General features: G+C 38.7%; 3 protein-coding genes across 5 annotated transcripts; all 3 read right to left on the bottom strand.

Moving 5' to 3' along the window:
- Window positions 1-14,655: 14,655 nt before the first annotated feature.
- On the bottom strand, window positions 14,656-19,238 carry LOC111880236 (B3 domain-containing transcription factor ABI3). 3 transcript variants are annotated; one of them, XM_052767838.1, is made up of 7 exons: window positions 18,879-19,238; window positions 16,876-18,765; window positions 16,690-16,782; window positions 16,498-16,598; window positions 16,311-16,363; window positions 15,717-15,793; window positions 14,656-15,317 (listed from the first exon to the last, which is right to left on the bottom strand). In XM_052767838.1, exons 2-7 carry the CDS (start codon window positions 18,652-18,654, stop codon window positions 15,174-15,176), a joined length of 2,247 nt encoding a protein of 748 aa, XP_052623798.1. In that variant the 5' UTR covers window positions 18,655-18,765; window positions 18,879-19,238; the 3' UTR covers window positions 14,656-15,173. The 3 variants fall into 3 exon arrangements, with proteins under 3 accessions (XP_052623798.1, XP_052623797.1, XP_052623799.1); XM_052767837.1 differs by having other exon boundaries at window positions 16,876-19,238; XM_052767839.1 differs by having other exon boundaries at window positions 16,311-16,357; window positions 16,876-19,238.
- Window positions 19,239-58,080: 38,842 nt separating this feature from the next.
- On the bottom strand, window positions 58,081-112,379 carry LOC128128850 (uncharacterized). Its single transcript, XM_052767621.1, has 2 exons — window positions 111,494-112,379; window positions 58,081-58,181 (listed from the first exon to the last, which is right to left on the bottom strand). Exons 1-2 carry the CDS (start codon window positions 112,377-112,379, stop codon window positions 58,081-58,083), a joined length of 987 nt encoding a protein of 328 aa, XP_052623581.1.
- Window positions 112,380-112,556: 177 nt separating this feature from the next.
- Window positions 112,557-119,097, bottom strand: LOC128128849 (uncharacterized). The gene is made up of 2 exons (XM_052767620.1): window positions 118,399-119,097; window positions 112,557-112,691 (listed from the first exon to the last, which is right to left on the bottom strand). Exons 1-2 carry the CDS (start codon window positions 119,095-119,097, stop codon window positions 112,557-112,559), a joined length of 834 nt encoding a protein of 277 aa, XP_052623580.1.
- Between the last annotated feature and the right edge of the window lie 25,082 nt (window positions 119,098-144,179).

Raw genomic sequence — 144,179 nt, 5'->3', positions numbered from 1 at the left:
CTGAAATCTGAAATCTCGAATTGGCCTGACTCCCCGACAGACCGCCCATACTGTACCATTACCAGACCAAAACCTCATTGAAGCCCAAACTTAAACATAACGCTTCCAACCCTTGATTGACTTGATGCTTCTGATGGAACAAAATCATTGCCCATTATTGTTGCGGAACACTCATACTTGACATAAGGCTCAGATAATCCTTCGAGTAGAGGACTCATCTGTGCAACGGTTAGAATCAAACGAGAGCTGTGCAACATGGTCAAATATTTTACTCTGAGATTATTTAACCCAAACTGCAAGTGACCTAACATATTCTCCGAATAACAAGCGACTCCACACATGAGATCCAAATCAATAATACCGCCTTGACTTATCTTGATGCCCTTCACGAATAGAACCAATCCAAGACACAATCACAAAGTCTTAATCTATCATCAAAACTGAATCCATTCCTTACCCTTGAACCCTTTGATTTATGCCCTCGACATATAGATACCCTAATTCTTACCCCACCGAAAAGAAATCCTGCACATAAACACACGCGTTTCCTATCTCGAGATCTCACCCAAAAACCAACCCGATACTCAACTCATAACCCGAGATCCATGGATCTACGCTTGCATTTCACCCAGAGCCCTCTGATTCACGACAACCCCTCACTAGATGTAACGACGTAATTTTTCAAAACAATTTTTCATTTTAAAACATTCTTTCATTCACACAATAATCACGAAAATATAAGGTGTCCACTGTAACATAACAAAACATGTCCCAAGATCTCAATATCATAACTCCATAAGTGTGTACGGATCATGCCGACCCCTTCCCGTGATCCTCGCTAGTACCTGAAACACATCACACAACCACTGTAAGCATAAATGCTTAGTGAGTTCCCAAAAATACCACATACAACACATACGCCACTCGAGGCTATAATTCAACCCTTCAGTCGAAGTGTCTCAGCGGAACCCTCCAGTCCCGTAGCTCGTTGGACCCGTCGGTCCGGTCTATATCGTTGGACCCTTCGGTCCGGTCTCTATCGTTGGACCCTTCGGTCCGGTCTATATCGTTGGACCCTTCGGTCCTGTCTATATCGTTGGACCCTTCGGTCCGGTCTATACAACATATAACATACATATATCATAATGCACATAATCTCATACATACACATAGCACACAAGACCCTCCAGTCTACAGATAAATACCACTCTAGGTACCGTATAGTGAGAAGACTCACCTCGATGAAGTCGGATAAACTCTCATGCTCAATGTCCCGACCTAGCCTCCTCCTATTATTTAATAACATTCCCGATCAATACTTTCTCATGATATCATCTCTACAGACTGGGTAGAAGGCCATTCTACCCTTTCCTGAACTCTCCTGAATCAGTCTTGACCAGAACCCTAAAGTTAACGAAAGTCAACGGTCAAACTTTGACCCGACTCACCGAGTGCACTAGGGTGACTAGGCGAGTACATGCCTGCCCTCTTTTCCCCTTGTCCTCTCTTGACTCGCTGAGTCAACCCTATACTCCACGGGTCGTCACAGGTCGCGAGTCGCGGGGCAACCCGACTCGACTCGTCGAGTCCGCTCATGGACTCGGCGAGTTCATTCCATGCTCACACACAAATGACCTTCTGAGGTCAGATCTGTTCCTCTAATCCATAGATTTAACCTTCCCAAGCTCAATAAACACGTAAAGGTTTGAACTTGATACTCATGCAACGTCCAAATGACTCTACTTGATGATTTAGCCCCAAATACAACATCCTAAGTCCATTTCTTCCATAACTCCTCATAAAGCAAGATGGAATAAGTTCTCTGGACCACTATGGATCCATATTTGATATATCAACATGATAAGGGACCATATTCTCAACAAATCAACCCAATAAAGGGTATAGAAAACCCTAGATCCATGGATTCTTTAACAAAACAGAAGAAGGATCAATATACTACCTCAAGGATGATGTCCTCTACTTGAAATCCACAAATAAGCAATCTCCTTAGCCTCCTCTAAGATGGAATCAACTTCTTCTTGCAAAACCAACCCACATAGGTCCAATAATGGCTTCTTCTCTCTCACAAATGCTCAAGCACTATTAGGGTTTCTCTTAAGGGTCTGGTAGCCGCAAATGGTGGCTATAAGGGTCCTTAAATAGGTCCCAAACCTGAGAAATTAGGGTTTCATTAAACACCGTGGACTCGCCGAGGCCACGTATGGACTCGCCGAGTCCGTCATTAAATCAGACCAAAACATCGCGATCCAACTCGGCGAGTCTGGGCGCCTACTCGCCGAGTCCCCCTCTAAAATTCAATATAAAATACTTAAATTAAGATACCTGGGAATCCGGATGTTACAATTCTCCCCCATTAGAATCAAACTTCGCCCTCGAAGTCCTGCTCGACAAACAACTCTGGATGCTGCTCTCGCATCTCCAACTCCGGCTCCCAGGTCAGCTCGGACCCCTTCCGATGTTGCCACTGGACAAGCACCCGTGACACCTCCTTGTTCCTCAGAACTTTGACCTTCCGATCCCGGATCGCGATTGGCCTCACCGCATAATTCAGGCTCGCATCCACCTGAATATCCTCCAATGGTACCACCGCCGACTCGTCGGCTATACACTTCCTCAACTAAGACACGTGGAAGGTATCATGAATCTGGCTCAACTCCGCAGGTAGCTCCAACCGATATGCTACCTTGCCCACCCTCGCGGTCACCCTGAATGAACCGATGTACCGGGGCCCCAACTTGCCCCTCTTCCTGAATCGGATCACTCTTTTCCAAGGGGATACTTTCAGGAGTACAAGGTCACCCACCTGGAACTCTAGCTCGGATCGTCGCCGATCCGCATAACTCTTCTGACGACTCTGATCTGTCAGTAACTTCTGTCTAACCTGCTGTATCTGCTCTGTCGTCTGAAGCACTATCTCAGTGCTACCCATCACACGTTGTCCTACCTCTTCATAGCAAATGGGAGTCCTGTTGGATAAGGTGTCTAAGTCCATAACTTATTTGGTATATACTTGACCCGACCCGGCATGGTCCATTTGGGTTGCATCTCACCCGAACTATTTATGGATAATTTTATGAGAGTTATACACATATCTTATTAATATATTATAAGTTATAATATATTAATATGAAGTTATGTTATTTAATTAGTATTAGTCTTAAATTAATTATGAATTAATTTAGAGATTAAAAGAAAGACTAATTAAATTGTGGGCTATTGGTTTTATATAGTGTAGGCTAACACTCATTTGTTAATGGGCTAGGCTTATATGGAAGTCCATGGATGATCCATGGAGCTTTTAACCCATGGATCCTTGGAAAGGAAAAGACATGGGTTATTAGGGTTTCACCCTAATCATGTACACTATATAAGCATGCTTATGTTGCATGAAATGGCCCCTAAGGGTAACTAGTGTGACTAGTGTTACTAGAGTATGTGTGTTAGTGTGTGGCCGACTTTATAAGTGTGTATACACTCTCTCAAAGTTTTCCATGAGTTTGTGGTGATTTGTGATTCCATTTGAGGCATTCACACTATTGGTTCTTGGCTCTCAAACTCCTTAGGAATTGAACTCATCATCAAAAGGTATGTAATCTCATCTAATTCTTTTATGTTTAAAAGTACCCCATGCCATGTTAGATAGATTATGAACCTTGGAAAATTATTATTTTGCATGTATTTAGACAAACATAGATCCAAGGTTTATTAGGGTTGCATGCACACTTAGGAAGTGTTAGATTGCTCAAAACCCAACAAGTCCGACACCTCCTCCCGTACAACAACTCGAAGGGAGGCATACTAATACTAGAATGATGGTTGTTGTTGTAGGAAAACTCAGCCAACGGTAAGTACGTGTCCCAACTTCCTCCGAAGTCCAACACACATGCTCGAAGCATGTCCTCGAGCGTCTGAATTGTCTGTTCACTCTGTCCGTCTGTCTGGGGGTGGTAGGTGGTACTGAAATGCAACCTCGTACCCAACTCCTCGTGGAACTTCCTCCAGAACATCGAAGTGAAACGTACATCTCGATCTGACACAATCAAGATCGGTACCCCATGATGCGATACCACCTCCCTCACATACAACTCTGCCAACCTCTCAGCAGAAGAGCTCTCGTTGATAGCAAGAAATGATGGGTTTTGGTCATAAGACATCCTATGTGCTCATACAAACCCTAATGCTTGGATCTAGGTTTCTCTATTGTACATGCTTTGAATCCAAGACTATAAACCCTAATTCTAGCATATGGAAATCGATATTAACATATAATTAGGTTTAAGATGTTACCTTGATTGTTATGTAGCAATAACAATCCCAATTCCTCCTTGAATTGGCTTTGGAAGGCTTAGAGTCACAAGTGTCACTCCACTAATGGCTTACAAACACCATAAGCAAGTGGAGAAGGTATAAAGAGAGAGAGGAGAGAGGTAGAAATTCGTCCTTAGATGCTCTAGGGATCAAGTGTACGAAATCCTAAGGCCTTAGGGGTCTTTATATAGGGTTGGGATTAGGATTTCAGTCCTTATCCTTATCTAGTTACTTGTCCATCAAGCAATCATAAGATAAGCCTTGAAAACCCTATCTCTTGGACCTTGGATGATTTTAAGGATATCCTTATCCTTGAATTCGTCCATCCTTTAACAAGGATAACCATTGCCCTATTTTGCAACTATCACATAATTACAATTCAGCCCCTCTAGTTTAATTAATTACATTTGATCACAAAATTAATTCTTAATTAATTATTGACCAATATTAATTAAACAAATATGATTTCTCATTTAATATATTATTCTTATAACATATTAATAAATCATAATAACCTCTCTCTATTTATTTCTCCAATCAAGTTGCTTTGGTGAAGGCAACCCAAAAGGACCATGCACCATCGGGTCAAGTACATACCAAAATAGTTATGGACTTAGACACTAATCCAACAAGAAAATGTGCGCTCTTCGTCAGCCGATCGACGATCACCCAAATTGCATCGACACCCCTCGCGGTCCTCGGCAATTTGGTGATGAAATCCATGGAAATCTGTTCCTACTTCCACTGGGGAACCTCAAGCGGCTGCAACTTGCCATGCGGACGCTAGTGTTCGGCCTTAACCTTGCGACAGGTCAAGCACCTCTCGACAAACCATGCGACATCCCTCTTCATATAGGGCCACCAATAATCTCTCCTTAGGTCCAAATACATCTTCGTGGCCCCGGGATGGATCGAGAACCTCAATCTATGCGCCTCCTCCATCAGAATGGTACGTGCCTCGCCTGCATACGACACCCAAATCCGACCCTGAAAGGTCATCAGCCCTCGACTATCCGTCACGAACTCGGACACCTGCCTGATCACCCGTTCCCTCTTACGGTTCTCCGGTATCACTGCCTCTGCCTGGGCCTCTCGAATGGTGTCCAACACCGGGGTCATCACTGTCAATCTTAAAAAACATCTCTTATCGGGGCACTCTCCGCCCTGCGACTCAGGGCATCAGCTACAACATTAGCTTTTCCCGGGTGGTACAGGATCTCGCAGTCGTAATCCTTCACCACATCCAACCATCTCCTCTGACGCATATTCAGGTTGGGTTGATCCATCAAATACTTCAAGCTCTTGTAGTCCGTGTATATGGTACACCGAACCCCATACAAATAATGATGTCAGATCTTGAGGGCGAACACCACGGCCCCCAACTCCAGAACACAAACTCGTAATGCCCGTAACGAGTCCAGAACACGGTCCTCTCCACATCCTCCTCCCTCACCCTGACCTGATGGTAGCAGGACCTTAGGTCTATCTTGGAGAACCAAGATGCTCCCTACAGCTGATCAAAGAGATCATCAATCTGTGGAAGAGGGTAACACTTCTTCACTGTTAACTTGTTCAACTCCCGGTAATCAATGCACATCTGGTGTGATCTATCCTTCTTTTTGACAAATAGAATCGACGCTCACCATGGAGAACTGCTCGGACGGATGAACTGCTTGCCTAGCAGCTCCCTCCGAGAGTGTCAAGACTGGAGCCTCACAAAGCCTGGAGCCGAAGGGTCTCGAATGCCGTCTACTTCTTAGGGCCCCATAGGAAATCCACCATTTCCTCTTCAGACGAGTGAGGGGTACTGCAATATTGTAGAAGTCCTGAATAAATCTTTGGTAGTACCCTGCCAACCCTAAGAAACTCCTGATATCCGAGGGAGACTTTGGAGTTTCATACTGCATCATTGCCACGATTTTGGCCGGACCAAGGAACTGAACCTCTCATAACCAAAACTCACATTTCGAGAACTTGGCATAAAGCCGTTCTCACCTCAAAACACTCAGTAGATCACAGAGGTGCTCCTCATGCTGCTTTATAGTCTTGGAATACACCAAGATGTCATCGATGAATACAAAAACCAAACGATCGAGCATCGGCATGCACACCCGATTCATCAGATCCGTGAACATTGTCGGCGTGTTGGTGAGATCAAATGGCATCATCCCGAACTCCTAATGCTCGTAACGAGTCCGAACCGCGGTCTTCTCCACGTCCTCTTCCCTCACCCCGACCTGATGGTACCAAGACCTCAGGTCTATCTTGGAGAACCAAGATGCTCCCTGCAGCTGATCAAATAGATCATCAATCCATGGAAGAGGGTAATAGTTCTTCACCGTTAACTTGTTCAACTCTCGGTAGTCAATGCGCATCCAGTGTAAACCATCCTTCTTTTTGACAAATAGAATCAGCGCTCCCCACGGATAACTGCTCGGACGAATGAACTGCTTTCCTAGCAGCTCCTGCAGCTATGATGACAACTCCTGCATCTCAGGCAGTGCCAATCGGTACGACACCTAGGCAATAGGGGCCGCACTTGGCACAAGGTCAATCCTGAACTCGACCTGCCTCTCAGGTGACACTCTGGGTAACTCCTTTCAGAAACACATCAGGGAAATCTCTACTGAACGGAACATCTGAAATTGAGACCTAATCCCTGACCCACGTATCCACCACATACGCCAAATAACCTGCTCACCCGTGATGCATATATAGTCGAGCCCTGGCTGCTGAGCAAAACCCTGAACCCAACCTGTTGTCCTCCCCATAAATAACCAGTTCTGCCTCACTTGGGGTTCGAACTACCACACACTGACCCTTGCAGTTGATCATGGCACCGAAACGGCTCAGCCAGTCTATTCCCATGATCACACAAACACCCCCATGGGAATAGGAATCAGATCAATCGGAAAGGATACTCCGAAGATCTCTAGAACGCAACACTGATATTCTGAAGAAGTAGAAACCTCGTGTTCGTTGGTGATAGAGACTCGCAACGGACACTCTAACTCTCCAATGGGTAAATCAAACTCTCTAGTAAATGACTGAGAGACAAAAGATCGACTCGCACCCGAGTCGAACAACACAAGAGCAGGAAAAGAGTTCACTAAGAACATATCTAACAGAGATACAACCATATGAGCATAAAACAAACATAATCAATATGATAAGGGATAGAAACATACCAGTCACCACGTCTGGTGCTGCCCTGGCCTCCTCGGCAGTGAGCTGGAAAGCACGTCCCCGAGCCTTCGGGGGCTCTTCCCTACCCTGACTCCCATCAGTGATCCTCAAGGTAGCCTGTGCTAGCCTAGCAACGAGTGATAGATAGTTTGCCTTTACATGGACAACCTGGTCATAATGGTAACATATCCTGGAGTTGAGTGTTGGGGCCTGCTGGCAGCAATCCCTCGCCATATGACCCTGTCGGCCGCAATTGTGGCACCCCGATGATGACCGACAAGATCCCTCGTGCGCCTTGCCGCATTTACCACAAGTGTGGTCCCTCCGGCCCCCAGATCTGAAATCAGCGATTTTAAACCGCTTTGGCACAGGCTGCGACTGCACCGGGCTCTGCCTCTACTCCCTCAACTAAAGCTCAATCTCTAACTCATGCCGCCTAGCGGCCTCCTATAACTCCAGCAAAGTATCACACCGCTGAGTGGAAACGAACTGTTTGATGTCTGTCTTGAGCATGCTCAAATAACGAGTCATCTGAGCCAACTCAGAAACAAACTTAGGGCAAAACATTTCCCTCTCGGTAAACATCTGGGTGATCTCCATCACCAACTATGATCCCTGTCTTAAATCCAAAAACTCATGTGCCAGCCTCTCCCGCTCAACCCGTGGAATGTAGCGAGTGTGAAAAATCTCCCTGAACTAATCCCAAGATACCGCAACCATCTACTCATCAGAGTACAATCCCAACACAAGTTTCCACCAACTCTGCACCTCAGCAGGTTCAGAGTGCACCTGAACTTCTTGTCAGCAGGGCATGAACACGTGAAAAGGCATCCCTCAACATCAGATAGCAACCTCATGGCTATGATCTGGTCCTGAACTCTGAAAGTCGGGGGCTTTGTATTATCGAAGTCTCGATACTAAAAAGCCCGACCTGCCCCACCACCTACAGCCGCCACTATTGCTGAGGCTACAAGGGCAGCCGTCTCAGCAATGGTTGCATAACGCTCATCAAAGTACTCAACCATAGCGGTTTTAATAGACCCAAACATCTCCGGTAACTGAGCCCGGAATAGTGCAACAACCTCATCATGTAGGATCTCCTTAATCCTTGTATCCATCTCATCTGGCCTCATTTGAGCAATGGTCCCTGACCATGCTGGTCCGCCCTGACTGCAAGCTCCTGATCCCGACCCGGATTCGGTCTCAAATCGCCTCGTAGTCACCATTCTGAAAATACACCAGGAAGATATCAGTTATTCCATATAAACAACGAGGAATTAACTCCTAACAAAACACTAAGGGTTTGTGACTTCCTTGCTACGTGTATGGGTCTTGTGCTTTCAGTAGTATGGGCCCATACTACCTTCCATACCTACCCATATTCGTCTCAAAGATCATCACAACTCCTTAACAATACTCGCAAGCATAACCATACACTCAATCCTGACTTCCTAGAGGAAAGGCTAAATATCTCCTGACTGGTCGACTGACCCCACATGACATTTGAATATCTGATCCTACCCTAAGCCCTTCATCAAACTAGAACAGGAAATAAGGACAAACTAAACATTCTCAGGCTATAAGATCTTAGTCATATACAACTATGATGCATATACTAAGAAACTATAGTAATGATGTCAATTCTATATAAAGAAGAAACCTAGGCTATACGGTATCATAAAATCAGGCAATTCTATCATGCAATTCCTGAACATCCCTAGCCTATCACTAGCATGTTGTTCTAACATATCTCAATATCAAATAACAGTATGGTATTTTGGGGTCCACTTACTAGGTCCGACTGATCGTACACTTCGCATCCTCCTTTAGTATTTTGAAAACCATTTTAAAAAAACATTTTAAAAATCTTTTCCTTCGTTTGAGACTGGTTCACACGAGTGTTCCTCCAATTCTCTCAAACCAAGGCTCTGATACCAACTTGTAACATCCATAAAATCTATAAAAAATTTAAACTTTTTCAACATCCAAAAATCACCATTTATTACAAATTGTTTTCAAAATAGTTAAACATCTGAGTATCCCAGAAATCATAACATAAAATGTGAAGAGGTGCATGATCAAGCCTTCGCCTTCCCACGATCATCCGATGTACCTGAAATAGAATCCACAACTGTAAGCCCGAAGCTTAGTGAGTTTCTCCTAAAATACCGATACATACAACAAGTAATACACACATATAATAATAAAAACATGTAATTGGTCCATAACTCTATAGTCTGGATTACCCCTGAGCCCACAGTATAAGTCTGGCTTGCCCTCCCCGGACCTCAGCTCATATCTGGCTTGCTCTCGATCCCACAACATAAGTTTGGCTTGCCCTCAGGCCCACAACTTATGTCTGGCTTGCTCCTTCAGTCCTCGGACTAGAATACAAATGATTAGCCCTCAGTACGAGTCTGGCATGCTCTCCCTATCCCCCAACTTGCATTTGGAATCCTCATGAGTCCTTAGTATGAGTCTAGCATGCCCTCCCTGGCCCTCAACTCATATCTAGCATACTCCAGGGTTTGTTGGCTACAACACGGAGCAATACAACCTCAACCCAACTCATACAACATGTCGACATGTAACAGATAAATACCCATACAGATAATCAGACAATATCACAGGTAGTCCTACAGATCTACTAGACTAGCGTATCAAACTAGCATGCATGTCTAACTCATACTCAACATATCAATAACTACTAGGATATCAATTCAATGGGCTGACCTTGGTGCCTTAGACCCCTTAGTATAGTGAGGAAAACTCACCTCATAAGTAGCATTGACTGACAAGATCCAACTCTCCAATCAACGCTCCGAACTCAACTACCTACAATCACCATGAAACTAACTCCCTCAAAATCCCGAATTACCAAAATACCCTTAAGGTCAAACTTGGCCAACCATGTTCAAATTCAAGGTCAACAATCAAGGTCAACAGTCCATGTTGACCCAACTCGTCGAGTGCATCTACTGACTCGTCGAGTTCCTTCATATATAAGAAATTATGACAGGCTCGAGGCAACTCGCCGAGTTACCAGAGCAACTTGTCGAGTTCTTCAGCATCTAGAAAGCGGGAAAACCCGAACCAACTCGTCGATTTTGCAAGGCAACTCGTCGAGTTTTCCTAGTCTTAAAGCATTCAGACACTTTTAAGTGAAACCAAAGTCCCAAACTATAGATCTGGTCCCTTAGGGCTGAAATACCACATAAAGTTTCTAGCTTTACGTCCATGCATGGCATCAAGTGAGCTATGACTTGATAAAGTTGGCAACTTTAAGTCCATGGAGGCCATGAGATGTCCAGATCTGAAATCATAGCTTCATAACATGCTCAAATCCAAGAATGGTCGCAAAATAGGCTAATAATGGACATAAACTTTCAAAAGAAGAGATCTAGCAAATGGATGGTCAAGATATAGACTTTATACCTCAAAATGGCTGCAACAACAATGCAAATCCTAGATCTAAAGCTTCTCCCTTCAACTATGCACCACCAACTTCAAACTCCTTCAAGAAAAGCACCAAAGAACACTCTTTAAGATCACACGCACCCAAAATGGAAGATGAGGCACGATTTAGGGGTTCTTTGGACTGAGGGGACGATGAGGGAGGCCACAAGTGAGTCAGAAGGTCTTTAAATAAGGTACAAAACCCTGAAAATTAAGGTTTCATGTTTAGCCACCAACTCGTCGAGTTGGTGCCTTCCAACTCGTCGAGTAGGTCCAAAAAGATCTGCGACCTTCTTGATTTCTACACGACGAGTTGAGGCCTTCAACTCGTCGAGTAGAACTTATAAAATGCATAAATTCCTAGAATTTTCATACATGGGAATCGGGATGTTACAACCATAGTGCCTAATAATCCTTAGAACCACTTATTATTTAGTGATTCCTCATGTTTTGCTTCTAGTTCAATATCAATGTATAAATTCATGATTATAAACATCCTTTACATCATAAAACATATGACAAACTATTGTAGAAGTTTATAAATCACTATATGTTCCCAAATTTATGTCCTAATCACTTAATTCCCCCGTTACTATGAGTTTGTGCATACCTTGAAGGATTATTGCATAAAAATACTTTAATAATCATAGAATCCTTTAGGGAACAACTTGTCAACATTTGGACTATCATTGATATCTAGGGTTTGTGGTGAGATTAACACTCAAAGACCAAATCTACCAAAGAAATGCTATATTTTATTTTAAAACCACATCAACCATCATATAAAGGTTAAAAACAAAACTCTATCCCTTAAATGAGCTTGAATTTAGTTTTGGTTTCCACAACATGCTTTTTAATTCAAATTTAATGTGACAGGGGAGAAGTTATACCTTGAACACAAGATTTATTCCACTCTTTGCCAAATTTAGCTAAACTTGCTTGAAATCGATTCTATAGGGGTTTGCTACAAGAAATTGCCATATCCAGGGCCTCTATTTCCTCTAAATCATTGGATGAAATGGGGAGCATTATGCATATAATGTGATAAAATTTTAATTTCTACCCTCTTTTTCTCAAATATTAACAACATTAGTCCTAACCTCCAACTAATGGGACTTAACTTTGAAATTAACTCCTTTGGTCAGTCTCTATCCTTTACATGACTTAAATGGTCAAGTCAACACCTTGGTCAAGTACATTTTTTATGTCTGTACATAGTTAGTCCCTAACTTCCAAATATTGTAATTTCAACTTTTATTCTTCTAATTTTTTTTGTATTAACTTAAAATGAAGAAAATATAGTTACTTATATTATTTTATTATTTTATTCATTCATTTTTTCCTAATTAATTAAATGAAAAATTCTATCCCTAAATTTAGGATGTTACAATCTTGGTCTTTTTCATGGAATTACTGTTCGGAGGAATGGTTTGTTGTTGTCCCATCTTTTTTATGTTGATGATGCGTTGTTCTTGGGCGAGTAGGATGCTTGGAATATGGAGAACATGATACATATGCTTCAATGTTTTTACGTGGTCTTGGGTCTACATATCAACATCCAGAAGTCGAACTTATGTGGGGTAGGGGTTAACCAATCTTTGCAAGATATTGCGGTTTTTATGGGGTTGTAATGCGGTCCATATCTCGTTCATTTATTTGGGGCTACATGTGGGTGATATTATGAGTAGGAAGAAAGGTTGGAAGGTGATACTAGATCGGTTTGAAAAGTGGTTGTCTAAGTGGAAGCTAAAAATGCTTTATATGGGAGGGCGGTTAATGCTTTTGAAGTCTATTATGGGAAGCTTTTAAGATGCCTAAAGTGGTTTCTCATATTTAGAGATGTATCATGCCCTTTTCTTTTGTGGAGGGGTGAGATTGAAAATAAAATCAGTTGGATCAAGCGGGATGTGGTTCTAAATGCCAAGGATAAAGGCCATCTGTGGACGGGAAGTCTTTCAGTTGTTAATTATTCTCTTATGTATAAGTGGAACTGGTGATTGCATATGGAGTCGTATACCTTGTGCATTCGTGTGGTTAAAGCTTTTCAAGGGATAAAGGTGGGTTTCAGCTTGATTAGTCTCGAATTGGAGTGGGAAGAGTTTGAGGTGAGATTGTTTGTATAGTTAATCATTTACATGATAGCCAAGTTATTATGATTCCGTTATGAACAAAAGTGTTGGGAATAAAGCAAATACTAACTTTTGGCTTGAGGTTTGGTGTGGTTCGGAAAGGTTATGTACACGTTTTGATTGGATTTTTGATTTATCTTTAAGGAGATAAGCCTTGATTTAGGAGCATTAGGATGGGAGTGCTTGGAATTTTGATTGGAGAAGGAGGATAAGAGGTGGTGTTGACTGAGTTCATTTCTAATCTTTACAGGAGGTGCTTGAGACGGTTCAACTATCTAATGGTTGAGACACGAGGTTTGGAGCTTAGGGATGTCAGGTGATTTATTTGTGAGTTCCATACGAGCTCAATTAGATGATGTTTTGATGTCTTCGATTCTGGTAAAAACCATTGGAATTGTTTTGGTCAATAATGGTTAATATCTTCATTTGCCGCATAAGTTTGGATCAAATTCCTACTAGACATAAGTTTGGAGTCAAAAGGACTTGAGATAGACTCTTTACTTTGTCCTTGTTGTGAGAATGAGGTGAAGAAAGTTAGGCATGTCTAGATGGTTGGATGGTTGTGTGCCGTCCTTCTCAGCGATTAAATTTGTTTTTTATGGTTAGATAGCTTGTCATCAGTGAGGTTGGTTCGACCTACTTTGGAGTCCATTTGCATGATCGTTTTATGTGTGATTTGGACCTACCAAAATAATTTGGTTTTTCCGTCGGCAAAATACACAAGGATACCATTGTCGATTTGATTATGATGTACTCTTTAATTGGTTTTATCATCAACGATCCAAGGCGTCTAGGAACTAGGACAGGAATTTGGTAGGTCGCTCGACAAAGTTATGTAAGGATACCATTGTTGATTTAAAGAAATATTAGAGTTGCATCTTAATTTGTTAAAGATATATTTTAAAAAATACTATATATTAATGCATTTTATTTTCTTTATAAATAGTCAATTAAAGCATTCTGTATAATACTAATGAATACATTTAAAATGGAAGGACCAATTTGGACTGCTGAAACTGTTAATAAAGAGTAAACTTTTAACATTAAATTTGATATTTTATTCACCAATGTAAAATACAACCATGTTGGGTTGAAGTAACTTGATTCAAAATTTTGTGTAAGTTCTAAATTTTATGTTGTGCTTAGCGTCCATTAACTAATATATTTTTTAAGGTAGCTCTTTATCAAACAAAAACCAACTATTGAACTAAAAAATATTACGACTATTTATTGATCTTTCAAACATTAATGGGGATTGAAAATGCTCTCAAAAAAAATTCATATATGGGTTTATAGGCAGAGAAAATTAGTCATCATTTTGAGAAATTGTTTAATAAAAATAAAGTTAAATAATCTAAATACCATCTTAAATAGATAATTATAATAAAAATAATTACAAAACGAATAATATTTTCAGTGAGTTCTTTAAATAAAATAACAAAAACAACTTAATTAATTTCTAACTTTAAAAATATGATACTGTGGTCGAAGATATATATAAGTAAAAGCAATTTATAAAGAATGTCTAATTCTATTTCCATGTCAAACAAACCAATACCAAAGTTAATTCTGATTTCGATTATCTGCTTATCGCATTCCAGTAACCAAACTAAATGTTCGATAAAAACCCTTAGAATCAACCAATTAAAGTGGTGGAGTTTTATGCTGAAATCATATCATGAAGGTACGAGAGATTCCCACATACAAATTAACCAAAGACCAAGCCTACATAGGTGCCACAAATGTACCAAGTTGCTCCACCATGGTCCAAGGGGAGAGATGGTTAGCCTTGGACCTTCTTATGATCAACTATACATACTAATGCACATACACAACGAGCAATTATACCGTGAAATTACACGTAACGACAATTATCTAGAGATCGAGAGTGATCACAGGCATACCAAACCCTAAAACAACACATCAAAAGATTGAAAACATCCAATCTTATAACCTCGATACAACATCAATCCTCAGCTTAATGAGTCGAACACAGGGTCAGCGAATCATATTAACTGCAAAAGGAACAGACGTTTTACGTCCGTTTGATGATAACGACGATGTTAGTAGTACTTAAATCGCAGTTATTTTAGGAGGTGATGAGGGATCACAGCTTCTGGTGGATTGGGAGGCATTGCGATAGCTTCGTTTAACAGAAGGCTTCTTGCCTTCGGATTTCACACTGGCTGGTTGTCGTACCTTCACTCCCCTGATTAACTGCACACACAATAATGTCGATTATGCTAAGACCATAAACAGACTACTTTTTTTTTTTTTTTTTTTTTCATGATGAAGATAATGAGAGTATTCATATCTTCTGCACAAATGGAGAGAACAAGAACGAGTCTTTGCCCCACCTGTTTGACCGGGGCAAAAAATGCAAATGTTCTCCCGTTGACTTTATAAGCACACACCTCAAATACATTACAATTTGTTTTGTCCTATCTAGTACTTTAACAAACGGGGCCTAAAAGATGACCATATACATGTAAGTATACGTATTAAGCTAGCTTGTTGTCTTCTTATGTACATCAAAGGGTTCGGGGTGTGATTTGTAGGGTCTTATATGGAAACAAGAAAATGTATCAAGAAGAAACATAATGATTTAGATCTTACGTATTTGCCACACTTGACATCAGAGTATAGCACGATGAAATCGCCTTCTTGGAGCCCATTTGCTTTCACGAAATCTCCTGAATCATAAAACAAGGTTTAGAAGAAAAAAAACAAGATACATAAATGTCTTGTTAACCCTGACTTTTATCAAGGAGCTCGCCCCTTTAGAAACATGGATGGTTGCATCATTTAATTTGTTTGATCTCTAATTAAAGCAACCATCTTATTACTTTGATATATGGACATGAACACACACCAAGCCAAAAAGATCCGGCCTAATCAACAGACCGGTTAAATTGGTCCAAAAAAGGGATCGATCCAGTCCAGGACTTGATTATTCCGGGCTGAGCTGGTCCGTTTGGTTTTGGTCTGGTCCGGTTACAAAAATAAAGATGGGCCCGGTCCCATTTATCACCTCTATCTTGATATACCACAACCTTAATTAATATTTTAGCTTCTACTACTCCTTATTGACAGAAGGACACGTAAGGGAATATATTTTTATTTGCAATATTTCGTGTGTGATGTATGAAAAGAGCTATAAATAGCATATTGTAACAAACGTATTCCAATATTAGCCAACACTTCGCTGACCTGTGTTCTCGAGAAGGTACATCCGGCTCTTGTTGTTAGGCCAAAACCTGAGGCTCCACAATTCAAAGAGAAAACACACAAAGCCAGAACCAAACTTAGTCTGATGCTTAATTTGAGTATTGGGTGCTAATTAATTGATGAAAACCCAAATAGGTATTAATTAAAGGGATTTAACAACGTAATATACCTATATCGCATGTTCCACACTTGAGAAGTCCCTATATCCTCCATAGCAATTGAAATTCCATCCCTTGAATCCAGGTCCGGGAGGTGACTCTCAGCTTCTTTCTGTAAATTGAATTCGTTTTCCATCAATAATTAAGCACATTAAAATTAAATCTGATTGAAAGGAGACAATTAAACCATAAGAAATCTATACCTTAGGCAGCACAATCCTCCCAAGACTCCCAACATCACTTTGCTTCAACACTTTTTGGAGCAGAAACTTCAAATTTTTCTCAGTTTTTAAACCCTGATGATCAAAATAAACAAATGAAAAATCAAATTATAATCACAACTAAAATATCGATCGAGAATTATTTAAAATTTTACAATATTTGCATACCTGCCGTTTATCTGGGGGAGTTTGTTTAGACGGGCGATCACTGGCTTGTTGAGGTCTGGCGGGTGGCCGGTGAGGTGATTCCATAGGTGGTGGTGGAACCGTGTTGGTAGAAGGCGGAGATGGCCAGTACAACCAGTTTCCGCCATGTGTTTTGCCGGAGCAATTCTCATCACCAAGCATTGCGTGTGGATGTTGATCGGAGTTGGCCAAGTGATTCTGATGATTATTCATGTGCTGATTTTGTCTCGAGTGGTGGTGGTGGTGGAAGTAAGTCCGCCGCTGTCTAGCCATTCTTTTCTTTCTAGCTTCTTTAGTCGCCGAAGAACCCAGCCTCATTAACCGCTGTTGTTCGCCACAACCGCCGGTGGCGTAAACCTGTGGATTATACGGGTACTGATCGGGGTAACCAGAAGCGAGGGGCATAATTTGAGGACCATAGTTATTGCCCACGTCAGGAAACTGATTGTTGTAGGGTGTCGACGCAGCCATGGTAATCTGTGAAGGGTTCCACGAAGGTGCAGATTCAAGAACTTGATATTCACCCGAACCTGAATTATTATACGGATTAAGACGATTCAGACCAGAATTGTATTGATCGCTCCCATCACCCATGTAAGAAAACGTCGCTTGTGGCCCCGCCGCTACCATAGGCATCCCATTACTGGTCTGATCCGCCATGTACGACGGATACGCCACCGCTGGTGGGATCCACGGAGAAGGAGAGAATCCATGGTTCATGTCACTAGGTGGGACCCAAGAATTACAGTTGAATGGTGGCGGTGGGGTCGGTGGTGGTGGTGGTGGACGTCCCTGGTAATGCTGTAAAGGGTATTGGGTGGTGGTGGTGGCGGCGGCAGCGGCTAATTCACCGGCACCGCCGCTGTTTTTTCTTTGAAGCTGGTGTTGTTGCACCCATTCAAGAATTAATTTGAGGAGTTGTTTTTTGCCTTCTTTTGACGATCCTAATCTTTTTGAAGCACATTCAACTGTCGATTTCTTGAGTTTAATATTTCTCATATCTTCTGCTGATATGAATTCTTTGTTGGATTTCAACCAGTCAAAGAACATCACCCCTAGTTCATCCAACCGTCCTCCGCCACCTTCACGGCCACCGTCTTTAATCCCACTATCTTGTACCACCTCACTTCCATTGCTATATCCACGAGCCGTCACACATTCCTGCTGTAAATCCGGTGGGTTTTGTTCGAAAATTGACGATGGATCCCAGATTTCGTTGCCATCAATCAAATCCATGTACCCAAAATTCTCCATCACATCCATGCAATCTATCGTACCACTTCCATCCGCCTTTTCCAGAACAGGAACCGCTTCAACCGCCGCCGTCGACGTAACGGGACCCGGTTCCTCCCGATGACTTCGTTTTTTCCTGTTAATCCTAAGCTCCTCCAACTGATCCTCTCCTTCAGCCTCCTCCTCCGTGATATACTCAGACTTCAACACCGCCCAAGACGCCGCAGACGAGGTAGACGAGGACGCCGACGATGTAGTAGTGGCCGAAGAAATCGGCTTAGCAGGTGCAGGATTTGACGAAGAAGAGGAAGAAGAAGACATGCATGGAAAATCAGGAATCTTTGGAAACTGATCGTTATAAAACATTGAAGGATCATTCATTTCGTGAATCAGATTCTGTTGCTGTGCTCTTACATCAATCTCCCAGATCCCTCTCTGATCATCGGTACTCGTCATCACTGTAGTACCCACTGCATCAAAACCAGTACTTTTACGGCTTTCTTGCTCATCAACACCACAAACATCCATAACATCGACTTTTTCTAGTTTCGGATACACGGCCTTTCAAATTTCACTGGATCTTGATATTTTTAGAGAGAGAGAAGGTGGTAAAAGTATCATAAACTGTACTTGATGATACTACAGAAACAACATAAAACATCTGAGTTTTTAAGATTAATACTTAAATAAATTCCAACTTGCTATATCTATATAGAATATATATAATAAGATATTAATTTACCCACACATACATCGTTATCATACACATTTGATAGCCGAATTAACAATCATAACCAAACCCCAGAAAAAACCCAGAATCTATCACCAAATAGGATTTGGATTTGCATAAACTAAAAGAGGGGAAGAACTGAACCACTGGAAGGACAGAGGTCGACGGAAAAAATGGAGAACCCAGCGGAGATCGATTAGATGAAGCAAAATTGTTGGTATGTGAGAAAATATTTGAAATTTCTATGTTCTATGAAAGTGGGTGGAAGATAAGTTCAAAAATCCTTTGCATCTTTGTTTGGTTCTTCTCTTTGGAGAGAGAGAGGGGGAGAGAGAGGGAGAGAGAAAACCAGACAGAAAACCAGGGGCTGGTTTAGGTTATAGTTTTTCTCCACTACTTATGCACCCCGGATTGTACGCTAGAAGCCATGCGTATGCTCCTGAATGGTGGTTAGTAAGCGGTGGCTCAGTCTTTTTTTCTTTTTGTTGACGGTAAGCAGCTCAATTCTCTCTCTGCAACTTATTACACAATATGTATGCATGTTATCAGCATCCATGGCCATCCACATGATCCCAAATATATTCATCCATTTTTAACTTTGTTTTTGTTGTAAGTGCTCTCATAAATCCCAAATAAATTAACCAATGCATTTTGGATCTTTGTCAGCAGACTATCCATGCTTTCGTTAATTAAGCTCAATAACTAGTCGGAAGGTATTTGGGATTTATTTTCATTTTAATCAAAATAACTTATTGATTTATATGAGTGAAAAAACAAGTTTTTAAAAAGTATTTGGATTAGTCTTTATAATGGCAAAATTAAATAAGTCAAAAAATTGTTTTTTTCAAAAAATGATTAAGTAGCTTATACATGTAAAATGACTAAAAATAAATAGAAAAGTTAAACCTAATAGGGAAATCGTCATAAAAACCCTTAAGTTTTCCAAAAAGTGTCAGTTTTACCCTTTGATGAGTTTTGGGGGTAATAAAGTCGGATATTTTTGCTAAATGTTTCAAATATCTCATTTAAGAGGTTGCACCCTTAGTAGTCGGTTACCGTGTGTTGATTTGGCACTTAATTGAGGAGATGGCACGGATGTTACGTCCGTTTATGTGGAGCAGTGTACCTAACACCTTACCTCAACCTTTTGCACGTAAATGTACACTTCCTCAGAATCCTTCAGAAAATCGACATCATTCATCGCAAATTTAGGGCTTTTTGAAGAAGATTAGGTTATTAGGAGAAGAAGATTAGGTTATTAGAGAGTCGATTTCATAGGGTATGTGTAATTTCTTTGAAGATTGTGTTATTATAGTTCTTTGTTCTTCAGAGGTTAACGAATAACGATAATGTGCGTTTTTTCAGGTTGTTTTGATAGATTGGGTTTCAGAGGACGAAGGCAACACATACCCATTTTTTGTTTACGCGGCCTTTCTCTGGTCTTAATGAGATGGATTTTGAGCTTCATGACATCTACATGGATCATGAACCAGACAAAGAGTTCATTACTCCACTGGATAAGTGTAAGGATGCATTTCTTAATGTGTTACTAACTGATGAAAATATTAGAAACTCTAGTTTGAATAATGATGTAAGAGCACAAGTGTATCATGGTGATGACTTGCAAAGTGATGAAGATGAAGAAGAGCAAGAACAGGTGAAAAACAAGTACATAATACATGATCCAAAAACAAGACGGGACAAAATGGAACCAAAACTTGGTGACATTTTTATAATGTTACACAGCTGAAGTTTTGTATCCAAAATTACGCAGTCCACAATGGGTATAAGCTCTACTTTGAGAAGTGTGACTGTAACAGAATACTTGTAAGATATGGGAAAAGAAATGTGGATAATGGTTGCCCTTTTAGACTATATGCCTCATGGATATTCAATGAAAGATCTATTCAAATCAAGACTTTAGAAGCTACACATGTTTGTGGTAGGAAGTTCAAACTGTTGGATTAGTGTCTAAGTCCATAACTATTTTGGTATGTACTTGACCCGATTATGAGCATGGTCCTTTTGGGTTGTCTTCACCATAGTAATATGTAAGATGAATTAAGGAGAGAAAGGCTTAATTATGATTTATTAATATATTATGATAATAATATATTAAAGGAGAAATCATATTGTTTAATTAATATTAGTCAAGAATTAATTAAGAATTTATTTTGTGGCTAAAAGAGATTAATTAAACTTAAGGGACTTATTGTGTAATTATAAGATAATTACATAGATGGGCTAATGGACTCCATAGAAGTTGGAGTGGACGAATTCTATGGAGAAACCTCTTAGAAATCATCCAAGGATTCTAAAGAGGGAGTTCATGGGCTGCTTAGGGCTTAAGCAGCCGGATTAGGGTTTACTAGCTATAAATCCTAATAGCCAGCATATATAAGGAACCCTCATGGCCCCAAAAACATGGTGAATACTTCTTTTAGGGTTTCCAGCCGTTTTTGGTGCCTCCTCTCTCCTCCCTCTTCATCCAAGGTGCTTAGTGGTGTTTGTGACTCCATTAGAGGTGCAACACTTGAGACACTAAGCTTTCCGAAGCCAATGATTGATTGTTATTGCTATATAACAATCAAAGGTAAGATCTAAACCCTAATTTCAGTTATAGTTTATTAGATCTAGGGTTTATGGCTTTAGATTATCAATTGCATGTTCATTAGACAAACTAGATCCAAAGCTATTAGGGTTTGCATGTACACCATATGATTGATGTAGTGCTCAAAACCCATCAGTGGTATCAGAGCCTAGGGCTGTTTGTTAGTGAATTTGATGCTTATTTGATCGAGTTTTGGCTGAAAATCTAAATTTTTGAGGTTGTTCGACTTGACTCGTCGAGTCGATAGTGAACTCGACGAGTCCAAGCCTGACTCGACGAGTCGGAGGGTCACATGGAGCAGATGTCGGGATTTTGACATGTTTTGGTTGTGGATAATTACCTAAAACGTTTATTAATAAAATCCGAATTTTATCAATATTTGGAGATTATCCTTGCCAAAATAGAGGATAATTGTCAAAATTTAGATAATCTTTTGTTTTATTAGATAAAGATTGATTATTTGTAATTTAGATTTGAATTATCTTGTGAAAAAAGTTCATTTTTCCCCTTTAGGTTTTATAGTTTAAATTTGAACTTAAAAGTTTTGTTTTTTGAAATTTAAATAGTTAAACCCTAATGTTTTGAAAAGTTTCAAAACTTGCCCTCAAGTTTTGGAATTTAAAATTTTTTATTAATAGTTTAATTATGTAATATTTAAATTCTAAAACCCTAGTATTTTGAAAAGTTCAAATTACACCCACATGGTTTTGTTAAGTTAATTAAAAGTTTAATTAAAAAGAGAAAGTTAATAAAACCATCTAGTATTTTAAAAGTGTAAAACACACCCTATACTATATATATGTAACATTAAAAGTCTAATATTATATATATATATATATATATATATATATATATATATATATATATATATATATATATATATATGAGTAAAGTGTCAGTCTTACCGTTAGTTGGCCTCATTCATGAAGCTGGTCTATAAGGGATGTTTAAGGAAATTGCCTATAAAATGGCGATTGAATGGGTATGCACTCTTACCCACCGCACTCTTGACCAGTGGAGGGTCGTTAGCCGAACGAGTAGGATAGGACATAAACCTCCCATTATAAATATAATGAAGTACAAAGTAACTACATGCTTTTACAAATTCCCAAATCATAGTTACTTTAGACAAAATGTGAAATTGAATGTTAATCCATGGAATTACACTTCGTTCCGTTGTCAAGCGTTAGTGAAGCGTGTGTGGTTAACCGGCACACTAATTTGGGATTGACATTGGTGGCGAAGGGTGGCTCGGTGTTTATGGTAGACCAATGGAGCGTGCGTGGCTAACCGGCACATTGATTAGGTGATAGTAGCATTGGGTGCACCACGTGATTCGCACGGTTATTCACACCTTGTTTGTGATCCTCGGCATCCCAGTCGCAAACATGAAGGGCATAATCGAGATTAAACATGCCATTGAAAAGTTCAACGAATCTCAAAAGATCTAGGAGTTTCAATACATTTTAAACCTAATTCTTTTTCTCTTTTCATGGTGGAAATTGGTAAATCGTCATTTACCTACCTTCAAATGTTCTACAACTAGATTACGGCATCTCTCTTCTAGGTTGTAGAGTATTGTGTTGGATCCTAGCCTTGATGTTTCATTTGGGTTTTACATCAAGGATTCTTATCAAATAACTTGAATTTCTCCCGTTTTGTAGATGATGGTCTTCCTAAATCCCATGGAACAAGTTTTTCAAATGAAGATGATATTCCACGATATGATCGAGGAACCAGAGATCATGCTTCACTTCCTCCACCTCCTCCAATTATTCTCCCTGACCTACAAGTTCGAAGGCTTGAAAAGTTCGAGCTAACTTAAGCCCTTTTGGCAAGTAAACACGAAGATGGGAAACCTGTGTGTGCACACATCTTAGAGATGAAGTCACACATTGACAGGTTAAGGATGTTCGGTGTCGAGATTTCAGGTGAGTTGGTTGTTGACTGGGTTCTTCAGTCACTTCCTGAATCATATAGTGAGTTTGTAAGAGAGTACTATATGATGGAACACGACGTGACCCTCATTGATCTCACTTATTTGCTTATAGCTGCTAAATCAACAATGATTTGGAGTGTTGGTCAAGCAAATTTTTCTGGTGAATCAAACTTCCAAACTTCAATGGACATTGAAAATGGTCACATTGGAGATCCAGAAAAGGTAAATTCTGAGATAGTTCCTTGTGCCATTCCAAAGGAGTCCATTTGCTTTTATTGCCAAGAGAAGGAGCATTGGAGACGAAGTTGCCCTATTTACCTGAGAGATCTAAGAGATGGGAGAGTCAAGACGTATGACTCTACTTCAGGTGAAATCCACCATATAACTCTTTTAAGTTCCTATTCTAGATTTTTAATACATGATGTGATAAGATTACATTTTGATGTTTTAAAGGATCAAAGAAAAGAAAGGAAGCTTAAGAGAAGAAGTGAGCTGAATTTGATCGTGAAGAAATGGATTTCGATCGCATTGCTTAAAGATCAGATTTTTGAGCTGCTACTTTGGAGTTAAGATAGGTTGCTAAGAAATATGTAATAGCATAGTTTTCAGTTGAATTGCATTGTAAGGACAAGTTTTTCCGCAATAAAATAAATTTGGAGTTTTATTTATTTATTTATCCTTACAATGGCATGTGTGAAAATGGATGTTTGTGTATTTCTAAATTTAGCATTGTTAAATTGGATATGATTCTTGTTTTGCTATTTGTGGAAATGTCAAGAATTTACCAAATAGGGAGAGTTTCTCATCGCCCAAGTTTCAATTGGACAGAACCTTGGAATCATGCAACCTGCATTGTGTGATGAATGAAAAACTTTCATATTTGGAAAGTAGACTAATTCCTTAACAAAGATTCAAGTGAAGGGCTAGGGATCAGGTACACTTGGTTGTGCGCTGGTCAAGTCCGCCACAAAGAGAGATAGAGTATTCGTCATAATTTACTAAAGTTTAGTAAATATGATTATATTTATAAGATTAAGTGTAATTCTAAGTTGATTGAAAAGGTTTCAATAAATAGCAGAACGAATAAGAAGAATCAAGTAGGCAGAAAGATAAAAGTTTACATATTCTAAGAAGAAGGGAGAGTACCTTTTATTGTGTTTTATGATAAGTCTTAATGATTAAGAACCATATCTTAATTGATCCTCTAAGTAAGTCTTAGTACATTTGTATGTCTAAGAAGAGGAATCGGGAATTGTGGAAATGGTTAAATCAAGAAGTCAATCATACTTCATTCCAATATCGGATCTTAGAGTCATACTCCAAGATTGAAAATTGAGTGACACGTCTTTAGTAGGTTTATAACACTCAACAAATGTGGAATTGGAAAAAGTCTTCTTATTCCTGCACATTTGAAATTGGTAAGTTGTGATGTCTTGCAGAAAACAAAGACCAACAAGAACCAATTGAGCTAAGTGTTAGTCTTGATAGGATTTCGCACTAACTCTTGAATATTTGTTTTGTCAAGAAAATTTCCTTGACAAAGAGAATCATATATGTCAAGAAGTCAGTGGGAGTCTCAATTGTCTTGAAAAGTTCAAGAATAAATCAAGAATAAACCGATAAGTAAATCACTAGCACACGACTTGAGGTTGGCGACCTATCGTGTTGACATAGTTTTGTTTCTGTGCCATTTGAGATTAAGTCAACTATGCAATATGAGTTCTATGAGTTCTCAATTGGATTGCATAAAGGCAAGGCACCCTGATCAATGGAAAGTGCATTGATAAGGTAAGGGTGAGCTTGTTAACAACCCGGAAGAAATGGTGGAGATTCATGCTGCCATAAGGCAAGAAATCAAGATTGAACAAGTTCAATCCATATGAGTTGGATTTGTCACAAACATTGTCTTATGATTGTTGTTATGACAAATTCGCATGGATAGGAACACATACACTTTAAAATCTAAATGTCATAAGGTTTCCCTCCTTCATGAAAATGATTGTAAGGAAATGCTTTCACTAAGAGAAATTTTAAGAAGATTGCAATTGTGAAAATTGTATTCTCAAATTCGATTATGATTACGGCATCCCTCTTCATAGTTCGAATTGTGAGAGTTGACAATTAGTCTGAACATTTGGGACTTAGTAACATAAGCTCTGAAGTTGTTTAGACACACATGTGAACTTTCTAAGACAAAGGTGTATGAGTTTAAGAAGCTTAGATAAAGGCTTATCAAAGCATCAAGTATTTAGAAATATGAACTTAAGGAATTCAATAAGCATTGTTTTCTAAAAGTTCAGATGTTTTCTAGATATATGTCAAAGCTAGTGGGAGCATAAGTGTTATGCTTGTATGGTAATAATCATCGTGTTAGTAGGAGCATGATTATTATTTCAAGTATTGCAGGTTAGCAATATTAATTATAGAAAACAAAGATTTACTTTGCAAAGTTGTAGGGGTTGAAAAGTTGTTTTGTTATAATTAAGGGAGAGAATAGTATACCTCATTTCAAATCTAAAGGCTTAGATTGTGGAATTTTTTAATCAAATTTAGTCAAATATATATGAATGTTGTGTTGGAATAGTTCAACATGAGGAAATTCTATATATAATTGCATTCTCAAAATTTGGTTATGATTACGGCATCCCTTTTCATAATCAAAATTGTGAGAACATGACAATTAGAAATATTATAGCAAAAGACTGGTAAAGTATCACATCTTTATGTAAGACATTATGAATCGCGTCCCATACGCTTCAGGTATAGGATCAATTGCATATGCTATAATGTTTGATCATTCTAAAATTTTCCAAATGCTTAGCACATTAAGAGGGAAAAGGGACTAGAATGGTTTTTGACTAAAATAATTAAACAACTATCAAAGGACGATCTAAGGTTCGCCAAGGATTTGTTGTTTGTGAGTAGTTGGAAGTATAGTGTTGGATGGACCATATCCACATTATTATAAATAGATAACATTCTATTTAGAATGAGTTGTCATATGGCAAATATGGAAATGTTTCCATATTGGGAGTTGGATATTGAGAGTCTATGTCTGGATTTGAAACTTTTATGCAAGAAGGATGTTCAAAGGAATGTACTTTGAATGTGAGACTTCGCGTCTATGGAATTGTCTTGTAACAATTTCTGATAGAATACCTTGGAATTTCATTAGCCGAGTCTTGGTGAATTTTTTGTGCTATGACATTACGAAAGGATCATTGCATAAAATGTTAGAATCTAACATATTCTATTAGTGGCAAGAATGTTATGTTCTTAAACTAATGATAAGGATTAGGAATTGTGAAATGTGCATCATTGGAAAAGTTTTCAATGGATCTATTTCACAAAGCATGAACCATAGGAAACATAGTTTGCATGCTCGGAGCATGGGGCAGCTATTGTTGTAATTCAAGTAATAAGTTGATTTTTTGAAACAGTAAGCAATGAATAATGAGTAATCAATATGGTGTTTAAATAAAAGTGTTTTATTTACGTTCAAAAGTTTTGTGGCCATATAAGATTAATATTATTATTGCATTTCACTCTGCATGTTTTGACTTCCAGAATAACTAGGTTATTCAAACATCCACAGTCGGTCATACGTTAGGAGTAGGTATGAAGGAAGACTGTCATGAATCTGTCTGTAGATTGTCTGAAGTGTTTAGACAAAGCATAAGTTTGTTGCAGAGTTCATGAGTGATTTAATAAGATTAGAGTATTGGATTAAACCCATGCTCACCTGAATCACTTCATGGATTTTATCACGAGTGATAGTGAGACGATAATATTGTATATTCTTGAAACTGAGATGTGTGAGTTGTTATTTGCTGGGCGGTTGCACATGGATGATAAATAAACGCACCAGTAACTTGGTGTTATAAAACTTATTGTTGTATGTGATTTGATCGGTAGGTGCAAGCGGGCATTTCAGTCAAAGTTTATCCATTCCTTTTACCCAAAGTGGGATACAAGTGATATATGTGGGCCCCTCGATGATTTAGTGATGACACCTTAAGCGCTTGGCCAAGCTGGGACTAAGTTAATGTGTTCAGTTGTAGTCTGCTGTCAGTCGTCATAAATCAGAAGTCGCGAAACAGTATAGAGAGAATGATCGAAATTCATGTCTTGTGTCTATACGGTATCTTGAGAATGGAGGAATATATGATCCCTTATCTAAAGGACATCACTATTGGACTACTCATCCCTTGGCACCCGTGACTTCCTTGATACGTGTACGAGTCTTGTGCTTCCAGTAGTACGGGCCCATACTACCTTCCACACCTACCCGTATTTATCTTGGAGGACTGCCACGAAATTCATGGGTCACTAGGCCTAAAGCAACTAGGGTACGTATAGATAATATACTCACTCTCTCAAGATCAACTACCAATTCCTTACTTATGCTAACACTCTAATAATCACACACCTAACTCAAGAAACCATCATGAACACTAAGTCGCCTTACGTATGCTAGTCATACGTAACACCGGATTCAATAGATAGTCAAATAATTGATTCTACCCTAAGCCTACAACCAAATAAGGAACAAGAAAAGGGGCTAAATCAAGCATTCTCACGCTATAAAATCCTAGTTATGTACAATCATGATGCATACACTTAGCAACTACAACAATAATGTCAGTTTCGTATGGCATAACAAGAAATTCCTCTAGGCTATCATGCATCATAAATCAAACAATTCTATTATGTAATTCCTGAATATCCCTAGCCTATCAACTAGCATGCACTTCTAACACTTTAACATATCGCCAATATACATATAACAAGTGTGGGTATCTTTGGGAATAATTTTCTCTTGAGATCCGACTTATTATACACGTCACATCCTCCTTTTTATTTATCTAAAAATTATTAATGACAATCTTTTTGCAAATCTATAGTTTGAGTTTGGAATCACACGACTGTTCATCTAATTCACTCAAACCAAGGCTCTGATACCAACTTGTAACATCCCAAAACCATAGTAAAAATTTATCATTTTCAAAAGACATTTCCATAAAAGCCATGAGTACCCAAACCATTGTTTCAAAACATAAACATAAAATTAGAGTATCAATAACATATACCTATTAAAAATCTTCAGGATGATGTGTACGATCACGCATTCACCTTCCCCAATCCTTTGAAGTGTCTGAAACATTTAAATCCACAACTGTAAGCCAAAACTTAGTGAGCTCCCCCAAAATACCCCCACACAACAATACACATACAATGCATGCACACATGAGCCTACAGTCTGACTGGACCACCTCACAAGGCCTAAAGTATAGATGGACCACTCTCCTAAGCCTAAAACATTGGACCACTCCCTTAGGCATATAGTCTGACTAGACCGTCTTGCCAGGCCTATAGTACACCTGGACTGCCTGTGTATCTTGGCCTACAACACAAAGCAGAATTGCCTCAAACCAACCACAATATGTCGAATTATGAAAATATATAAACATTAACCACCAAAATACGGATAATCATAATAGATCTACTAATCTAACACATCACTATAGCATACCACCATCTTACACACAAGGATATATACTATAGTATAAAGTATAGTGATAAAACTCACCTTGAAGTATAGCAGATAAACAGTACATCCCACACAAATCCAAAAAATGCTATTATGAGTGACCTATACGACAAACGGGGACCAATCCTCAATATATAGCCCAAACAGCCTCAAGTTGACCAAAAGTCAACTTGGTCAAAAAGTCAATGGTCAACAGTCAAAGTTAACGTCCAAAAGTCCATCAGTCGGTCACCACATCGTGGCTAGACATCCGCCATGTCGTGGTGACCCTATGACAAAACAGTCATCAAGACTACCTATCGCCATGTCGTGGCGGCCAACCCTCCACGTCGTGGAACCTATTTTGGTCAGCTTAATGCATTAATCTCTTAATCCTTCAAACTACACATCCATACTTTCCAAAAGGCTTTCTTTCACCCAATGAGTCATAAAAATCGATGCTTTATAGACATGCATGTCTTTCCCCAAGCTAGGCCATAACAATGGAAGAAATGAGGCCAATAATCTCATGCACAAGCCAAAACCCAACCAAATCTCAGGTGTAGAACATTAAACCTCAAAGGGGCCTCAAGGATCCATAAAGTTGCCAACTTTATGGAATCCATCCATCTAAACTCTCCCAAACATTCAGGAAATGAAAAAAAGTCTAGATTTAGAAGCATAACTCATAAAGGTTGGAGTTTGAGGAGTTATAATGGTCCAGAATATATGCTACAAGGTGGTGAGGAAGCTTGCTTGTTGGATCTTATGCACCAAGGATACATTCTTCTTCTTCAAGACACCAAAAACACCACCAAAAGCTCACAAATGTCAACAATGGAGGATAGGGTTGCTCTAAGTAGAAAAGGAGGTGATAGGGGATGAGGGTGAGCAAACCTTAGCCATCACATCCCTTAAATAGGGCTTAAATCCAGGAAAATTAGGGTTTTGCATACATACAACTACCATGTCGTGTCCCATACTCTGCCACACGTGGCACCCAAAATGAATGCTTGTTTCCAACGGGTTCGGCCATGTCATAGTGCTAACACCGCCACGTCGTGGCTACCAAAATCTTGTACTTTTAAGTTGTAACGCCCGCAGATTCGGGCTAGTCAATTTAGAGACAATGAGCATCAAAAATGACTTTTTGATGGAAGATTATTTAGAAGGAGTAACCTTAACCAAGTTATAGTATATGTCACAAGGGTTGCGTACATATAAATAACGCCGAAATCTGAGTTATAACGAAGAAGTTATGACTCGTCGAAGTTTTACGGCAAAACCGGCACGACACCGGGAATCGTAAAAAGTGAATTTACGATAGAGCGATTTTTAGCCTTAGAAATCTAAAAGAAAGTCATAGAATATGTTAAACTGAGAGCACCCATAAAAAGAACACCCAAATCTGACTTCGTATGAGGAAGTTATGATTTTTCTAAGATTTAGCATAAAAGTACACATCCTGGAAATTCGAATTTTAGATCGGTCGATTTTCAGCCAAAATAATCTAAATGATAAATGAAGATATCGTTAATAGGAGTTAAAAGATAAAAATACAGTAAAAAACAGAGCTCGTATGTGAAAGATATGGACGAAGCTTAGTCCCTACTCTTCGAGCGCGGCGAATTCGGATACAGTTTTGTAAATCCGAGATAGAAAGAGAATTAGCCAACGGGATCTAAATGAAAATTGTAGTACTCGTAAATACCAACGCGTGGATATAAATAACATCGAAAACGGAGCTCGTATGCGAAAGATATGGATGAAACTTAGTCTCTACTCTTCGAGCACGATAAATACGATACATTTTTTGTAAATCTGAGATAGAATGAGAATTAGCCGACGAGGTCTAAATGAAAGTTGTAGGAATCGTAAATACCAACGCGTGGATATAAATAACGTAGAAAACGGAGCTCGTACACGGAAGATACGGACGAAGCTTAGGGGCTACTCTACGATAAAATCCTTATAAATAAAGGATGAATCATTCATAATTTCTTCACACCATAACCTTTCTTTCTCTCTCTAACTTCTCTCTAGCCTCCTTAAACCTCTCCCAAGTCTAGGGAACCTCCTTAGCATGATAAGGAAGCCCCGGAGCGCCCGACGGCTCTGAGAAGAAAAGCTTTCAGCTCGGAAACGCTGCTCCAGCGAAGCCCGTTTTTTTAATAAAAATTCGCTGTAAGTGAGCTACGCCTACACTATTTTTAATATAGCTTCTAATTAATTATAGTAACATTATTAGGACCTTAAAATAATTATTTGGGCTATTATTATGAGTTATATAAGAGTGTTGTTTAACATTTATATAATAGTAATAATAGCTAGACTATTAATTAGTCGCGGTTAACGTTAGACTAAACCCTAGTGGTATTGATACTAGGTTTTGTCGAAGGAAATTGTTTTAAGAGTAACGAAGTGTTGTCTGAGTTCGGAATCCCCACCTTACCAAGTGAGTGTATAGTCACTTTCATCTTACACATATATATGAAGTATTTAATATAAACTACGTGCTATATGTGCATATTGTCTGAATACTTGTTGTCTATGCTGATGAAAGATTTTTATACATGTTTTAAATGATTTAAATTGTATATGTATTTTATATCTACAAAAATTTTGGGGTAAAACATGAGTAGATGTAATAGACGATGTGTGATAAAATGATGAGAGGTCTCGATGTTGTTGTTGTTGATTCTGTCATCTAGCAGAGTATGGATGACGACCACGGACTCTTCTAGACAGTCCAGTAGAACACTAGCAGGCTCGCAACTTGTAGGTGTTTGTGAATGATGTGTTCACTGGTGTACTCCATCCCCCTCATGGTTGCCTTAAGGACATTTATTGTTGCGGAATCCATTTAGCAGTAGTGTCCATCCCGATGATGATCCTTAGGCTAGGTCCCTTATGATAGGTGTTTAGGGACGTAAAGTGAGGATAACGGGAACGGGTTATCGGGTTATTGTTGGTTGATGAAATTAAATAACTTATTTATTTTGGGTTGAAAACCCTATGTGCTCACCAGGCTCCCAAGCCTAACCCACTCAGTTTCATGTATTACAGGTAGTGACGTTCGAGCATAGATGTGAAGTTTTGGATGAGGGATTATGGATATAGGTCTATAGATATGAAATAATGTAGTAAGGCTTATATTGTACTGTTTATGCTTTTGATATGTATCGAACATGACATCCCGAGTCTTTTTAATGAAATATATTTCTACGGAAATTCTTTGATAAATCTTTATCATATTTTTATTTTGGGAACAAATTCTGCAACACTTTTATGTAAAATGTTACTCTGATTTTCAAACAAGCATAAACAAAATCGGTCTTTTTTTTGCCGTGAAAATGGGGATGTCTCATAAGTCTTAAATGTCAAGACCACAAAAGCACTTATACCTGGAACTTGGTGCGACAAAATGATGCCGTTTAGTTGCTAATTCTCGTTAGATAAAATTGGAGTGTTACAGGTATGGTGGTGGCGTTTGGTGTCCAGGGGAAGATAAGAGAGAAGAGAACGAAATAGGGTACAAGGGAATGGTCTTAGTATATAGTATATACAAATGTAGATAAATATTAATAAAATAAAATAAATAAATAAAAATAAATAAATAAAGGTATGTTAGGTATTTACATGTTCTTAACGAAAGTTTTCTGTAAGATTTAGACATTGAGAATGACCAAAACTAACCGTTGGAAGTCATAGGAACACTACCTATCAACATTGTTGGACGGAAACTTCAAATTCAAGTGAATTGCATGAACTATTTATGTAAATTTACTCTTGAAATATATAAGTTAAAAAATAATACAAAACTAGATATGTTGCCTATGCTCTGCATGGGCCGCATGCATCTGATTTGAATGTCGTTTTTGTTTATAGATTAATAGACATTGTTGTTAACTCTTTAGTTGACTTTGATGAGGGTAGGAAAAACCAAAAAAAAAAAATATGATGACCAATATAAAAAAACTATAGCAAAAGAAGCAAATGACAGACGTAGAAAGTGCAAGAGTGAAAAAAACCGGGTTTTTGCCCCATACCATTTTTTTGTGTGTTTTTATGAAAAAATGTAAAAGTTTTAACTTCAATGACGAAAAGTGTCAAAATGGCTAAAAAATTGAAGGGGTAGGAATTAGCAAGTTTTTAGAAAAGGGACCAAAGTTGTCAAACCGTTAAAGTTTTGTGGTCAAACTCTGCATGATCCGTGTGCGCCTGATTTGAATGTTGTTTTTGTTTATAGATTAATAGACGTTGTTGTTGACTGTGGTGAGGGTAGGAAAAACCAAAAAAAAAAAAAAAATAGGGAAATCTCCAGAAAAGTCCTAAAATTTTACCCTAATTTACGAAAAAGTCCCAAACTAAAATTTGTTTACGAAAAAACATAAATTACCGGTAAAAATGGCGATTTGACCCCGTTTTTCTGGTTTACCAATTTTATTACTTACATGTTTCACTAAAGTCCCATTATTTTACCCTAGTTTGCGAATAAGTCCCAAAATAAAATTTACTGATGATTTGACCTTTTTTTTCATGTAACATACATTTTATCGGTTTCATTAGTGACTTAGACACCTATTCATTAAATTAGTTGATAAGATGAATACGATGGGTTATATAATGTCACATTTACTGTAAATTTTGATATCCATCTCATCGGCTCATTTATGACTATGTATCTACGTCAACAATGAAACCAATAAAATGTAGTTTCTAAGAAAAAATGGAAAAAAATGAGTTGATGTATGATGAGATAGATATATTGGATTCAATAAGATTAGATAGACAATTTGATATTTCTTATAAACGTAAAAAATAACGCAGTTGTTGTTAGTTTATGTAATTATTGTAGTCTTCGTTGAATGCATTTTATGTTCCAAAAAGATATACAATACATCATGATATCAAGTTTTATGCTAAACATAACATTATATAACTCAACATATTTATCTCATCATCTCATTTAATGACTAGGCGTCCGGGTCAACAATGAAACCGGTAAAATATATGTTACATAGAGCAAAAGATCAAATCATCAGTAAATTTTATTTTGGGACTTATTCGCAAATTAGGATAAAATAATGGGACTTTAGTGAAACAGGTAAGTAATAAAACCGGTAAACCGGAAAAAAGGGTTAAATCGTCATTTTTACCGGTAATTTATGCTTTTCGGTAAACAAAATTTAGTTTGAGGCTTTTTCGTAAATTATGGTAAAATTTTAGGATTTTTTTGGAGATTTCCCAATTAAATATGATGACCAATATAGAAAAATTATAGCAAAAGAAAAAATGACAGACGTAGAAAATGCAATGATGAAAAACCAGGGCTTTGCCCCGAACCGTTTTTTTTTTTTTTTTTTTTTTTTGTATTTTTTATGAAAAAATGTAAAAGTTTTGACTGCAAGGACCAAAAGTGTCAAAATGGCTAAAGAGTTAAAAGGGTAGGAATTAACAAGTATTAGAAAATGGGCCAAAGTTGTCAAACCGTTAAAATTTTGTAGCCAAACTTTAAATATTAAAAGGTTCCTAGAAAATGTAAACGTTTTGATTGCAAGTGTCAAAATGGGTAAAGAATGAACGCCAAAGTTGACAAAAACCATTCAAATTTTCTATTCCTAACTTTTATATATATATATATATATATATATATATATATATATATATATATATATATATATATATATATATATATATATATATATATATATATATATATATATTCTAACCATATATTCTAACCAATATAAAATAACAAATTTAGATCAAATCTAGAATTGAAATAAATAAATACGGGACCAATGATGTAAGAAACCAAAACCTTATAAACTATTCTTTAATAAAAAGGATAAAAATTGAATCTATATTTATTTTATAAAGCATACAGAACATTTAGATAATTCGTCCAATAATAATAATAATATGTAAATTATTTTTAAACAACCTTATAATAAGCTAAGTTTAAGGTTTTATACAGGAAATTCTTATTATTTTGATTTTCATTATAAATTTTTAACAGAAAATCTTATTATTATAAGAAAATCAAATAATCTATTATTCCATGTTAAATTTTAAAATGAAAATTGCTAATTTGGACAAAATATTAAATAATCGAAATTTTTCTGTTTAAAAATTAAATATTAATATTTTTTCAAAAAGTTTCTAAAATAATGAAATTTTTCTATATAAAACCTATAATTATTTTTTAGAATTTTTTAAAACCAATCAAAAACTTAATTATTACTTCCTCTGTCCCAAAATTATAGTTCATCTTTCCTTTTTGGTTTGTCTCAAAATAATAGTCCACTTCTAAAAATAAATAATATTTTTACCAAAATACTCCTTCATTATTACTTAACCAACTAAGCATTTAATGGAACATTAAATGCAAAGTAAGGACAAAACTGTCATTTTATTAAATAAACTTAATAATAATTAATATTTTTCTTAATTTGCATGGTTTTTTTTTTTTGAACAATATTAATAATATTGGATGGAAAGAGTATTTAATAATACAAAAATAATAATTTAATAAGTATACTTATTTTTGGAAAGAGGTGGCTTGGAAGGTTGGACAAAGAGAGGAGATAAGGGATGTGGTGGATTTTATTTGTCAGGATTCGTTTCTCAAACGGTGCCTCTCTTTTTCTTCCGACACGTGTCCCGTCTCAACTCTTTCACCAATGACGTAAACTGATCGTACTTCTCCGTCCGTTCGATCCAACTTTCCACTTGATGAAATAGAATTACCGCTGTTTACTAAAGACTTTTCTTATCCACTAAAAACCATCCACGTCACCCATATATGCTTACATTTACGATGTCACCAAATTTCGTTTCACATGTGGCCCAGTTTCAACTTTCAACTTTCAACAATTTATTTTAAAATATCTATCATCTTAAAATCATTTGCATCACAATTCACAAATAGTTTGTTGTTAATTAGTTCGTATTTTAAATTGTTTGTTGTAGATCCAATAGCATTTTATAGCTGTCAAAAAAATTAATCATAAAATAACTAAGGTTAAATAAATAGAAATTACAATTCAATTTTGTCATCGGGGTAAATATAAAATATCGGCTAAATTACAATTCAATTTTGTCATCGGGATAAATATAAAATATCGGCTAAAATGTATCATGTGCTATAATTTCGTCCAATAGAAAGTAGTTGCTGTCTAAAATTATAATTACATACCAATAGCATTTAGACTTCCAGTGGAAAATATGCCTTTTTAGTTGATAAGTCTCAAAATATGAAAATATCCACTTTTTAGTTAGGAGGAATTTTGATAATGACTTTTTTTTAGACACTGAATTGAAATAAAAATCGTAAAAACAAAAAGTTACATGGAAATAGCTAGATAAAGGTTATTAAGTCAATTAGTTCATCTAACATAAATTTTAGAGTTTCTAAAAACGAACCAATTATACGTAAAATCAACAATGTTGTCAAAAATCTCATCTCGTCGAGGTACCAATTAACTTTGGTTTTTAGTACTTTTTGAGTTATACACATTTGATTATTAGTATTTTTTGTCTACATTTGACCATTTAACTTGTTTTTATATATTCATATTTAGTCCTTATAACTAGCTACTTCAGGTTAAACCAGAAAAAATGACTTAATAGGGTAATATATTTTTTATTTTGTCTACATTTAGTCCTTAATGTTTTTGTACACATTTAGTCATTATGATCGGTTTCTTTAGATTTTGTTCACCACATCTTACGTGGGAAAATTATTAATGAGGTGTTCTCATACATAAATCGTCATTCACTTATATATATAACCTAGTTCACGACTTAGGCAAATAATGTCGGTGTCATAGTTTCTCTAAGCAGAAGATGTTTTCGGTTTTGATATCATTTATCTTCATAGCAGACAACAAGATTCATTGTGATTGCTTCCTACCAACTTGAATTTGCACTTCCAAGTCAAAAGAATTAAGGAAGATGCTAAAAGAATTTGAACTTCCAAGACAAAAGAGCTGTAACATCTTGATTTCCATGTATTTTCAATTTGACCTTTGGATTTTGGAATGATTTGCAAATCTAGTCCCTAATAGCAATTTCGTAATTAGTTGGGCAGGCTTGCATATGTTGGGCATACATTTCGTACGCTAAGCTTACGTGGCCAGGGTGCAAACTCTAAATTTTAGGGTTTTAACCTTATTTAAGCATCATTATTGCCCCATACCCCTCCTTAACTCCAGCCTCCATTCCTCCTATCGAAACCTAAATGTGTGTGAGGGCATTTTAAATCTTGGAGTGTCTTTTGGTGCCATTTTGCTACTCTTGGTGGTGAAGGAAGAGCTTGGAAGTTGTAATGTTTCACTCAACGCCTTGGATCCAACATCTTCACTCCCTTGTACACCTTCTAGAGGTATAAAGCTCCAACCTTGTTGAGTATTTCATTTAGATCTAGTTTTAGCTTAAAGTTGACAACTTTTTTTTCCCAAATCTTGATCCTTGTGAGTATGGAGTGCTCCAAGAAGTTTAAGTTGTCCTTTTAGATGTTATATGGTGCGTTAAGTAATAAAAATATGATCTTGAACATTATTTTCTTCCCATGCATGTCATAGGTTGTCTTAATGGGTCAAGAAGATAGGGTTTTGATGTTAAGGTCTTATTAGCCATGAAACATCATAAAGTTGGAAACTTTATGGTTAAAAACACCTTTTAGGATCTAGATTTGGATTTTGGACGAAAGTGCTCAAGGATTAAGCACTTAATGGGTTGAGTTGGTGGCAGCTACATACGCTGGGCGTACCAAATGGTACGTTGCACGTACGTGATTAGCCCTTCGTGGTTTGGTCAAACACTAAGTACGCCTTGCGTACGTGTTGAGTATGCCCAACGTACTCACTGAGTTGACCCGGTTGAATTTGACCTAGATTTTGAATAAGGATTAACCTAAGGTTACTTTGGGTATTTTTGATCTATATTTTGAGTTTTGCTAACTGTATTTGTAAATGTAACATCGCGAAAATCATAGGGTAAAAATTTCATTTTTATTTAATCAAAACACTCATGTAACTTTTATTCCAACAGTTAAAGCATTTCAAAATAAAACAATTATCAGAGTTCATTCCCAAAATCACGTATTGTGGAAAACACCGGTGTATGCACTGCGATCAAGCCGGGCCCTTCCCCTTCGAACCAAAAGTACCTGAAACCATAAAGCACAAACTGTAAGCACAAAGCTTAGTGAGTTTCCCAAATACCACATACCATACATATTAAACAAGCCATACATATCATACATATCAAACAATTAATAAAAAGTGGTATGTACCAACAATAGTCTTGTCATTATGCCACGAGCCGTATCATGGTCTTCCTTGCCAGGCTGGGGGCCAACACCCTAGGTCTTATAGACAAGTGCCAAGAGCCACCTCTTGGTCTCCCTAGTTGCTGCCTTGATGCCTTCCCGAGCTATTAGAACAAAATAACACCCAATTGGCAATTAGGTTCCAGTCTATGGTCCATAATCCATACTTGGGGTAAATGACCATTTTATCCTTGGCCCAACTTGAACCAAAACTGAGGCCCAAATCCAATAACAAAAAGCCCAAAACTAAAAGATCCACAAAGGCCCACTAATGGCCCAATTTTCTAAATTAGGCCCAAACCCATATGGGCCTTATCCTAAGACCAATAATTCACTTAGCCCAAAAGTTAAAATCAAATGGCCCAAAAGGCCGAAAGCAACTAGTCCAAAGAAGTGGCCCGAGATGCGAAGCCTAAAAACACATACAGCCCAACTCCCAGCAGAACACTATATGCGGGGCGTACGCTTAGTACATTGGGCGTACTCGACGAATCCAGTGATGGGTTTTGAGCATCCTAACATCCTTAAGGTGCACATACTACCTTAGAAGCTTTGGAACTATGTTTTCTCTATTATACATGCACAATGATTTCCAAAGCTTTAACATATCTAGCATGCAATCCTAGGTACATGAATAACAAAAATTCTAGATAGAATTGCATACCTTTTCTTTGTAGTGAGTAGCTTGGAGTTTATGAGCCTAGAACCAATAGTGTGGATGCCTCAAGTGGTGTCACAAATCACCAAAACAAGTTGGAAGCTCTTGAGAGAATGAGAACACTATAGAAATCGGCTCACCCTTATGCTCACATACACTAGTGCCAATTCTTGAACCAAAGACTCCTTTATATAGTATGGAGGATTAGGGTTAAACCTTAATACCCATGACTCTTCATTTACCTAGGATCCATGGGTTAAAAGCTCCATGGACTATCCGTGGACCTCATATACTCTTAGCCCATCCTAAATAAATCTTAGCCCAATCCATATATATATATATATATATATATATATATATATATATATATATATATATCTATATATATATATATAAGATTCCATATTTAATTAGCTCCATTTGATCACTAAATTAATTCTAAATTAATTCATGATCAATACTAATTAAATAATTATGATTTCATATTAATATATTATAACTAATAATATATTAATATATCATAAACATCTTATTCTCAAAAGTATATCCATACAAGTTGTTAGGTGAAATGCAACCTAAATGGACCATGTTGGGCCGGGTCAAGTTGATACCAAATATAGTTACGAACTTAGACACCTTATCCAACATCCAGATCGCGAATTCAACTTGGTACGCTGGGCATACCATCTGTTACGCCAGGCATAACCTAGCTTATTCCAAAACTGACTTTATGGCTTAACCACTTAAGCTCTTTGCACCCAAACTTCATAGGACCTCTAAATAAAGCTCTTAATGCATAAAGTCGGCACCTTTATGCATTTTCATGACTCCATGGGACCCAACAACCATCTTAATCCATTAAGACCCATTCTAATCCAACTAGAACATGCATGGACCATTCTTAAACATTAAGCAAGCACTTTTATGAACTAACAACATGAGAAGAGGCAAGATCTATCACTCCAAGCTCATGGAGTGGCTCAACTCACAAGGAGAACTTAATACAACATAAAAGCCCTTAATCTTGCCCTAAACTCAAACTAGCATAAGAAGAAGTCAAGATAAGAACTTTTTACCTTAAATGAGTTGGAAATAAAGCCAAGAGTCTGGATCTATAAGCCTTCCTTTCAGCCATAAGCTAGCACCAAGCACCCTTTCCTTGAAAATGAGCAAAAACACACAAAAATGCTCACTTAGATCTCTCAAACACTCAATGAGAGATTAGGGTTTCCAAAATGAGGCTAGAAGACAATGGAGGCTAAGAAATGAAAGAGATTTGAGCTCATAAGGATGCTTAAATAGTGTCCTGAACCTAAGAATTAGGGCTTGGCACTCTGCTCATTATGCTAGGCGTACCCCAGCTTATGTTGGGCGTACCCACCCAGGCACGCGTCACTAACCATGCATGCATGGGACTGAATTGCAAGCCTTTTCCATTAAGGTCCATTTCTGCCTTTAACTTCAAATTGTCATAACTTCCTCATCTTAGGTCTATTTCCAACTCTCCCTACTTAAATTAGATTTTGTCCCCGAAATCGCTCCTTACTAACACTCATATCATACCAAACAACCTGAGGAATGCAACCGAAAATTCAACAGATAGAACGACCTTCCCAAGATAACCAAACCCAAACAAAAACTTTCAACCCGAAGAAGAACTAACCCTTAGCCCCTGCTGAAGACCACTTCTACCTTTTCGAAACCTTAGATCTACATTGGTTTGATTCCCTGACAGACCGCCCACGCTGAATCATTACCATGCTAAGTCCTCATCGAATAACAAACTAAACAAAACACTTCCAACCTTGATTATCTTGATGTGACCAATGGAAAGAAAGTCACTGGCCATAAAAAGCTGCAAAATACTTATGTTTGTCAGAAGGCTCAAATAATCCTTCGAGTAGAAGATTCATCCCTGCAACGGTTAGACTCAAACGAGAGCTACGCAATAGGGTCAAATCACTTACTCTGAGATTATTTAATCCAAACTACAACTGACTTAGCATTTCCCGAACAATAAGCTACTCTACACATATGAATCCCAAATCACTAATACTACCCGAAACATCGTGCTACCTCCTAGCTGCTTTCCAAAAGCAATCGAGAACTCCCTGGTCCTAACTTGTTTGCCAATTAACTGAGATACTGATTCCTGACCGGTTGCTGAGCCAAAAGACACTCACACGGTCGCCCCATGAGACTTCTGAAAGAAAGCCTCAACTAGCAATAATTACCTGAACCATATCGTCACCAAACCCAATGCTAAAATGAATGCTACAAGACCAACTATAGTCTTACATCATACCTAGTCTCCCACGACCTACCATTTCCTAATTCAAACATGTTGTGACCCTCCCACAGCCTTGCGAACAGACCCACCTTGGCCTAAATCATTTGAAGAATTCGTGAGCAATTCATAGATTTGCCACAATCTCACCGCTGCACAGGGACCGACGAATGTTACGAGTCACCTCGCAGTCTTACAACACTCCTACACTAATTGTCCACTAGTGAATGCTACGGGCTACCCCACAGTCTTTTAACACTTTTATACTATATGCTAACTAGTGAATGCTACGGGCCACCATGCAGTCTTACAACACTTCCACTTTGCTATAATTGCTGCCCATGGTCTCACTGCTAATCTATCAATCCGAACACATCCAGAGTCGAGTATGCACTCGACCAAAGACCCAAGCTGAACTCGGTTCATGAATGGAACCCCAACCTAGGTCCACCAAGGCCTGCTATCTGAAACCACGAAGGCACGAACCAAATGTTGGGAAGTTTCCCGAACTCCCAAATCACATAATCCTCAATCCAGACGGCCAATTGGGCCGTCTTCCTTCCCGATGGGGATGTGAAACTCATCCTAGTTTCATACCTTCTTTTGTTCCTGAATACCTGAATGGTTCTCCCCTACTTTGATTTGACTCAACTCTTACTATACACAAGATTTGAAGGATTTCCCAATCCTTCTTACTCTCAAATGATCAAATTGCTGACAAACTGTGTTTACCAATGCTAGTAACCCATCAATAGCCAACCCAAAAGACCGCACAACCCCCACAGACTAGGTGAACACTTCCCGAATCCCAACAAAACTGATAACCCCAGATGATTTAAAATGATACCACACTCAAATGTTAAAGTCCAAAAAAGATACGCTCAAACCAAAACCTCAGCAACAGACCAATTCCCTTGGCACCCCCAAGAGCCAATCAAGCACCATTGCTACAACCACCGGATCCTGACGATACTGGAGAACTAGCCCCTTAAGTCATGACCATAAACCTTCCATACAATGCCTCTGAACTGATCTTGACCAAAAACCAGAATAACAACCGAACACTTGGGACCAGCTACATGAGAAACAACCCCTCACTAAACCACTAATGATTCATGGCATGCAAATGGCATATAACAATTCTTAACAATATAACCCAAACATAAACAAAGAATTAAACCAAAGATACACTTACCCAAACCGATGCAATATTCCAAACAACATAAATACTAATAAAAACCACGAAGAAAGCAAAAGATAACATACCCGCAATGTCGGCTGCTAGAGTCCTGACCTCCCTTTTCGGACACTATAATGTCTGGCTTCTCTGTGTTGGGGCTCCTGCCTTTCCCTCTCGTCCATCGGTGATCCTCAAAGTATTCGGGACAGGCGCACTCACAACTCCTCCCCTCAACATTTGTCACACCTCCAAACCAGAATGGCGGAAACGTTCGGGGGCGGAGGACATCATGTTCAGTATCATAACAATGCACAATAGTAAAACAAGCAACAACATCATCCATTATATTATTAATATAATTAATAAAAGTGTGTTCTGAATGTAAGGGTAAGACACCAATATATATATATATATATATATATATATATATATATATATATATATATATATATATATATATATCAAAATAAAAGACAACTCTTAAACATACCCCGTCTTCTCAAAACCTGGTCCAGTGTACCTGTCTATTGGTGACCTGAGAATACAAGTTATTTTGAAAGAGTAGATCAGCATATAAGCTGGTGAGTTCATAAGTATTTTGGTGTCAAATGTTTGTAAGAGTTTTGATGGAAAAGTTTGTAAGTATTTTGATGGAAAAGTTTGTATACTTCTTAGAAAATCGTATATTTTCTACTAACATGGAAAGTAGCCTTCTACCAAGACCCGACTGTTTTGTATGTTTGTTCTTTCTATAAAAGTGAATGTTTTTCCCAAGTATATGACTATCATTAATAGAAAATGGTTTACATTACCTTTTTATGTGAGAAGATGACTATATGAATGTAATAGGAAAATAATGAAGATGTACAGTAGTATTATATAAAGTAACTACTGAAGCACTAACTACCTTAAAACCAATTTGTTTAATTAAGGTTGATATGTGATGTGGTTATAACCATACTGATTGACCATTGTTTAACACAAAAAACTGTTGGCGTCGAAATTGATGTGACATTTGTCACCCCTTGGCTTGTCTGTCGGACTGTAGCTAACAATTGGGATGTGGGATTGTCAGTCCCGTATAGATCTATACATATAATGCTCACTCTCCCTCCAGAAGACTCTGGTTACAAAACGCGACATAACAAATATATTGCTATGCCATGAAGTAGTGGTTTCACATTTATGTTATCTTGTTCTTGAAAAAGGATGTATGTTCCTTTTTATTCTTGTTATTGTATGTTCCTTTCTGTTCTTGGTATAGTATGTTCCTTTCTGTTATAGTTATAGTATGTTCCTTTCTGTTGTAGTTATAGTATGTTTGAAATGACTCATGTATGAACAGACTCATGTAAGAACTAACTTAGGTAATAACTAACTCCTATAAGTAATGATTCATGTAAGTTTCATTGTTCTATAAATAGTAAGTAGTAACCTCCTAAACTATACCTATTATAGTTTACTAGTAAGCTTTGTAATTGAATGATTGATCCTGTTTGTACACCTTTTCTACCCAAAGGTACTGAACTGATTGAAAGTACTTTTATATCTACATACATATACATAATATATAACTAATATTTAAATGACATTCGGACATACAACCGATACCCTAAGTCCACATCCAAACAAGAAAAAGGAAATAAAGCCAATTATTAGCCCTAAGCCCTTTGAATCTTATTTATATAATTGTATCTATATAGACAGGATTTTGACCATATATAAGTTTAAAAGAGTTTTGTAAAACATTTAAAGAGTTTATCATATAAAAAGAGTTTTAACCATTTGAATGATTAATGATGACTTGATGTCAGTTTATAAAAGGATTTGAAATAGTTTGTTTGGTAACACAGTTTTGAAGTATAATGAATTTCTTGGTTTGATAGTTATAAATCACAAGTAATTGATTATACAACTATATTGTTTTCTAGTTGTATCCCCCCATAAAAGCATTTAAAATCATTAAAAGGTAAATTTAGGGGTATGAACTCACCTGCTAGTGAGTGATTGCTATGAAAGATTGATATAGGATGCTTGAGATCACAAATGAAGTCCTGAAGCGCAATTGGATCCTATCAGGCATATAATCACATATATAGGCATACAATTAGTGTTTATAACAACTAAAATGTAAGGGAAAACACCTTGGGAAACTAGGAAACACTTTCAATGAAGTGTTAGAATAATAAATGATTGGTTGAAAGGGGTTCACGGCCAAACTCTAGGAGTTCACGGCCTTAGGAGGGTTCACGACCCAAGATCCTATGAAGGGTTTATGGACCTTACGAAGGGTTCATGGCCATGAACCCTTGAAGATCTTGAAGATGATGATCAAAGTGATGAATCAATGGTGTAATCAAAGGAGGTTTCAAGCATAAACAAGAATATGGATGAGATGCTTACGTTTTGGAGTGAAAAGTGAGCCTTCACTTGATGATACTTGAGAGAAATGAAGAAAAAATGAAGCAATCTCTTATATATATGGGAGAGATCACAGCCAGAAGAGTGTTCACGGTCGTGAACATGGTTTGCGGCCGTGAACCTCATATGTTGGATTTTTTTGGTTCGGGTGCAACCATCTGACCTCGAGCTAATACTTCATAACACTCAATCCTTAGGTGTACAAGGCTTAAAAGCCTACGTATGACCCTTAACACATCTAGAAGATAGCAGAAACAAAGCAGAGCTTTTGATGGATTTGGTTGACTTACAAGATAGAAATTTCGGGTTGTCACATCATCCCCCCCCCCCCCCCCCCCCCCGTTAAAGGGAATTTTATCCCGAAATTAAGTCTAAGGAATATACATGGACGGAGGTGAAAGGTACGGATACTCATGTTCTATTTGATCCTCCTGTTCTTAAGTGAATCAGGTCCTCGCTATGCATTTTAGCGGACCTTCACTAATGAGGCACAATTTCATTTTCATTCTTTGGACTTCACTGCCTAGGGTTTCTACAGGTTTCTTTCAATGAATGGGATTTCTACGGATTCCTTCACAAAATTAAGGCTCTAGTTTACCTCGATCTAATCGAGTGGGCTAACAAAAGTCTCATCGGACAAAGAGTTTGAAAGATAAAGACGTGGAAGGTCGGGTGTATGTTATTGGATTCTCGAGGTAGTCAGGGTCTATAAGCTACTGGATCAACTCTGGTAAGAATCTCCAATGATCTCATGTACCTTGGATTTAGTATTTCACACTTTCCGAAGCGTATCATACCCTTCCAGGGTGAGACCTTCACATGACGAGGTCACCAACCTGGAATTTCCAAGGATTTTCTCATATCGTAGGTGTTAGCTTTTCTGCCTGACCCTGGGAGCTTTATGTCGCTCCTGGATTTGTACTCTCTTCTCGGTAGTTTCTTGGATGAATTCCAGACCAGCGAAGGTGTTGTATGGAAATTGGACTTCTAGCTAGTTGCGTGTCGCCTACTTTAATCCAATGCAGAGAGGATCTGCACTCGCGACCAAAGAGGGTTTTGAATGGAGCAACTTTAAATGCTAGCATGGTCAAGGACTCGACTAGTCTATCACATATGATTTTCGCACAACTTCTAATGATGGAATCGTTCTCTCATTCTGTCTGTTGGTTTAAGGATGGTAGGCTATGCATCATGACTGGCCTAGTTTTCAAAAATTTCTGAAGTGACTGCCTGAACTGGGAGATGATTCTACTATCTCAAACAGAGAAAATAGATATTGGAACACTGTGCAGTCTAACTAATTTCTAGGACACATGTCCTTGTTAATGTTGGATTAATGTCTAAGTCCATAACTATATTTGGTATGTACTTGACCCGACCTGGCATGGTCCATTTGGGTTGCACTTCACCGACACAATTTATATGGATAATCTTTTGAGAATAGTATGTTTATGATTAATATTAATATATTATAAGTTCTAATATATTAATATGGAATCATATTATTTAATTAGTATTGATCAAGAATTAATTTATAATTAATTAAGTGATCAAAAGGAACTAATTAAATATGGACTCTTATATATATGGAATGGGCCAAGTTCATTTAGGTTGGGCTAAGCTTTCATGGATAGTACATGGAGTGTTTAACCCATGGATCCTAGGAAATGAAAGGTCATGGGTATTAGGGTTTAACCCTAATCCTCCATACTATATAAAGATGTCTTTGGTTGGTAAAATTGGCACTAGTGTGATACACTAAGAGGGCTAGCCGATTTCACTAAGAGAGAACCAAGTATTCATATTCTCTAAAGTCTTCCAAGGTGTCTTGGTGATTTGTGATTCCACTTGAGGCTTCCACACTATTGGGACTAAGCTCTTAAAGCTTGAAGACATCAAGCTACATCAAAAGGTATGTCTTCTAACTAGTACTTTGTAGATTAAGAACATCATAATATGCTAGTTAGGATTAAAGCCTTGGAAAGTTCTTATTTGCATGTATAATAGAGAAAACATAGATCCAAGGTTTATAGGGTTGCATGTACACCATAGGAGTGTTAGAATGCGCAAAACCTAACAGTGGTATCAGAGCCACGGGTTGTTTTCTGTTATATTGATGCAAATATTTTATTTTCAAATTTGAAAAAAAAGGAAAAAAAAACATGAAGTTTGTCAAATTTTAAGATAATTACTTGTTCTTGTGAAAAACTAATTATTTGTAAAATTTGAATAATTTGCTTTATGAGTTGAATTAGGTCAAATTTAATAAAAGATAAAATAATATGATTATTTTATTAGTTTTAAGAGTTTGATCTAAAGAGTTTTATTTTTTGAAACCTCCATAAGTTATGGATATGAAAAGGTTTTAAAAAAAAATTGATTCAAAGTTTTTATGGAGTTACAAAATTTGGTGTTAATGTTTTAAAGGATTCCATAACTTAAGAATAAGTTATGGATCACCAAAAGTTTTTTGTGTTACCTTGTTTTATGAGTGAATTTAGATTAATGAATAAAATTATGTGATAGTTGGTTTTAATCCAAATTAATCTAAGAATTGATTCTAAAATGTGTTTTTGTAACTTGTACTCAAGTTATATGAAAAGTCACATTTAAGAATCATAAAACTCATAAAAATTGGCAAAGGTTACAAAAATGAAGAGTCTAGTTCTAATTAAATGGTTTTATGACTCCATAACTTGTCCTCAAGTTATGGAGGACCAAGAGTCTCTTCATTTAATAAAATAAAATAAAATAAAAAAAGGTGTAACCTTAATTAATTCCATAAGTTATAAAATAAAGAAAAGTTAATTCTTTTATTAGTTTAAAGTCTTCCATAACTTGTCCTCAAGTTATGGAACTTGAAGAGTTTTTGGATTAAAACTACTTTAAACACATAAGTTATGGAATTAATTAGTTTTGAATAGTTTCAAAACTTGCCCTCAAGTTTTGGAATTTGTAAAGTTTTCTCTTATGAATACTTTAATTCCAAGTTAGCCCTTAGAATTTTAAAAGTTAAAATTCAACCCTTATACTTTATAATATTATAAGTTAATAATATATATATGTATAAGAGTAAAGTCAGTCTTACCGCTAGTACGCCTCATTCACGAAGCCGGTCTATAAGGTGGGTATAAGGTTGTTGCCTATAAAATGGCAACTTAATGGGTGTCCACTCTCACCCACCGCTTGCTTGACTGGTGGAGGGTCGTTAGCCGAACGGGTTTGACAGGACTATAATTCTCCCTTCATTAAAAGTATTAATGATAAATACTAAGTAACTAAACACTTATAAATACCCAATCTTAGTTACTTAGGAAAATGTGAATAAGGTGTTAATCCATGAAATTACACTTTGCACTTTGTTTAAGTCGGTTAGTGGAGCGTGTGTGGTTAACCGGCACACTAACTCGTATTTAACAAGCTAGGGAAAGGGTAACTTAATGTTTATCATAGTATCGGTGGAGCGTGTGTGGTTAACCGGCACATCGATTGAGGGGTAAACACTTAAGGGTACCAAGTAATTTGCATGGTTACTTCACACCTTGTTTTGTGATCCTCGGCATCCCAGTCACAAAACCTGAAAGGCACACCCGAGATTGAAACATGCCATTGAACAGTTCAATGAATCTCAATAGATCTAGGAGTTTCAAAACCAATTAAAACCTAATAATACATTTCGTTTATCTTGGTGGAAATTGGTGAATCGTCATTCACCTACCTTCAAATATTTTATAGCTTGGATTACGGCATCCCTCTTCTAAGTTATAAAATAGTTTGTTGGGTCCTAGCCTTAATATTTCATATTGGGTGTTATATTAAGGACTTAAGATCAACTATCTTGAATATCTCCCAAAAGATGTCTGGTTTAGACATTTATGATCTTCCTAAATCTCTTGAAACAAGCTTTCCTAAATGAAGATGATGTCTCATGGAAATCATACTTCTTTCACCTCCTCCAATTATTCTCCCTAACCCACAAGTTCAAGGTCACTCAATCCCTATTGGCAAGGCAAGGTCTAGGTGTGATCACATCTTGGAGATGTAGTCACATATTGACAAGCCGGGAGAGTTGGGTGTCAAAGTCTTGAGAAAGTTGTTGGTTCAATCACTTTCTAAGTCACATAGTGAGTTCTTTTGGGACACCTATGAAACAGACTATGACAAGACCCTTAATGATCTTATCTATTTGTTAAGATCAACTTCCTTAAAACTTGATGGACATTGACAATAGTGACACAGGAAATCCAGAAAAGCATTCTCTTCCCAATGGTAAAGGGATCGGCCATAGTCAACTCGGTTGACCAAATGGTAAAGAGAAAAGCTAAGTCTGTGATAGTCCCTTGTACCATTATCAAAGGGTCCATATGTTTATATTGCCAAAGGAAGGGGCATTGGTTGCGAAGCTGCCAAATTTACCTTAGGATGTTAAAGTCAATAAGTTTGACTCTACTTCAGGTAAATTCCACTATCTAACTCTGCTAAGTTTCTATTCTGAGATTCCTGATACATGATGTGACTGGGTCACATGGTGATGTTTTAAGAATCAAAGAAAAGTGAAGAAACTTAAAGAAAGAATATGTTGAATCTGATGGCGTAGATGGATTTCTATCGCATAGTTTGAAGATCGGATTCTTGAGCTACTTCTTAGGAGTTATGAGATATTGCTTAGGAATAGATAACAACAAGTTTTCATATGGATTGTAAGGACAAGTTCTTCCGCAAAGTTTTTAAAATAAAAGGAAAATTTTTGATTTTATTTATTTTAAAATATCCTTACAATGGCATCTGTGGAAATTTTTGTTGCTTATAAGATTCCATTAATAGCAAGAGTGGAAGTATGAAATTGATTCTTTCATTTGTGGTAATGTCTAAATTTACCAAATAAGGAAAGATTCTCATCACCCAAGTTTCAATTGGACCGGAACTTGGAATCATGCAAGTTGTATAGCATGATGAATGAGAACTTTCAAGTATTGGAAAATTAAGACTAGTTACTTGTTCACATGGATGTGTGAGTCAAGTGAAGGACTAAGGGATCGAGTACACAGTCTTGTGCACTGATTAAGTCCACCACAAAAGATCGATAAGATTATTCGTCATAATTTACTATAGCTCAGTAAATATGGTTATACTTACAAGCTTAAGTGTAATTCTGAGACATTAGAAAAGGTTCCAATGTATGGCAGAGCGAATAAGAAGAATCAAATTAGGTAGAAGGATAAAAGTTTCTCAAATCTGAAAAGATGGGAGAGAGTACTTTCGTATCAGTTTTGTGATCATCTTAATGATTTAGAGACAATTCATTCTCTAAGAGCCTTCTTATAGCTAAGAAGAGGAACTTGAATTGTTGAAGTGGTTAAATCAAGAAGATGATTCATACTTCGTTCCAAAAACAATTCTTAGAGTTATACTCTAAGATTGTAACTTGAGTGACATGTCTTAAAGAAGGTTTAAAACTCTTGTACATTTGAAATTGGTAAGTTGTGATGTTTTGGATAAAACAAAGACCAACTAAGGCCAATTGTGTGAAGTGTTTGTCTTGGTTAGAATCCACACTATCTCTTGGATGTTTGACAAGGGGGTCTTATAGGTCAAGAGGACAATGGGAGTCTTAAAGGTCTTGAAATCTCAAGAACTAATCAAGAAGAGAACCTGAGGTTCTTCACCAGCACACGACTTGAGGTTTATAACCTATCGTGTTGACATATTCTGTGCCCATTCCAGTTAAAGTTGGCATTGCGTATGAGTTCTTAGAGTTCTCAATTAGTTGCACAACAACTTGGAAGCAATTGCAGGCCCTTGAGCTGCCAGGTGGCAAGAAATTAAGATTGAGTTCAATCCATATTATTTTGGATTTGTCATTATCCTTGTCTTGTGACTATGGTTATGACAATTCACATGGATAAAGAACACATACACCGGCAAATCTAAGTGTCATAAGGTTTCTCTCCGATTCATGAAAATGATGGTGAGGAAACACTTTCACTAAGTAGATTTTAGCTTAGATAGCAATTGTGATATTTGCATTCTCAAAGTCGTTAGTGGAGCGTGTGTGGTTTACCGGCACACTAACTTGGACTTGTGAGAAGTGGCAAAAAGGTCTAACCATTATGATTACGGCATCCCTCTTCATAATTGTTTAGATACACAAGTGTGCTATCTAAGGGAAGGTGTATGATTTTGATAAAGTTTTATCAAAACAATCTAGTATCAGAAATCTGAACTTTGGTAAGAAAGTCAGCTGATTTCTGAGTACATGTCAAAGCTAGTGGGAGCATAAGTGTTATGCGAATAATCATCATGTTAGTGGGAGCATGATAATAATGATAAAGGTTTCAAGTTAGCAATGTTAATTATAGAAAACAAAAGGTTTCAACTGGGAAAAAGTTGTTTTGCTATAATTAAGGGAGAGGAAATTATACTTCATCTCAAATCTAAAAGCTTAGATTGAGGTTTTAATCGTATTTAGTCAAGGATATATATATGAATTTCATGTTGGAATGGCTCAACATAAGGAAATTTTGTATATGAGTCGATTATTTGCGTTCTAAAATTCTATTATGATTACGGCATCCCTTTTCATAATCTGAATTATGAGAACTTGGCAAATTGAAATGGACATATTATAGCAAAAGACTTGTTTAGTCTTTATGTGAGACATCATGAATCGATTCCCATATGCTTCGGATATAGGATCGATTACATGTGCTATATTCATCCTTTCTAAAATTTTCCAAATGCCCGGGGCATTAAGAAGGGAAAAGGTTTAGAACTGGATATGACTAAAAGGATTAAACAATTGTCGAGAACAATCTAAGGTTTACCAAAGATTGGGTGCTCAAGGAAAGTTGGAAGTATAGTGATAATTTTGGAAGGACCATATTGACATAATCTGTAAGGAGACAACTCCTGTTCAGAAGTGATAGTCAAAATGGAATATGGAAATGTTTCAAAGTTAGAAATTATTCAATCTGTGTAAGATTAGGAAACTTAATGCAAGAAGGAAGTTTCCAAGGAGCTGATCTCCTTTGGAATACTCTGTAATGATTGTTGTCAAGTCTTTCTGACTTTGTGCATAATCATTACAAGAGGATCAATGCATATAAGTTTAGAATCTAACAAATTTCAGTAAATGACATGAATTTGGAATTCTTGTATTTGCAGTAAGGATTTGGGAGTGTGAAAAGAGAATTATTGAAGTTATGTTCAACGGATCTAGTTCACAAAGTAAAGATCATAGACAAACATAGTATGCATACTTGGTGTATGGCATGACTAGTGTTTAGAAAACATAGTGTACATGCTTGGAGCATGGGTTGGCTTGTAGAGGTCTAAGGTGATGGACAAAGGGCTACAACACTCATGAGTGCTCATAAGTTCTGAGTATTGGATTCAACCCGCGCTCATTGGAATCACTTCATGGATTTTATCACGAGTGATCATGAGACGATAATATCTTATATTCTTCAAACCTAGAGATATGAGTTGTTACTATGAGTTGGTTGTACATTGATTGCACGAAAACGCATTTGGTAACTCGGTGCTATAAAACGTGCCTTTGTGTATGATTCAACAAGTAGTAGAACAAGCCATATGAGTCGAAGTTTATCCATTCCTTTTACCTTCGGGATAAAAGCGATATCTGTGGGCCCCTCGATGATTTGATGATGACAAATGGAAGTGCTCGGCCGGGTCAGGACTGATTTGATTTGTTCAATTAGTCAGTCGTCATAAATCGGAAATCGGGAAACAACAAATGGACAAAGAGAATGATTATAATCCATGTCTCAGTCCATATGATATCTAGAATGGAGGAATATATGATCCCTTATCTAATGGACAAGTTCGTTGACAAGATCAGAGTTCGACAGCAGCTTTAAGAGCTACGATTGCCAGTTAGGTTTGAAGTCATACGCAATAATAGTTTTAGACTTATCCAAGTGGGAGACTGTTGGATTAATGTCTAAGTCCATAACTAAATTTGGTATGTACTTGACCCGACCCGGCATGGTCCATTTGGGTTGCACTTCACCGACACAATTTATATGGATAATCTTTTGAGAATAGTATGTTTATGATTAATATTAATATATTATAAGTTCTAATATATTAATATGGAATCATATTATTTAATTAGTATTGATCAAGAATTAATTTATAATTAATTAAGTGATCAAAAGGAACTAATTAAATATGGACTCTTATATATATGGAATGGGCCAAGTTCATTTAGGATGGGCAAAGCTTTCATGGATAGTCCATGGAGTGTTTAACCCATGGATCCTAGGAAATGAAAGGTCATGGGTATTAGGGTTTAACCCTAATACTCCATACTATATAAAGATGTCTTTGGTTGGTGAAATTGGCACTAGTGTGATACACTAAGAGGGCTAGCCGATTTCACTAAGAGAGAACCAAGTATTCATATTCTCTAAAGTCTTCCAAGGTGTCTTGGTGATTTGTGATTCCACTTGAGGCTTCCACACTATTGGGGCTAAGCTCTTAAAGCTTGAAGACATCAAGCTACATCAAAAGGTATGTCTTCTAACTAGTACTTTGTAGATTAAGAACATCATAATATGCTAGTTAGGATTAAAGCCTTGGAAAGTTCTTATTTGCATGTATAATAGAGAAAACATAGATCCAAGGTTTATAGGGTTGCATGTACACCATAGGAGTGTTAGAATGCGCAAAACCTAACAGTTAACTCCTCTATTATGCCTGATTCCTTAAAATTTGTAGGAAGGGTGCAGATTTGGATAGTCTGATGACGATCACCCAAAATGGCAATCAAGTCTACTTGTTGCCTTGGTTAACTTGATTATGAAGCTCTTTGTAATCCGCTACCACTTCCACTCAGGTATCTCTGGTTTTTTGTAGTAAGCATGTGGGCTTTTTCTCTGAAGTTCATGATAAGACTCATACTTAGGTCATCCACCATCACCTCGTATATACAAGTTGTATATAATTTAGAATGACAAAACGTTCGGATGGGTGGCTCTGACCCAAATCCACAACCAGAAAAGGAACGGGAGATAGGCCGGAATCACACATCCTAAATCTTTTTGAGTCTAAATTATATACCACTCTTATGTATACACTTAGCAACAATTGATTAACCTAATGAGTTCTTAGTCTCTATTCTTGAACTTGGCCTGCAATACGAGTGGTCTTTCTCGGAGATCTATTGGGGTTACTGACTTCTGAGACTTCTTTGGTGTTTTTTGCTTCAAGGCTATTAACTATTGGTTAAGCTAGAAGGGTATGTTACCCCTCGCATGGGTACTTCTGAAGTTCTGAAGTGAGAGATGATATAAGGGTTTACGTTATGGATCGGAAGAATTTCTTCTGGTGGTTGATTAAGGGAAGAGTTCTTTTTACACAATAAAAAAATTTCATGGTAAGGAACAAGCCAAACCATGTCAGATGATGATGTCGGAACTTCTTGATGAATTAGGTATTATGTTAATTAGAAGAAGAAATGATTACTACGAACCCTATTTTACCAAAATTAACAAATACAACTAAACGAGGGTTTTGATAATTTGAAACGATGAACTTTCATGAAATGACCCCTACTAGGTCTCTCTATAATCGTTTGGTGTACACCAGTCATGTCTAATTATGATTGGAAGGACAGTTGACTGAGTGACCCTACCCTAAATCCACAACCAAACAAGGAACATGAAATGAGGCGAAATCACTCACTCAAAGTCTACAAATATTAATTATAAATGACCCTAATGCATACACTAAGCCATCATAGCTTTACCTGTTAGGGTTCCGAGTTTTATATGAGTGTTGTGATTTGGTTCGAACGAGGGAGTAATTATAATTATAATTAATTAATGGGGTTTGGTAGCGTACCAAAATTATAGTAGGGTTCTTTGATGCTTCCCCATATTATGGGTTCATACTCCTCCTGCTCCCCCGCTATTCTTCTCTGTTGGACAGTCCCTTTTGAAATGTCCTATTTCAATACAAAGGTAGAATATTGGACTAGTTCCAACATTGTTGGTCGAAGTAATGTGCCTGATCGAAATTCTGCAGAAACGGGTAGTGTGCCCGTTCCTGTTGTAGTTCGTGCAATGCATCAAATTAATTGATAGTTGAATGGAAGGATCCAGAACCCCCTTGGAAGGAGGTGGACGAAAACCCTAGGGGAAACCCTAGAGAATTCGTCCAAGGGGTCCAAGATAAGGCCCTTGGGTTTTGCTTAGGCCCTAAGCAAAGGATAACTTGGGTTTCCCCTAAACCCTAGATCCTTCAACTATTTAAGGATCCTCCTGGCTCACATTTTAGGTCACTGATTCTTTGGAAGAAGCCTAGCCGAAATTGCATACTCTCTCCATCCTCTCTCCTTCTAGTTTCCTTCTTGCTAGTTCTTGAGTGTGATTCCATTAGAGGCATTACACTTGTGGTGCTAAGGTTCCGAGAAGATCAAGATCAAGATCAAGAGGATTATCAATTTTTTGGTATAACAATTGAAAGGTATGTTAATCTTAAACCCTAGTTTGTTAATTTCGGAATTAGCCTCTCTCCTCTAGGGTTCTTATTTTGCAATTCAAAGTTGTATGTTCAATAGTTAAAACATAGATTCAAAGTAGGTTGCATGTGAACTTAGGAATTGTTTTCTAGTTTATTTGTTTTACCTAAAACCCATCAGTTGTATCAGAGCAATTGTTTGTTTTAAATTGAATTGCTATAATTGTTGAATTGCAAATTAGGGTTTATAGCTATTAAACCCTAAAGGCCATTTTTTTTTCGATTTCTAGGGTTTTGGATCAAAGGGTTTTCGAAAACCCTAGCCTCCAAAGAACCCTAATCGAAATTAGGGTTAGGGTTTTGAAAACCCTAGCCTCCTCCCTTGTAAATTTCGAAATATGCTAGATATTTTAGGGTTTCTTGTTTTTGGATAATTGTTACTTGATTAAATTAATTGGATAATTATCCTTACCCTAATTTTCGAAATTTAGAGGGATAAGGATTAGGATTAAATTAATTGTTTAATTTAATTAGATAATCTTTACAAGATTTAATAAATTAATTAATAGATAAATATTAAATCTAGTTAATTGGTTTATTTAAATTTAAAATTTAATAGTTTAAATTTCGAAATTTATATAAACCCTTGGGTTTTTTAAAATGTTTTTAAAACACACCTTATATATATATATATATATATATATATATATATATATATATATATATATATATATATATATATATATATATATGTAACGTCCCAAAAATACAGGCCAAAAATTTCATTTTAATTAGGTTATTACATAAAACCATCAGTATAAAAACATTGATAATAACGTCTCATGTCAAAACCCAAGTGTCAGTAATCCAAAACATAGTATCCTAAAACCATATCAGAGCGTAATCCCCAGGGATCCCATGTGCGGAAAACTTAGTGTGATGCGCTGCGATCGAGCCGGGTCCTTTCCTTTGAAAACGAAGTACCTGAAACCAAAACTGAAAACCGTAAGCACAAAACTTAGTGAGTTCCCCCATCATACCACATACCATACGATCATATAACATACATATACTGTCAGGCATATATGGGTGCCCGACCTACCCCTTCGGTCCTTTCGACCGAATACTGCCTAGCATATCTGGGTGCTAGCCTCCCCTTCGGTCCTCTCGACCGGATACTGCCTAGCATACCTGGGTGTTGGGCTCCCCTTCGATCCTCTCGACCGGATACCGCCTAACATATCTGGGTGCTAACCTCCCCTTCGGTATCTTTCAACCGGTAGTCGGGGACTATTTCACCCCAAACACTACCACATAAAAGCATAGCATAAACACATAAGTCATATACTGCCTAGCATTTCTGGGTGCTGGCCTACCCTTTCGGTCTTGTTGACCGGTAAGTGGGGACTATTTCACCCCTACTACTACCACATAATATCATATCACATATATCATAATCTGTCTAGCATAGTTAGGTACAGATTTACCCCTTCGACCCTATCGACCGGTAACCGGGGACTATTTCACCCCTACCACCACTATCACATAAAATCATATCATGCTAGCACCTAAACATAACAGGTAGTAGCAAACATAGACAATTATCACAAAGACAATCATCTAACAACAACTCCTACTGGTGGGCCGGCATTGTGGCCGTAGACCTACCGCTACAGGAAGGTAACTCACCTCACACTGCTGAAGTCTCGTAGACACAATCCCACACTGCTGAAGTCCCGCAGACTCAACTCCAGCTACTAGATGACTGATTCCTGATCTGTCAATATCAAAACATAACCCAATTAATAATTGGGTCCCACTACATAACCATAAACACTTACTTTGGATAATTACTATATTACCCTAAGCTTGGCTTATTCAAGCCCAAGGCCCAATCCGTAGGCCCAAAGTCGACTAGGAATCAAAGCCCAACACATGGCCCAATTTCCAAATTAGGCCTAGGCCTATACATGGTCTCATTCTAAGGCCCACCATCATATAATCATTAAGGCCTAACTATGGCCCATCTATGGCCCAATTTTCTAAATTGGGCCTAAGCCCCTTACATGGGCCTTACCCTAGGCCCATTAAATTACTCTAGACCATTTGCTTGATCTTGGATAGCCCATTTAATAACCCAATCATCAAGGCCCAACAATAAACCCAAGTGAAATTAGGATTTCACATAAAATGATGATTAGGGTTAGGTTTCCTACTTAACCCATTAAGGACTTAATCCTCTAAGGACTTTAATCCATTAAGTCTAATATCGTTTAGATTAATCTTTGCCAATGATTATTATTTAATATCTCAAGTTATTAAATAATTTCTGTGTGTCCCGATTAATTCCCCCAAATTAGGGTTTCATGGCATTAAGGTTTTCCAAACCCTAATTAGGGTTTTCCAAACCCTAATTAGGGTTTCCAACCCAATACTAGTCCATTAATTAATTTGTTGGGCTTTTAGATCAATTAGGGCTTTATTGGGCCTATTAAGCCCACTAGAATATTATTAAGCCCCTTAGGGTTTTATTAGGTCCATTAGAGTCCATTAGGGCTTACAAGGCCCATTAGGATTTACAAGCACCCTAAACGAATGAAACTCACAAAGCAAGCACACCGCCACCCGACATGACGGCCAGTGGCGGCAGGAGGTGGCAGCCACCACCCTATGGTGGTGGTTTGATTTTTCCTTTCATTATTTCAATTGCTTTACAATTTACAATGAACTCACAAATAAACACACACACTACACTAATTAAACATAAACAGCCACCCTATGGTGGCCGGCGGCGGCGAATGGTGGCAGCGACCACCTCACGGTGGTGGCGGTGGCCTTTTCTTGTTTTTCCAGCCATCACACACCACATACAACACTCTATCAGCAAATAAACATGCTCATAACACCAAAATATGCATCTCCATTGCTAAAAACACACCAATCTCGGCCAACCCCCATGGCGGCGAGAGGCAGTCGGATGGAAGATGGCGGAGACCCACGAAGACGGAAGCAACGATACAAGCATCCACAACGGCTCACCAATGACCAGGGAGGCTGCCTGCTGCAACTGATTAATGTCCGACGACGATTGGTCTTCAACGAGAACAGCAGCGACACGACGTCGGAAGCGTCGCGGTAAGGCTACGTGGTCGGAGGAACACCGACGACCATCGTGAGGTGTGTTGCGGCTGGCGACAGAAGGCGGAAGAAGAAGAAGAAAGGTGGAGCAGGGGGCGTAGATCGTCGGTTCTGGCTTCACCAATGGCGTCGGAGATTGAAGAGGTGAATGGTGGCGGCTGGAGGGAGGCATAAGGATGGAGCGATGACTATTATCTCTTAGTGTTAGGGTTACACACCCTTTAAATACCCGCCTCCATCTAATAGTTTCCCATAACGACAATAATACTCCCTGCCTTTCAATTCTCTTTCAAATGAAACCCAAAACCTACATTTTAGCCCTCCCTTCCATAATTCCTTACAAAATAAAGCCCCTAATTTACATTACAACCCCTAAGCCTCTAAAATCCCTTCAAATGAAGTCCAGAAGTTACAATTTAGTCCCTGACTTCATTAATACTTATAAATTAAATCCATATTTTACACTTTTAACCTCCATCTTCTAAACTTGTGACAATTAGCTCCTCGAGACCATCCTTTGATATGTAATTATTTATTTTAGGGCTACCATTTGATCATTATTTATTTATTTATCTAATAAATAAACAGGGTATTACAACTCTCCCCCACTTAAATTAGATTTCGTCCTCGAAATCATTCCTTACCATTCCTTGCTCGCCCAACCACTCTAGTAGCATGGTCACCAATCTGGGCACGCCCTAGCCTTCCCAGGGTAGCCATGACCAATCCTCGTAAAGCCCTAAAATCCGTAGGTGCCGAATTCCTTGCAACAAGACCACATGTACTCTATTCGAAATTTGCTGTCTCGAGATGGTCTGAATCCCTGGTAGACCACTCATACTAAATCATTACCGATAGAACAAGCCCACTTATCCCTCAACTGACTACTTGACTTCTGATAGCATGTGGTTCCCAGCATAAACCTGGGTCACAAACCCAATTACCTCTGCAGATCACTTATTCTCGGCTAAGGCTCAGCTAATCCCGCTGTGAGTGACTTGTCACTCCCCAATAAACCAGGTATTCCGTGCGCATATGCAAGTAAAACACACATACTATCAATGCCCAAATGTTGAAACTGCCCGAACACTGAACTGCCTGAAGCAGTATACGCTACTACATAGCTGCTTACCAAAAGATACCGAGACCTCCTGGGTCTCAATTCGCTTTCCAATCCTCTGAAATACTGGGTTTCCACCCGGCTGCGGAGCCAAAGGACTCCCTACTTAGTGACCTCACACGACGTCTGAACGAAATCCTTCTCTGGAACTAGTTGTCACTAGTTATCATGCCACTGTGGCTCTAATAACCTCCTAATACAACCGATCGGGCCCATGTGTCGAATCCTGACGTCATCCAATCCAAGACTAAAAGTGATTGCTACCTAACCAATGGTAGTCTTACATCACAAACGACCTTAAGCAATCCATTGCTTCCCTGATCTCATAACTGTAGTGGCGCTCCTACAGTCTCATCATTGGCTCAACCAAACCTAATCCATCTGGGTAATTCCGAATCCAATCTGTGGATTCCCATATCCTCACTGCTACACCCGAACTGGTGGGCCTACTGTTCATTCTGCGTCCTAACAACGTGCTCATGCCATATGTGCCAACCAAGTGAATGCTACGGCTACCCTCGCAATCTTACAACACTTCCCATGCTAACTTACCACTAGTGAATGCTACGGCTACCCCCGTAGTCTTACAACACTTCCCATGCTAACTGACCACTAGTGAATGCTACGGCTACCCCCGCAGTATTACAAAACTTCCCAAACCGGGTCGAACACACACTCGACCTAACACATCACTAAACTTGAGTCCTAACCGGGACTCTAACCTGGTTCCTGAAACCTGCTATCACGTGAGCCCACTGAATCAGTACCGCACTCATGCCCATGATCAAAGCGTCATAGTAAACCACGAAATCATCTACACCCTCTGGCAGGGTGAGAATCAGGGTCTCGCACAGCCGTTGTCCGAGAGTCTTGAAGGCTGCTTGCTGCTCAGGCCCCCAAAGAAAGACCACCTACTTCTTGATCAGTCGGGTAAAAAGAACTGCAATCTCGGAGAAGTCCCATGTAAATCTCTAGTAATAACCTGCTAGACCCAGGGAATTCCAAATCTCAGATGGAGACCTCGGAATCTCCCACCGCATCACGACCTCTATCTTGGCCGAAATAACTAGAATACCCTTCTGGTTGACAAGGTGGCCAAGAGATTGCACCTTGCGCAACCAGAACTCACAGTTGAAGAACTCTATAAGAAGTCTCTCCTACTTAGATTCGACTAAGTCTTCACATTACATGAGAATTGAAGGATTCCCAATCCTTCTCGCTTTCTAATATCCCACTGATGACATCATGTGCCCGCCAATGTTAGCTCTTAATCGCCGATTAAACCTTGAGATCTCCCATCCTCGGAAATCTCAATGAGTACTCCTGAAATCTGATCCAGTCTGACACCTCAATCCATCTAACATGTTATCAATTGAAGACCTTAATCTTCACTCTAGCTGACGAATCCTCGTTCCCACTCCCAATCTTGCAGTACCACTGAACTCTAACCGAACACAGCCTAAGCGAAAACACAATTCTCTTGAACATCCGATGACCAACCACTTATTCATCTAACACCCACGACTGACACTACCCTCTTCCTGTCATCAGTTCTGTCCTAGCAACGGTAGTGCCTTGAACTCCAAAGTTCATCCATAAACAATTGCCGACCATACTGAACAATGATAGAACCTCTGAATGCTGACTTCATTGGAGAACAATCACTCCAACCCTGATCGAGTATCCTCTAAATAATACTCCTGCACAGATCTAGACAAAGATCTGGAATGATAACGGTACACGCGGAACCCACTCCGCAAGATGCGTCCTTCTGTGGGTTCATCAAGGACCTTTCGGCATGCAGGATGGCATATATGTTCCTTGGTAACCCAAACACTAGCATAAAAACCGACCCGAGGTCTGACTTATCCAAACTCACTCATAATTCCAAAGCGGTATGCATTCCAAACATCCATCTAGTAGCAATAGAAGATGACATACTCGCAAAATATGGAGGAATATTGATCACCTTCTGCCAACATGACCAACCCAGCTACCTTGTGGCAACCTAAACCTTGGAGTGACAAACTCCTTTGTGCACTTTCCTATACGTGCTGCACTGACTCCGGCCCTACTGGACTTTCACCTGATGATCAGAAGTCTTGGGTCTCTTCCTGGGACCCTCTACTATACACACCTGGCACAACCCTCTCTTTCCAGGGTGCTCCAAATCGATCCCGCATCTGCAACTCTAGGAAATCATATCCTTCAGGGTCTGAAACCCTGTCACGCTCACTAGCTCGCTTGCCAATGGCTAAGCTACAACAACAGGAACATCCTCTGTCCCCAAACTGGGTCACAAACTCTTCCCTGAAGTTTCTTAGATTCTCCAAGACTCTCACTGATTCGAGTATGGATCCTATGCTTTCAGTAGTACGGGCCCAATACTACCTTCCACACCTATCCATACTTTCCTCAACAATCCTTTCGAATCCTCCAAGTTACTTCCTCAAACTGGTACACCCAAGTCTCACTGAACCTCACTACTAACTCACTGAAATATATCCTAGGCTTCCCTAGGTTCCCGAACTCACCCAGTCCTCAGCTGCTGAAAGATTCCCAGTAATGTCAACTAGCTACCTCATGAATATAGCCACATGCAACAGAGATCAGATAATCCTTCGAGTAAAAGACCCATCCCTAGAACGGTTGGACTCAGACAAGAGCTGCGCAATAGGGTCAAGTCTCTCACTCTGATATTATCTGGCTTGTGCCCCATGTGACCTAGCATATTCACTTAATAGTTAGCTCACATTACTAAGAGTCCCACAAAGCACAGAGCAAGCAACATTCAGACAATGGAAAATCTAACCATCATATTCCAATTAGATCATTCTATCCTCTAATCAGGAATCTGTACATGCAATTCCAATGCTCATACAATCAGGCATAACCTAAATAGGCTATCCTATCACTGACTGATCAGTACTAGCATGCAAGTCTACAAGCACATACAATAGGCATATAAGGCATCCTCCTAGATCCTTAGCCCTAATCTAGCATGCAATTCTCATAGTCATATCATATGATACGATAACATAAAATGTATGGGTATCTTGGGGAAAACTTACTTGAGCTCGGCTGATTGCACGCATCACACACTTTGTTCTTCTCAAAGTTCTTTTCACTTTTCAGATTCTTTTCAACTCCTTTTTTATAAAATGGTTTTACTTTTGAAAATTTTCATACCAAGCCCTTAGTTTGAGTTCAGACACACCCGAGAGTATGTCTGAATCCCTCAAACCAAGGCTCTGTTACCAACTTGTAACGTCCAAAAAATACAGGCCAAGAATTTCATTTTAATTAGGTTATTACATAAAACCATCAGTATAAAAACTTTGATAATAACGTCTCATGTTAAAACCCAAGTGCCAGTAATCCAAAACATAGTATCCTAAAACCATATCAGAGCTTAATCCCCAAGGATCCCATGTGCAGAAAACATAGTGTGAAGCGCTGCGATTGAGCCGACTCCTTTCCTTTGAAAACGAAGAACCTGAAACCAAAACTGAAAACCATAAGCACAAAGCTTAGTGACTTCCCCCATCATACCACATACCATACGATCATATAACATACATATACTGTCAGGCATATCTGGGTGCCCGACCTACCCCTTCAGTCCTCTCGACTGGATACTGCCTAGCATATCTGGGTGCTAGCCTCCCCTTCGGCCCTCTCGAACGGATACTGCCTAGCATACCTGGGTGCTGGGCTTTCCTTCGGTCCTCTCGACCGGATACTGCCTAACATATATGGGTGCTGGCCTCCCCTTCGGTATCTTTCAACCGGTAACCGGGGACTATTTCACCCCTAACACTTCCACATAAAAGCATAGCATAAACACATAAGTCATATACTGCCTAGCATTTCTGAGTGCTGGCCTACCCCTTCGGTCCTGTTGACCGGTAAGTGGGGACTATTTCACCCCTACTACTACCACATAATATCATATCACATATATCATAATCTGTCTAGCATATTTAGGTACTGATCTACCCCTTCGGCTCTATCGACCGGTAACCGTGGACTATTTCACCCCTACCACCACTATCACATAACATCATATCATGTTAGCACCTAAACCTAACAGGTAGTAGCAAACATAGACAATTATCAAAAAGACAATCATCTAACAACAACTCCTACTGGTGGGCCAGCATTGTTGCCGTAGACCCACCGCTACAGGAAGGTAACTCACCTCACACTGCTGAAGTCCCGTAGACACAATCCCACACTGCCGAAGTCCCGTAGACTCAACCCCAGCTGCTGAATGACAGATTCCCGATCTGTCAATATCAAAACATAACCCAATTAATAATTGGGTCCCACTACATAACCATAAACACTTACTTTGGATAATTACTACATTACCCCAAGCTTGGTTTATTCAAGCCCAAGGCCCAATCCGTAGGCCCAAAGTCGACCAGGAATCAAAGCCCAACACATGGCCCAATTTTCCAAATTGGGCCTAGGCCTATACATGGTCTCATTCTAAGGCCCACCATCATATAATCATTAAGGCCCAACTATGGCCCATCTATGGCCTAATTTTCCAAATTGGGCCCAAGCCCCTTACATGGGCCTTACCCTAGGCCCATTGAATTACTCTAGACCATTTGCTTGATCTTGGATAGCCCATTTAATAACCCAATCATCAAGGCCCAACAATAAACCCAAGTGAAATTAGGATTTCACATAAAATGATGATTAGGGTTAGGTTTCCTACTTAACCCATTAAGGACTTAATCCTCTAAGGACTTTAATCCATTAAGTCTAATATCGTTTAGATTAATCTTTGCCAATGTTTATTATTTAATATCTCAAGTTATTAAATAATTTCTGTGTGTCCCGATTAATTCCCCCAAATTAGGGTTTCATGGCATTAGGGTTTCTAACCCAATACTAGTCCATTAATTAATTTGTTAGGCTTTTAGATCAATTAGGGCTTTATTGGGCCAGTTAAGTCCACTAGAATATTATTAAGCCCATTAGGGTTTTATTAGGTCCATTAGGGCTTACAAGGCCCATTAGGGTTTACAAGCACCCTAAACGAATCAATCTCACAAAGCAAGCACACCGCCACCCGACACGACGGCCGGTGGCGGCAGCCACCACCCTATGGTGGTGGTTTGATTTTTCCTTTCATTATTCCAATTGCTTTACAATTTACAATGAACTCACAAATAAACACACACACTTCACTAATTAAACATGCACAACCACCCTATGGTGGCCGGCGGCGGCGAATGGTGGCAGCCACCACCTCACGGTGGTGGCAGCGGCCTTTTCTAGTTTTTCCAGCCATCACACACCACATAAAACACTCTATCAGCAAATAAACATGCTCATAACACCAAAATATGCATATCCATTGCTAAAAACGCACCAATCTCGGCCAGCCCCCATGGCGACGAGGGGCAGTCGGACGGAAGACAGCGGAGACCCACGAAGATGGAAGCAACGATACAAGCATCCACAACAGTGCACCAATGACCGGGGAGGCTGCCTGCTGCAACAGATTAATGCCCGACGACGATTGGTCTTCAACGAGAACAACAACGGCACGACGTCGGAAGCGTCGCGGTAAGGCTACGCGGTCGGAGGAACACCGACGACCATCGTGAGGTGTGTTGCGGCTGGCGGTAGAAGGCGGAAGAAGAAGAAGAAACGTGGAGCGGGGGGCGTAGATCGTCGGTTCCGGCTTCACCAATGGCGTCGGAGATTGAAGAGGTGAATGGTGGCGGCTGGAGGGAGGCATAAGGATGGAGCGGCGATTGTTATCTATTAGGGTTAGGGTTACACACCCTTTAAATACCCGCGTCCATCTACAAGTTTCTCATAACGACAATAATACTCCCTACCCTTCAATTCTCTTTCAAATGAAACCCAAAACTTGCATTTTAGCCCTCCCTTCCATAATTCCTTACAAAATAAAGCCCCTAATTTACAATACAACCCCTAAGCGTCTAAAATTCCTTTAAATGAAGTCCAGAAGTTACAATTTAGTCTCTGACTTCATTAATACTTACAAATTAAATCCATATTTTACACTTTTAACCTCCATCTTCTAAACTTGTGACAATTAGCTCCTCGAGACCAACCTTTGATATGTAATTATTTATTTTAGTGCTACCATTTGTTCATTAATTAATTTATTTATCTAATAAATAAACATGTATTACAATATATATATATATATATATATATATATTATAATTAAAAGTTTAATATTGTATATGTATAAGAATATGGTCAGTCAAATTGCTAGTATGCCTCATTCACGAAGCTAGTCTATAAGGGGTGTATAAGGAAACTACATATAAGATGTTAGTTGAATGGGTGTCCACTCTCACCCACCGCTTCCTTGATTAGTGGAGGGTCGTTAGCAGAACGGATTTGATAGGACAACTACTTCTCATTAAAAGTATAATGCTATTAAAGAAAGTACTAGAACATTATTTTTCAAAATCCCAACTCTAGTTACTTTAGGAAAAATGTAAAAAGTATGCTAATCGATGAAATTGCACATTATGCTTTATTGGTCGTTAGTGGAGCGTGTGTGGTTAACCAACACACTAAAAGTCACTAATAAAGAGTAGTAACGGGTATCTTATAATTATCATTTTGATGGAGCGTGTGTGGTTTACCAGCACACCAATAGTTAATGATAAAGACAATAAGGTTACCAAGCACATTTGCATGGTTATTCACATCTAGTTGGTGATCCTTGGTATCCCAGTCACAAATAGTAGAGCATAATCTGAGATTAAAACATGCCATTAAATAGTTTTAATGTATCTCAAAAGAATTAGGAATTTCACTTCGTTTATTTTGTCTAATGGTGGAATTGGTGAATCGTCATTCACCTACCTTTATGAGATTTGAACTTGGATCTCGGCATCCCATTTCTAAGTTGTAAATCGTCATAGTTGGGTCCTAACCTTGATATGATATCTTTGGGTTATTATATTGAGGTGTCTTGAAATCTAAACTAAAACTATCTTTCTTTTCAGATGTCTACTCCTGGAAGCACTTCTGCTTCTTCATCCTCCAGCCATAACTTCTCTTTACTCAACATTTGCTCCAAAGTCGTTATGGGTGGCTCTAACTATAACGATTGGATGCGTAACATCAAGATAGTGCTTAGATTCGAGGACAAAGAGTATGTCCTTGAAAAGGAGCTCAAAGAACTTGATGAGTCCAAAGCCACTCCCGAAGAGTATGCTGCCTACAAGAAGCACTATGATGATGCTACCAAAGTGGCATGCATCATGGTCGCAACCATGTCCCCAGAACTGCAGAGGTACGATGAGGAATACTGGCCTTTTGAGATGAACAAGGACCTTATGGAAAAGTACCATAAGCGAGCTCGTCAAGAAAAGTTTGAAGTAGTCAAGTCACTCATGGCTTGCAAGATAAAAGAGGGGGAGTCGGTTGTATCTCATGTGCAAAGAATGCAACGCTACATAGAGCGTTTGGTCAAGCTTAACATTCATTTTGATGAGTAATTGGCCATTGACATGGTCTTGAACTCGTTGCCTGATTGTTATGGTCAGTTTATCTTAACTTACCATTTGAACAACACTGAGCAGACATTGGCCCAATTTCACAACTTGTGCAGACTGCTGAAGTAGGGATGAAGGATAAAAGTATAGCCTTCACTCCTGAAAGTGCTCCTGTTCTAGCTATTGGACAGGGAAAGGGGAAAAAGAGGAAAGGTCCTCCTAAGCAAAACTGGAAGGCAAAGGTCCAAGTAGGGTCATCTAGCAATGGCCCGAAAGCTAAGCCCAATGCTTCCATTCCCCATGTCTCTGATCCAAAGGAAGTTGTTTGCTTTTATTGCAATAAAAAGGGCATTGGAAGAGAACCTGCCCATAATAGCTGCAGGATATCAAAGATGGCAAAGTGAAGCCATCTTCGGCAGGTATTTACACTATTTCTTCTAATAACTCATTATCTTCTCGTTCATGGGTCCTTGATACATGATGTGGTTGTCGCATCTGTGTTGATTTGCAGGGGCTAAGGGAAAGTGAGGAGATAAAGTGAGGAAAGGTAAACTTGACCATGGGAAACAAGAAGTCTTCACCAGTAACCAAGATCGGAGTTTATCAACTTTTGCTTAGTAATGATGTTAGATTAGATTTATTGAATTGTTTCTATTCGTCTGAGATGACGAGAAACATTATTTCATTTCATGCATTGTTCAGACAAGGTTTTAAATATTCTTTTAATGATTTGAATAGTTCAATTCCTGTTTATAAGAATGGTGTTTTTATGTTTGAAGCTTTACCTTGTGATGGTGTGTATGAAACAGTGACTTGTGTTGATAGCTTAGGAAATAGTGTACTTAATATTGACTTGTCTAATAGTGTAGACAAGGCATGCTTGTGGCATTGTCGTCTTGGACACATTACCAAGAAACGCATAGCCCAACTCCAAAAGAATGGAGTGTTGGAATCATTTGACCTAAAACAAGATGATATGTGTGAATCTTGTCTTTTGGGAAAGATGACAAAATCACCATTCACAGGGTCTTGTGAAAGAGGTGAAGGTCTGTTGGATCTCATACACACATATGTGTGTGGGCCCTTCAGATCAACCACAAGAGATGCTAATCGATTCTATGTGAATTTCATTGACGATTATAGCAGATATGGTTATATCTACTTGATCAAACATAAGCCAGAAACCTTTGAAAAGTTCAAAGAGTTTAAGCATGAGGTCGAAAATCAATTGGGCGGAAAGATAAAGATACTTAGATCCAATAGAGGCGGGGAGTATCTTAGTATCGAGTTCAACGACTATCTAAAAGAATGTGGGATAGTCTCACAATTGACTCCTCCTAAGACACCACAGTTAAATGGTGTAGCTGAGAGGCGTAATCGAACCTTGTTGGACATGGTTCGTTCTATGATGAGTCGTGCTTCGCTTCCTATTCACTTCTGGGGGTATGCCTTAGAGACAGCCGCCCACATCCTCAATCTTGTCACTACAAAGAAGGTTGCCAAAACACCTCACGAGATGTGGACGGGGAAAGTTCCCTCGTTGGCACATATTAAAGTCTGGGGTTGTGAAGTTTTCGTAAGACGAGAGACTCACGACAAGCTAGCAGCTAGAAGTGAGAAATATGTTTTCATTGGTTACCCAAAGCAGTCTTTTGGTGTTTGTAGCTCGAAGAGGAGTCTTTCTAGAAAGAGAGCTCATATTCAAAGAGGACAGTGGGAGTACCATTGACCTTGAAGAGATTCAAGAGTCAACAAATGAAGGAACCTTAGATGACACTAGCACTCAACCAGAGGAAATAGTTCCTGTTGAACCAGCTGATAAATCATTACCTCTTCGAAGATCCACTAGGGTGAGTGTGCCACCTGAGTTGTATGGTTTTCATATTACTTTAGACAGTGACACATTCACCAGTGATAGGACACTGGTGAAATTAGATGAACCAATCTCTTATAAGGAAGCAATGGCAGACCCAGAGGCTTCCAAGTGGAAAGAGGCAATGGACAGCGAGATAAAGTCCATGTATGACAACCAAGTTTGGAATTTGGTTGATAATGCACCAGGTCATAAGACAGTTGGGTGCAAATGGATCTTCAAGAAGAAGACAGACATGGATGGGAATGTACACACATTCAAGGCTAGACTGGTTGCGAAAGGTTTCACACAAACCCCAGGGGTTAACTATGATGAAACTTTCTTACCAGTAGCCAATATTAAATCTATCAGGATATTGCTCGCCATAGCTGCCTTTCATGACTATGAAATCTGGCAGATGGATGTCAAGACTGCTTTCCTTAACGGGAAGTTGGCTGAGGATGTTTACATGAGTCAGTCAGAGGGTTTTGTTGATGCAAATTTTCCCAATAGAGTGTGCAAGCTTGAGAAATCCATTTATGGATTGAAACAAGCATCTCGCAGCTGGAATCTTTGCTTCCATGAGAAAGTCAAAGAGTTTGGTTTCTCTAGAAGTGAAGATGAGTTTTTTATGTATATCAAGGCTAGTGGGAGTATAGTAACTTTTCTGGTGTTATATGTCGATGACATATTACTCATTGGTACTGACGTTCCAACCTTGAAAGAAGTTAAGTCTTGGCTTGGAAAGTGTTTTGCCATGAAAAACCTTGGAGAAGCTACCTATATTCTTGGGATTAGGATATTGAGAGATAGAAAGAAGAGACAGATTGGACTTAGTCAGAGAACATACTTGGATAAGGTACTAAAGAGGTTTAGTATGGAAAATTCCAAGAAGGGAGAGCTACCTATCCAGAGCAACACAAAATTGAGTAAGACTCAATGCCCTGGTACAGACGAGGAAATAGCTGACATGAGTCGTGTACCTTATGCTTCCGTTGTCGGATCGATCATGTACGCTATGACATGTACTCGACCTGATGTGGCCTTTGCTTTGAGCATGGTCAGTCGCTATCAGGGAAACCCGGGTAGAGCTCATTGGATAGCAGTAAAGAATATACTCAAGTATTTGCGAAGAACGAAGGACTAGGTCCTTGTACTTGGTGGCAATGATACTTAGAGAGTAGATGGTTACAGTGATGTCAGATTTCAAACGGATAGAGATAACTTCCGTCCTCAATCTTGTTGGGTATTTCTACTGAATGGAGGAGCAGTTACTTGGAAAAGTTCCAAGCAAGATACGGTGGCTGATTCTACTTGTGAATCAGAGTACATAGCAGCGAGTGAAGCGTCTAAAGAAGCAGCTTGGTTGAGTAACTTTATCGGGGATCTCGGAGTTGTTCCAACCATCCAGGAGCCTATGGAACTGTTCTGCGATAATGAGGGAGCGGATGCCTTAACTAAGGAACCCAGAGACCATGGTAAAACCAGACATATCGACAGAAAGTACCATTTCATCAGGCATAGAGTAGAAGAAGGCCAACTTGTTGTAAAGAGGGTATCATCTGAAGATAACCCAGCAGACCCCCTCACAAAGGGTCTGAGTAGAGCTAAGCATATTCAGCATGCTCGGAGCGTAGGACTGAAAGATGATATTATTTTTAGTAGTTAGATTAGTTTTGTTTTGAAACTTGTAACAAAGTAAATGTAATTGACTTTTGGTGATTAAATAATAAAGTATTATTTATGAGTTTACTACCTTTTGTCAATTGTTTATTATTGTTTCATATTTTGCATGTTTTACTTCCCGAATAATATGATTGTTCAAACTCCACAGTCGCTCGTACTTTTAGAAGTAAGTAGTGAATTAAGACTGTCATGAATTGGATTGCAGATTGTCTAAGGATAGACATGGCAATAGAATTGTTGCAATGTTCATGAGTACTCAGAGAGTGAGATTTGAGTATTGGATAAACCCACGCTCAGAGTATTACTTCATGGAATTCATCATGAGTAATACTGAGACGATAATATCTATGATCTTGAAACAGAGATATATGAGTTGTAATTTTCAAGTCGGCTATACATTAGTGATACGAAAACGCATCAGTAACTTGGTGCTATAAAACGTATTGTCATATATGGTTTGATGAGTAAAAGATACAACCATATGAGTCAATGTTTATTCGTTCCTTTTGCCCTAACGGGAAAAGCAATATATGTGGGCCCCTCGATGATTTGGTGTTGACTTATGTGTTGGGCCCAGCCAGGACTAAATTGATGTGTTCAATTAGGAGTCCTACGTCATCACAAATCAGGAATCGGGAAACATAGATTCTGGACAAAGAGGTTGATTACATTCCATGTCTTTTGTGTAGGGATATCTAGCAGAACGAAGGATTATATGATCACTTATCTTAGGTCACGTAACTGACTGGGTCAGAGTTCGGCAGCAACTTTTTGGAAGCTATAATTTGCTGGTCAAATTTAGAAGGCATACTAGCAATTGTAGTTACAGACTTATCCAAGTGGGAGACTGTTGGATTAGGTATCTAAGCCCATAACTATAATTGGTATGTACTTAAATTGATAGCAACACAGTCCTTTTGGGTTGCCCTCAAACCTAGCAACCAGACAAGAAAATTATGAAAGGAGAGATATTAATTTATTATAAGATTAATAAATTAATATAAATGAATTTATTAATATGTTAAAAGATTAATATATTAATTAGAAATCATTATGTTTAATTAATAGTTAGCCAGAAATTAATCAGAATTAATTTTGGGGTTAAAAGTATTAATTTTAAAGTGCAGGGACTAGTTTACAATTAACCGATAGTTGAATGGAAGGATCCAGAACCCCCTTGGAAGGAGGTGGACGAAAAACCTAGGGGAAACCCTAGAGAATTCGTCCAAGGGGTCCAAGATAAGGCCCTTGGGTTTTGCTTAGGCCCTAAGCAAAGGATAACTAGGGTTTCCCCTAAACCCTAGATCCTTCAACTATTTAAGGAGCCTCCTGGCTCACATTTTAGGCCACTGATTCTTTGGAAGAAACCCTGGCCAAAATTGCATACTCTCTCCATCCTCTCTCCTTCTAGTTTCCTTCTTGCTAGTTCTTGGGTGTGATTCCATTAGAGGCATTACACTTGTGGTGCTAAGCTTCCAAGAAGATCAAGATCAAGATCAAGAGGATTATCAATTGTTTTCTATAACAATTGAAAGGTATGTTAATCTTAAACCCTAGTTTGTTAATTTTGAAATTAGCCTCTCTCCTATAGGGTTCTTATTTTGCAATTCAAAGTTGTATGTTCAATAGTTAAAACATAGATCCAAAGTTGGTTGCATGTGAACTTAGGAATTGTTTTCTAGTTTATTTGTTTTACTTAAAACCCATCATGGCTTTGCCCCAAGTCCACAACCAGAAAAGGAACAGGAGATAGGCCGGAATCACACATCCTAAATCTTGTTGAGTCTAAATTATATACCACTCTTGTGTATACACTTAGCAGCGATTGATTAACCTAATGAGTTCTTAGTCTCTATTCTTGAACTTGGCCTGCAGTACGAGTGGTCTTTCTCGGAGATCTATTGGGGTTACTGACTTCTGAGAATTCTTTGGTGTTTTTTTTTCTTCAAGGCTATTAACTACTGGTTAAGCTAGAAGGGTGTGTTACCCCTCGCATGGGTACTTCTGAAGTTCTGAAGTGAGAGATGATATAAGGGTTTGCGTTATGGATCGGAAGAATTTCATCTGGCGGTTGATTAAGGGAAGAGTTCTTTTTACACAAAAAAAATTTCATGGTAAGGACCAAGCCAAACCATGTCAGATGATGATGTCGGAACTTCTTGATGAATTAGATATTATGTTAATTAGAAGAAGAAATGATTACTATGAACCCTATTTTACCAAAATTAACAAATACAACTAAACGAGGGTTTTGATAATTTGAAATGATGAACTTTCATGAAATGACCCCTACTAGGTCTCTCTCTAATCGTTTGGTGTACACCAGTCATGTCTAATTATGATTGGAAGGACAGTTGACTGAGTGACCCTACCCTAAATCCACAACCAAACAAGGAACATGAAATGAGGCGAAATCACTCACTCAAAGTCTACAAATCTTAATTATAAATGACCTTAATGCATACACTAAGCCATCATAGCTTTACATGTTAGGGTTCCGAGTTTTATGTGAGTGTTGTGATTTGGTTCGAACGAGGAATTAATTATAATTATAATTCATTAATAGGGTTTGGAAGCGTACCAAAATCATAGTAGGGTTCTTTGATGCTTCCCCATATTTTGGGTTCATACTCCTCCTGCTCCCCCGCTATTCTTCTCTTTTGGACAGCCCCTTTTGAAATGTCCTATTTCGATACAAAGGTAGCATATTGGACTAGTTCCAACATTATTGGTCGAAGTAATGTGCCTGATCGGAATTCTGCAGAAACAGGTAATGTGCCCGTTCCTGTTGTAGTTCGTGCAATGCATCACTCGGGAGACTCCCATGTTGGAATAGTGTCTAAGGCTGTAACTATATCCGGTTGTGCATGGTCCTTTTGGGTTGCCTTCACCATAGCAACTTTATAGGATGATTTAATAAGAGAGAGTAAATATTATTAATATATTATGGGAATAATATAATGAATAATATATTGTTATTTGATTAATATAAGTCATAGAATTAATTAGAATTAATTTGGTGACTTAAAGAGATTAATTAAATAAAGGGGTATAAACTGTCAATTGTTTGATAGTTAAACTTTAGACTGTAAATCCATTTGGATATGCTATGGATGGATTCTAGAGGCTTTAGGATAGCTAAAATCGTCCATTAGAGTTATCTAGGAATGGATTTGGATAGCCTTAAGAGAAGATTATCTGATAGGGACTTATCTGTAATCCTTAAGGAGTCTACAAGTATAAATAGACCCCATGGCTGATTGAATTCGTGTGACAACCTAAAGTAAGGAACCTCTGGTCGAATTCCTCCCCTCTCCTCTCTCCTAAATCATCCTCCTTGCTATTGGTGTTTGTAAGCCATCAGAGGAGTGACATTTGTGACTCTAGAAGCTCCAAGACCTCAAGATCAACAAGGAACTCAAAGGTATGGTTCTAGATCTATTTCAATGTTGTTATTTAGCCTAATTAGTTATTAGAAGTCTTGGATTTAAAGCATGTTTATTAGAAAGCCTAGATCCGAGCATTAGGGTTTCGCATGCGCACATAGGAAAGTTCTTATGGCTAAAACCCATCAGTGGTATCAGAGCCTAGCTTGGTTTTCTGTAAATTGTTGCTTGATTAACTGAAACAAACCTGAAAAATTCAATTTTTAGGTTTCTGAGTCATGGACTCGGCAAGTTCCAAGGTGGACTCGGCGAGTAGGCCTGACTCGGCAAGCCCCTTTGTGCACTCGGCGAGTCCAGGCGTCAGGAATGGCCAGATTCGGGATTTCCTTGTAATTATCTTATCCAAACTTACCATAAACTAATTAGATCAATATTAATTCGTTTTTCTGATATATATAAATGTTATCTTGATCTAGTTAAAGGTAATTATCAACTAATTAAATATTTAATTTCCTTATATGATAATTAATTAATTATTTTGATTATTTTGGTAATTATCTTAAAAGAAATCTTGAATAAATCAAATATAGATAATTAGGATATTAATTGTTAATTGGAATTATTTGTTATTTGATCCTCCATGTTTTAAATGTTTAAAACTTGCCCTCAAGTTTTGAAATTTATATTTGTGATTAAAAGTTTTAATTTAGACAACTTAAATTTCAAAACCCTAGATTTTAAAAGGTTTAAAATACAACCCTATACTAATATAATATTGCTAGTATAATATATATATGTATAACTAAATGCTAGTCTTACCGTTAGTAGGCCTCATTCACGAAGCCAATCTATAAGGTGGGTATAAGGTTGCGGCCTATAAAATGGCGCTTAATGGGTGTACACTCACACCCACCGCTTGCTTGATTGGTGGAGGGTCGTTAGCGAAACGGGTAGGATAGGGCAACCTCATCCTCTCATTAAAAGTATAATAAGAAATATAAAGTAACTACACATATTTTAAAATTCCCAATCTTAGTTACTTTAGGAAAAGTGAATTGATGCAATCCCATGAAATTACACTTTGCACCTTGCTAAGAAGTTAGTGGAGCGTGTGTGGTTTACCGGCACACTAATTGGTTCTAAGCGAAGGTGGCAAAGGGTGATTCATTGTTTATCATAGTTCGATGGAGCGTGTGTGGTTTACCGGCACATCGAATAGGTGATCGTTACAATGAAGGCACCATGTGAATTTGCATGGTTATTCACACCCGCTTTGTGATCCTCGGTATCCCAGTCACAAACAAGAGGGGCATATCTAGATTTAAACATGCCATTGAATAGTTTCAATGAATCTCATCCGAACCTAGGAATTCTCAAAAACACTTAGGACTAATACTTTAGGTTTTTGTGATGGAGAACTAGTGAATCGTCATTCACTTACCTTCAATGTATTTGCATGTTAGATTACGGCATCCCTTTTCTAATATGTAAATGTCATTGTTGGATCCTAGCCCTAATTTTCTTGTTGGGTGATAATTAGGGATTCTTATTCTAATCTATCTTTGTCCTTTTCTAATTATAGATGTCGAACGCAAACAACGCTGCTGCTAGTTCTTTCACGTTGATGAGCCTTTGCCAAAAGGTCACCTTCGATGGAACGAACTTTAGCGAATGGATAAGATACATTCGCACCATTGCTCGCTATGAGGACAAAGAGTATGTCCTTGATGAGAAGCTCGAGAAAATCAACACCGAAATCGCTACTCCAGCCGAAATCACCGCCTTTGAAACTCATGAGCGAGATGCAACGAAGGTACATTGCATCATGATTGCTACCATGAACTCCGAATTCCAAAAGTCCTACGAGGATATGTACCCGTACGAGATGCACCAAGACTTATTGGAGAGGTACCACCAAAACACGAGACAAGAGCGGTATGAGATTTTCACTAACATGATTTCCGCGAAGATGGGTCATGGAGAATCTCTTACCGTGCACTTGCAAAAGATGCAAAGGTATGTCGACCGCCTTCGCAAGTTAAATGTTGACTTCGGGGAAGACTTGGCGATCGACATGGTGCTTCACTCTTTGCCTCCGATGTACAACCAATTTAGGATGACCTACCACATGAACAAAGAGGAGGTCACCCTAAGCAAACTCCAAGGTCTCTTGAGAGTCGCTGAGAGCAACTTCAAGGACAAGTCTGTTGCACCTACTCCCAATCCGCCCGCTGCTCATGTCTTGGCTATTGGTCAAGGAAAGGGAAAGAAGAGGAAAGCTTCATCGAAGAACTATCGCAAGGCGAAAGCCCGAGATGGTGCCTCTTCTAGTGGGACCAAAGTTGATCCCGCTAAGCCATGTCCTAACCCGAAGGAGGCAGAGTGCCACCACTGCCACAAGATAGGACATTAGAAGAGAAGCTGCCCAGAGTACCTGCAAGCAATCAAAGAAGGAAAGATCAAGCCATCTTTCGCAGGTATATACACAATCAAATCTAACGATTCTAATCATGCTATTTCTTGGGTCCTTGATACCGGTTATGGTTACCACATTTGTTCTAATGTGTAGGGACTAAGAAGAAGTAGGGATGTGGAGCAAGGAAGGATAAATCTAATCATGGGGAACAGAAGATCGTCGCCTGTGACCAAGATTGGAGTGTATTCTTTAGTGCTTAGGAATAGTCTGGTTTTAGATTTGAACAATTGTTGCTATTCGCCAGAAATGGCTAGAAACATCATTTCATTTCATGGTTTGTATAGACAAGGATTTAGATTTTCTTTTAATAATGAGAATGGTTCTATTTCGGCTTATCTAAATGGTGTCTTTTACTTTGAAGCTATACCATGTAATGGAATATATGAAACCGTTATGATTGTTGATAACTTAGAAAATGATGTTTTGAATATTGATTCTTCCACTAGTATGGATAAAGCATCCTTGTGGCATTGTCGTCTTGGACATGTCAACAAGAAACGCATAGCCCAACTCCAAAAGGATGGAGTGTTGGAGTCATTCGACCTTAGGGAAGATGACACATGCGAATCTTCTTTACTTGGAAAGATGACTAAGTCACCCTTCACGAGTACATGTGAAAGGGGCGAGGGTCTATTGGACCTAATACATACCGATGTATGTGGACCATTTAGATCAACCACGAAGGATGGGAACCGCTTCTACGTGACTTTTACCGATGACTATAGTAGATATGGGTATATCTACTTAATCAAGCAAAAGTCAGAAACCTTTGAAAAGTTCAAAGAGTTCAAGAATGAAGTGGAGAATCAATTGGGCAGGAAAATCAAGATGCTTCGATCCGATCGAGGAGGAGAGTACCTAAGTCTTGAATTCCACGATTATCTCAAGGAGTGTGGAATAGTTTCGCAATTGACGCCTCTTAGGACACCGCAGTTGAATGGTGTGGCAGAAAGGCGTAATCGAACCTTATTGGATATGGTTCTCTCTATGATGAGTCGTGCTTCACTACCTATTTCTTTCTGGGGGTATGCCTTAGAGACTGCCGCCCATATCCTTAACCGATTCCCTACCAAGAAGGTTGCCAAAACACCTCACGAGATGTGGACAGGGAAAGCTCCCTTGTTGGCACATATCAAGGTTTGGGGTTGCGAGGCTTTCGTAAGACGAGATACTCACGACAAGCTTGAACCTCGAAGGGAGCGTTGTATTTTCATCGGCTACCCGCAGACATCCTTTGGATATCTCTTCTATAGACCGAAGGACAATGTGGTCTTCGTTGCGAGGAGAGGAGTTTTCCGAGAGCGAGAACTCATAAGCCAAGGAGACAGTGGGAGGCAAATCGAGCTTGAAGAGATTCAAGAGTCGATAGATGAAGGAACCTCTGCCGCTGGCACTCAACCCGAGGAGGAAACTCCGGTTGAACCAATTGACGAATCCTTACCTCTTAGACGTTCCGATAGAGTTAAAGTTCATCCCCAGTTTTATGGCCTTCATATTACTACCGAAGGGGACACGTATATTAGTGATGGTACACTAATAAATCTTGATGAACCTAATAGCTATAAGGAAGCCATGGCAGGCCCGGAGTCTGCAAAATGGAAAGAGGCAATGGATAGCGAGATCCAATCCATGTATGATAACCAAGTTTGGAATTTGGTTGATTATGTGCCCGGACGTAAGACCGTTGGGTGCAAATGGATCTTCAAGAAGAATGTGACATCCCCAAAATCTCGGCCAGAAAAGACCGATTTTCATTTATGCTTTTAAATATTTTCAGAGTAAATCCTTTTGATTTGAAAGAGTTGCGGAATTTGTTCCCAAAAACAAAACATGATAAAACATTGTTTACCGAAGCATTTCATAAAAGAAATGTATTTTCATTATAATCAAAACTCGGGGTGTCATGTTCCGATACAGACCAATAAGCATAAACGAATACATTACAAGTCATATAACAAATATAAACATATGCAGACTTGTAAACAAAACAACTTGATGGTTCATCCATCTCATGCCCTTCCGCCACTACCTGTAATACAATTTAAAACTGAGTGGGTCAGGCTTGGGAGCCTGGTGAGCATATAGGGTTTTCAACCCACAATAAATATCATATTTAATTTTCACCAACCAACAATAACCCAATTACCCATTCCCGTTATTCTCACTTTAATGTCCCTAAAACAACTAACATAAGGGACCTAGTCTAAGAATATTTCATCGGGGCGACAACACATGCTTCGGGGGTACCTCAGCAATATAAGTCAAATAAGGCAACCATGAGGGGGATGGAGTACAGCGAATGAACACCCAAGTTCATTAACACCTACAGGTGGCGAACCTGCTAATGTTTCCACAAGACTGTCTAGAATAGCCAGTGGTCGTCATCTAAACTCCGCTAGATGACTCAATCAAACAACAACGAGGCCTCTCATCTGTTTATTACACACCAACTGTCTACCCATGTTCTACCCAACATATTAGTAGATAAAAATATACATTTGTATACATAGTTTAAAGAAAACCTGTATAGCATGCTTTAATCAACACGTATATCACATAACAGATGAGGCACACACACACATAACACATATCTCATAAAGAAATAAGCAGATCTATAAGATAGAAGAGAGTGAATACTCATTCACACATAACACAACCAAATATATACACATAGCACGTATTTTTATATAAAATACTTCGTATTATTGTATTAGAAGAAAATAACTACACACTCACTTGATCAGAAGATGATCGGACAGCACTACGGCTTATAAAAGTAGTATTCCTCAGCAGATCTGGAAGATCTCTTCGAAAATCGAACTTCTCGCGGGCAGAGCTTCGACTCGGGAACCGCGCTTCTCGGGATCTTCGGGATCTCGGGACTTGCCTCGGGGCTAGAGTATGATACCGGGGCTTCGGGGTGGCTTCGGGGGTTTTTGCGCAGAGCTTCGACACGAAAACGAGAGGGAATTGGCAAAAATACCCGGAACCCTCGCATCCTATTTATAGGAGGCTGGAGCCTCGGAGTACGCGGGGCGTACTGCGTTACGCGGGGCGTACTGCCCAAAACGTCATTGCTTACGTATCCGAAGTGCTCGAGTGCGAGTGTCGACATCCCTCGGAGTACGCTGGGCGTACTCGAGTACGCGGGGCGTACCTCGGATCAGATCGGTGACTCCTTCGGATAATGCTTCCGAATTTTGAATTAAAAATAAATACAAAATGATTAATAAACTTCGGAAATTCATAACTTCTTCATACGAACTCCGTTTTCGACGTTCTTTATATCCACGCGAAGGTGAGACTACGCTCTACAACTTTCGTTTAGACTCCGTCGGCTAATTTTGACTTTATTTTTATTAATTATTTTTAATAGGCCGCGACAGAAAAACTTCGTTATAAATTCATAACTTCTTCGTTTGACGTCCGTTCTTGCCTAACTTTTTATCGTTTCAATACCAACAATGAGATCTTCGATTCTCATTTAGATTGCTTCGGCTAACAACCGCTCGATCTCAAATCGAGTAAAACAGGCTGTATATCGCTAAGCCGGAACTTCAATAAATCATAACTTCCTCATACGAAGTCAGCTTTGGGCGTTCTATATATATTCGGAAACCTCGTTTCAATTACTACAACATTAATCAAATATATTAAGTTTATTTTACACTTAAATTTTGACGCTTATTTTTATTCTTAATTAATCAAACCACATAATTAAGCAATTAAGCACAAAACACAAAATACTCAAATAATACATTACTATTATTATTTCAAAACGGGTTACAAAGGTTAACCTAGACTATTACATTGCTACAAATGGCAAGCCCGGAAACACAGGCGTTACAATTCTCTCCACCTTAGAATGATTCCGTCCCCGGAATCACACATCAACAAACAAATGCGGATAGCGACTCAACATGTCACTCTCCGTCTCCCAGGTGAGATTCGGCCCATTCGTGTGTTTCCATCGGACAAGCACTAACCCAACCATTTTGCGTCGCAACTTCTTAGTCTTTCGGTCAACAATTGCCTCTGGTTCTTCAATCAACCTTTTGTTCTCATCAATTCTCAATTCGGAAATTGGAATTATATCGGGAACTTCTCCCGTGAACTTCCTCAAATAACACACATGAAAAGTGTTGTGAATTCCATTCAGCTCTTCGGGTAATTCGAGCTTGTAAGCTTGGTTCCCAATCCTCTGAAGGACTTTAAACGGTCCAATAAACCTTGGACTCAACTTTCCCCTTTTACCAAATCTTATAAGTCCCTTCCACGGCGAGACTTTAAGCAAAACCGAATCTCCAACCTCAAAAGTCATCGGTCTTCGCTTCTTGTCAGCATAGCTCTTTTGACGATCTTGAGCTGCTAACATTCTTTCCCTAATTATTTTCAACTTTTCAGCAGTTTGATGAACCAACTCTGGTCCCATAAACTGCTTTTCCCCAGCCTCAAGCCAACAAGACGGCGTACGACACTTCTGTCCATACAAAGCTTGATAAGGTGCCATCTTAATGCTCGAGTGAAAACTATTATTATAGGAAAATTCTACCAACGGTAAATGTTCATCCCAATTACCTAGGAATTCCAAGGTACATGCTCTCAACATATCTTCAAGTGTTTGTATCGTTCTTTCACTCTGACCATCAGTCTGCGGATGGTAAGCTGTGCTTAAACATAACTTGGTACCCATTTCCTCTTGTAGACTTTTCCAAAACCTTGAGGTGAAACGGCTATCACGATCCGATACAATCGTTAACGGAACACCGTGAAGCCTCACAATTTCCTTCACGTAAGAATTTGCAAGCTTCTCCATAGACCACTTCTCCTTGGCCGCTATGAAATGCGCACTTTTAGTGAATCGATCAACGACCACCCAAATCATGTCGTGACCATTCTTTGTTCTGGGCAGTTTAGTGACAAAATCCATAGCAATGTCTTCCCACTTACCCATAGGCACAGGCAATGGTTCTAAACTCCCGTAAGGTTTCTGATGTTGTGTCTTGACTCTCGCACAAGTCACACACTCGGCCACATACTTTGCAACATCAAGCTTCATCGTCGGCCACCAGTAGTAGGGTTTTAGGTCCCTATACATTTTAGTGCTACCCGGATGAATTGAGTACATGGTTTTGTGAGCTTCTTCCATCAGAAGATCCCTAATTCCTCCTGACTTAGGTACCCAAATACGATCTTGGAATACCTTCAGTCCATGACCATTAGTACCAAACACCAACGTTTTACCCAAACGTTCCTCCTTTCGGTCATTTTTCTCAGAAGCTTCCTCTTGAGCTTTCTTTATACTTTCCACAATGGTCGAGACCACTTCAATTCTCAACGCTCTTGGCCTCTTCCTTTCAAGATTGACCTTCCGACTGAGAGCATCAGCAACAACATTAGCTTTACCAGGGTGGTAAAGTATCTCGCAGTCATAGTCTTTAAGTAACTCTAACCAGCGTCGTTGCCTCATATTCAATTCCTTCTGATTAAAGAGGTATTGGAGACTCTTATGATCAGTGAAAAGTTTGCACTTCGTGCCATAAAGGTAATGCCTCCATATTTTCAGAGCGAAAACTACCGCTGCCAACTCCAAATCATGAGTAGGGTAATTCTTTTCATGCTCTTTCAGCTGTCGAGACGCATATGCTATCACCTTTTCTCTTTGGGTCAAAACACAACCCAATCCAACACCAGACGCATCGCTATAAACAGCGAAGTCTTCAACTCCATCGGGTAGAGAAAGTATCGGTGCCTCGCATAGCTTCTTCTTTAACTTCTCGAATGCTTCTTTATGCTTCTCACTCCAAGCATAAGTAGCTCCCTTGTGGGTCAAAGCTGTCAATGGAGTAGCAATCGAAGAAAAGCCTTGGATAAACCTGCGGTAATATCCGGCTAATCCTAAAAAGCTTCGAATCTCCGTGGGACTTTTCGGTTGTTCCCACTTCATCACAGCTTCGATCTTCGCTGGATCAACCATTATCCCTTCTTGGTTGACCACGTGACCCAAGAATTGGACCTCACGAATCCAAAAATCACATTTGGAGAACTTTGCATAAAGCTTCTCCTTCTTCAAAACTTCTAACACTTCTCGCAAGTGTCTGCCATGATCCTCCTGGCTTTTCGAGTAAATCAGAATGTCGTCTATGAACACTATCACGGATTTATCAAGGAATGGGTTACAAACCCTATTCATCAAATCCATGAACGCTGCTGGAGCATTGGTTAGTCCAAACGACATAACCAAGAACTCGTAGTGTCCATATCTAGTTCTGAATGCAGTCTTCTCGATATCTTGCTCTCTTACTTTCAGCTGATGATATCCTGACCTAAGATCGATCTTCGAGAAATAGCTCGAACCTTGCAATTGATCAAACAGGTCATCAATCCTCGGCAACGGATATCTATTCTTTATTGTTGCCTTGTTCAGCTCTCTGTAATCGATGCACATTCTCATACTTCCATCTTTCTTCTTTACAAATAACACCGGAGCTCCCCAGGGCGATGAACTAGGTCGAATGAAACCTTTGTCCAACAACTCCCGAAGTTGCATCATTAACTCCTTCATCTCCGTCGGTGCTAATCGATAAGGTGCTTTTGCAATTGGCGTGGTTCCTGGTAACAAGTCTATTCTGAACTCCACTTGTCTATCAGGTGGTAATCCAGGAAGATCCTCGGGGAACACTTCCGGAAAATCACACACCACTGGAATGCTCTGCATCACCTTCTTTTCTTTCTTAGCATCAATCACAAATGCTAAATATGATGTACATCCCTTGGTCAAACACTTTCTGGCTTTCATTAGAGAAATGATCCCATAATTCACTCGTCGTTTGTCCCCATACACCATAAACGAATCTTTTCCAGGCGGGTTTACTTTAACTATCTTCTTCTTGCACAAAATTTCGGCATCATTGGCGCTAAGCCAATCCATTCCCAAGACGATGTCGAAACCATTTAGTTCGATATGCAATAATTCCTCGAGAAACTTATTCCCATTAAGGTCGATCAAGACGTTTTTCATACGATGGCTAACAGGTACAAACTTGCCACTAGCTACTTCGACTAATAAAGCATTATTTAGTCTATCAACAGGCAAAGCTAGCTTTCTACCAAACTCATGCGAAATAAAGGAGTAGTTGGCTCCAGAATCAAACAATATATGAGCAGGTAATTCGTTTACGAGAAAGGTACCTGAAGCGACATCAGCTTCATCTTTCGCAGCCTCAAGTGTCATCTGGAAGGCTCTCGCCTTCGGCTTTGGTGGAATGTTGGGCCTAGCTGCCTCCTTCTTCTTCGGACAGTCTTTCAGAATATGCCCCTCTTCATTACAACCAAAACACATCCTTTTGTTGTTCGGACATTCATTGGCAAAATGTCCAACCCTACCACACTTGTAGCAGGTCACATCCTCGCTACAATTCCCAAAGTGCCTTTTCTTACACTTATCACACCACTTTGCTTCGCCTCCTTTTCCCCCAAACTTTTTCGAATCAGATTTCGAAAATTTGCTTCTTTTACCGGAGCCAGATGTTCCCTCAAACTTTCTTTTCTCACCAACCTCAACCTTGTCGGTGGTTCTTCCCTTTATCATGTTCTCCACAGACTTGGCAGCCCAGATAGCTGCCTCTAGAGTAAGTGCCTGACGTACTGGCACCTCGTACTCCCATGGAAGTCCCTTCGCATACCGATCCACCTTTGTCAACTCGTCTGGGACGATACGCAAGGCAAACTCCATCTTATCGGTGAAGTTATTGGTGTACTCATCCACTGACATGCTACCCTTCGTCAATGTCAAAAACTTGTTCTCCAACTCCAACAGATTTTGAGCCGAGCAGAACTTGCGCTTGAACTGCACCAAGAACTCTGCCCATGACAATTGCAGTGGCTCGCTAGGGCTTAAGGTCTTCCCTAGAGTGTTCCACCAACGAACGGCTCCACCTCGGAATTGTCGCACGGCATAGATAGTCTGCAACTTGCCTCTACAGCCACATGTCATAAAGGCTAACTCCATTTCGGAGATCCAATCCATAACCCCAATCGGATCCTCCTTTCCATTGAAGGTCGATGGTTTGCAAGTCAAAAAGTCCTTGTACTTGCATCCCATTCCATCATTCCTTCCATCATGGTTATCTTGCCTAACTATCGGTGGGTTGGCTGGACCAACAGACCCACTGAAGTTTCCACCTTCTGAGTGCCCTTCATTTAATTCAGGCTCTTCCACACGAATCGACAGTTCTTCACGATTTTGTTGAAGCAACCGTCTAGTTTCATCCATCTGACGATCCAACATCGTCTGAATCATCAATTGCACACCAGCCATGGTTATTGGCTCAGGTGCTGCTGCTACGACAGGTATTGGCTCAATCACTGGTGGTTGATTCCTGTTTTCGTCAGCATTTCCAACTCCACTTCTTGTTCTCACCATTTTGATCTACACACCGAATAAGGTGAAATTAGATCCTCAATCATGATAGATATTCAGATCATCCTTATCACTCCGAAACGTTTACATGCTAGTTCTAATATCGTAGACGTACGCTTAGAATCCTACACACATAAGGTTTCTAGATCCGGTCGGCAACAGACCATAGATCCAAACAAATAATATCATATATGGCGACATATAACATTTAGCACATAAAAGCATTTTAGGCAACTTTCCTAAAATAAACTAGTGCTCGTGTCTAAATCACAACAGACACACATCTCAAAACTTCACTTAGCATTCTAAGTTTAAGTCTAGAAATCCTACAAATTCCTAGTTCGCTTAAACTAATGCTCTGATACCAACTGTGACATCCCCAAAATCTCGGCCAGAAAAGACCGATTTTCATTTATGCTTTTAAATATTTTCAGAGTAAATCCTTTTGATTTGAAAGAGTTGCGGAATTTGTTCCCAAAAACAAAACATGATAAAACATTGTTTACCGAAGCATTTCATAAAAGAAATGTATTTTCATTATAATCAAAACTCGGGGTGTCATGTTCCGATACAGACCAATAAGCATAAACGAATACATTACAAGTCATAAAACAAATATAAACATATGCAGACTTGTAAACAAAACAACTTGATGGTTCATCCATCTCATGCCCTTCCGCCACTACCTGTAATACAATTTAAAACTGAGTGGGTCAGGCTTGGGAGCCTGGTGAGCATATAGGGTTTTCAACCCACAATAAATATCATATTTAATTTTCACCAACCAACAATAACCCAATTACCCATTCCCGTTATTCTCACTTTAATGTCCCTAAAACAACTAACATAAGGGACCTAGTCTAAGAATATTTCATCGGGGCGACAACACATGCTTCGGGGGTACCTCAGCAATATAAGTCAAATAAGGCAACCATGAGGGGGATGGAGTACAGCGAATGAACACCCAAGTTCATTAACACCTACAGGTGGCGAACCTGCTAATGTTTCCACAAGACTGTCTAGAATAGCCAGTGGTCGTCATCTAAACTCCGCTAGATGACTCAATCAAACAACAACGAGGCCTCTCATCTGTTTATTACACACCAACTGTCTACCCATGTTCTACCCAACATATTAGTAGATAAAAATATACATTTGTATACATAGTTTAAAGAAAACCTGTATAGCATGCTTTAATCAACACGTATATCACATAACAGATGAGGCACACACACACATAACACATATCTCATAAAGAAATAAGCAGATCTATAAGATAGAAGAGAGTGAATACTCATTCACACATAACACAACCAAATATATACACATAGCACGTATTTTTATATAAAATACTTCGTATTATTGTATTAGAAGAAAATAACTACACACTCACTTGATCAGAAGATGATCGGACAGCACTACGGCTTATAAAAGTAGTATTCCTCAGCAGATCTGGAAGATCTCTTCGAAAATCGAACTTCTCGCGGGCAGAGCTTCGACTCGGGAACCGCGCTTCTCGGGATCTTCGGGATCTCGGGACTTGCCTCGGGGCTAGAGTATGATACCGGGGCTTCGGGGTGGCTTCGGGGGTTTTTGCGCAGAGCTTCGACACGAAAACGAGAGGGAATTGGCAAAAATACCCGGAACCCTCGCATCCTATTTATAGGAGGCTGGAGCCTCGGAGTACGCGGGGCGTACTGCGTTACGCGGGGCGTACTGCCCAAAACGTCATTGCTTACGTATCCGAAGTGCTCGAGTGCGAGTGTCGACATCCCTCGGAGTACGCTGGGCGTACTCGAGTACGCGGGGCGTACCTCGGATCAGATCGGTGACTCCTTCGGATAATGCTTCCGAATTTTGAATTAAAAATAAATACAAAATGATTAATAAACTTCGGAAATTCATAACTTCTTCATACGAACTCCGTTTTCGACGTTCTTTATATCCACGCGAAGGTGAGACTACGCTCTACAACTTTCGTTTAGACTCCGTCGGCTAATTTTGACTTTATTTTTATTAATTATTTTTAATAGGCCGCGACAGAAAAACTTCGTTATAAATTCATAACTTCTTCGTTTGACGTCCGTTCTTGCCTAACTTTTTATCGTTTCAATACCAACAATGAGATCTTCGATTCTCATTTAGATTGCTTCGGCTAACAACCGCTCGATCTCAAATCGAGTAAAACAGGCTGTATATCGCTAAGCCGGAACTTCAATAAATCATAACTTCCTCATACGAAGTCAGCTTTGGGCGTTCTATATATATTCGGAAACCTCGTTTCAATTACTACAACATTAATCAAATATATTAAGTTTATTTTACACTTAAATTTTGACGCTTATTTTTATTCTTAATTAATCAAACCACATAATTAAGCAATTAAGCACAAAACACAAAATACTCAAATAATACATTACTATTATTATTTCAAAACGGGTTACAAAGGTTAACCTAGACTATTACATTGCTACAAATGGCAAGCCCGGAAACACAGGCGTTACAAAGAAGACCGACGTGGATGGAAACGTACACACATATAAAGCGCGATTGGTTGCGAAGGGCTTTACTCAAACTCCTGGAGTTGACTATGATGAGACCTTCTCACCAGTTGCGAAGATTAAATCTATTAGAGTGATGCTAGCTATTGCCGCATTTCATGATTATGAGATTTGGCAAATGGATGTCAAGACCGCTTTTCTTAATGGGAAGTTGGCTGAGGATGTTTACATGGCTCAGCCCGAGGGGTTTGTGGATCCGAAGCATCCGAATAGAGTGTGTTAGCTTGAGAAGTCCATTTATGGACTTAAGCAAGCGTCTCGCAGATGGAATCTTTGCTTCGATGAGAAAGTCAAAGAGTTTGGATTTGTACGAAGCGAAGACGAGTCTTGTGTATATGTCAAAGCCAGTGGGAGTATAGTAAGCTTTCTCGTTCTATATGTCGATGACATATTACTCATAGGAAACGACATCCCGATTCTGCAGGAAGTTAAGTCCTGGCTCAGGAAGTGCTTCGCTATGAAGGACCTCGGAGAGGCTTCTTACATATTGGGAATAAGGATAGTGAGAGAAAGAAGTAAGAGACTAATTGGGCTTAGTCAGAACACTTACTTGGAGAAGGTACTAAAACGTTTTAGTATGGAAAACTCAAAGAAGGGAGAATTACCAATACAAAGTAATGCCAAGTTGAGTAAGACTCAAAGTCCGAGTACCGAAGCTGAGATAGCAGAAATGAGCCGAGTACCATACGCTTCCGCAGTTGGCTCAATCATTTACGCTATGACTTGTACTCGCCCTGATGTAGCCTTCGCTTTGAGCATGGTTAGCAGATATCAAGGGAATCCTGGCAAAGCACATTGGATTGCGGTGAAGAATATCCTTAAGTACCTTCGGAGGACGAAGGAATGGTTCTTAGTCCTCGGAGGGAGTGATGACTTGAAGGTGCGAGGGTATAGTGACGCCAGTTTTCAGACCGACAGGGACAATTACCGTTCGCAGTCGGGCTGGGTCTTTACCCTAAATGGAGGAGTGGTGACATGGAAGAGTTCCAAGCAGGAAACTGTAGCTGATTCAACGTGCGAATCGGAGTACATTGCAGCGAGCGAAGCGTCGAAGGAGGCGATATGGCTAAAGAACTTCATCGGTGATCTTGGAGTCGTACCTGCCATAAAGGAGCCAATGGAGATTTTCTGTGATAACGAAGGTGCGGTTGCCTTAACCAAGGAACCGAGGGATCATAGTAGATCAAGACATATCGATAGAAAATATCACTTCATCAGACATCGTGTAGAAGAAGGACAACTTGTAGTGAAGAGGATATCATCAGAGGATAACCCAGCAGATCCGCTTACGAAGGGACTGAGTAGGGTTAAGCACTTGCAGCATGCTAGGAGCATTGGGCTGAAGGATGATATTAGCATAGATTAGATAGTATTAGAAACGTGTAATAGATAAATGTAATTAACATTTGATGATTAAATAAAGGAGTTTTATTTATAAGTAATGTTACTGTCTTATGTTAATCGTTTAACTATTGTTTCACTTTGCATGTTTTGACTTCCAGAACAATTGAAATTATTAGGAATAATAGAATTGTTCAAATTGTCCACAATCGTTCATATGTTGGAAGTAGATATGAATGAAGATTGTCATGAATTGGTGTGTAGATTGTCTAAATGGTGTTAGGCATAGCAAAGGGTTGCTGCAACGTTCATGAGTGCTTATGAACTAGTTTTGAGCATTGGAACAAACCCACGCTTGCTGGAATCACCTTATGGAATAAGATATAAAAGGGTGATTGCAAGACGATAATATCATATAGTCTTAAAACCTAGATATATGGTTTGTTATTTGTTAATTGGTTGTACATTGATAATGCGAAAACGCATCAGTAACTCGGTGTTATAAAACGAATTGTTGTGTATAGTTGGTTAATGAATAAGTAAATGCATATAAGTCGAAGTTTATCTGTAACTTTTATCTAAGAAGGTAAAAGCGATATCTCGGCCGCTCGATGATTTGATTTGACTTATGTGCCGGGCCCGGTCAGAACTGAATTGATGTGTTCGATTAAGTTCTATGTCAAATAAATCAGAGATCGAGAAACCTAAATGCTTGACTAACCATTCCATAGGATTGTCAGCATGATATCTAACAGAGGACTGTACGATCCCTTATCTAAAGGACAAGATTGATTAGATCAGGTTTTGACAGCGTCTTTGAGAGCTACGATTGCAAACCGAATTGTACTTGTATAGTTACTAGACTTATCCAAGTTGGAGACTGTTGGAATAGTGTCTAAGGCTGTAACTATATCCGGTTGTGCATGGTCCTTTTGGGTTGCCTTCACCATAGCAACTTTATAGGATGATTTAATAAGAGAGAGTAAATATTATTAATATATTATGGGAATAATATAATGAATAATATATTGTTATTTGATTAATATAAGTCATAGAATTAATTAGAATTAATTTGGTGACTTAAAGAGATTAATTAAATAAAGGGGTATAAACTGTCAATTGTTTGATAGTTAAACTTTAGACTGTAAATCCATTTGGATATGCTATGGACGGATTCTAGAGGCTTTAGGATAGCTAAAATCGTCCATTAGAGTTATCTAGGAATGGATTTGGATAGCCTTAAGAGAAGATTATCTGATAGGGACTTATCTGTAATCCTTAAGGAGTCTACAAGTATAAATAGACCCCATGGCTGATTGAATTCGTGTGACAACCTAAAGTAAGGAACCTTTGGTCGAATTCCTCCCCTCTCCTCTCTCCTAAATCATCCTCCTTGCTATTGGTGTTTGTAAGCCATCAGAGGAGTGACATTTGTGACTCTAGAAGCTCCAAGACCTCAAGATCAACAAGGAACTCAAAGGTATGGTTCTAGATCTATTTCAATGTTGTTATTTAGCCTAATTAGTTATTAGAAGTCTTGGATTTAAAGCATGTTTATTAGAAAGCCTAGATCCGAGCATTAGGGTTTCGCATGCGCACATAGGAAAGTTCTTATGGCTAAAACCCATCATCCCATGCGATGGAAGTTGCACTCTTTTCACTTGGGTAGATTTCCCGCATACTGCTTTCTAGGATAGGGGTAATCGGGATACTAGTAGAAACGGTAGTAGGAGCAACAGATTTCATAGCCGCTGAGGCTGCCGCTGGTTGTTGTCTCTTGGCTAACTTTTGAGGTGATTTTCCCTTCTTTTTATCCTAGAATATCCATTTCTTGTTCTTAGATTTGAGGTTCGGAGTGTCTTCGCAAGTAGGCACTCGTTGTTGTACTTGGTTGTCACCCTGATTGGGATTGCCGATAACAATTCCATTACCATTTGCATTGTTAGCGTTAAGGTGAGTCATGACAGTTGTTATGGCAGTTGTGACCGCAACTTGAAAAGTAGTTGTATCCATCTGAAGGATTGGTGTTTTGCCAGCGGGTTGGTTATGTTTCTTTGGAGGCATGATTCTGTTATATGATAAGAAAATGAGTTTGTGAGCATTTATGGTTGGTTCTTGATGTATTCTAATCATTTATGTGAATGTAACTTTTTTGTTTTGTTATATTGTTTTCGATGATTCGACCTACATCCCTATGATGCAGTCATGGTAAGGAGTAGAAGTAAGTTTGTAGAATGTCACAAGGTAGGTGTCATCCGAACTAAGTTATATTTGGTTGGTGGATATCATGTTCCAACTTTCGAAAAGATTTGAAAGTAGTTCATAATAGAGTCTACATAAAATAGACTTATGAATTTGAAAAATAATCACTCTCAATTGAGATTTCGTGATCTGATTTATTGTTATTAGTCATAACAGAAACGAGACAATAAGCTTAAAACCTAATGCGAGTAATGTATTCACTAACTCAATAGGTTGGATTAGATTATTAGTTATTAATATGACGAAATGACACTAAAAAATTTGTAAGGAACACACATGGTTTTCCTCTGTTTTCTGTTCTAATATGGGCGGTATTGGGTTGTTCTCTCCTGGTATCTACATAGTGTCCTACTCCTCTGTAGGTACATTGAATTCCAGTGCCGTCTTACTTCCGATTCGAACCCTAATCCCCATTACTTCATAAAGGAGAGTTCGAATCCCGGAAGTTCATGTGAACTTCTCTTCGGTGCCTTTATTAAGGTAAAAGAATTTTCTGGTTTCTATAGTCTCTTTGATCCTCATATGTTCTTCCTCGGAATTCTTCTAATGAAACTCTGTTAAATTCTCGTTGACTCTTCTATTGATTGTTGGAGTGGCTACAACTATCTAAGTGGTTTATACGAGAATGAGAATGTGTGACAACCCGAAATTTCTAACTTGTGCCTTTTTCATTATTATCCAAGTTAGCCCTCGTCTTTACTATCTTCTAACGTGTTTTCGGGTTTATATGAGTGATTTAGACTTAGTACAACCTAGATACGAGTCTAAGGATGGATTACAAATCGGGCCAAACACACCAAAGGAGGTGTGTGCGGCCAGCCAACCGCACACCCAACCGCACACCCCCCAGCCTCACACCCGACCCTATATATTGGAGGAGACCCCCCCCTTCAGTCACTCTCTTCTCCTCTTTGGTTGCACCCTACTTTCTCACTCTAGAAACATCATCCAAGAACACTCTAAGGGCCTCAAGAACACGAATTTCTCCATCATCCAACTTATTATAGTGGTAAGTCTCATGAATCTAAGCCAAAAACTCAAAGTGTTCTTCGTGTTCTTCATTCTTTGAAGGTGTACGGCCGCACACCTTCATAAGGTGGCCGCACACACCCTCTGTACGGCCGCACACTCCTATGTGTAGCCGCACACACAGTCTAGCCGCACACTCCTGGACGCACACATGTCCTGACCGCACACACAACCACACATAGGGCCGCACAATCATAAAACTTCATGTTTTGTGGCCTTACACTCATCCTAAGGGTCCTACACTCATTTGGGGACTTCTTATGTATTAGTAACACTTGATTCTAAGTGTTCTTATGTCCTAGAGTGTTTTTCCTAGGACTATTAGTGTGTTATATGCTAATGGTATTCATATATGTGTTGTTACATGCTAAACTAGGATCCGTTTGTGCTCACGACTTCATTCGACACCCGACGATCCTATATCGGTCTTTCATCCGAGTCATTCACTTCAGGTGGGTTCATACCCCTGAATTAACCTTTTAAATTATTTTAAATGTTTTATTGGGGGGGGGGGGGGGGGGGAATACAAGTTGAACTATAGAGTTATTATATCAATCACATGGGATTAATAACTGTCTAGCAAAATAGATTTTTGCTTGTCAAATTACTTTATCCAACAAAAGGTTTTCAAGTCTTGTTTTAAAGTATGAATTTCTCTTTTAGATTATCAAAGGTTTTCCAAAAGATTTCTAAAGGTTTTTCCAAAGGCTTTTCACAGGTTTCCAAAGCTTGTTTTCTAAACTGACACCAAGTCATAAATCCTTATTTGTAAAGTTTTCCAAAGGTTTTACCAAAGTTTCTTCTATGCTTTTATATTGTTAAATTCATGCCTGTATATGTATAACTATATAAGTAATGTTTAAAGGACTTAGGAAGGCTAGCTCACCCTACCTCCTTTTCCTTGTTTGGATGTGGTTCTAGGGTATCGGTTATCCGTACGAAGGTCGTTTAATTACTAGTTATATATGTTGTATAATGTATACATGTATAGTCATAAAGGTATCCATCAGCCAGTTCATCTCCTTTGGGTAGCAAAGGTATCCTACCATTCATTGTTCATATACCGGAAATACTAGTAATTATTATAGGAATAGGTAGGAGATTCTTTTTACTCTTTCTAGTATGAAGAATTCCACAAGAGTCAGTTCATTCGTGAGTCTATACTAGTACTTAAATACTTTAAATAGAATGTGACGTACTATTTCCTGATACGACGCTTCTTAGCGCCATCGCCATGTAACCAGAGTCTCCTGGAGGGAGAGCAGACATCATGTGTATAGATCCATACGGGGCAGACACTCCCGCATCCTGATTGCTAGCTACAGTCCGAGCCGGTAAGGCCCATGGGTGACATATATCACTATACATCGCATGACCTGGAGGGTCATCAAGGATTCGATCATCAATCAACATGGTTACATATGAGTTCAAATTCAACCCTTTTATTATCCATTCCTTGTTTTAGACTTTGCTAGGTGTATCGTCCATTCGATACTGTCTGGAGTCTATACTTCTCTGTTTTAGACTTTGCTAGCTGTGTCGTTCATTCGATATTGTCTGGAGTCTGTACTTCTTTGTTTTAGACTTTGCTAGCTCTGTCGTTCATTCGATACTGTCTGGAGTCTGTACTTCTCTGTTTTAGACTTTGCTAGCTGTGTCGTTCATTCGATAGTGTCTGGAGTCTGTACTTCTTTGTTTTAGACTTTGTTAGCTGTGTCGTTCATTCAATACTGTCTGGAGTCTGTACTTCTCTGTTTTAGACTTTGCTAGCTGTATCGTTCATTCGATACTGTCTAGAGTTTGTGTTTCCTTGTTTTAGACTGAGCCAGGCATATTGTTCATTCGATACCCTCCTGGAGTCTATGTTTTATTTGTTTTTTTAGACTTTGCAAGGAATCCCGCCTGAAGTCTATGATTTATTTACCTTTAAGCTTTGCGAGGCGTTCGGCCTGGAGTATAGGTTTTATTTACTTTTAGCCAGCAGCGTTACTGCTGAGGTAAAATATTATTTTCCCTATTACTTTTACTTGAGGCTTTTCTCACAACTCCTTTAAAGTAAAAACTATATTTTGATAATGATAGTGTCTTTGGGAAAATTACTCTTTAAACATAAAACAATCGGGTCTTGGTAGAAGACTGCTTTTATTTAGAAAATATAGGATTTTCTGGAAAGGATTCTAATACTCTATAGATTCTAAACCACCACCTTTCATGAGGTTATTTTGAATAAAATGTGTATTTATACTAATGACATTAAATACTTATGAATTCAACAACATTATAAAAATGTTGATACTCGCTTTCAAAATAACTTGTATTCTCAGGTCGTCTATAGACTGGTACATCCCGGGAGCTTTTGCGAAGTCAGCCTAGTACCAAGTTGCATCTATATTACTCTCTGAATTTACTTTGATATTGCGGTGAAATGTAACCTATGTAAAATTATTACTGTTAATGCAATGGTTGTTGTACTTTGATTACTATACTACATATGTTGTGATATTTGACATAACGTCCTCCACCCCAAAACGTATTCCACTGTTCTCGGTTTTGGGGTGTGACAGATTGGTATCAGAGCATTATTTATAGTGAGCTCAGTATATCTAATCATAAAAGATATACAACCTATAAATACATTTAGGATAAAACACTCTGACCAAGAATTATACTTTAAAATATAACCATATTTTACAAAAGTATAAGAATATCCAGAATCTAAACACCCGAACAAAGTATCACAAGAAGAACAAGAATAAAAGTCTTTGGATGTTGACCACTACCCTCAAACATGGGCAGTTATGTAATCGTAAGTTGGAATAAATATAACATGATCAACTATATTTATTCGAGATGCGATTAACGTGTGCTTGGGAGTGATGGTGGTGTTGCAACAAATCTGAAACTTACCAAATAGGATTACTAGAGCCAAACATAAGATTATAATACTATATGAGTATTTTAGGATACTAAAAGACTTACAATAAACCCAAAAGCATGTTCTGAAGTGAAAGAATCAAGCATGTGATTAAAATACCATAGGGGTATTTTAGGAACCATAGATAACCTTGCATGAAAACCAAAGAGATCCTTATCGATAGACCTATGATTACAGAGTGTATACTTCCAAGGTTATATATAGTGAGGATCCCATAGGCTAAGAATGCGTGGTTTCGCTCTACATCCTTTTCCTCGTTGGGATGTGGATATAGAGTAGTACCACATATTCGAAGGCCTATCGGATCTAAGTTGTATATGATTTGTGTATGTTGTGTATTTGCAGCAGGACCCGATATGGATCACCCAGTGAAATGTTTTAATAATATCTTAGGATTCTTTAGACATTTCCATTCTCGCACGAACCCTTTAGAGAACCTTATCCACTTCAGTGATCAACAGAAGAGTCGATTTAGACCCATAAGAGGTTCACTAAGAAGATTTCCAGTGCGGAGATAAGTGAACCGGGACGAGACTATTGAAACCACCAGGTGCCTATACCTTTAGGGACATCGGTGGAAAATTCGCCTGAACTTCCGAGATTCCAGTCATCCATCCTGAAGAGATGTCACTCAGAGTCAGAATCAGAAGTAAGACGGAGTAGAAATTCAATATGTCTGCGAGAGCACGAGAACCCTATATAGATACCCAAAGGAAACCAACGCCGATATAGTCAAGGATAAGAGGTGGACAGAGGGAGCCAATACATGAAACCCGAGAGATGTCCTTTCCTTGTTATCATCACGCTAATATATCCATAAAATAATACAATTTAGTGAGTTAGTGATTACACTACTCACACTATGTGTTAGGTAAATCGTCTTTCCCGTCGCAAGTTTTACGATTAGATTGGATCTCAAAACCTCGATTGAGAGTGTTTACCCATAAGTCTTCATGAGCCTTTTCTTCTGTGACCTTCGTTCCGAACTGTCCTCAAATCTTTCCAAAGTCGGAGAGTGAATCTCTCCAGTATAAAGATAACTTAGTAGGAACGACTCCCATCTTATGGCTTTCTGATACACTTACTCGTACCTTGTTACTCGGGCTGCATCATAGGGATGTAGGTCGACACTCAGGTAACCATAATCTGAGGCGCGGGGAAAAATTTATGCCTATTATAGAAAGGATAGATACGTATAGAGTTAACCATCGTCTCTCATCAGCTTGTGTTCCTTTTCGTGTAGGAAAAACCATGCCTCCGAAGAAACGTAACCAATCCGCTGGCAAGACACCGACTCTTCTATTCGATGAAGCTACGTTCCAAGCTGCAATCTCAGCAGCCGTAGCAGTTGTCATGGCTCATCTGAATGCTAACAACGCCAATGTTAGCAGGAGCCCTATCGAGATTTCCGATCCTAGCAATAGACAGCAGCAACCAACACCTACGTACCCAGCCACCCAAGAACCCCAACCAAATCCACTGAAGAGAAAGTTCAAGAACGAGGAGGGAAGTATCTCGGCTCAAGGACCTTCCGAAGGGCAATGAGCTGAGGCAGTCAAAACCCCTGTCAGCCCTTCCGTCCCGACTTCAAGAAGACCTTACCTCGGAAACCTCCCCTGCTGCAGCAAGTGTAGCTACCTTCATCATGGTATCTGCCGAGAACTCCTTTGTGCCAGGTGCAACATGAAGGGGCATACCGCTCGCTTTTGTAGAACCTCGGTTGAGTTCATTACATCAACCACCAATGTGGGGACCAGTCCAGTATGCCACCTATGTGGTGAAATTGGACACTTCAAGAGGGGCTGCCCAACTGAAAGAAACGACAAGGGCGCAGGAGGAGTCTAACCCTAATGCCTAAGGAGAAGCATCAAGGAACCTGTTAGAATTTTGGTACGTATCTCTCTATCCTGAGTAGTTAACCGAAAACATTAAATGATTAATTCTAATTGTAATTACTCCCTAGTTAAGGCGAAAGTCACAACACTGTTGTAACACTCAAAAATCCTACGATGGCAAGGTATATACGTTAAGGCCAGTTATAATTAAGAATTGATAGACCTCGAGTGAGTGATGCTTCCTCATCTCATGTTCCTCGTTTGTTTATGGATTTAGGGTGGAGTCGCTCAGTCAACAGTCCTTTCAACCTTAATTATACCTGACTAGTATATGCTAGGCGGTTATAGAGAGGCCTCGTGAGAAATCCATTCATGAAAAGTACATTATTCCGAAACATCAGGACCCCCTAGAGTTCCGCGTCGGTTCCATCGGTCTGAGTATCCACGATAGTGATACCACGGGTGAAACCTGAGACGCTAAGAACTTGTGTGCCCCATTCAGCACATGTTCCTATCGATCTTCATTCCACATCATGTCGATGTATGTTAATTTTGACACTTCCGTCAATCATGGTTCGACTTATTGCAACCATGTGAAAATTTCTAGTGTTGTGTAAAGAGAACTTTCACCATAGCCTATTCAAATTAAGTTTCTTCCGAACCTAATGAGAAAACCTAATGCAATCCGTCAAGTCGTCTCTCTTATCCAAACCTTCCGAAGTACCCAGGAGAAGGGTACCACACCCTGTTAACCAACCCCTCCTTAGACAGTTAGAACCAGAAGTGAAAGACACTGCAGGTATTCTAGAAGACGATAACCACCCGAAACCTACCCAGTGGATTCCCCAGAAAGACCAATTGCACCGCACAACCAAGTTCGTGAATCAAGAGAAAGAACTCATGGGATTTAACTTACTACTACTGAGTGTATGCTTTAGAGTGGTATATAGCTTAGAGTTATAAGATTTAAGATGTGTGCTTCCTCCCTACTCCCTGTTCCTCGTTGGGTTGTGGGTTTGGGGTAGGGCCACACAACTGAACATCCCGTCGATCTCAATTATATACGACTTGCATACACCGAGCATTAGTGATTAAGCCGAGTATGAGGTCTACCATGAACCTTAAAATAGGACCCTTCATCCTATCCCATAGAAAAGGAGCTGGAGTCAAGAGAACCACTACAGTTTGAACTACTAAAATGACCACGAATTCGAAATTCGTTGTCATCCTGGTCAAGCCAACATAGTAGCTAACACCCTCAGTTAGGAAAAGTAACCCAAGTCGTAAGAGTCAAAGACATTGACTACAACTATCCATTCATGCTTAATCCCACGAATTAAGCACATCAGCAGAGATCCCATAAACCTGGAAGCTGTGACAGGTTTAACTCTGAGAAGAGTGGATGAGGAAACTAGGGGTTTCGAGTGACGGAACCCTATACTCTCCAGATTTAATATGGATCGAGGAAACTCTGAAACACCGAGAGAGTAGTTGCAAGTAATACTCGCACTACTCAGGCACTTCGTCCATCCAGTTACCGACGAGTAGTGCCTAGGACACACCACTTCCTCATGCGAGAAAAGTCACCGTCGCCCCGTAGACGATAGACTGCACTCCCCAAAGTTAATACTAAAAAACTAAGAACCACATGACCACCTCCGCAACCAAGAATGCTTGAATAAAGTAAAATGGTATGTTGCGTTAAGCCTTATAACCCAGATCCCGAAGAGATTGTAGACTCGACGCCAGTCTAGGTGTTAGTCGATGGGTTGTACAAGAAAACGCGCTTCCTGCAACTGGAAGGAGCCGACACCTTAGGTAATAGGGCATGTCTTAGCGATTTTTGGGCTACTAGGTGTTCCAAGGAATTCTATCTCCAAAGAGATAGTAGAACCACCTCCTGAAATAGCCACCATTTTTCAAAATCCCTAAGGACGAAGTTAGTGTTGGATTAATGTCTAAGTCCATAACTATATTTGGTATGTACTTGACCCGACCCGGCATAGTCCATTTGGGTTGCACTTCACCGACACAATTTACATGGATAGTCTTTTGAGAATAGTATATTTATGATTTATATTAATATATTATAAGTTCTAATATATTAATATGGAATCATATTATTTAATTAGTATTGATCAAGAATTAATTTATAATTAATTAAGTGATCAAAATGAACTAATTAAATATGGACTCTTATATATGAATGGGCCAAGTTCATTTAGGTTGGGATAAGCATTCATGGATAGTCCATGGAGTGTTTAACCCATGGATCATATGAAATGAAAGGTCATGGGTTTAACCCTAGTCTCCATTGTAACAACTCGGATTCCCAAGTATTATTCATTCTTATATTTTTTGGTGATTTATGAGGAGACTCGGCGAGTTGGAGCCCAAACTCGCCGAGTATGATCGCGGCTATGGGCACGGGTTCGCGTCTGGACTCGGCGAGTCCAAAAAGTGGACTCGGAGATTCCACGCTATTTAATGAAACCCTATTTCCCCGGGTTTGGAGCCTATTTAAGGGCACTTATAGCCTCCCATTGCGGCTACCAGTCCCTTGAGAGAACCCTAAGAGAGCAAATTCGTTTTGGGAGAGAGGAAGTCACTTTTGGGCCTTTGTATTCCTTGTTTAGCAAGAAGAAGGTGGCAAGAGCAAGGAGGAGGTGAGATTCCAGCAGATCTAGAGTCCAGAGGCTTCATTTTGACGTAATAGTTCGAACCTCCTTCAGTTTTAGGGTTGCTCTTTAGAGTTAGGGTTTTCTAACCCCTTTGGAGAGTGATTATGTGAAGCAAATGGTCCCTCTTCGAGTTTGTGCCTTGGATATGGACTCAAAGAGGTCCAGAGACCCTAACCCTTGGAGCTTTTTGGGTTATTATGGAGTTATTGGACCTAGGTTGTCATTATTGGGACCAAATCTCCTTTTTATGCCTTGTGGCGGTTATACAAGCATCAAGTTTCGAACTTTACGTGACATTCATGTTTGGGAAGGCCAGATCTATGGTTTGGGGAAGCAGATCTGACCTCATAAGGTCAATAGAGTTTGTGCATGGCATGAACTCGCCGAGTTGTTCTTGAGACTCGGCGAGTAGGGTTGGGGTTTCACGTAAATTGTTCAGCGAGTAGACTCGCCGGGTTGGGGGATGACCCAGTGAGTCAGGGAGAGTCAATAGGGGCTGAGTCAAGCCGGAACTCGCCGAGTTGTTCTTGAGACTCGGCGAGTTGAGTCGTGGTGGCCCTGCGATTCATGCCAGATGGAACTCGTCGGGTTAGGGAAGTACTCGACGTGTCAAGAGAGGATCCGAGGGAGTCAGTGAACACGTTTATGTTGGATTAATGTCTAAGTCCATAACTATATTTGGTATGTACTTGACCCGACCCGGCATGGTCCATTTGGGTTGCACTTCACCGACACAATTTATATGGATAATCTTTTGAGAATAGTATGTTTATGATTAATATTAATATATTATAAGTTCTAATATATTAATATGGAATCATATTATTTAATTAGTGTTGATCAAGAATTAATTTATAATTAATTAAGTGATCAAAAGGAACTAATTAAATATGGACTCTTATATATATGGAATGGGCCAAGTTCATTTAGGTTGGGCTAAGCTTTCATGGATAGTCCATGGAGTGTTTAACCCATGGATCCTAGGAAATGAAAGGTCATGTGTATTAGGGTTTAACCCTAATCCTCCTTACTATATAAAGATGTCCTTGGTTGGTGAAATTGGTACTAGTGTGTGGTACACTAAGAAGGGCTAGCCAATTTCACTAGAGAGAACCAAGTATCCATATTCTCTAAAGTCTTCCAAGGTGTTTTGGTGATTTGTGATTCCATTTGAGCCTTCCACACTATTGGGGCTAAGCTCTTAAAGCTTGAAGACATCAAGCTACATCAAAAAGGTATGTCATCTAACTAGTACTTTGTAGTATAAGAACTTCATAATATGCTAGTTAGGATTAAAGCCTTGGAAAGTTCTTATTTGCATGTATTATATAGAAAACATAGATCCAAGGTTTATAGGGTTGCATGTACACCATAGGAGTGTTAGAATGCTCAAAACCCAACAGTGGTATCAGAGCCACGGGTTGTTTTCTGTTATATTGATGCAAATATTTTATTTTCAAAGTTGAAAAAAAAAAAGAAAAAAAACATGAAGTTTGTCAAATTTTAAGATAATTACTTGTTCTTGTGAAAAACTAATTATTTGTAAAATTTGAATAATTTGCTTTATGAGTTGAATTAGGTCAAATTTAATAAAAGATAAAATGATATGATTATTTTATTAGTTTTAAAAGTTTGATCTAAAGAGTTTTATTTTTTGAAACCTCCATAAGTTATGGATATGAAAAGGTTTTAAAAAAAAATTGATTCAAAGTTTTTATGGAGTTACAAAATTTGGTGTTAATGTTTTAAAGGATTCCATAACTTAAGAATAAGTTATGGATCACCAAAAGTTTTTTGTGTTACCTTGTTTTATGAGTGAATTTAGATTAATGAATAAAATTATGTGATAGTTGGTTTTAATCCAAATTAATCTAAAAGAAGTTCATAAAATGTGTTTATGTAACTTATAAGTCACATTTATGAATCTTAAAACTCATAAAAGTTGTCATAGGTTACAAAATGAAGAGTCTTTTTCCTCATTAAATTGTTTTATGACTCCATAACTTGTCCTCAAGTTTTGGATGACCAAGAGTCCCTTCATTAAATAATAAATTAAAAAAAAGTGTAACCTTAATTAATTCCATAAGTTATAAAATAAAGAAAAGTCAATTCTTTTATTAGTTTAAAGTCTTCCATAACTTGTCCACAAGTTATGGAACTTGAAGAGTTTTTGGATTAAAACTACTTTAAACACATAAGTTATGGAATTAATTAGTTTTGAATAGTTTCAAAACTTGCCCTCAAGTTTTGGAATTTGAAAAGTTTTCACTTATGAGTACTTTAATTCCAAGTTAGCCCTTAGAATTTTAAAGAGTTAAAATTCAACCCTTATACTTTATAATATTATAAGTTAATAATATATATATGTATAATAGTAAAGTCAGTCTTACCGCTAGTACGCCTCATTCACGAAGCCGATCTATAAGGTGGGTATAAGGTTGTTGCCTATAAAATGGCGACTTAATGGGTGTCCACTCTCACCCACCGCTTGCTTGACCGGTGGAGTGTCATTAGCCGAACGGGTTTGACAAGACTATAATTCTCCGTTCATTAAAAGTATTAATGATAAATACTAAGTAACTAAACTCTTAATAATACCCAATCTTAGTTACTTAGGAAAAATGTGAATTTGGTGCTAGCCCATGGAATTCACACTTTGTACCTTACCAAGTCGTTGGTGGAGCGTGTGTGGTTAACCGGCACACTAACTTGGACTAGTAAGGATCACGAAGGGTGACTTAATGTTTGTCATAGATCAATGGAGCGTGTGTGGTTAACCGGCACATTGATTGGGTGATAATATTAAGGGTACCAAGTGAATTGGTATGGTTATTCACACCTTGTTTTGTGATCCTCGGCATCCCAGTCACAAAATTTGAGAGGGCACACTCGAGATTGAAACATGCCTTTGAACAGTTCAATGAATCTCAATAGATCTAGGAGTTTCAAAACCAATTAAAACCTAATAATATATTTCGTTTATCTTGGTGGAAATTGGTGAATCGTCATTCACCTACCTTCAAATATTTTATAGCTTTGATTACGGCATCCCTCTTCTAAGTTATAAAATAGTTTGTTGGGTCCTAGCCTTAATATTTCATATTGGGTGTTATATTAAGGACTTAAGATCAACTATCTTGAATATCTCCCAAAAGATGTCTGGTTTAGACATCTATGATCTTCCTAAATCTCTTGAAACAAGCTTTCCTAAATGAAGATGATGTCCCATGGAAATCATACTTCTTTCACCTCCTCCAATTATTCTCCCTAACCCACAAGTTCAAGGTCACTCAAGCCCTATTGGCAAGGCAAGGTCTAGGTGTGATCACATCTTGGAGATGTAGTCACATATTGACAAGCCGGGAGAGTTGGGTGTCAAAGTCTTGAGAAAGTTGGTGGTTCAATCACTTTCTAAGTCACATAGTGAGTTCCTTTGGGACACCTATGAAACAGACTATGACAAGACCCTTAATGATCTTATCTATTTGTTAAGATCAACTTCCTTAAAACTTGATGGACATTGACAATAGTGACACATGAAATCCAGGAAAGCATTCTCTTCCCAATGGAAAGGGATCGGCCATAGTCAACTCGGTTGACCAAATGGTAAAGAGAAAAGCTAAGTCTATGATAGTCCCGTGTACCATTATCAAAGGCTCCATATGTTTATATTGCCAAAGGAAGGGGCATTGGTTGCGAAGCTGCCAAATTTACCTAAGGATGTTAAAGTCAATAACTTTGACTCTACTTCAGGTAAATTCCACTATCTAACTCTGCTAAGTTTCTATTCTGAGATTCCTGATACATGATGTGACTGGGTCACATGGTGATGTTTTAAGAATCAAAGAAAAGTGAAGAAACTTAAAGAAAGAATATGTTGAATCTGATGGCGTAGATGGATTTCTATCGCATAGTTTGAAGATCGGATTCTTGAGCTACTTCTTAGGAGTTATGAGATATTGCTTAGGAATAGATAACAACAAGTTTTCATATGGATTGTAAGGACAAGTTCTTCCGCAAAGTTTTTAAAATAAAAGGAAAATTTTTGATTTTATTTATTTTAAAATATCCTTACAATGGCATCTGTGGAAATTTTTGTTGCTTATAAGATTCCATTAATAGCAAGAGTGGAAGTATGAAATTGATTCTTTCATTTGTGGTAATGTCTAAATTTACCAAATAAGGAAAGATTCTCATCACCCAAGTTTCAATTGGACCGGAACTTGGAATCATGCAAGTTGTATAGCATGATGAATGAGAACTTTCAAGTATTGGAAAATTAAGACTAATTACTTGTTCACATGGATGTGTGAGTCAAGTGAAGGACTAAGGGATCGAGTACACAGTCTTGTGCACTGATTAAGTCCACCACAAAAGATCGATAAGATTATTCGTCATAATTTACTATAGCTCAGTAAATATGGTTATACTTACAAGCTTAAGTGTAATTCTGAGACATTAGAAAAGGTTCCAATGTATGGCAGAGCGAATAAGAAGAATCAAATTAGGTAGAAGGATAAAAGTTTCTCAAATCTGAAAAGATGGGAGAGAGTACTTTCGTATCAGTTTTGTGATCATCTTAATGATTTAGAGACAATTCATTCTCTAAGAGCCTTCTTATAGCTAAGAAGAGGAACTTGAATTGTTGAAGTGGTTAAATCAAGAAGATGATTCATACTTCGTTCCAAAAACAATTCTTAGAGTTATACTCTAAGATTGTAACTTGAGTGACATGTCTTAAAGAAGGTTTAAAACTCTTGTACATTTGAAATTGGTAAGTTGTGATGTTTTGGATAAAACAAAGACCAACTAAGGCCAATTGTGTGAAGTGTTTGTCTTGGTTAGAATCCACACTATCTCTTGGATGTTTGACAAGGGGGTCTTATAGGTCAAGAGGACAATGGGAGTCTTAAAGGTCTTGAAATCTCAAGAACTAATCAAGAAGAGAACCTGAGGTTCTTCACCAGCACACGACTTGAGGTTTATAACCTATCGTGTTGACATATTCTGTGCCCATTCCAGTTAAAGTTGGCATTGCGTATGAGTTCTTAGAGTTCTCAATTAGTTGCACAACAACTTGGAAGCAATGGCAGGCCCTTGAGCTGCCAGGTGGCAAGAAATTAAGATTGAGTTCAATCCATATTATTTTGGATTTGTCATTATCCTTGTCTTGTGACTATGGTTATGACAATTCACATGGATAAAGAACACATACATCGGCAAATCTAAGTGTCATAAGGTTTCTCTCCGATTCATGAAAATGATGGTGAGGAAACACTTTCACTAAGTAGATTTTAGCTTAGATAGCAATTGTGATATTTGCATTCTCAAAGTCGTTAGTGGAGCGTGTGTGGTTTACCGGCACACTAACTTGGACTTGTGAGAAGTGGCAAAAAGGTCTAACCATTATGATTACGGCATCCCTCTTCATAATTGTTTAGACACACAAGTGTGCTATCTAAGGGAAGGTGTATGATTTTGATAAAGTTTTATCAAAACAATCTAGTATCAGAAATCTGAACTTTGGTAAGAAAGTCAGCTGATTTCTGAGTACATGTCAAAGCTAGTGGGAGCATAAGTGTTATGCGAATAATCATCATGTTAGTGGGAGCATGATAATAATGATAAAGGTTTCAAGTTAGCAATGTTAATTATAGAAAACAAAAGGTTTCAATTGGGAAAAAGTTGTTTTGCTATAATTAAGGGAGAGGAAATTATACTTCATCTCAAATCAAAAAGCTTAGATTGAGGTTTTAATCGTATTTAGTCAAGGATATATATATGAATTTCATGTTGGAATGGCTCAACATAAGGAAATTTTGTATATGAGTCGATTATTTGCGTTCTAAAATTCTATTATGATTACGGCATCCCTTTTCATAATCTGAATTATGAGAACTTGGCAAATTGAAATGGACATATTATAGCAAAAGACTTGTTTAGTCTTTATGTGAGACATCATGAATCGATTCCCATATGCTTCGGATATAGGATCGATTACATGTGCTATATTCATCCTTTCTAAAATTTTCCAAATGCCCGGGGCATTAAGAAGGGAAAAGGTTTAGAACTGGATATGACTAAAAGGATTAAACAATTGTCGAGAACAATCTAAGGTTTACCAAAGATTGGGTGCTCAAGGAAAGTTGGAAGTATAGTGATAATTTTGGAAGGACCATATTGACATAATCTGTAAGGAGGCAACTCCTGTTCAGAAGTGATAGTCAAAATGGAATATGGAAATGTTTCAAAGTTAGAAATTATTCAATCTGTGTAAGATTAGGAAACTTAATGCAAGAAGGAAGTTTCCAAGGAGCTGATCTCCTTTGGAATACTCTGTAATGATTGTTGTCAAGTCTTTCTGACTTTGTGCATAATCATTACAAGAGGATCAATGCATATAAGTTTAGAATCTAACGGATTTCAGTAAATGACATGAATTTGGAATTCTTGTATTTGCAGTAAGGATTTGGGAGTGTGAAAAGAGAATTATTGAAGTTATGTTCAACGGATCTAGTTCACAAAGTAAAGATCATAGACAAACATAGTATGCATACTTGGTGTATGGCATGACTAGTGTTTAGAAAACATAGTGTACATGCTTGGAGCATGGGATTACTATTGTTTTAAATTCAAGAATAAAGTTGATAGCTGAAACAGTATACATGAATAATGTGTAATCATATGGTGATAAATAAAAGGTGTTTTATTTATGTTCATAGGTTTTGATACCATATTGGATTCAATTATTCTTGTGTTTCATTTTGCATGTTTTGACTTCCCGAATAAACTAGGTTATTCTTCCAGAATGACTAAGTTATTCAAACCATCCACAGTCGGTTATATTATGGAAGTAGATATGAATTAAGACTGTCATGGGTTGGCTTGTAGAGGTCTAAGGTGTTGGGAAAAGGGCTACAACACTTGTGACACCCAATTTTTTTTTGCAAAAATTTTAAACTTTTAAAACCCATCTTAAGTTAAATTAAAACAACTGAAATAGTCATAACATAATCCATCAACTTAATAATCATATAAAATAAGTGCGGAAGTAATAATAATAATAAGGTCCCAACAAAATAACTAGTAGCGATGTCCCGATGCTCCATGTCAAGCCTTAGCCTCTTTAATCTTAGCACCTGAAAAGTTATAAGGGAAAAACGTAAGCACGAAGCTTAGTGAATTCAAACACAGACATTGTACTAAACTTCATATTTACTAGCCCTAATCCATTTTCCAATTATAATGATAAAGACAAAGAACGAATCAATGTCTATATTACGAGAAGGACTTGTAGGTTTGAACCGCACCGGGAAGATCCCGTATCATTTGGCCCTAATCACCGCACCTCACGAAGAGTATTACGTTGGTGATCTTACCTACCCACCGCACCGGTAAATCCGTATCCTTTGGTGGTGTCCCCATATCCATAATTAGTTACATACAGTGCACATGTACGAATTAAAACAATACTTATATAACATGCTTTTATAATAAATTCAAATAATCACACACGAGCTAACTAGCAAACACAATCATCAATACAACGGTGTGAGAGAACTCACCTTGAGTGAGTATTAAGGATGGCTAACAATCAAATAATGCTACCAAGCTTGAGCAAACTTCAAAACCTCGCCTAAGAAGGACTAAAGGTTAGAAACGAGAAGTAATGAAGCTACGAGTTGAGAAAAGAGTAATCACAACAAGGTCTCTAAAACAGACCTGCTGTTCAAAACGGATTTACTCCAAAATCTAAAACAGAAACATAGCTTTAACTAAATTTTATCGGAAACTATGATTGCTCAGGATTCCATAACTATAAATAACTCATTCTAACTCCAAAAGATGAATTAAATATGAATTTTACAAATTGGTGTATCACTTCTGTCTCCAACAATACAGTCAAGTGATGTTGGCCAATTCTACCCAACTTGTGAGTAGAATTCGTCCAAAAGAAAATTAAGAGAAGTAAAGGACATAAAATTGAAAGTCTCAGAGTTGGAATTGAATGAAAAGCATCTCTCAAACTCCAGATATAAAATTCACATTGTGGACAATCACAGCACTAGCAAAAGCTGGTGACTGCCCACTGACCTGGAGTGTGGATCCATTCTAACCAATTTATAATTGGAAATAACACCCCATATTCTCCAGATCTTAAATTCATAATATAAGGAACATATAGAAACTTGGAATCACTCTGGATCCTTTTCCAAGCCTTAGAAATGATGAAAACAAAATGACATATCAGAACAGACCCGGATTAGACCTAACAGCAAAGATGCCATTCTTTCACATAGATAAAGCCCTTATCAGTGAGGTTGGCCTTCTTAAGAAAGTTAGCCAACTCAATTTGTGAACTTTTGGAACTGGTTTGGGGTCCGTTTGAGTTCTAGAGATCCAGATATGATTTTTACAAAATGACTACAGATCTGATGGAAAACAGAATCGTAGCCACCCGTGATTCCTTTTTGGCTTATCCATCCTTCTCCTTTTGAAACACATTTTAAGATGTGTTCATCATCCCAATTCAGTCCCCATGATAATGGTGGTACTAAAAAGGGTTAGGGATCATTAGGATTTCATTTAGCCTCAAGGATGTAATAATAATCAACATGAAAATAAACATAAGCACATAAAATCATCATTCTCCCTTTTAGGGTTTCCATGATCTTTTGCCACATGTAATCCCCTAGATCCATCATCCACCATATATGGGGTGAAGATAGGATCTTGAGATGATGTATAACATACAATTACAAATAAAATAAGAAGGAGAAGAGGTGAAGATGAAATCATAAAACTAGAACAAGGTTATGAATCAAGTTGTAAGAAAGGATAAGGAGGTTCATACCAATACGAATCAAGGCTGGAAATGAACAAGAATTAAGCTCCAAACAGCCCCTTGGCTGCTCTTGATCCCAAAGAGAGAGAGAGGGACGATTTTTGAGAGAGAGGTAGGGTTTAGAGTGTTTTCCTTGTGTGTGTTCCAAATGATTCAATTTACACATTAAGTAATATTAACTAGATGGACATTGCAAATAGGCCCATAGCCCATGGACTTCAAAAAGGAGTTTACAAGATGATCAAAAGAGTCCAATAACATAAGAAATCAGACATTGGTTAAATAAATTAACCCAAGGTTACAAGGATAATTAAATTAAAATAACCAAACGTACCGAGAAAACCCGGGGCGTTACAACTCTCCCCCACTAAGAACGGACTTCGTCCTCGAAGTCAACACCTAGAAACAGATCCGGATAATGAGTCCGCATCTCACATTCCGGTTCCCAAGTCCATTCCGAACCCTTCCTATGTTTCCATTGCACCTTAACCAGGTTTATAGTCTTGTTGCGGAGAGCTTTCGTCTTTCGTTCTAAAATAGCGATTGGTTTCTCAACATAATTGAGACGCTCGTCAATTTGTATGTCCTCCAGTGGTATCACAGCGGTCTCATCAACAACGCATTTTCGTAACTGAGTCACATGGAACGTATTATGAATTAGACTAAGCTCGTCAGGAAGCTCTAAACGGTAAGCCACCTTCCCCACACGAGCTATGACCTTGTAGGGTCCAATGAATCGGGGTCCGAGCTTTCCCCGCTTCCGAAATCGAATCACACCTTTCCAGGGGGAAACTTTAAGCAACACATAATCTCCCACCTGGAACTCAAGATTGGAGCATCTTTTGTCGGCATAACTTTTCTGACGATTGCTCGCTGTGACCAAATGATCCCGAATCACTTGGATTTTCTCCGTGGTCTGTAGCACGATATCGGTACTCCCAAGTACCCTCTGCCCAACCTCGCCCCAACAAACGGGCGTCCTGCACTTCCTCCCGTACAAGGCTTCATACGGAGGCATTTTAATGCTCGAGTGATAGCTGTTGTTATAAGAAAACTCAGCTAGATGTAGATGGTCATCCCAACTACCCCCAAAATAAATCGCACATGCCCGAAGCATGTCCTCCCAGGTCTGAATCGTCCGCTCACTCTGCCCGTCTGTCTGCGGATGGAAGGCGGTACTAAAATGTAATCGTGTGCCCAATTCCTCTTGAAACTTCCTCCAGAACCGAGAGGTAAATCGGGTGTCTCGATCGGAGACGATAGAAACGGGCACCCCATGTAATGAGACAATCTCCCAAACAAAGATCTCGGCTAATTTCTCCGCCGATGAGCTCTCCTTTATAGCCAGAAAGTGAGCACTCTTAGTCAAACGATCAACAATCACCCATATCGTATCTGATCCTCGGGCAGTTCTAGGAAGTTTTGTAATGAAGTCCATGGTTAGATGCTCCCATTTCCATTCAGGAATCTCCAATGGTTGCAACTTCCCATGCGGTTTCTGGTGTTCCGCCTTGACCTTCCGACAGGTCATACATTCTTCCACAAATCGAGCCACATCATTCTTCATTCCATGCCACCAGTAAGCCTCATGAAGGTCCCGATACATTTTAGTAGCACCAGGATGGATATAAAATTTTGACTTATGAGACTCATCCATTAGGGTTTTCTGATTTCCCCCGGTATATGGGACCCAAACCCTACCGTAGCGAGTCAGCAAACCCCGCCCGTCTCGTTCCATCTTAGACAACTCTTTCCCAATCTTCTCACGCCTGATGTTTTCCTCCAGTATTGCCGTCTTTTAGGCGTACCGGATTAGATCTAACAAAGACGACACCATCATGATCCGGAGACACTTAGCTCGAATCGGTTCGGCAGATTGTTTACGACTGAGAGCATCAGCTACCACATTAGCTTTACCAGGGTGGTAGTGAATTTCACAATCATAATCTTTTACCATATCCAACCCTCGGATCTGCCTCATATTCAAATCCCGCTGCTCGAACAAATATTTTAGACTCTTATGGTCAGTGTATATGATAAACTTCACTCCATAGAGATAGTATCTCCAAATCTTAAGAGCGAAAACAACAGCCCCAAGCTCCAAATCATGAGTGGGGTAGTTTCGTTCATGGGGTTTCAGCTGTCGGGAGGCATAGACTATCACCCTATCTCGTTGCATTAACACGGCACCAAGACTTTGAAGCGATGCATCACAGTAAACCACCATATCCTCAACCCCATCAGGTAAGGCCAAAATCGGAGCTTCACACAATCGTTTCCTTAACTCATCAAACGCCAGTTGCTGCTCCGGGCCCCAAACGAATTTCATTGATTTCTTGGTCAATCGGGTGAGTGGTAAGGCGATTTTAGAGAAATTTTCAATGAACCTCCGGTAATAACCGGCTAAACCCAAGAAACTGCGAATTTCAGAAGGTGTTTTTGGAATCTTCCATTGTTTAACCGCATTAACCTTGGCTTGATCGACCTTAATACCGTTTTCTCAATGTTAGAGGGTGAGTACGGAATGCTGTTTTCTCAATGTCTTCTTCACGAACCCGCATCTGATGGTAACCGTAACGTAAATCAATCTTGGAAAACCAAGATGCTCCCTGAAGCTGATCGAAAAGATCGTCAATACGTGCCAACGGGTACCTATTCTTTATCGTGCGCTTGTTTAGCTCCCTATAATCAATACACATTCGCTGGGATCCATCTTTCTTCTTCACAAAGAGAATAGGAGCACCCCAAGGCGAGCAGCTTGGCCGTATAAACCCTTTATCACTTAGATCTTGAAGTTGATCTTGGAGCTCTTTCATTTCAGGTGGTGCCAAGCGGTAAGGAGATTTCGCTACCGGAGTCGCACCTGGCACCAAATCAATGCGAAACTCCACTTGCCGAACAGGTGGCAAGCCAGGGAGTTCCTCCGGAAAGACATCGCTGAAGTCGGAAACGATAGGAACGTCGTCTAGTGCTATAGCAGAAGAGCAAGAAGCCATAGCCAGGCGGGGAATGTCCCCCTGAATAATAAGTTCTCCACCTCTAGGGTTTCGAACACGAACTTGCTTCTTACGACAGTGGATTTCCGCATCAAACGCATCAAGCCAATCCATGCCTACGATAACGCAGAGCTCTCGCATCGCAATAGGGATAATATCAATAGGGAATTCAACTCCAGAAAACTCGATAGTGCAACCCCGATAGACATCGGTGACAGAAATAGTGCGGTTGTCGACAACATCGACAACCATTGGGTGAGCCAATTTTCCAATACTACGCCCCAAACGATTAATAAACGTGTGAGATACAAAAGAATGGGTAGCACCGCTATCAAACATAACAACATCGGGCTTGGAATCTAGCAAATAAGTGTCTGCCAGTGTCGTTGTAATCACCGGCTCCTCCACAGTCATCTGGTGAGCACGACCTCGTGTCACCATAGTGGTTCCCTTAGAGGATGATGCAATTGCAGGATTTGTACCCCTGTCTCCTTTACCAGTCTTTAACTTCGGGCATTCAGGCTTCTTGTGTCCCGTCTCGTTGTAGTGATAGCAGACGGGAACTGCAGAAGTAATATGAGGAACTGCACTCGCAGGGGGAGCCCTACAATTCTTCCAATGATGCCCTGGCTTTTTACAGTTGTAGCATATCAACGGATTTTTCTCGCCCTGACTTGAAGACGGCTTGTACTCATACCTTGACTTACCACCCTGCTTTTGCTTTTTCTGGGCATCTCCGGATGTCTTGGAGGAGGTGTCATTGGCCTTCCTCTTGGTCTGGGTCTGCAACTCGATTTCCCTCCTCCTCGCTGCATCCATGATCGCGGATAAAGTCGGGAACTCCTGCATGCTAACGAATTCCCGAATCTCGGTACGTAGAATGGTAGTGTACCGGCTGACTAACCAGGCCGCGTTCCCAGCAAATGAGGGGCAAAAAGATAGCATCTCCAAGAACTTGGCGTACAGGTCACTAACGGATTCAGTAGTCTGCTGTAAGGCCATGAACTCTTGCTGCATCCGCTGCTGCTCCACCTTAGGCACATATTGTGCCTCGAACCTCTCCACAAATTGGGCCCAAGACATGGCCCTCACTTAGTCTTCGTTCAATAAGGCGGTGATGGTCTTCCACTATGTCTTTCCCCTTTTTCACAGCTGATTCATGGCGATCACTGCTTTGTACTAGTTCGGACACCCAACACTTATGAAGGCGCCCTCAACATCTGACACCCAGGGCTTAGTAGCAACTGGGTCGGATTCACCATTCCAAAGAGGAGAGCTACACTTTTTGAACTTCTCGAAGTAGTATGCCGAATCCTGAACAGGCAGAGACAGTAACACCGCTCATCCAGAAGAGCACCGAATTGGTTGATTATGTCGTTGGTCACACCCGGGATTAGTTCGTTGAAACCGTTATTGAATTCCTCAACGACAATATCCCTAACTTGCTCCATTTGGAGCTAATTAAGTCGAGCAGGCGGAGCCATTGGTATCCACAGAAGAAGGAAAATCTTAGAAACAATTCAGTCTAGATATTTCTAGGAAGACAAAACACTCAGCTTGCCGAAAATTTTTCAACCTTGCCCCGACTCGAAACCGGCACCGATGTTTCAAATAGTAGGGGCCCTTCTACTACCTTCCACACAAGTTCCAATTTCGCATTCGCGTCTAGTTTCAAAATTTCCAGTTCGCTCTAGTCGTTAATTTTACAACTCTCTCACATGTTAACACTAACTAAGTGTGTAATCTAATATTTTAAGGCTAGTAGAATCCAATTCATCGTCAACAATTTAACATAAACATTTAACATAAGAAATAAGGCTTACTTGGCTGGCTGACTGGTACACCGCGACATCTTTCACTACTAGTCTTCAGAAAGTTTGAAAAATATTTTAAAAAGAAAATAAACTCTTATAGAGCCTCAAATTTGAGTCTAGAACATCCACAAGAATGCCTAGTTCCCTCAAACTGTGGCTCTGATACCAACTTGTGACACCCAATTTTTTTTTGCAAAAATTTTAAACTTTTAAAACCCATCTTAAGTTAAATTAAAACAACTGAAATAGTCATAACATAATCCATCAACTTAATAATCATATAAAATAAGTGCGGAAGTAATAATAATAATAAGGTCCCAACAAAATAACTAGTAGCGATGTCCCGATGCTCCATGTCAAGCCTTAGCCTCTTTAATCTTAGCACCTGAAAAGTTATAAGGGAAAAACGTAAGCACGAAGCTTAGTGAATTCAAACACAGACATTGTACTAAACTTCATATTTACTAGCCCTAATCCATTTTCCAATTATAATGATAAAGACAAAGAACGAATCAATGTCTATATTACGAGAAGGACTTGTAGGTTTGAACCGCACCGGGAAGATCCCGTATCATTTGGCCCTAATCACCGCACCTCACGAAGAGTATTACGTTGGTGATCTTACCTACCCACCGCACCGGTAAATCCGTATCCTTTGGTGGTGTCCCCATATCCATAATTAGTTACATACAGTGCACATGTACGAATTAAAACAATACTTATATAACATGCTTTTATAATAAATTCAAATAATCACACACGAGCTAACTAGCAAACACAATCATCAATACAACGGTGTGAGAGAACTCACCTTGAGTGAGTATTAAGGATGGCTAACAATCAAATAATGCTACCAAGCTTGAGCAAACTTCAAAACCTCGCCTAAGAAGGACTAAAGGTTAGAAACGAGAAGTAATGAAGCTACGAGTTGAGAAAAGAGTAATCACAACAAGGTCTCTAAAACAGACCTGCTGTTCAAAACGGATTTACTCCAAAATCTAAAACAGAAACATAGCTTTAACTAAATTTTATCGGAAACTATGATTGCTCAGGATTCCATAACTATAAATAACTCATTCTAACTCCAAAAGATGAATTAAATATGAATTTTACAAATTGGTGTATCACTTCTGTCTCCAACAATACAGTCAAGTGATGTTGGCCAATTCTACCCAACTTGTGAGTAGAATTCGTCCAAAAGAAAATTAAGAGAAGTAAAGGACATAAAATTGAAAGTCTCAGAGTTGGAATTGAATGAAAAGCATCTCTCAAACTCCAGATATAAAATTCACATTGTGGACAATCACAGCACTAGCAAAAGCTGGTGACTGCCCACTGACCTGGAGTGTGGATCCATTCTAACCAATTTATAATTGGAAATAACACCCCATATTCTCCAGATCTTAAATTCATAATATAAGGAACATATAGAAACTTGGAATCACTCTGGATCCTTTTCCAAGCCTTAGAAATGATGAAAACAAAATGACATATCAGAACAGACCCGGATTAGACCTAACAGCAAAGATGCCATTCTTTCACATAGATAAAGCCCTTATCAGTGAGGTTGGCCTTCTTAAGAAAGTTAGCCAACTCAATTTGTGAACTTTTGGAACTGGTTTGGGGTCCGTTTGAGTTCTAGAGATCCAGATATGATTTTTACAAAATGACTACAGATCTGATGGAAAACAGAATCGTAGCCACCCGTGATTCCTTTTTGGCTTATCCATCCTTCTCCTTTTGAAACACATTTTAAGATGTGTTCATCATCCCAATTCAGTCCCCATGATAATGGTGGTACTAAAAAGGGTTAGGGATCATTAGGATTTCATTTAGCCTCAAGGATGTAATAATAATCAACATGAAAATAAACATAAGCACATAAAATCATCATTCTCCCTTTTAGGGTTTCCATGATCTTTTGCCACATGTAATCCCCTAGATCCATCATCCACCATATATGGGGTGAAGATAGGATCTTGAGATGATGTATAACATACAATTACAAATAAAATAAGAAGGAGAAGAGGTGAAGATGAAATCATAAAACTAGAACAAGGTTATGAATCAAGTTGTAAGAAAGGATAAGGAGGTTCATACCAATACGAATCAAGGCTGGAAATGAACAAGAATTAAGCTCCAAACAGCCCCTTGGCTGCTCTTGATCCCAAAGAGAGAGAGAGGGACGATTTTTGAGAGAGAGGTAGGGTTTAGAGTGTTTTCCTTGTGTGTGTTCCAAATGATTCAATTTACACATTAAGTAATATTAACTAGATGGACATTGCAAATAGGCCCATAGCCCATGGACTTCAAAAAGGAGTTTACAAGATGATCAAAAGAGTCCAATAACATAAGAAATCAGACATTGGTTAAATAAATTAACCCAAGGTTACAAGGATAATTAAATTAAAATAACCAAACGTACCGAGAAAACCCGGGGCGTTACAACTCTCCCCCACTAAGAACGGACTTCGTCCTCGAAGTCAACACCTAGAAACAGATCCGGATAATGAGTCCGCATCTCACATTCCGGTTCCCAAGTCCATTCCGAACCCTTCCTATGTTTCCATTGCACCTTAACCAGGTTTATAGTCTTGTTGCGGAGAGCTTTCGTCTTTCGTTCTAAAATAGCGATTGGTTTCTCAACATAATTGAGACGCTCGTCAATTTGTATGTCCTCCAGTGGTATCACAGCGGTCTCATCAACAACGCATTTTCGTAACTGAGTCACATGGAACGTATTATGAATTAGACTAAGCTCGTCAGGAAGCTCTAAACGGTAAGCCACCTTCCCCACACGAGCTATGACCTTGTAGGGTCCAATGAATCGGGGTCCGAGCTTTCCCCGCTTCCGAAATCGAATCACACCTTTCCAGGGGGAAACTTTAAGCAACACATAATCTCCCACCTGGAACTCAAGATTGGAGCATCTTTTGTCGGCATAACTTTTCTGACGATTGCTCGCTGTGACCAAATGATCCCGAATCACTTGGATTTTCTCCGTGGTCTGTAGCACGATATCGGTACTCCCAAGTACCCTCTGCCCAACCTCGCCCCAACAAACGGGCGTCCTGCACTTCCTCCCGTACAAGGCTTCATACGGAGGCATTTTAATGCTCGAGTGATAGCTGTTGTTATAAGAAAACTCAGCTAGATGTAGATGGTCATCCCAACTACCCCCAAAATAAATCGCACATGCCCGAAGCATGTCCTCCCAGGTCTGAATCGTCCGCTCACTCTGCCCGTCTGTCTGCGGATGGAAGGCGGTACTAAAATGTAATCGTGTGCCCAATTCCTCTTGAAACTTCCTCCAGAACCGAGAGGTAAATCGGGTGTCTCGATCGGAGACGATAGAAACGGGCACCCCATGTAATGAGACAATCTCCCAAACAAAGATCTCGGCTAATTTCTCCGCCGATGAGCTCTCCTTTATAGCCAGAAAGTGAGCACTCTTAGTCAAACGATCAACAATCACCCATATCGTATCTGATCCTCGGGCAGTTCTAGGAAGTTTTGTAATGAAGTCCATGGTTAGATGCTCCCATTTCCATTCAGGAATCTCCAATGGTTGCAACTTCCCATGCGGTTTCTGGTGTTCCGCCTTGACCTTCCGACAGGTCATACATTCTTCCACAAATCGAGCCACATCATTCTTCATTCCATGCCACCAGTAAGCCTCATGAAGGTCCCGATACATTTTAGTAGCACCAGGATGGATATAAAATTTTGACTTATGAGACTCATCCATTAGGGTTTTCTGATTTCCCCCGGTATATGGGACCCAAACCCTACCGTAGCGAGTCAGCAAACCCCGCCCGTCTCGTTCCATCTTAGACAACTCTTTCCCAATCTTCTCACGCCTGATGTTTTCCTCCAGTATTGCCGTCTTTTAGGCGTACCGGATTAGATCTAACAAAGACGACACCATCATGATCCGGAGACACTTAGCTCGAATCGGTTCGGCAGATTGTTTACGACTGAGAGCATCAGCTACCACATTAGCTTTACCAGGGTGGTAGTGAATTTCACAATCATAATCTTTTACCATATCCAACCCTCGGATCTGCCTCATATTCAAATCCCGCTGCTCGAACAAATATTTTAGACTCTTATGGTCAGTGTATATGATAAACTTCACTCCATAGAGATAGTATCTCCAAATCTTAAGAGCGAAAACAACAGCCCCAAGCTCCAAATCATGAGTGGGGTAGTTTCGTTCATGGGGTTTCAGCTGTCGGGAGGCATAGACTATCACCCTATCTCGTTGCATTAACACGGCACCAAGACTTTGAAGCGATGCATCACAGTAAACCACCATATCCTCAACCCCATCAGGTAAGGCCAAAATCGGAGCTTCACACAATCGTTTCCTTAACTCATCAAACGCCAGTTGCTGCTCCGGGCCCCAAACGAATTTCATTGATTTCTTGGTCAATCGGGTGAGTGGTAAGGCGATTTTAGAGAAATTTTCAATGAACCTCCGGTAATAACCGGCTAAACCCAAGAAACTGCGAATTTCAGAAGGTGTTTTTGGAATCTTCCATTGTTTAACCGCATTAACCTTGGCTTGATCGACCTTAATACCGTTTTCTCAATGTTAGAGGGTGAGTACGGAATGCTGTTTTCTCAATGTCTTCTTCACGAACCCGCATCTGATGGTAACCGTAACGTAAATCAATCTTGGAAAACCAAGATGCTCCCTGAAGCTGATCGAAAAGATCGTCAATACGTGCCAACGGGTACCTATTCTTTATCGTGCGCTTGTTTAGCTCCCTATAATCAATACACATTCGCTGGGATCCATCTTTCTTCTTCACAAAGAGAATAGGAGCACCCCAAGGCGAGCAGCTTGGCCGTATAAACCCTTTATCACTTAGATCTTGAAGTTGATCTTGGAGCTCTTTCATTTCAGGTGGTGCCAAGCGGTAAGGAGATTTCGCTACCGGAGTCGCACCTGGCACCAAATCAATGCGAAACTCCACTTGCCGAACAGGTGGCAAGCCAGGGAGTTCCTCCGGAAAGACATCGCTGAAGTCGGAAACGATAGGAACGTCGTCTAGTGCTATAGCAGAAGAGCAAGAAGCCATAGCCAGGCGGGGAATGTCCCCCTGAATAATAAGTTCTCCACCTCTAGGGTTTCGAACACGAACTTGCTTCTTACGACAGTGGATTTCCGCATCAAACGCATCAAGCCAATCCATGCCTACGATAACGCAGAGCTCTCGCATCGCAATAGGGATAATATCAATAGGGAATTCAACTCCAGAAAACTCGATAGTGCAACCCCGATAGACATCGGTGACAGAAATAGTGCGGTTGTCGACAACATCGACAACCATTGGGTGAGCCAATTTTCCAATACTACGCCCCAAACGATTAATAAACGTGTGAGATACAAAAGAATGGGTAGCACCGCTATCAAACATAACAACATCGGGCTTGGAATCTAGCAAATAAGTGTCTGCCAGTGTCGTTGTAATCACCGGCTCCTCCACAGTCATCTGGTGAGCACGACCTCGTGTCACCATAGTGGTTCCCTTAGAGGATGATGCAATTGCAGGATTTGTACCCCTGTCTCCTTTACCAGTCTTTAACTTCGGGCATTCAGGCTTCTTGTGTCCCGTCTCGTTGTAGTGATAGCAGACGGGAACTGCAGAAGTAATATGAGGAACTGCACTCGCAGGGGGAGCCCTACAATTCTTCCAATGATGCCCTGGCTTTTTACAGTTGTAGCATATCAACGGATTTTTCTCGCCCTGACTTGAAGACGGCTTGTACTCATACCTTGACTTACCACCCTGCTTTTGCTTTTTCTGGGCATCTCCGGATGTCTTGGAGGAGGTGTCATTGGCCTTCCTCTTGGTCTGGGTCTGCAACTCGATTTCCCTCCTCCTCGCTGCATCCATGATCGCGGATAAAGTCGGGAACTCCTGCATGCTAACGAATTCCCGAATCTCGGTACGTAGAATGGTAGTGTACCGGCTGACTAACCAGGCCGCGTTCCCAGCAAACGAGGGGCAAAAAGATAGCATCTCCAAGAACTTGGCGTACAGGTCACTAACGGATTCAGTAGTCTGCTGTAAGGCCATGAACTCTTGCTGCATCCGCTGCTGCTCCACCTTAGGCACATATTGTGCCTCGAACCTCTCCACAAATTGGGCCCAAGACATGGCCCTCACTTAGTCTTCGTTCAATAAGGCGGTGATGGTCTTCCACTATGTCTTTCCCCTTTTTCACAGCTGATTCATGGCGATCACTGCTTTGTACTAGTTCGGACACCCAACACTTATGAAGGCGCCCTCAACATCTGACACCCAGGGCTTAGTAGCAACTGGGTCGGATTCACCATTCCAAAGAGGAGAGCTACACTTTTTGAACTTCTCGAAGTAGTATGCCGAATCCTGAACAGGCAGAGACAGTAACACCGCTCATCCAGAAGAGCACCGAATTGGTTGATTATGTCGTTGGTCACACCCGGGATTAGTTCGTTGAAACCGTTATTGAATTCCTCAACGACAATATCCCTAACTTGCTCCATTTGGAGCTAATTAAGTCGAGCAGGCGGAGCCATTGGTATCCACAGAAGAAGGAAAATCTTAGAAACAATTCAGTCTAGATATTTCTAGGAAGACAAAACACTCAGCTTGCCGAAAATTTTTCAACCTTGCCCCGACTCGAAACCGGCACCGATGTTTCAAATAGTAGGGGCCCTTCTACTACCTTCCACACAAGTTCCAATTTCGCATTCGCGTCTAGTTTCAAAATTTCCAGTTCGCTCTAGTCGTTAATTTTACAACTCTCTCACATGTTAACACTAACTAAGTGTGTAATCTAATATTTTAAGGCTAGTAGAATCCAATTCATCGTCAACAATTTAACATAAACATTTAACATAAGAAATAAGGCTTACTTGGCTGGCTGACTGGTACACCGCGACATCTTTCACTACTAGTCTTCAGAAAGTTTGAAAAATATTTTAAAAAGAAAATAAACTCTTATAGAGCCTCAAATTTGAGTCTAGAACATCCACAAGAATGCCTAGTTCCCTCAAACTGTGGCTCTGATACCAACTTGTGACACCCAATTTTTTTTTGCAAAAATTTTAAACTTTTAAAACCCATCTTAAGTTAAATTAAAACAACTGAAATAGTCATAACATAATCCATCAACTTAATAATCATATAAAATAAGTGCGGAAGTAATAATAATAATAAGGTCCCAACAAAATAACTAGTAGCGATGTCCCGATGCTCCATGTCAAGCCTTAGCCTCTTTAATCTTAGCACCTGAAAAGTTATAAGGGAAAAACGTAAGCACGAAGCTTAGTGAATTCAAACACAGACATTGTACTAAACTTCATATTTACTAGCCCTAATCCATTTTCCAATTATAATGATAAAGACAAAGAACGAATCAATGTCTATATTACGAGAAGGACTTGTAGGTTTGAACCGCACGGGGAAGATCCCGTATCATTTGGCCCTAATCACCGCACCTCACGAAGAGTATTACGTTGGTGATCTTACCTACCCACCGCACCGGTAAATCCGTATCCTTTGGTGGTGTCCCCATATCCATAATTAGTTACATACAGTGCACATGTACGAATTAAAACAATACTTATATAACATGCTTTTATAATAAATTCAAATAATCACACACGAGCTAACTAGCAAACACAATCATCAATACAACGGTGTGAGAGAACTCACCTTGAGTGAGTATTAAGGATGGCTAACAATCAAATAATGCTACCAAGCTTGAGCAAACTTCAAAACCTCGCCTAAGAAGGACTAAAGGTTAGAAACGAGAAGTAATGAAGCTACGAGTTGAGAAAAGAGTAATCACAGCAAGGTCTCTAAAACAGACCTGCTGTTCAAAACGGATTTACTCCAAAATCTAAAACAGAAACATAGCTTTAACTAAATTTTATCGGAAACTATGATTGCTCAGGATTCCATAACTATAAATAACTCATTCTAACTCCAAAAGATGAATTAAATATGAATTTTACAAATTGGTGTATCACTTCTGTCTCCAACAATACAGTCAAGTGATGTTGGCCAATTCTACCCAACTTGTGAGTAGAATTCGTCCAAAAGAAAATTAAGAGAAGTAAAGGACATAAAATTGAAAGTCTCAGAGTTGGAATTGAATGAAAAGCATCTCTCAAACTCCAGATATAAAATTCACATTGTGGACAATCACAGCACTAGCAAAAGCTGGTGACTGCCCACTGACCTGGAGTGTGGATCCATTCTAACCAATTTATAATTGGAAATAACACCCCATATTCTCCAGATCTTAAATTCATAATATAAGGAACATATAGAAACTTGGAATCACTCTGGATCCTTTTCCAAGCCTTAGAAATGATGAAAACAAAATGACATATCAGAACAGACCCGGATTAGACCTAACAGCAAAGATGCCATTCTTTCACATAGATAAAGCCCTTATCAGTGAGGTTGGCCTTCTTAAGAAAGTTAGCCAACTCAATTTGTGAACTTTTGGAACTGGTTTGGGGTCCGTTTGAGTTCTAGAGATCCAGATATGATTTTTACAAAATGACTACAGATCTGATGGAAAACAGAATCGTAGCCACCCGTGATTCCTTTTTGGCTTATCCATCCTTCTCCTTTTGAAACACATTTTAAGATGTGTTCATCATCCCAATTCAGTCCCCATGATAATGGTGGTACTAAAAAGGGTTAGGGATCATTAGGATTTCATTTAGCCTCAAGGATGTAATAATAATCAACATGAAAATAAACATAAGCACATAAAATCATCATTCTCCCTTTTAGGGTTTCCATGATCTTTTGCCACATGTAATCCCCTAGATCCATCATCCACCATATATGGGGTGAAGATAGGATCTTGAGATGATGTATAACATACAATTACAAATAAAATAAGAAGGAGAAGAGGTGAAGATGAAATCATAAAACTAGAACAAGGTTATGAATCAAGTTGTAAGAAAGGATAAGGAGGTTCATACCAATACGAATCAAGGCTGGAAATGAACAAGAATTAAGCTCCAAACAGCCCCTTGGCTGCTCTTGATCCCAAAGAGAGAGAGAGGGACGATTTTTGAGAGAGAGGTAGGGTTTAGAGTGTTTTCCTTGTGTGTGTTCCAAATGATTCAATTTACACATTAAGTACTATTAACTAGATGGACATTGCAAATAGGCCCATAGCCCATGGACTTCAAAAAGGAGTTTACAAGATGATCAAAAGAGTCCAATAACATAAGAAATCAGACATTGGTTAAATAAATTAACCCAAGGTTACAAGGATAATTAAATTAAAATAACCAAACGTACCGAGAAAACCCGGGGCGTTACAACACTCATGAGTGCTCATAAGTTCTGAGTATTGGATTCAACCCGTGCTCATTGGAATCACTTCATGGATTTTATCACGAGTGATCATGAGACGATAATATCTTATATTCTTCAAACCTAGAGATATGAGTTGTTACTATGAGTTGGTTGTACATTGATTGCACAAAAACGCATTTGGTAACTCGGTGCTATAAAATGTGCCTTTGTGTATGATTCAACAAGTAGTAGAACAAGCCATATGAGTCGAAGTTTATCCATTCCTTTTACCTTCGGGGTAAAAGTGATATCTATGGGCCCCTCGATGATTTGATGATGACAAATGGAAGTGCTCGGCCGGGCCCGGACTGATTTGATTTGTTCAATTAGTCAGTCGTCATAAATCGCAAATCGGGAAACAACAAATGGACAGAGAGAATGATTTTAATCCATGTCTCAGTCCATATGATATCTAGAATAGAGGAATATATGATCCCTTATCTAATGGACAAGTTCATTGACAAGATCAGAGTTTGACAACGGCTTTAGGAGCTACGATTGCCAGTTAGGTTTGAAGTCATACGCAATAATAGTTTTAGACTTATCCAAGTGGGAGACTGTTGGATTAATGTCTAAGTCCATAACTATATTTGGTATGTACTTGACCCGACCCGGCATGGGCCATTTGGGTTGCACTTCACCGACACAATTTATATGGATAATCTTTTGAGAATAGTATGTTTATGATTAATATTAATATATTATAAGTTCTAATATATTAATATGGAATCATATTATTTAATTAGTAATGATCAAGAATTAATTTATAATTAATTAAGTGATCAAAAGGAACTAATTAAATATGGACTCTTATATATATGGAATGGACCAAGTTCATTTAGGTTGGGCTAAGCTTTCATGGATAGTCCATGGAGTGTTTAACCCATGGATCCTAGGAAATGAAAGGTCATGTGTATTAGGGTTTAACCCTAATCCTCCTTACTATATAAAGATGTCCTTGGTTGGTGAAATTGGTACTAGTGTGTGGTACACTAAGAAGGGCTAGCCAATTTCACTAGAGAGAACCAAGTATCCATATTCTCTAAAGTCTTCCAAGGTGTTTTGGTGATTTGTGATTCCATTTGAGCCTTCCACACTATTGGGGCTAAGCTCTTAAAGCTTGAAGACATCAAGCTACATCAAAAAGGTATGTCATCTAACTAGTACTTTGTAGTATAAGAACTTCATAATATGCTAGTTAGGATTAAAGCCTTGGAAAGTTCTTATTTGCATGTATTATAGAGAAAACATAGATCCAAGGTTTATAGGGTTGCATGTGCACCATAGGAGTGTTAGAATGCTCAAAACCCAACAGTTTAGACTTGCCGAGTTGCTCTAGTGCACTCGCCGAGTCCGGTCAAAGTTGACCGTTGACCATTGACCAGAGTTGACCAGTGTTGACTTGATAGGGTTAGTCAACCTTAGTTGTGAAAGTGTTAATTAGAGATATATTGTGTTATAGGAGGATTATAGCTCGGGGGATCGAGCGCGAGTGATTTCCGAGATTTGCGAGTTATCGAGATACGCGAGGTGAGTCTTCTCACTATACTTTACCTTGAGTAGGTAATCAGAGTTATGTGACAGAGTATTTGTATGCTATATGTATGTTATGTGTTGTACTGCATTATTTCTATGTGATTTATGTTGTGCATGTTTATATAGTTGGAACCGGAAGCTTCACAGAGTTAAAACCAGAGGGTTTACAGAGTAGGGTCCACAGACCCACAGAGTTATAGCCTCGAGTGGCTAATATGTGTTATGTGTGGTATTTTGGGGAACTCACTAAGCTTTTTGCTTACAGTGTTGGTGTTATTTGTTTCAGGTACTAGCGATGACCGTGGGAAGGCGCCGGCTTGATCAGTACACACACGGAATTTTTATGTTATGAGATCTTGGGATTTTTGTATGGCATGGATTGAGTTTCAAACATTGATGTTTTTATGAATGATTAAACGAATTGTGTTTTTATAAAATGCGAAAAATTGTTTTGAAATTTACGGTGTTACATCCATACTATATAAAGATGTCATTGGTTGGTGAAATTGGCACTAGTGTGGGTACACTATGAAGGGCTAGCCGATTTCACTAGAGAGAACCAAGTATCCATATTCTTGAAAGTCTTCCAAGGTGTTTTGGTGATTTGTGATTCCACTTGAGGCTTCCACACTATTGGGGCTAAGCTCTTAAAGCTTGAAGACATCAAGCTACATCAAAAGGTATGTCATCTAACTAGTACTTTGTAGTATAAGAGCTTCATGATATGCTAGTAAGGATTAAAGCCTTGGAAAGTTCTTATTTGCATGTATAATAGAGAAAACATAGATCCAAGGTTTATAGGGTTGCATGTACACCATAGGAGTGTTAGAATGCTCAAAACCCAACAGTGGTATCAGAGACAAATTTGTTTTTTTGTTATACTTGCAAAAGTAGCTGAAAAATCGAGTTTTGATGCTGTCTGCCTAACAGAATCGCCGAGTACATGAATGGACTCACCGGGTCCAAGGCAAAATGCATCCTACTCGCCAAGTAGGTTCATGCACTCGACGAGTAGGAGCCCCAGACAACATATTTTCGAGATTTTTGGCTAGAAATGGACTAGGAACATTACCCTAAGCTGTTTCTGGACTTATAAACTTATTTTTGATGTGGTAATGTTCATGCTAATCCAATTTCAAAGATAATTGTCAATAGATTCATGTTTTGTATTAGTTTGAGTGTTATGCTAATTACATGAAAAAGTTTGATTCCAATTATCATGTTCATATGAGTTGCTTAGATTAATAGAAAAGGTTGATTGATTATGTGTCTTTGATTCATTTTAATCTAAGAATTGATTCTAAAATGTGTTTGTGTAACTTGTCCTCAAGTTACATGAAAAGTCACATTAAAGTTTCTTAAAACTCATAAAAGTATGCAATGGTTACAAATATGAAGAGTCTTGTCTCATTGAATGGTTTTATGACTCCATAACTTGTCCTCAAGTTATGGAAGTTCAAGAGTCACTTCATTAAGTAATAAAATGTGTAACCTTAATTAATTTCATAAGTTATAAAATAAAGAAAAGTTAATTCTTTTATTAGTTTAAAGTCTTCCATAACTTGTCCTCAAGTTATGGAACTTGAAGAGTTTTTTTAATTAAAACTATTAAACACATAAATTATGGAATAGAAAAAGTTTTGAAAGTTACAAAACTTGCCCTCAAGTTTTGGAATTTGAAAAGTTTTCTCTTATGAATACTTTAATTCCAAGTTAGCCCTTAGAATTTAAAAGTTAAAATTCAACCCTTATACTTTATAATATTATAAGTTAATAATATATAGATGTATAAGAGCAAGTCAATCTTACCGTTAGTAGGCCTCATTCACGAAGCGGGTCTGTAAGTCCCTAATTTGCCCGTGTATCAGTCAGATCCGTTTGATGGTGCGGAATCCCAATCAAACGGATGATGTTAGATAAAAATAGAAGAGAAGAAGAAGAATATGATGAATCTATGTATGAATTGATTAGAATTATGATCCGGATACAAAAGATTCACACACACAATTTCTCTCTCTGGCCGTAAACTACTTCACTGTTCATCAATCTTTACTCCTCACCCTAACACCTCTATTTATACTTGAATATGGGCCGGACACACATGGGCCGTAAATGAGTTTACGGCCGTAAACTCAGCCGTAAACTAGACCATAAATTCCACAAATATTACAGAAAAAATACAATGCCCAGAAAAGTAAAGTATAAACCATATTTTGACCCAACAATCTCCCCCTTGGTTTATAGCTTTCTTTTCTTAATTGACCCAACAAGCTCCCCCTAAAAAGTAGCTGGCTTTCTTGATAATCTTCAATGAGAGCTTGGCTTCAGCATTTATCTTCAATTTCTTCACAACATCAGGATGAACATATGAATCTTCAATGAATGACTTCATCTTGAGCACTTGATGTTTTCTTCAGAATTTGGCATTGAACGCACATTGGGTGAGGAGGCTTGACGTACTAATTCTTGAAAGATGGCGCTTTCAGCTTGAGAATCTTCAGAGAGAACATCAGAGAGAACTAAACTTCTAGATCACTTCAGCAGGTATAAAGATAGCAGCAGACTAATTGAGGAGACTTCAAAGCAATCCGTCACATATTCTTCAATTTCAGCTTCACCTTGCTTCTGGGGTTGAAAGATTGAATGTCGAAAGAATGATCTTCATTTCTTGCTCCTTCAAATGAGAATTCTTCGATGCTCACGGACGAAGCCTTTGGCTCAGAAATCTTCAACACAAAGTCCATGAGTCTTATCTATACCTGAAATCACTATTTAAGACAAAAACAAAACTAAAAGAAAACTTAGCACACAAAATAAAATAGAAACAAAAATATTTTTTGGATTTTTGATTTTTCTGAACAAGAAATAAAACAGAATTAACACTATTTTTGGATTTTTAATTTTTTTGATTTTTCTTTGATTTTTGAATTTTTTTTATTATTTTTAATTTTTAATTCTCTCCTAATATTTAAATTAGAAGAAACTATGACAAATTTAACAAAATAAAAATGATATCTAACTTTAAGAGTGATTTAGGATCAAAGTTTTTAGACAACCTTTATCCACTTGTCGGTACCTTTCATATTCACATCTTTGTCTGGTCGATCGTCGATATTGTTGTCCACTTAAACACGAAAAATTGTGACAGATTTAGGACATACTATTTGTTACAAGACATGATGAACTTAAAAACCTAAAATTTATATCTGATCCTAATTTCTTAGATACTATATCTTAAGGTCCATTCATCTGACGACGACCAGGGATATTGTTGTCCACCTAAATTGAGCAGCGAGATCTATAGACAATCTGTATGAGTTCAATTTTAATTGTACTGGAACGTGTTTCCCGCTTCCTGATATGCCCTAGCCATGAAGAACTTCCAGAGTACTCCTTACACCGGGTGAGCAGAGAACCATTCAGAGAGAGAAGAGATTCAGAATTCTATTGCTAACTACTTCAGAGGGGTTGAGAAGAAGAAGGTTGCATATGCTGTGTACCAGGTCGGATTAGAAGTCGCGCAAAGGAGACAACATATGGCTAACAGATGAGAAGTATTTCACACACACACACACACACACACATATATATATATATATATATATATATATATATATATATATATATATATATATATATATCCTGCAGAGAAATAGAGTTGCATATGTTGTGTACCAGGTTGGATTGGAGGTCACGCAAAGGAGACAACATATGACTAACAGACGGAAAGAAAGAAAACGATTTTCTACAAACCTAATTTATCGGAATTTACCAGTCGTCCCATCCAACCGGAATTAAGGACAGAATCCGCACATCGAGGAAAAGTTAAACCACGATTCCAAGTACGGGTTCAATTAATGTGACGAGTAGATTCCCATATATATCTCCCTGCTCAACCTATCCGAGCGTCGTATTGTCAAGCTGAACATATCTAACTAGGTCAAGATTTGTCAAGTCTATAAATTTCCTAAGTTCAAATCTCCCTAGTCAAGTCCATTTAAAATTTTTCGTGCCTACCGACGCATCAAGTCAGAGCATAGACCCTTCAACTTCGGGTACGTTACGCAGACTCAGGTTGCCTGTTATCACTTGATAATATCACTTCCCAAAATATCACCCTCAATCACATATCATTACAGACCTATTTTTGATTTTCTGATTTTCTAATGTTTTTGGATTTTTGAAAGTTTTCTAATTTTTGTTTTGTTTTTATATTTCTCCCCCTAAATTTGTGCATAGGAGAGAAACGAAAGTAAATGCGCAAATTTAAACTATCCTAAAACAAAAATTAGTCTTTAAAGCGAATCAGGTTAAGAAAAAAACTTAGGAGTATTAGAGAAGAAAACGCAAACCGTAAGTCACCGATTGAATTTCCATCCAGAAGGTCTGAGAACAGCACGCGTAATCTCAGAACAGATCCGGAAATTCTTCATGTCATTAAGCACTAACCCCGTGAGTGATCACTTCTTTTCTTCCCTTCCCGTAGAGGACACATTCTCCCAAGCAATGTTTTGAGTGCTGTACAGATGAGAGATGCCTCTTATCATGTGCCTGGAACAACCACTACCAACAAATCGAAGTCTGATGATATGCCTCCATAGCTGCTCCGACACATAGCGGGATTAGTTGGTCTTTGGAACCCAGTCCATTTTGAAACTGGGTCGACCTTTGTCATCCTTGCACGGTACTCTCTCCCATGACATGTCCTGCTTATCACAAACAGAAGACATAGAAATATTAGAATCGTTAGTTGATTTGGGAGATTGAGCCTTCAGAACCCATTTGTAGTTGGGTTTAACCCATTTCTTTTTCGATCCTATGGGTGGCTCAGTACTTGATTTGGCACTTGAAGCCGATCTTCGAGATGACTTTGATTTTGGCTTCAAGGGAGCATCTCTTGGATTTGACTTTTTGGCCGACATTCCCTTCTTTCCCTTGGGATTCAGATTCTTGGCCTTGGGAGTTGAATTCTTGGCCTTCTTGGCATTCCAGTTGTCAATGTCTGATCGTGACCTTGAGGGGTTTCTTTTGGAGTATCTCCCTCTTGGCACGTTCTGCCATCCTTGAGCATGGTAGGGAACGTATGCGCGATTTGGGCAGTTTCGGGCAATGTGTCCAGGTGTTCCATAGTGAAAGAAGTCTTTTTCTTCACTGTGAAGTTATCTCTTCCTGCCCCTGGTGGCGTATCCTTGCCTTGTCTCTTGCTTTTCCCACACGCACAGTTGCAACAGGCACTCTGTTTAGCTTGAAATGGTGGACTGTATTTACCAACGGCAGGTTGATTAGAAGCAACAAATTTAGAGTTCAAGGGGTCGTTTGTTTGTTCAAAAGAACTCTCCTTGTTCTCATCCTCTGTTACTTTGTCTGCACAAGAAGTAGCAACATTAGTATCTTCAATATTAATAACTCCTCCTGACACAAATCCAGCTCGTTTTCCATATTGAAGATGTGCCTCCCTGTCAATTTCTTTCTTTGTCATGGGGATGGATGTGTAGTTATGATTGAAAGGAGGAGGAACACTATCATACCCTAGACCCTTGCTTTGATTTTCTTTGAATTTTAATTGGGTCTCATATAAGCACTCGACTGTCTGACTTGACGCAGTATAATTTTTGAAACTGACATCAGTTTTTCTACACTTAATTTTTAAGGCGTCAAGTTCTTCAGTTACAGCAGCAAGTTGACTCTTAACATAATCATAATTTTCACACTTGTTGCTGTACTCTTCCTGAAGTTTCCTAAAGTCCTTGGTTTTAGCTTCTAACTCAGCCTTCAGGGGTTTCTGTCGTTTCCTGAGTTGATATCCTTCATATCTCAGGTCCTCAACTTCTCTTTTAAATAAATCAATTTGTTCCCGAAGAAATTTAATCGTATCTTCACATGATTGAGAACATGAAACTTCACATGAATGAGAACACGACACTTCATTGACCGGAAGGTTTGCTGAACTCATTGTTTTTCGACAATTCAAAGCGTTAAGTTCTTCAATTATATCCGCCAGACTAAGACGATTGAGATCTTTTATCTTCTTGATGTCAGCCACGTCCATATCCCACGATTTTGGAAGTGAATTCAATAGCTTTTTGTTTGTCTCAGATTTAGACAAGAAGATCCCGACTATATTCATCTCAGTAGTGAGTGTAGTAAACCGCTGCAACTGAGTTTCGAGCGTTTCTCCAGGGACATAATCGAAAAAGTTGAAATTTTGTCTTAACATATCCTGACGACTTTCTTTCATGTTTTCAACTCCCTCGTAGACCTTAAAATCAATAATAAAAAAAAACTAGAAGCTAAAATAAAAATTAAACGTCAAATTTAAAATGCCTTTTTTTTAAGTCAACCTTAAAAAATCATACTCAAAAGTCAAACTTAAAAATCAAACCGAAAAGCTAAATTTGAAATTTTAAAAGTTAAACGAGAAAGTCAAAGTTTTTAAAGTCAAAGGTCATGAAAGTCAAAATCAAAATTTGAAATAAAAAGTCAAAAATAAAGGAATAAATAAAAACAATTTATTATTATTAATATTATTTTATTTTATTTTAATTTTTGGATGAAAAAGGAATTTAAAGTTAATAGAAATTGAGTTTTTGGGTTAAAAGTGTCAAAAATCAAAACTTGAAGCGAAAAAGACGCCTTATGAATTAAATTCCGAAGGAGAGAAACAAAGAGCCTTCTAGTTGAGTTGGAAAGGCGCGAGGTTTAGCTGCCAGGAGACCCGGGTTCGATCCCAGGCGTCGACGATTTTGCTCCTCCCCTTCTTTTTTTAATGAAGTTCGATGCGAGCTGCTGCTTAGCTGGCTTCCCTAGCCGAGTCGTATACTTCCAATCCGAGCCGCCACGTCCGAGCCGATCTGCCGAGCCGAGCTGCAAACTCCGGAAACCCTAGCCGTAAATGCAAACGCCGCTGCCGGCCGTGAACTGTTTCCGGCAGTAAGCTCCGGCCGAAAACCCTTCAACAATTACGTGAAAAATAGCGATTTTTCGACTTTGAAGCTCCAAAACTCGATCAAAAACCCCTTTTTATGAAAAACACAAAGAACAAACCCCCCTTATTTTTGCGAGATCTATCCAAAAACGCAAGAATATTTCGAAAATAAGATCAAATAATGCTCCAAATAGAGTTTACGACCCAAGAACTCGGTGTTTACGGCCGTAAGCTTGGACCGTAAACACAGAATATTCGATATTTGGATGAAACAATAAACCTTTTGACTGATACAACTTGGCTCTGATACCAATTGTAAGTCCCTAATTTGCCCGTGTATCAGTCAGATCCGTTTGATGGTGCAGAATCCCAATCAAACGGATGATGTTAGATAAAAATAGAAGAGAAGAAGAAGAAGAATATGATGAATCTATGTATGAATTGATTAGAATTATGATCCGGATACAAAAGATTCACACACACAATTTCTCTCTCTGGCCGTAAACTACTTCACTGTTCATCAATCTTTACTCCTCACCCTAACACCTCTATTTATACTTGAATATGGGCCGGACACACATGGGCCGTAAATGAGTTTACGGTCGTAAGGTGTTTACGGCTGTAAACTCAGCCGTAAACTAGACCATAAATTCCACAAATATTACAGAAAAAATACAATGCCCAGAAAAGTAAAGTATAAACCATATTTTGACCCAACACGGTCTATAAGGGGGTATAAGGTTACTGCCTATAAAATGACAGTTTAATGGATGTCCACTCTCACCCACCGCTTCCTTGACTGGTGGAGGGTCGTTAGCCGAACGGGTAGGATAAAGACTATAAATTCTCCCTTCATTAAAAGTATTAATGATAAATACTAAGTAACTAAACCTTTTATAAATACCCAATCTTAGTTACTTAGGAAAATGTGAATAAAGTGCTAATCCATTAAATTACACTTTGCACTTTTTTTTAAGTCGGTTAGTGGAGTGTGTGTGGTTAACCGGCACACTAACTTGTATTGAACAAGGTAGGAAAAGGGTAACTTAATGTTTATCATAGTATCGATGGAGCGTGTGTGGTTAACCGGCACGTCGATTGAGGGGTAAACACTTAAGGGTACCAAGTAATTTGCATGGTTACTTCACACCTTGTTTTGTGATCATCGGCATCCCAGTCACAAAACCTGATGGGCACACTCGAGATTGAAATATGCCATTGAAAGTTCAATGAATCTCAAAGATCTAGGAATTTCAAATCCAATTAAAACCTAATTAATTATTTCGTTTTTCATGGTAGAAATTGGTGAATCGTCATTCACCTACCTTCAAATATTCTATAGCTTGGATTACGACATCCCTCTTCCAAGTTATAAAATAGTTTGTTGGGTCCTAGCCTTAATATTTCATATTGGGTGTTATATTAAGGACTTTAAATCAACTATCTTGAATATCTCCCAAGAGATGTCAAGTTCAGACATCTATGATCTTCCCAAATATCTTGGAACTTCACTTCCTCCACCTCCTCCAATTATTCTCCCTAACCCACAAGTTCAAGGTCACTCAAGCCCTATTGGCAAGGCAAGGTCTAGGTGTGATCACATCTTGGAGATGAAGTCACATGCTGACAAGCCGGGAGAGTTGGGTGTCAAAGTCTTGAGAAAGTTAGTGGTTCAATCACTTTCTAAGTCACATAGTGAGTTCCTTTGGGACTCCTATGAAATAGACTATGACAAGACCCTTAATGATCTTATCTATTTGCTTGGTGCTGCTTAATCAGAAATGATTTAGTGTACTAGTAATGCAAATTTGATTAGGAGATCAACTTCCCAAAACTTTATGGACAAGGACAATAGTGACACAGGAAATCCAGAAATGCATTCTCTTCCCAATGGAAAGGGATTGGCCATAGTCAACTTGGTTGACCAAATGGTAAAGAGAAAGGCTAAGTCTGAGATAGTCCCATGTACTATTACCTAAGGGTCCATATATTTCTATTGCCAAAGGAAGGGGATTTGGTTATGAAGCTGCCAAACTTACCTAAGGATGGTAAAGTCAATAAGTTTGACTTTATTTCAGGTAAATTCCATTGTCTAACTCTATTAAGTTCGTACTTGGAGATTCTTATTACATGATGTGGCTAGGTCAGATGTTGATGTTTTAAGAATCAAAGAAAAGTAAAGAAACTTGAAGGAAGTATATGTTGATTCTGATCGCGAAGATGGATCGCATGGTTCGGTGATCAGGATTTTGAGCATGTGTTTAAGAGTTATGATAGATTGCTTAGGAATAGATGACAACAAGTTTTCATATACATTTGCATCGTAAGGATTAGTTTTTCCACAAAGTTTTAAAATAAAAAGAAAAGTTTTTAATTTTATTTATTTTAAAATATCCTTACAATGGCATTTGTAGAAAAAGGAAAAGATGTTGCTTATATGATTCCATTGATAGCAATATTGGAAATATGAATTTGATTCTTTCATTTGTGGTAGTGTCTAAATTTACCAAATAAGGAAAGATTCTCATCACCCAAGTTTTCAGTTGGATAGAAACTTGGAATCATGCAAGTTGTATAGTATGATGAATGAGAACTTTCGAGCATTGGAAAATTAAGACTAACTGCTTGTTCACATGGATGTGTGAGTCAAGAGAATGGCTAAGGGATCAAGTACACTTTCTTGTGCACTTGTCAAAGTCCACCACAAAAGATGGATAAGACTATTCGTCATGATTTACTAAGGTTTAGTAAATATGATTATACTTACAAGCTTAAGTATAATTCTGAAGCATTGGAAAATTTCAATGTATGACAGAACGAATAAGAAGAATCAAATTAGGCAGAAGGATAAAAGTTTCTCAAATCTGAAAAGATGGGAGAGTACTTTAGTATCATGTTTTAAGATCATCTTAATGATTTTGAGACCTTATCACAATTCATCCTCTAAGTACATTCTAATAGTTAAGAAGAGGAGTTATGAATTGTTGAAGTGGTTAAATCAAGAAGATGATTCATACTTCATTCCAAAACAATTCATAGAGTTATACTCTAACATTGTAACTTGAGTGACATGTCTTAAAGAAGGTTTAAAACACTTGTCAAATGTAAGAGAAAAGTTTTCTACTCTTGTACATTTGAAATTGGTAAGTTGTGATGTTTTGGATAAAACAAAGACCAACTTAGGCTAATTGTGTTAAGTGTCTGTCTTGATTAGAATCCACACTATCTCTTGAATATTTGGCAAGAAAGTCTTATAGGTCAAGGAGAAAGTGGGAGTCTAAAAGATCCTGAAAGGGTTTCAAGAAGTAATCAAGAATAAAAACCTCTATTTCATCACTAGCGCACAACTAGAGGTTTATAACCTATCGTGTTGACATTTATGTGCCATTCCAGTTAAATTGGTTATACATTTGAGTTCTACCTGTTCTCAATTGTTTGGATAGCTACTTGGAAGCAATGGCAGGCCCTTGAGCTGCCATGTGGCAAAAAGTTAAGATTACACGAGTTCAATCCATATGAGTTAGGATTTGTTACTAACCTAGTCTTGTGATTATGGTTTTGACAAATTCACATGGATAGGAACACTTACACCATAAAATCTAAGTGTCATAAGGTTTCTCTTCGATTCATGAAAATGATGGTAAGGAAACTCTTTCACTAAGTAGATTTTGAGTAGATAGCAATTGTGGAAATGGCAAAAAGTCTAAACAATTGAGACTATGATTACGACATCCCTTTTCATAGTTTTGAAATTGTTTAGACACACTTGTGAGCTATCTAAGAGAGGTGTATGATTTTGATAAAGTATTATCAAGGCAATCTAGTATCAGAAATCTGAACTTTGGTAAGAAAGTCAATAAACTATTGATTTCTAGAAGTCCAGTTGATTTATGGGTACATGTCAAAGCTAGTGGGAGCATAAGTGTTATGCTATTAATCATCATGTTAGTGGGAGCATGATAATTATGATAAAGGTTGCAAGTTAGCAATGTTAATTATAGAAAAACAAAAGGTCTCAATTGGGAAAAAGTTGTTTTGCTATAATTAAGGGAGAGGATATTATACTTCATCTCAAATCTAAAAGCTTAGATTGAGGTCTTAATCGTATTTAGTCAAGAATATATATGAATTTCATGTTGGAATGGCTCAACATAAGGAAATTCTATATATGGGTTCATTATTTGCGTTCTAAAACTCGATTATGATTATGCCATCCCTTTTCATAATCTGAATTATGAGAACTTGGCAAATAGGAATGGAAATATTATAGCAAAAGACTGGTTTAGTCTTTATGTGAGACATCATGAATCGTGTCCCATATGTTTCGGATATAGGATCGATTACATGTGCTATATTCATCCTTTCTAAAATTTTCCAAATGCCTGGGGCATTAAGAAGGGAAAAGGTCTAGAATTGGATATGACTGAAATGATTAAGCAATCTAAGGTTTACCAAAGATTGGTTGCTCAAGGACAGTTAGAAGTATAGTATTAATTCTGGAAGGACCATATTGACATAATCTGTAAGGAGGCAACTCCTGTTCATAAGTGATAGTCAAAATGGAATATGGAAATGTTTCAAAGTTAGAAAGTAATCAATCTGTAAGATTAGGAAACTTAATGCAAGAAGGATGTTTCCAAGGAGTTGATCTCCTTTGGAATACACTATAATGATTGTTGCCAAGTCTTTGTGAATTTGTGCATAATCAGTACAAGTGGATCAATGCATATAAGTTTAGAATCTAACAGATTTCAGTAAATGACATGAATTTGGAATTCTTGCGTTTGTAGTAAGGAATTAGGACTATGAAATGAGAATCATTGGAGTTATGTTCAACTGGTCTATTTCGCAAAGTAAAGATCATAGACAAACATAGTACGCATACTTGGTGTGTGGCATGACTAGTGTTTAGAAAAATATAGTGTACATGCTTGGAGCATGGTACAACTAGTGTTTTAATTCAAGTATAAAGTTGATAAAACCGAAACAATGAATAATGAGTAATCAGTATGGTGATAAATAAAAGTGTTTATTTATATTCATAGGGTTTGATACCATATTTGATTCATTTATTCTTGTGTTTCACTTTGCATGTTTTGACTTTCAGAATAAACTAGGTTATTCTTCCGGAATGACTAAGCTATTCAAACCATCCACAGTCGGTCATATGTTGGAAGTAGATATGAATCAAGATTGTCATGGGTTGGCTTGTAGAGGTCCAAGTTGGTGGACAAAGGGCTACAACACTCATGAGTGCTCATAAGTTCTGAGTATTGGATTTAACCCGCGCTCATTGGAATCACTTCATGGATTTTATCATGAGTGATCATGAGACGATAATATCTTATATTCTTCAAACCTAGAGATATGAGTTGTTACTATGAGTTGGTTGTACATTGATTGCACGAAAACGCATTCGGTAACTCGGTGTTATAAAACGTGCCTTTGTGTATGACTCAACAAGTAGTAGAACAAGCCATATGAGTCGAAGTTTATCCATTCCTTTTACCTTCAGGATAAAAGCGATATCTTTGGGCCCCTCGATTTAATGATGACACATGTGAGTGCTTGGCCAACCCAGGATTGATTTGATTTGTTCAATCAGTCAGTCGTCATGAATCGGAAATCGGGAAACAACAAATGGACAGAGAGAATGATTATAATCCATGTCTCAGTCCATATGATATCTAGAATGGAGGAATATATGATCCCTTATCTAATGGACAAGTTCGTAGACAAAGATCAGAGTTCGACAACAACTTTAAGAGCTACGATTGCCAGTTAGGTTTTGAAGTCATACTCAATAATAGTTTTAGACTTATCCAAGTGGGAGACTGTTGGATTAATGTCTAAGTCCATAACTATATTTGGTATGTACTTGACCCGACCCGGCATGGTCCGTTTGGGTTGCACTTCACCGACACAATTTACATGGATAGTCTTTTGAGAATAGTGTATTTATGATTTATATTAATATATTATAAGTTCTAATATACTAATATGGAATCATATTATTTAATTAGTATTGATCAAGAATTAATTTATAATTAATTAAGTGATCAAAATGAACTAATTAAATATGGACTCTTATATATATGAATGGGCCAAGTTCATTTAGGTTGGGCTAAGCATTCATGGATAGTCCATGGAGTGTTAACCCATGGATCATATGAAATGAAAGGTCATGGGTTTAACCCTATTCTCCATACTATATAAATATGTCATTGGTTGGTGAAATTGGCACTAGTGTGGGTACACTATGAAGGGCTAGCCTATTTCACTAGAGAGAACCAAGTATCCATATTCTCGAAAGTCTTCCGTTTGTGCTCACGACTTCATTCGACACCTAACGATCCTATATCGGTCTTTCATCCGAGTCATTCACTTCAGGTGAGTTCATACCCCTGAATTAACCTTTTAAATTATTTTAAATGTTTTATGGGGGGGGGGGGGGAATACAAGTTGAACTATAGAGTTATTATATCAATCACATGGGATTAATAACTGTATAGCAAAATAGATTTTTGCTTGTCAAATTACTTTATCCAACAAAAGGTTTTCAAGTCTTGTTTTAAAGTATGAATTTCTCTTTTAGATTATCAAAGGTTTTCCAAAAGATTTCTAAAGGTTTTTCAAAGGCTTTTCATAGGTTTCCAAAGCTTGTTTTCTAAACTGACACCAAGTCATAAATCCATATTTGTAAAGTTTTCCAAAGGTTTTACCAAAGTTTCTTCTATGCTTTTATATTGTTAAATGCATGCCTATATATGTATAAATGTATAAGTAATGTTTAAAGAACTTAGGAAGGCTAGCTCGCCCTACCTCCTTTTCCTTGTTTGGATGTGGTTCTAGGGTATCGGTTATCCGTCCGAAGGTCGTTTAATTATTAGTTATATATATTGTATACATGTATAGTCATAAAGGTATCCATCAGCCGGTTCATCTCCTTTGGGTAGCAAAGGCATCCTACAATTCATTGTTCATATACCGGAAATACTAGTAACTATTAAAGGAATAGTTAGCAGATTCTATTTACTCTTTCTAGTATGAAGAATTCCACAAGAGTTAGTTCATTCGTGAGTCTATAGTAGTACTTAAATACTTTAAATAGAATGTGACGTACTATTTCCCAATATGACGCTTCTTAGCGCCATCGCCATGTAACCAGAGTCTCCTGGAGGGAGAGCGGACATCATGTGTATAGATCTATACGGGATAGACACTCCTACATCCTGACTGCTAGCTACAGTCCGAGCCGGTAAGGCCCATGGGTGACATATGTTACTATACATCGCATGAGCTGGAGGGTCATCAAGGATTTGATCGTCAATCAGCATGGTTACATACGAGTTCACATTCAACCCTTTTATTATCCATTCCTTGTTTTAGACTTTGCTAGCTATATCGTCCATTCGATACTGTCTGGAGTCTGTACTTCTCTGATTTAGACTTTGCTAGTTGTGTCGTTCATTCGGTACTGTCTAAAGTCTGTACTTCTTTGTTTTAGACTTTGCTAGCTGTGTCGTTCATTCGATACTGTATGGAGTCTGTACTTCTCTGTTTTAGAATTTGCTAGTTGTGTCGTTCATTCGATAGTGTCTGGAGTCTGTACTTCTTTGTATTAGACTTTGCTAGCTGTGTCGTTCATTCGATACTGTCTGGAGTCTGTACTTCTCTGTTTTAGACTTTGCTAGCTGTATCGTTCATTCGATACTGTCTGGAGTTTGTGTTTCCTTGTTTTAGACTGAGCCAGGTGTATTGTTCATTTGATACCCTCCTGGGAGTCTATGTTTTATTCGTTTTTTTAGACTTTGCAAGGTGTCCCGCCTGAAGTCTATGATTTATTTACCTTTAAGCTTTGCGAGGCGTTCAGCCTGGAGTCTAGGTTTTATTTACTTTTATCCAGCAGCGTTACTGCTGAGGTAAAATATTATTTTCCCTATTACTTTTACTTGAGGCTTTTCTCACAACTCCTTTAAAGTAAAAACTGTATTTTGATAATGATAGTGTCTTTGGGAAAATTACTCTTTAAACATAAAACAATCGGGTCTTGGTAGAAGACTGCTTTTATTTAGAAAATATAGGATTTTCTGGAAAGGATTCTAATACTTTGTAGATTCTAAACCACCACCTTTCATGAGGTTATTTTGAATAAAAATGTGTGTTTATACTAATGACATTAAATACTTATGAATTGACCAGCATTATAAAAATGCTGATACTCGCTTTCAAAATAACTTGTATTCTCAGGTCGTCGATAGACAGGTACATCCCGAGAGCTTTTGCGAAGTCAGCCTAGTACCAAGTTGCATCTATATTACTCTCTGAATTTAATTTGATATTGCGGTGAAATGTAACCTATGTAAAATTATTACTATTAATGCAATGGTTGTTGTACTTTGATTACTATACTGCATATGTTGTGATACTTGACATGACGTCCTCCAGCCCAGAACGTATTCCGCCGTTCTCGGTTTTGGGGTGTGACAAAATGTCCAAAGAATCTATGAGATTAATAAAACTTAATTCTTTATGAGGATGATCCTTTCTGGTCTTTCTATAATCACAAAGTGTGTACAGATTATATATAATCCATATCAAACAGTCCTTCGAATAAGTGATTCTACTCTAAAACCACAACCAAACAAGGAACAGGAGGTAAAGTGAAAATCACCTATTCTAAGTCTATAAAATCTCATCTATATATAACCTTAAAGCATACACTTAGTAATTATAGACCTACCACAAAAATGTATTTATAACAATCCCATTAAGTTATTTATGGCACCTAAAATACTTCTATATATATGAAGTTGATAATTTTTTGGCGTTGTTGTTATAGTATCCTAAAATACTCCTATAGTATTTTAAACTTTATGTTTGATTCTAGAATTCTTCTAGTACTTAGGTAAGTTTTAGACTTGTTGCAATACTACAATCACTCCCAAACATATGTTGGTCATATCTCAAATAAATATAGTTGATCAGGCTATATTGATCCCAGATATGATTACATAACTGTCTAGGTTTAACTGTAGTGTCCAACATCCAAATACTTTTATTCTGTTCTAGTATGACACTGATCCTAGTATGAATGCATGTATGAATACTTTACTAAAATATTTTATTATTTTTAAAAGTATTAACTCTCGGTCAGAGTATTTTAATCTCGTTGTGTTTATAGTTGTATATCTTTTATGGGTTGATATACTCAACTCACTAAAAACAAAGATCTGATACCAATCTGTCACACCTCCAAACCAGAACGGCGGAAACGTTCGAGGGTGGAGGACGTCATGTTCAGTATCATAACAATGCACAATAGTAAAACAAGCAACAACATCATCCATTACATCAATAATATAGTTAATACAAGTGTGTTCTGAATGTAAGGGTAAGACACCAAAAATATATATATCAAAATAAAAGACAAGTCTTAAACATACCCCGTCTTCTCAAAACATGGTCCAGTGTACCTGTCTACTGGTGACCTGAGAATACAAGTTATTTTGAAAGAGTAGATCAGCATATAAGCTGGTGAGTTCATAAGTATTTTAGTGTCAAATGTTTGTAAGAGTTTTGATGGAAAAGTTTGTAAGTGTTTTGACGGAAAAGTTTGTATACTTCCTAGAAAATCCAATATTTTCTACTAACATGAAAAGTAGTCTTCTACCAAGACCCGACTGTTTTGTATGTTTGTTTTTTCAGTAAAAGTGAATGTTTTTCCCAAGTATATGACTATCATTACTAGAAAATGGTTTACATTACCTTTTATGTGAGAAGATCACTATATGAATGTAATGGGATGAGATGCTTACGTTTTAGAGTGAAAAGTGAGACTTCACTTGATGATACTTGAGAGAGAATGGGTAGTTCATGGCTGGAGCTTGGAGAAATGAAGAAAAAATGAAGCAATCTCTTATATATATTGGAGAGATCACGGCCAGAAGAGTGTTCACGGCCGTGAACAGGGTTTGCGGCCGTGAACCTCATATGTTGGGTTTTCTGGTTTGGGTGCAACCTTCTGATCTTGAGCTAATACTTCATAACACTCAAGCCTTAAGTGTACAAGGCTTAAAATCCAATGTATGACCCTTAACACAGCTGGAAGATAGCAGAAACAAAGCTGAACTTTTAATGGATTTGGTTGACTTAATGATAGAAGTTTTGGGTTCTCATAACATTACATAGTCGGCCTTATTGTGGCCCACCTCGTCGCAGTGAAAACATAATGCGCTTGCCTCCTGAGGACAATCCATGCTGACGTAACCAACCCTGCCACACTTATAGCAGCCCATACCTTTGGAACAACAAAATCCGTTGTGCAGTTTCGCACATGTGTTGCACTGACTCCGGCCCTACTAGCCCCTCAAACGCTAATTAGAAGTCTTGGGTATCTTCCCGGGACCATCCACTATATGCACCTAATCTGGACCCTTCTTGCCAATGTGCTCTAAATCGATCTCCCGCTCTCATGCCCTATAAATCATATCATTCTGGGTCTTGCACCCTGAAATACTCACAAACTTCCTGATATCATCCTAAAGCATATCATGATACCTCACCTTCTTTATTGCCTCATCTGCTGCATACTGCGGATCCAATAAAGCCCTCTCCCGGAACTTGGCATTGATCTCTGCCAGAGTTTCAGTAGTTTGGCGAAGATCCCGAAACTCTCGTGCCAACTGCTGCACCTCAATCACCGGCGCAAACTCAACTTGGAACCTAGTCGAAAAGTCATCCCATGACATAGCTTATGGGTTTTCAGCATAACATCAATCCTACGGTGCACATGCAAACTCTAAAGCCTTGGATCTAGTTTTTCTAATTGTACATGCAATAATCATCCAAAGCTCCTAAACCCTAGATCTAGCATACTATAATCGAAATTAACATGTAATTAGGGTTTAGATATTACCTTGATTGTTATGTAGCAATAACAATCACAAACCTTCTTGATCTTGACTCTTGAAAGCTTAGTGCCCCAAGTGTTGCACCTATAATGCAGTCACAAACACCATAAGCAACAAGATGACTTAGGAGAGGGAGGAAGAGGCACAAAAGTCATCCAAGGCACTCTTGAGAAGCATAGGGCCGAATTTTGGGAGCCTTAGGGTTCCTTTTATAGGTGGGCTGCTAGGGTTTCAGTCAAAACCCTAATTGGATTGCTTAGCCACCTAGCCGCCCAACAGTCTCCCACTTGGATAAGTCTAATAACTCTTTTGCAAGTACGACTTCAGAACCTGGTCAGCAATCATAGCTTTCAAAAGCCGCTGTCAACTCTGATCTTATCAGTAATGCGTCCTTTAGATAAGGGATCACATATTCCTCCATTCTAGATATCGTATAGACATGAAACATGGATTATAATCATTCTCTCAATCTATGTGTTGTTTCCTAATTTCTGATTTATGATGACTAACAACAGAGTACAATTAAACACATCAACTTAGTCCCGACTTGGCCAAGCGCTTAGGGTGTCATCACTAAATCATCGAGGGGGCCACATATATCGTTTTTATCCCAATTTGGGTAAAAGTAACGGATAAACTTTGACTCAAATGCTCGCTTGTATCTACTCATCAAATCACACACAACAATATGTTTTATAACACCAAGTTACTGGTGCGTCCATTACAACACTTCCAACTGCCCACAAGTGACCAGTCCTTGGCGAACCTTAGATTGTCCTTGACAGTTGTTTAATTAATTTTAGTCATATCCAGTTCTGGTCCTTTTTCCCTCTTAATGCCCTAGGCATTTAATCAGAACAATCGAATATTACAGCATATGCAATCGATCCTATACCCGAAGCGTAAGGGAAACGAATCATAACGTCTTACAAAAAGACATGATACTTTACCCGTTTCTTGCTATAATATTGCTATATATATATAATTCCCTTATATTGAATATTTTCAACATACCATTTATATTGATTAAAATTTCTCGATCTAAGCATTTAGATTTGAAATGAAGTATAAGTTCCTCTCCCTTAATTATAGAAAAACAACTTTTCAACCTCTGCAACTTTGCGAGTTGAACCTTTTGTTTCTCTATAATTAATATTGCTAACTTGAAACATAATAATCATGCTCCCACTAACATGATAATTATGTCCTTACCAACATAACACTTATGCTCCCACTACCTTTGACATGTATTTAGAAATTAGATGAACTTCTAGAAAACAATACTTATTGACTTTCTTAACCAAAATTCATGTTTCTGATATGAGATGCTTTGATAAGCCTTTATATAATCTTCTCAAACTTATACACCTTTCCTTAGATAGCTCACATGTGTGTCTAAACTATTTCAGAACCTACAACAACAATTCCCGAATGTTCAGACTTATTGCCATTTCTCATAATTCGAACTATGAAGAGGGATGTCATAATCATAATCGAATTTGAGAATGCAATTTACACAACAACTAACTCCTTAAAATCTTCCTAGTGAAAGCGTTTCCTCACAATCATTTTCATGATACGGAGAGAAAACTTATGACACTTAGATTTTATGGCGTATGTGCTCCTATCCATGTGAAATGTCAGAACCATATTCATAAGATAATGTTTGTGACAAATCCAAACTCATATGGAATGAACTTGTTCAATCTTAATTTTGTTGGATTAGTGTCTAAGTCCATAACTATTTTGGTATGTACTTGACCCGATTATGAGCATGGTCCTTTTGGGTTGCCTTCACCATAGCAATATGTAGGATGATTTAAGGAGAGAAAGGTTTAAATATGATTTATTAATATATTATGAGAATAATATATTAAAGGAGAAATCATATTGTTTAATTAATATTAGTCAAGAATTAATTGTTAATTAATTTTGTGGCTAAAAGAGATTAATTAAACTTAGGGGACTGAAGTTGTAATTATAAGATAATTATAATTGGGCTATGGATCACCTAATAATATATAGGTTGGACGAATTCTATGGGAAGCCCATTAGAAATCGTCCAAGGGATATGTTTAAGGAGTCCATGGGCTGCTTAGGGCCTAAGCAGTCAAATTAGGGTTTCCTAGTTGTAAACCCTAATAGCCTACATGTATATAAAGGGCCCCTATGCCCCAAAAACGTGGACAAGTCTTCCATTAGGGTTTCCAGCCGTTTTTGGGCAGCCTCTC

This window comes from Lactuca sativa, chromosome 9 (genome assembly GCF_002870075.4).
Source record: "Lactuca sativa cultivar Salinas chromosome 9, Lsat_Salinas_v11, whole genome shotgun sequence".
Lineage (NCBI taxonomy): Eukaryota > Viridiplantae > Streptophyta > Magnoliopsida > Asterales > Asteraceae > Lactuca > Lactuca sativa.
Note: the sequence above shows the minus strand (reverse complement) of the source record. Positions and strands in the feature narration are given on the sequence as shown.

What these genes read in the sequence shown, in the direction of transcription:
- LOC128128850 (XM_052767621.1), bottom strand. Translation starts at nt 112,379, where the DNA reads ATGGCCTTACAGCAGACTACTGAATCCGTTAGTGACCTGTACGCCAAG. An exon ending in AGAGCTCTGCGTTATCGTAG is followed by an intron (nt 58,182 to 111,493) that starts GCATGGATTGGC and finishes ATTTGCTGATAG; the next exon opens with AGTGTTGTATGTGGTGTGTG.
- LOC128128849 (XM_052767620.1), bottom strand. Translation starts at nt 119,097, where the DNA reads ATGGATGCAGCGAGGAGGAGGGAAATCGAGTTGCAGACCCAGACCAAG. An exon ending in TGCGAGAGCTCTGCGTTATC is followed by an intron (nt 112,692 to 118,398) that starts GTAGGCATGGAT and finishes CTGCCTGTTCAG; the next exon opens with GATTCGGCATACTACTTCGA.
- LOC111880236 (XM_052767837.1), bottom strand. Translation starts at nt 18,654, where the DNA reads ATGGATGTTTGTGGTGTTGATGAGCAAGAAAGCCGTAAAAGTACTGGT. An exon ending in CTCCCCCAGATAAACGGCAG is followed by an intron (nt 16,783 to 16,875) that starts GTATGCAAATAT and finishes TTTGATCATCAG; the next exon opens with GGTTTAAAAACTGAGAAAAA. An exon ending in GGAGGATTGTGCTGCCTAAG is followed by an intron (nt 16,599 to 16,689) that starts GTATAGATTTCT and finishes TTCAATTTACAG; the next exon opens with AAAGAAGCTGAGAGTCACCT.